Genomic DNA, 144,179 nt, shown 5'->3' with positions numbered 1-144,179 from the left:
ATGAATGAGTCAGGAAAGAACGTAGTTAGCAATAAAAGCAGAGCAAGACCAAAGAAAACTTGGCATGATCGAGTATTTCAAATATAGATTGGTGTGGCGTTCTATGCTCTCTGCCTACCTCCGCAAAGAAGCGGCGTGATGGTTAGTTTAAAAAAAAAAACTATTTTGGTTTAAAAAAATGGCTACTGATTTGTGTCCCGGGAAACTGTATTTAGATGGTCACCCCGCCAAAGCAGTAGGCTAGTTTAAATATTGTAAATGATTTGAATAATAATGTAAATGGATGCATTGATACGGCCTGTGCCCAGTGAGGTGTCCAAATAATAAAAATAATTCCATTATAAAATAAACATATCCGCATCTTTGTGTTTACACAAATACTGGATTTAACCTTCGATGTACTGTCATTGAGATTTTATTATACATGTCTCAAAAGAGGTTAAAAGAAATTGAGAAGAGAACGTAAAAGTCTGGAATACCATGTAGAAGTATTAAAAAATCATACTTATTTTCTTCTTCTAACTTTTATACGCACCCAATGGTGCATAGGAGACTGAATCGTATAGAAGCATTATTTATTAAGTTAAATACACGAAGGATAGGTGATCAGCCTTGCGTTTCAGGTACCAGTCCAGGGTAATATTAACCCTAGATATCTAAACTATATTTGAAGATACATAGTAACTAAACATTCGTCAGGCGGACTACGCAATTGAAAACGTGAAAATTATAAAAAGTATTTATTAAAAATAGTAACTGGTTACTATCTAAATTATCTTGTCAAATTATAAGCTTAAATAATACAAATGAAAATGGTATTTTCTGGCGTTTCTCATGTGTGTGATTATAATCCAGGATTCGGACCTCACATACTAATATAAGAGTTTCTGCTTAATAAAAAGCTTCTTTACATCTCACCAATAGATGTCTCTAGTGAAGTTCTAGTGATTCAAGAACAAGGTTTCTAAATCGGTTCATATATATATAGAACTTCCGAGAATTTGAGTAGTGTGGTTGTCAATTATGGGTAGAATAGGTGAATGTTACACGTGTGTAAAGTGATCACTTAAACCAGCCGATGACGGTCGTCAGCCCCGTAAATGCCCAGACTTCCATATTCTTCTTCATCTTTGATGAGATGTCAAAAAATAATAGTAACTGGTTACACGACACTTAAGTTTGGTTTATTAGGAGTGAATGTAAGAGACATTTGACAATAATTCACTATTCCGTAAACAAAGCCTGGCGGGTGCGGGGTGCAGGGAAGTAAGTGCACTTGACTTGCACCCAGAAGGGCGTCGTCGTGTGGACTAATGTTTAGTTATCTAGGTTTAAATAAATATAAGATTAAAAAAATTATATTTTTTTGGCCCTCTTGGGAATCGAATAGGGAATATCTAGCATGGTATAGCCTAGCGCGGTAACCACTATATCATATTTTTATTATTATTATTTCTTCTTATGTAAGGCCTTACTCGCAAACACAGAATTCAATCACCGGCCGACCACTGAAGAGTTCACACGTCTCTTCACACCCGATATTTTAAAGAATGTATATTGATTGGATTTTTTTTTTTTTAGAATATATCTAGGGTATACTGGCAAAAAGGTATACTGGCAGTCTGCCTCTGTTGTGTAATAGTCAGCACGCTCGGCTACCGTTCTGGAGGTCCCGGGTTCGATTCCCAGGGGGGGTCAGATACATATTAGTGATTTTTCACTCTAATATTTATTCGATATAACCCTGGACTGGTACTTGAAGCGAAGGGCTGATCACCTTTCCTTCATATGTTAACTATCAAGATGACACTGCGATTATATGATGCATTGCCCTATGCAGCATAAGGGTTTGTATGAATGAATGAAAATTATATGTTAGTATCTTTTTCATTATGATTTGATATATTATTTTTAAGTTGGATTTTTGTATGCTAACTTAAAGAGTACGTTTCCTCCAGGAGTTCCAGACGTTCTGCTACACGACCAACGTGAACATGATCCAGAAGCTGGCGCCGGGCGCGCAGGGCCACGGCAGCACGGTGAACCTGGCCCAGCTGGCCTCGGCCGAGGACACCAAGACCTGCTACATCGCGCAGCCCTTCGGCTACAACTACGCGCTGGTCAACCAGATGCAGCTGGCACAGAATGGCGTCACCATCGACGGCCGCGGCGTGCAGAGCTCCATCTCCAACATCAGCTTCAAGTGCGACGTGTGCGGCCTCATGTTCGCGCACCTCACGCTGCTCAACGCGCACAAGCGGATACACAGCCAGGACTCAGGTAAACATATAGCACAACACATTTTCGGGTGTGTTCACAAGTCTGGGTTTCTCTCCTTGGGAGTAATTTTTATATTGACATGTAACACATTTTTGGTGAAAAATCCCACATAAGCACACGCTGTGCGTTGGTATATAATATACAATTTCCGCCTCTGTAGTGATTACACGAACATGCTGACCATTAGGTCACCTGACCATTAGAGAATAAATATAAGTGGTTTTTTCACTCTAATATTTACCCATCATTACCCTGGACTGGCCCCTGAAGTGCAGGAGTGATTACCTTGCCTTCAGGTAAGTAACGATCAAGATAACACTGCGTCAACACAATGCAGTGCCCTATGCGCCATTGGGAGCGGATAAGGGTTATTCCTGAAGCGGGGGGCTAATCACCTTTCCTTAATGTGTTAACGATCAAGATATCACTGCTTGTAAATGATGCAGTGCCCCATGCACCATCGAGTGTGTATGAGGGTTTGAAGAAGCTGAAGAAAAAGAAAAAAAATAAAATGAAAATATGTAATGAAAAAATAGAAAATATATAATGAAAAAATATATATAAAATCACTATAAATATTTTATTATAACTTAATTATAATATCTACTGGTTTCGAAGCTAACCGCTTCTTTATCAAGCAGAGTATTAATCAGTCTTGATAAAGAAGTTTAATTAAGTTATAATAAAATATTTGTAGTGATTTTAAAATAAAGTTACATTTTAATTATAAAATGGAAAATCACAAAGTTAGTGCTTCAAATATAAATTATATAAAATATATGTTAGAAATTATTGGCCGCGATGAAGCGATTGGCCGGCGCGTGCCTCATGTCTGCGCGTGCGGTGGCTGTCTGTAGTGTGTGTGGTCCCAGGTGGCAACATCACGGTGGTGACGGGCGGCGGGCTAGTGCAGGCGGGCGGCGCGGCGGTGCAGGAGGCGGGCGGCAGCAGCCTGGTGCAGGGCCAAATCCAGATCGTGGCCGCCGAGCCGGACACGTCGCACCACCAGCACCAGCAGCACGGAGTCCAGATCACCGAAGGTAACGTCCGTTCTTTGCCATCTGTTATTAGGGCTTCCTAGCGGTTGCCATGTATATTGACACATTGTTGTTTGTATACTAATTAGCGTTTTATATTTATTTATTTAACCTGTTAACTGAGCGGTCCGCTGTCCAATTACGCAACTTGTAAGGGGCGCGAATACTGATTCACTCCGTGTCTTAAATTCATGTGGAGACATGTATGGATGACTGATACCTTTGTTAAACTTCATGTACAGAAAAGAAATAAGTAATTTGGCGGGCTTATTGCTAAAAAGCAATATCTTCCAACCAACCAAAAACAAACAAGTGATATTGATCAAAACGTTTAATGCCATATATATAGCTGTTTGTAATCAGAAGGTAAAAAAACATAAATAACAAATTGATTATAATAAGTAAGGCAAAGGAAAAAGGTAGTTTAGGGAAGGAGGAAGAGGGATAAACTAAGGAAGGAGGTTTGATGGACAGTTAGGGCGTTTGTACATTACACGGGATTACGCGGAATTTTACCGTCCGGCACATCAGTTAGCATATAAAACCTATGATTGGCTTGGATTAGCTTGTGCTTTTGTCCATCTTCGGATCGGAGCTCTTGATCGGTGCGTGAACATGTTGCGCGTAAATTCGATCACGCTAAACTCGTAGTCGCTTTAATTTTTCTCAGACATTTTTAAAAAGTTATTAATCACAAGTAACCGCAAACCCAATTCACATCCGTACAAAGTTTTTTTGTCTCTCGCTTATAAGCATCTCCCGATCTCTACCAACAGTATTTATAATAAAAGTCGCCTTTAAACGTTTCCCGCAAACAATGTGTTAAAAATAAAAACTGAATATAAAAGAGGTATTCGTAAATCAACCGAGATCCAAAAACAGAAACACATCAAACAAAATCTGACATAAACCTCTTGGTCAAAAGAATTTTGATTATAAGGTATTCAATAAAGTTGTACAATCTGCTTCCATTATCCATAAAATTATTTTTAAAAAAAGTATGAAAGGGCATGACATACTCGATCAAGTTTTCCAAGGTCTTCCTCTGCTCCTTTTTCCAACTACATTTGCCTCATAGATTTGTTTTACGGTTCTCTCCTCACTCATTTCTTCCACATGTCCAAACCATCTCAGCACACCCTTTTTGATTGCGTCTCTCGTGCTACCTAAAGTAAGCAAATAGAACGCTTATATGCGTGTCCCGCTCTCTACTAACAGTATGTAAAAGACGCTTTTAAGCATTACCGCAAACAATGTGTATTTATATATTTCATTATTTCCAGACTTATTGTGTATAATTAATTCCAGTGACCTCAAAAGCTGTTATCATCGACAAGACGCAGAAGTGCATCACCTGTAATGGACCCATCACCGTGAATCCCAAGAGAAAAGGTCCCAAATTGATACGCTGTGAACAGTGCATCAATCAGGACAACCTCAATCACCAGCAGAGAAGTTGTGAGTTGCTATTCTGGATTCACTAATATCGTAGTGCTAATATTTCTAATGTCCGCCTCCGTAGTGTAATGGTCAGCACGCTCGGCTACCATACTCCCGGTCCCGAGTTCGATTCCAAGGGTTGGGTCAAATAAAAATAAGTGATTTTTTCACTGTAATATTTATTCAATATTACCCTGGACTAGTACCTGAAGCGGAGGATTGATCACCTTTCCTTCGTGTGTTAACGATAAAGATAACACTGCGTTTATATGATGTAGTGCCCTATGCACCATCGGGTGCGGATGAGGGTTTGAAGAAGAAGAAGAAGACTATTTCTAATAATAATAATAATAATATTTTGATTGTGTCTAAATATTTGTTTACAATTTCTGGGTTTGTCTCCCCTTTGGAGTTATTTATTGATATCTCAACATAGATGAAGAAGAATATGGAAGTCTGGGCATTTACAGGGCTTACTCCTGTCATAGGCCGCAAGAATCTTACATGCATTTAAGGAAGGTGTTTGCTAATAAAACAATTACTGAGTTCAACCATAGATCAATTACGCGATGATAGTTTTAAGCCATTTGACTCATTGTTATCAGCCATACAAGCTTAGCGTGCATTCCGCAACGGAGGAAATGTTACATCTACACTGCACCCGACAATCTACTGTAATATTTCTCCTTACTTATTGATTATCCCTTTCCATTTAATCCAATATTTCTCCTTACTGATTATCCCTTTCCATTTAATCCAATATTTCTCCTTACTGATTATCCCTTTCCATTAAATCTGACATCTCTCCTTACTGATGATCCCTTTCCAGTAACGCAAGCAACGCAGATATTCGTAGCGGCCGACGGCAACGTCAAGTTTGAGATGGGCGAGATCCCCACCACCCCTCACAACCAGCATCAGGCGGAGCCGCCAAACATCGACTCGCTCGGCTCGCAGAACGTCATCCCCATCGGACAGAAAATACGTAAGTCCACACCTGACAAACACACCTATCAACCTAACCCGCAGGTCGGCAAAGTGTGCCTCGGGAAGTCACGTGTGGCTCTTTTACCTTTTGAATTCGGCTCCAGCTCAAATATCTGCGAGTAGGCTCTCCGGCTCTACGTATTTGTGCAAACAATATTTTTGAAACATAAACCTTATTAAAAGCAAACTGAGAAATCGTTTTATTGATGAGAGCCTGGAAATGTGTTAAAAAAACAGGCAAAAAGGTTTCATGATTTTTTTTTTTAAGAATATTATTGACGATAATAATATTTATAATTAATTTAATACTACCCTGGAATGGTCCATGAAGCGCAGGAATGATCACCTTGCCTTGTTACTAACAATCAAAATAACAATGCTTCAATATGATGCAGTGCCCTATGCACCATTGGGTGTGCGGATAAGGATTAGAAAAAGATTATTGACGAATTGGGACTTTAAAAATGCGCAAGCTGCGACACAACCCAGTTCAACAAAATAAAATACACTGGCGTCATTGTCGGTATATCGACGAGCCGTGCTTTTGGAAAAGCACACCAGAGTCAAAATATCACCACCCTTAGAGTGATTCTCAGCACTCTAAGGGTGGTGACTGATGGGAGCATTTCGTCGTAACGTAACTTCGTAACATTGCTCGCGGCGAGCATCCGAAACTATGGATAGAGCGCTCGGCTCGCTGTACTGACTATGCGAATGCTTGCATCGTAACGTGTTACATTACGACGAAATGTGGAGATCAGTCACCACCCTAATGGTTGATTGCAGCTAGCACATAGGTCTGAGTCATGATACAATAGAATCTGCACAAATTCTTAATCTTTAATTTTTAATTTTTAATGTTTTTCATTTACTTTTGCAGTGCCTGGCCATCATCCGGTGAAAAAAAGAAATCTAGCATCGGTAACTAAGTGTCATAAGTGCAATGGTTCTGGAATTATCTTCATAGGCGGAAACAAAAATAAAATGCACACAGCTAAGTGAGTACCACTTTTCACACATTTGATATTTGTACTGACCTCATTCAAAATTAGCAAATATCTAATTATGTGTTCAATCTTGTAAGTATTACATCCATGAAAATATAACCATCTCAACACACCTTTATTAATTTGATGGATTTGGTGTTTAATTTGTAGAACACCATTTTAATTAATGTATTAAATGTTAAATCAAACACTGATTTTTTGAGTCTACTAGGTTGTATTTTATTAAAAAACGCATGAAAATTAATATGTAACAATTGTTTTGCCTAGTTATTTATTACATTTGTTTGAAAATGCCCTAATTAGGCGAAACAATTGTCACAAAATTGATTTTTATGTGTTTTTTTTAACAATAAAATATAACTCAGTAGACTCAAAAAATCAGTGTTTGATATAACATTTAATACATAAATTTGTAGAATAATTATGTTTTTTTTTAAATTACTTAACCTGTTAACCGGGCGGGACGCATAAATACGTCAAACGTAAACAATATCGGGTACGGGTAGGACATACGTCCTTGAAACATATGTTTATTATATTATATATATAGACGTATATTTTTGGAACAACAAAGGTATTAGTCATCCATAATCGACATGAATTTAAGACACGGGAGTGAATCAGTATTCACGCCCGTTACAAGTTGCGTAATTGGACAGCGGACCGCCCGGTTAACAGGTTAAAATGCAGTCCTACCAAGAAAAGTACATAACTTAAATACTTTCTTTTTTTTTAGTACGGAAAAACCGTTCCACTGCAACATCTGCGGCGGCACCTTCTCCCGCTACTCCTCGCTCTGGTCGCACAAGAAGCTGCACTCGGGGGAGAAGAACTTCAAGTGCAACATCTGCGGGCTCGCCTTCGCCAAGGCCGTCTACCTCAAGAACCACTCACGCATTCACACGGGCGAGAAGCCCTACAGGTCACTACCCTTACCTCTCTTACTCCTCGTTACTGAGGGTTGTGACCCTTGTGGAAGCAATGACTCTCCTCCAGTTATCCCTTCACTGCGCTGCACGTTGCGCTCCAACCATCTAGGTGCCTGCTGCTGCCTTAACACAATAAGGACGGGAAAGGTATTTCTATCCATTGGGTGGATTGATACTTATGGATGGGAATAGTATTTTTACCTGCTGCGCCGGCCTCATTTCAAAGTCAGAAAAGAAGGAATTATTTAATGTTTTCATATAAATATTATGTACCAATCTCTTTGTCAATGTCTTAACTATATCGCTCACTCCTTTCAACAACGTCATATATCAAAAAACTTGATTTTTCAGGAGATCGTTTTTAAACTTTAAAAATATTATAAAATGTATTAAAAATAAATATCAAGCCACTTATTGAACTTTTTACTGTGCAATAGATCTTTTTAGCTAAAACCTGAATGGTTTTTCATCATTTGAAAAATATTTAGTACATTTAAAAAAACAATTAAACAATACTTTTTCTTCAAAATGCAAAATAACACTTTCTGCCCTGTAGCGGGTAAATATTAAGTTAAAAATATGCCGCTTTTGCTGGGATACAAGTACATTTTCTAGGCATTCCGAAAACATGCACAACTGAAAATTGACAATTATTGATATATGACGTTGTTGAAAGGAGTGAGCGATATGTAAACAATTATCGAATCCCGTTGCCAGCGCTCCACAGGCATAAAAAAACTTGTCCTTAGCGTATAAAGGTAGAGAACCGGTTAAATAACCCAGATCCGGATGCGTGGTAGCTAAATTTTCTTACCGCTAAACTACGGCACGCAAATTAACAAAGGTTTTATGTTTGCAGATGCACAACTTGCGGTATGCAGTTTTCCCAATCGCCCCACCTCAAGAACCACGAGAGAACTCACAGCGGGGAGAAACCTTATGTTTGCGAAGTGAGTACGGCTGCTTTGTTATTGTGACTATTTGTAATTACATTTGCAATTTTTCCACTTTTTCAACTCGGTAGGAACTCACTGATCATTTTAACTATAACTATATTCTTGCGGAGCTAGAGAGAAGTACGAGCTATTGCATTTTATCATAAAAGGCAAAATAGAGGGTGGACGAGGTGTGGGCAGAAGGCAGATCTCCTGGCTCCGAATATACGAGATTAGACGGGGATCAGGACTGTTTAGAGCTGCCCGACACACAGAGAATTACTCTCAACCGATAGTCGACGTCAAGGGGACCTGACATGACATGAACAGAAGAAGGTATTCTTTCTCTTTGCGCTGCTCTCAGCTAAAGAGCAGCCAGCTGCGTAGCGAGCCTCCGTACTGCCATTGATAGGCGTCTCTTCGCTGTCCCCCACTGGCCTACTTAGTTATTACTGCATACCTAAAACACTGTCTTATAATTAAAATGTAACTTGTTTTACAATCACTATAAATATTTTATTATAACTTAATGTCTACCGGTTTCGAAGCTAACCGCTTCATTATCAAGACTGATTAATACATATTACAGTATTATATCGCTCACTGCTTTCAAGAACGTCATAAATCAAAAATCGTCAATTTTTAGTTGTGCATGTTTTCGGAATGCCCAGAAAATGTACTATATCCCAGCAAAAGAGGCATATTTTTAACTTAATATTTACCCGATACAGGGCAGAAAGTGTTGTTTTTGCATTTTGAAGAAAAGGTATTATTTAATAATTTTTTTAAATATACTAAATATTTTTTGAATGTACAAAAAACCTTCAGGTTTTAACTAAAAAGATCTGTTGCATATGAAAAAGTTTAATAAGTGGCTTGATATTTATTTTTAACACATTGTATTATATTTTTAAACTTTAAAAACGTTCTCCTGAAAAATCAAGTTTTTTGATTTATGACGATAAGCATTATGGATGAAATTCCGAGCCTACGCTGCTCTCATCCTTCTACTCATACGAATAGGCGAAACCGGTAATATAAGCACTTAGGATTGTTTTTTCACCTCCTTCATCTCTGTGCTTTTCCTTCCGCAGGTGTGTGACAAGGGATTTGCGAGACACGCCACGCTCTGGAATCATAGAAGAATTCATACCGGAGAGAAGCCTTACAAGTAAGTTCATTAATTCAATTAACCTTTTCCCAGTGATATGTATTAACTTATTTTGCAAATATGCCACGGAATCTGTTAAATAAGTAAGTTGATATAAAAGGTGACTCGTGGATGGCCTTTATTTTTGGATTTTGTAAAATTTCATATGCCAGCAAAAGATGCCAGTTTAAGGCTAGGTTAGGCTAGATCTTTTCATCAATCAATTCGGCAGTCACTTTGTGGTAAAATCTATCCATTTTTAATTAGTGTTTACTAAGTAAATACCATACTATTTCTTAAAATCTACTGTGACACGTGTTTCGATGCATTCCGCACATCATTTCGCATACGGTGTTTGAAAATGATGCGGAATGCATCGAAACACGTGTCACAGTAGATTTTAAGAAATAGTGGTATTTACTAAGCAAAACATTCATTAAAAATGGATACGTATTAACTTCAATTCAAGATAAAATAGATAAGTGCTCGGAATTTTTGTATTCCTCCGTAGTATAATTACGTATTACATAAAGGTATTATAATATAAATTATTAATTTTGCAGCGACGGAAATAAATCATTTGTGAATAAATCGGGGATCCACCAATATACCAAACGGTTCCCAGTTTATGCGTGCGTGCGTGCACGCTTTTGTGTACGCGGCTTGATGCTGTTTCTGAAAATTTCCGTTCAGTCGTGCACAAGTCGTCCTCCGCGGTGGTTGTGCCAGCCATGCTAGCTATGGCTGCTACATGCGATGTTTTTTTTTTCTTCTCGTATTCAGATACTTACCAGAGCTAATGTGACAAAATTGTTAAATTTCGATTTCAACTATGGTCAATAAAGCAACATTTAGGAATATACATATTTTTCCCGGTTTTACATCACATTTTCATGAGGTGTACAAAATCTGCCTCCGTAGTCTAACAACGGTCAGCACGCTCGGCTGCCGCACTGGAGGTCCTGGGTTCAATTCCCAGGGAGAGAATCAAACAAATATAAGTGATTTTTTCAATTTAATATTTATTCAATATTACCCTGGACTGGGACCTGATGTGGAGGGCTGATCACCTTTCCTTGATGTGTTAACGATCACGATAACACTGTTTATATGATGCAGTGCCCTATGCACCATCGGGTGCGGATGAAGGTTTGCACAAATGAATGTATGTACAAAATACAGTAAGTTTAAAAAGCATTTTCATGTCCGGTGATTGTGTGCTTCTCTTCGCAGGTGTGATATCTGTTCGTCGGCGTTCAGTCAAGCCGCTCACCTGAAGAACCACGCCAAGGTCCATTCGGGGGAGAAGCCCTTCAAGTGCGACATCTGCACGGCCGCGTTTGCCGACCGCTTTGCGCTCAAGAGGCACCGAGGCATCCACGACAAATACGGTGAGCCCCCCTTCATCCTCGCCTCACATTCTAGACCAGAACTCATCGTTGGCTGAGGCAACTCTCTGTGAACTTGATGCCAAGCTAAGACACAATATTCTGAACCCTCTTCTAGTGGGATGGAAGGCCTGCTGCCAACAGTCAATAGACTGGCTTCTCTTTGTGTGATTTTTTTTTTTTTTTCTCATTTTAAATTCTTTTGCATTACATAAATTCAAAAACAAAAAATATTAATAAAAAATAAAAATGAATACAAAAAAAGATCCCACAAAGGCATGGCCTGTGTGCAGGTATACAAAATAAATAGTCATAGTACAGGGTATAAGGGTATAGGTTTCTAAGTATAATTAGTTAATACAAAATACAAAAAACTTAATATCAATACAAAAAAAAATACTCGACTCTCAGTAAGCAATTTTTTTTTTTTTTTTTTTAAATAAAAACTTAAAAAACAAAAAAGATGACAAAGTAAAAAAGTAAAAAGCTAGCGATCATGTGCTAAATGAAAAAGGAGCTTAAATCTGTCTCTTCTATAAATAATCTAAGCAAATTTTTAAATTTACACGAACTTAGGGAATCAACATCTAACAAATAGTCTTTGTGGAATAAGTTGAACAGTTTTGGAGCTATGAAAAATGAGTGTCTTTGCGCAAGTCTGGATTTACAAAAAGGGATTTCTAATAAATTATTAATTCGTTGGCTAGATCTATTATTATTTTTAGGAAATAAATGTTGGCGCATATATACATATTTTAGACACTGTTGGCAATAGATTTCTCGTAGCTCCAAGAGAAACAGCCCCGTAAAGTGCCCAGACTTCCATATCCTTCTTCATCTTTGATGAGATGTCAAAAAATAAATCCAAGTTTCATTGAAAAGTAAAATGTTGTAAATTTTCAGGTCAAACAACTCCCATCCAGTCCAGACAGCAGTCGTCGGAAACCAACGCCTCCCAGAACTCAGGCGACCAGCAAGGTGGAGCAGATACGGCAGAGGATGTGGACGCCCATCCCAACAATGTCATATCATCAATGTATTTGAAGCAGCAATAAAACGTCTCGGACGTATTTAGGTATCCGAGTACTCGAATGTCGCCAGTGATGGCCAGTCGCAGGTTGTGATCTGAACCTTATATGATAATCTAAAGCCAGTGGTTCTTACCCATATGCGCCGAACCCTTAATTGGGAAAATAAAACAATGATTAAGGAAACTCTTGTTTTTATACCACTTGAGTTTTATCAAAGACTAATAGTTTCGGAAGATAAATTCCATCGTCAGGTCTGAATAATAATAGTTATTATTCAGACCTGACGATGGAAGTGGTATAAAAACGAGTGTTCCCTTAGTCATCGTAACATGTCTTACCACAAAGTTAATGCCGAAACAATAAATAAAGGAAAAATAGAGGATGATTTTTTCAAATTCATAACATTATATACGACAGTTACAATTTGACTATTGGGCGACAGTGTTACCAGGAAATTATCTCGTCTCTATTCTATGTGATTCCCCAATTTCAGTGACCGCACACTATGCAATGTATATCACATTTCGCAATGGCGACACGATATGACAATAGATCTAGTACATTCATCATCATCATCAGCCTGTGTCCGTCCACTGTTGAACGTAGGCCTCCCGCATGAGTCTCCATCCTCTTGGATCCTCCGCCTTTCGCATCCAGGTCACTCCCGCTATTCTTCTTATATCGTCAGTCCATCTTGTAGGGGGTCGGCCGATGCTTCGTTTGCCAGTTCTTGGGCGCCATTCCAATACTTTTCTTCCCCATCGACCGTCGTCTCTTCGACAGATATGTCCTGTCCATTGCCATTTGAGTGTGCCTATTCGTTGGGTAGCATCCACTACTTGAGTTCTTCTGAATAACTTCTCAAAAGAAATCGACAGGCGCATACAACTGGGATGGGCAGCATTTGGAAAACTAAAGTACACTTTTAAAGCGAAAATTCCGCAATGTCTAAAAACTAAGGCATTTAACCAATGCATCCTCCCTGTATTAACTTACGGCGCAGAGACGTGGAATCTAACAGCAAGTCTTAACTCATAAAATAAAAGTCACCCAGCGTGCTATGGAGAGATCCATGCTCGGAGTGTCGCTAAAAGATAGAATCCGAAACGAGGAAATACGCAGAAGAACTCAAGTAGTGGATGCTAGTACATTGGTTATTACTTATTTGAATAAGTCCCATCTCAGTAAAAAAAGGATACGATGCAGAGTATGTGCATTGTTTTAGCGTTTCAGCTCTTGTATTATTTTGATTGCCAGGTTGATATATTCCTTTCAAAGAATATACTAGATCTATTGGATAAATGAATATATCGTACGTGGTATCATTTTTTCATAATATCGTTCGATAAGTCAAGTGTGTGTTTTGACCCGGGAGACTGACTCACCGAGCCCAGGATAAGAACACTGATCCAAACCTTTTCAATCAAATTATAAAGAAAAAATATTGATTAGCAAATGAAATCAGACATGGATAGACAAACAAAAAACTGCAGTGTCTGTTTAGAGATTTTCCGGACATTATACATACATAACCCGGGATCAATCTCGATATTTCACCTAAATAAAATCTACTTCAACTCTCGACTGCCTCTTTCCTCTAGAATTGTTAAGGTACAGACACTCATTCTCATTCAAACCCTTATTCGCATCCTATGGTGCATAGGGCACTAATCATACACATAATATAAACACATTTATTGTAACTGCAGGACAGGAAGAATTCCATTTAAACTGTTGGGTAATATATCCAAAATTAAACACGGTTATTGGATTGAATTCTACTTTTATTTACATATACATATATGATAAGTGATTTTTTCACTATAATATTTATTCAATATTACACTGGACTGGTACCTGAAGCGGAGGGCTAATCACCTTGCCTTCATGTGTTAACGGTCAAGATAACACTGCGTTTATATAATGCAGTGCCCTATGCACCATCGGGTGCGGATGAGGGTTTGATGTATGATAATATGTGACGCGTTTCGTCTTATTAAGACATTATCAAACACTGTCTGAGTGAGAATTCAATCCAATAACCGTGTTTAATTTTGGATATATTACCCAACATATAAATACATATTATTTTTTTACATCTCATCAAATATGAAGTAGAATATGGAAGTCTGGGCATTTACGGGGCTGACGACCGTCATAGGCTGGTTTAAGTGATCACTTTACACACGTGTAACATTCACCAATTCTACCCATTATCGACAACCACACTACTCAAATTCTTGGAAGTTCTATATATATGAACCAATTTAGAAACCTTGTTCTTGAATCACTAGAACTTCACTAGAGACATCTATTGGTGAGATGTAAACCAGCCTATGACGGTCGTCGGCCCCGTAAATGCCCAGACTTCCATATTCTACTTCATCTTTGATGAGATGTCAAAAAATAATATGAAAATAACTCCTGTAATTGGAGAAAATCCAGATTTTGTGAACAAGTATTTGGACACACTCAAAATGTTGAATATAAATAGATGTTCGCCATGGAATACAGTTCCACCAAGAAGTGTAAAACTTAAATTTAATAGAGAAAGGCTTAATCGGTGGATATATAGCTAAAGACCCTCCCGTTGAATTGAACTTGCGTACGTATTCTTTGCAATGTCTCATATCATTTGTTTCACAAGATGTCTTCCAATTTCTATGTATATTTTAATTTTGTAAATTACAAAGTCTTTTGGGAAAGGTGTTTCCGAAAGATAAGCAAAGTTTTGGTGTTTTTGATTTGGATGTGATATTTTGGTGTACAGTTTGTGATCATGTTGAAAATTTATCATAAAACAACTTGTGATATATTGTATTATACTACTTATTCCCATACGCACTGTATTTTGTATAGGGTGAGGTTGCCCAATCGGTTGATCGCAAATGCAAAATTTGATTGAAATAGAAGTGAAACTTTTTTAGGTTCCAACAGTTGACTTATGCATTTCCCTCTTTGCTGACCATTTTAATATCTCGGGATTAGAAAATGGTTATGTGGAATTGAATTGAAGAAAATCTCTTGATTTTATGAAATATTTCTTTGATTCATCGATTTTCATAAATAAAATATTAAAACTTGTTCAGCTAATGTACAGTATAATTAATATGCACTTGTTCCCTATGCTACGTATTAACACATTGTTGTCGGGCAGTTTTTTCATCAACCCCTACCCTAATTAGTATACTAATCAGGGTCATATACTAATCACAAGTAACCGCAAACCCAATTCCCATCTGTACAATGTTTTTTGGCATCTTATGCTCTACCAAATGTAAGCAAATAGAGCGCTTATAAGCATCTCCCGCTCTCTACCAACAGTATGTAAAAGACACTTTAGTGTTTCCCGCAAACAATGTTACTGTGTTAACGCCTACTGTAGACGCGGTGTAAGCGCGTAGACTGTTTATGATGTCGCTCACTCCTTTCAAGAACGTCATAAATAAAAAATCGTCAATTTTCAGTTGTGCATGTTTTCAGAATGCCCAGAAAATGTACTTTATCCCAGAAAAAGCGGCATATTTTTAACTTAATATTTAGCTGCTACAGGGCAGAAAAGGTATTGTTTAATTATTTTTTTAAATATACTAAATATTTTTCAAATGGAGAAAAAAACCTTCAGGTTTTACCTAAAAAGATCTGTTGCACAGTAAAAATTTCAATAAATGGCTTGATATTTATTTTTAATAGATTTTATATATTTTTAAACTTTAAAAACGATCTCCTGAAAAATCATGTTTTTTGATTTATGATGTTCTTGAAAGGAGTGAGCTATTTTTTCAACGATTTTCCCGCCCTTTCCTTTCCACTGTCGGATGAATTCGGAGAAGAGGGAGCGCTTCACTTTTTCGTCTGATCCAGGCCGATTTACCCTACCCCGCGCCTAAATAAGTTTCACTTCAATAATTAATATATTATTGGATATGCAGTGTATCGATGAACCGTCACTTGTTACCCTCTCGTCAGTATTACAATATTTAAAAAAAAAGTATAATATGTTTCAAATACAATGTGTTTAAATCAATACAAAACAGCATAACTTATTCATAATTTTTTTGCTTCTTGGACCTCTGGGATAAAAAAATTCTCTTGACAATTTCAATAAGATACAATTTATTTTTATATAATACGTAAAATGTGCAATTAGCGAGTAAGCAATTTTAAAGTGCCAGAAATGTATATAAAGTTATTTATAAAACAATAATGAATTGAATATGAAAATTTTCAAATATATAATGTGACTTAACATAGCTGCTGTAAATATTGATAAAACTAATATAAGTAGGTTTAATATATTATTTTTCTTTGCATTAATTTTTCGCCCTTATTTTTTTATTATTATTTATATCTAAAAATCAAAATTGTTTAAAGTCTTGTAATTGAGGTTTTACCTTATTTAAAAAAATATTTGAACTCGATTCTAATCCATAGAAATCGTCAAGCAAGTTTGAATATTTTTTTAAGCCATAGACAATTCACATATTGCTTCAGGTAAGCACTAAAAAATGTGATGCGCGTGTTTGCTGAATGCATTAGAATGGGTAGGGCATGCTGTCACTGTTGTGATACAATTAATTGTCATTCATTCACTCCAAATAGGTTAATATTAGTTAAATCACTTACCTGAAGACTAGAGGCGTGCAGGTTACATCTTTTCAAAGAAGATATTTTCCATTCCTTCATAAAACACATCATTGTTCAGTATTTTCTCTTCCATCCTGGCTGTCTGAATGTGGAATGAATTAGCGCTATACATGAAAAAGTGCCATCTCTGATGACCTTCAACAAACGTCTGAAACATTTTTTTAAAAAGGAATAACCCGCAGAGCCTCTATTTTAGAGGCTTGTATACAGATAGGATAGTTAGGAAGGGGAACATATATCGCTCACTCCTTTCAAGAACGTCATAAATCAAAAATTGTCAATTTTCAGTTGTGCATGTTTTTGGAATGCCCAGAAAATGTACTATATCCCAGCAAAAGAGGCATATTTTTAACTCAATATTTACCCGCTACAGGGCAGAAAGTGTTTTTGTATTTTGAAGAAAAGGTATTGTTTAATTTTTTTTTTAAATATACTAAATATTTTTCAAATGGAGAAAAAACCTTCAGGTTTTACCTAAAAACATCTTTGCACAGTAAAAAGTTCAATAAGTGGCTTGATATTTATTTTTAATACATTGTATTATATTTTTAAACGTTATACTGAAAAATCAAGTTTTTTGATTTATGACGTTCTTGAAAGGACTGAGCAATATGTGAAAAATACATTGCAAACACCTAGATCAATTGGAAATAAATATTTCTTCAATTTATTTTGCAATTGGCGGGAATTGAACCCGCAATGCCAGTTTCGCAGTCGAGCGCCTACTCGGCTAGACTCCACGGCGCCTGTTAACTGCTACTATTACTATCTAACTGTCCATCATATCCTCTCCCTCTCCCCCTCGACTCCTTACTTGATCACACCACTCTTTAGCTTCCTTGTTACAGTATTCTAATTATTTAATCATATAAAATGTCTCCTCACTTTATGTACAGCATCTGTATGTTGAAAGCTAGATGAGGTACAAACCCCTTATCGCTCACTCCTTTCAAGAACGTCATAAATCAAAATACTTGATTTTTCAGGAGAACGTTTTTAAAGTTTAAACATATAATACAATATATTAAAAATAAATATCAAGCCACTTATTGAACTTTTTACTGTGCAACAGAACTTTTTAGGCAAAACCTGAAGGTTTTTTCTCCATTTGAAAAATATTTATTATTTTTTTTAAAAAAAATAAACAATACCTTTTCTTCAAAATGCAAAAACAACACTTTCTGCCCTGTAGCGGGTAAATATTAAGTTAAAAATATGCTGCTTTCGCTGGGATATAGTACATTTTCTGGGCATTCCAAAAATATGCATAGCTGAAAATTGACAAATTTTGATTTATGACGTTCTTGAAAGGAGTGAGCGTTATGTGTTTTAAGTTGGTTGGAAGATATCGTTTCACAGCAGTTATCCTGCAATTGAACACATATTCCGTATGAGAAATTTAATAAATAATTTTCATCACATCTAAGCTACATTACAATTACATATAATTGTTAATTTTGTTCAATGTGGCAATTCCACTATTTATTAAAACATGTTGTATGTATTAAAAGGTGTCTGAGATAAATTTTTGATCTTTTTATACAAAAGAAGATGGAAGTATGAGTTTTTCACGGGTTAAAAAGTGGGCATTTGGCTGGATTAAGTGATCACTACATATATATATATATATATATATATATATATATATATATACCCATACCCATACCTCGCTTTACGGCCTAGATGCGTTCCACAAAACTTGGCCGCAAAGCGAAAAGCCGTATAAGAAATCCATTATTCTAATACAAATCCAATGGGATCGGTTCCAAATTTGTTAAATATGTAACATGGTTTGTCACTCAAAATGCATTTTATCTTTTTAATTCATTTAAAACAAAAATACATTCATAACAAGTACATTCATTTGTACATAAAATAATAACCGACTCCTAAAACCAACAATAATCTATAATAATAATAATAATGAACCCTTATCCGCACCCCAATGGTGCATAGGGCACTGCTTCATATAAACGCAGTGTTATCTCGATCGTTTACACATGAGGGAAAGGTGATCAGCCCTCTTCTTCAGGTACCAGTCCAGTGTAATATTGAATAAATATTATAGTGAAAAAATCACTTATTTATTTGACCCCCCCTGGAAATAGAACCCGGGACCTCCAGAACGGTAGCCGAGCGTGCTGACCATTTCACTACGGAGGCGGACATAATCTATAAACAAAACTGAAACAACTTTATGCTACATAAAATGTGTGTATGTATACCAGTGGCGTGCCTAGGGTTTACCAGTAAGGCAAGCCCATTATTTTTCACATTCGTGAATACATGATGTACCTATAATTTCTTCACCTCATATCATTCCCAGTATAGTAAGCACCATGAAAGTATTATAAACATAAACAATGTATGCTAATCATTGTAAAAATGTGCATACATGTTACTTTTGTAAGGTTTAGCCATCACCTTGAAATAAAGAAAAAGTTCACTATAATAAAATATCATCCTCAGATATCAACCATCACCAATAAGTACCATCACCATATAATGGCATGCATAGTGTTTAATAATCATCATCGGAATCCATAGATATGTATACATACAACAATAATGGTTGATAAAGTATATATGGTATGTTTATCAATTTTGATAGGATTTAAAAAAATAATAACCCTAAAAAACATATTTGTTCAAACCTTTTTATGAATTATGAATAAAAGCTTTCGAGAATTATTTATCATACAAATAAATTTGCTTAAATGTTATAGAATAGCAATATACACATATTTGAAATGAGTGAAAAATACCCCCGCAACGTACTGAAACACTTTTATTTGTATTCTAAAGCGAACCGCCTATCTTTTTTCAAAAACGATTTTATAATATCCTCATAAAAAGTCACTGAATGTTTGAGATTTGCTAATAGTTTTTTTTCTATGGCAATCATAGAGAGTTCGGAAAGGCGATTTTGTCCTTGTGTATTTCTTAAGTACGTGTGTATTCGTTTTAATGCTGAAAATGCGCGTTCTGCTGAAGAACTTGTAGCTGGTATAGTGATCACCAAATGAGTTAACTTTAGCAACTCTGAAAATGCATCTTCAAGACTAGTTTCGTTGATAAAATCTATAAGCTGTAATACATTAAAATCCTTCAAGTCCGAAGAAGAGTACAAACATATTAATTGTTTTGTTAATAATTGTTTATCAAAATGAATACCGTAGTGAAATTCTAAAGATTCTAATTCGTCAGTTGGAAAATTCAGTTTATATCTGTCGTAAAGCTTGTTGTTGAGCAATTGAAAAAAATGAAGTTTGAATATTTCAGAATATCTGTCATTAATTTCGGAAGATATGTTATCAATAATTTGGATGAAAATTCTTTTGTATTCCGTACGAGCACACGAAACATTTCGTCTTAAGCGAGGGGCAGTATTGTTTTGAGATGCAATGACACATATTTGATCAAATTGCGATTGAAAATCCGTACTCAACCAGTTATGAAATTCTTTTATCTTATTGCTGCAGTAACCCACGTCGATTTGCGATTTTTGTATGATAGTATATAAACTATCGGTTTTTTCAAATATTATGTGAAATACTTGTAAAAAAAATTAAAATTAAAAGATTGTAAAGAATTATAAAAAGATTCCACCGACAAATTTGTATCGCCTTCCCATTGCTGAGGATTGTCAGCCATTTCACTAAATAAGCCAATTAGATTATTTTTTTTGTTCAAATATAATATTTACAGTACGCGATGAGTAGGTACGCCCAACGAGTAGCAGAAATGTGTGGTATTTTTTTATTGCAAAATTTATCATAATGAGCGGATCTTTTTGTACTGTTGCTAAAAAAATGAACCAAAGCCTGAACAGCAGAAAAAAATGAACTTATTTCACCAATTCTGCTACAAGACTTGGATAAAACTAGATTTAATATATGGGCATTACACCAAATATAAATAGCCTGAGGACAAAACTCTTTAATTTTTTGTTGCACCCCGTTTCTTACCCCAGACATGACGTTCGCGCCATCGTAGCTTTGCGCGACTAATTTATTTTTGCAGTCATAAATATTTACGTAATGCATGATAATCTCGGCAAGTACATCTGAGGTTCGATTTTCGGATACATCAATAAATCCTAAAAATCGATCATGTATATCATTTCCAGAGAAATATCTAAATATCATACATAATTGTTCTTTATTACTAATATCTGGCGTCTCATCTATAATTACTGATACAAAAGTGGACATTTTTATTTCCGATTTTATTTGATTCCTCATTACTTCCGATACGCTGCAAATAATATCGTTTTGTATTTTATTAGAAAGGTAACTAGGACCCTGTTTGTCGCTTTGCTGCATATGTTTTTCTAAAACAAGATCATATTTAGACAACATTGAAATGAGCTCTAGGAAATTTCCTCTATTAAGTGATGTTTCGGATTCATCGTGTCCCCTAAAAGCGAGTTCTTGCTGAGCTAAATAGCAAACAACATCGACTAACCGCTGAAAAACACTTTGATTATGGTTTACTTTTAAATTATGTCTAGTTACCTCCTCAGATAATTGCCGAGATATGGATGTTTCTATTCTATGTTTACCGAAATTATGGAAACTTATTGCAGCGTTCAAATGCTTCTGTGTATTTTGATGTCGTTTTATGGCGTTTGTTAAATTGTTTAAATCATCATAACCGGATGAATTCCACACATTTTTGTCATTAGAAAAAAAAACGCAATACCAACAAAATAATTTATTAATATGAGAGCAACCGGCAATCCATCGAGTTTTGTATACTGACCGATTAAACTTCCTTTTATGCGATTTAACAGTTTGCGATATATTTAAATTGGGAGTAGGTCTTAGAGATGTAATCATTTCTTTTTTTTAAATAAAATTCAAAGCGCTAACCTTTCCATTATGAAGTAACTCTTTTACACACTTGAAATATTATACAAGGAACGACATCGGCCATTTCCGAACTCATTATGACGTATGAATACGTAAGGAAATAATTAGATAATTTCCAATAATAAATAAATATGTACTAAGTGTAGATTAGGCAAATAATCAATGAATAATAATCGACTCAAATACAAAGGCATAAAAGTCGTTGAGAATAGTTTGACAGATAACCATTATGAAATACGTTCGATACGATTGCAAATTGTGCACCACGTGTGTGGCTAGGTTCAGGCCAATGGAAGCCGGCTTCCAAATTTCATACAAAATGCCATATATGTACCTACTATTTTATGGTTAGAGTTATATTTTTTAAGCAAAAATATAAGACATATTGCCGGAACCAGAAGCCCAAATTGAAGCCAATGAGAGCGAGCGAGATGGCTAATCTTGTGTCGCCTGCACTTGCAACAGACAGGGCGAAAGCCGAATGTTTACACTCGGCTATCTCGGGTAGTACGAAAAAGCGCGCGATAATTTAAAAACAGGCATGCATTAATTATGTATTTTTAATCAATTTAAAATTTAATAATTGTTGGAGTTGTTACGCAAGCCGGGCTTCTGGGCTTCTAGGGAAGGTCCGCCACTGATGTATACATACATAATTTTTTTTGAATGGCTTTAATCTGAAAACGATGAACAAATGGTAACCCGTAGAACACTGTCATCATTTTTTGCTGGTAAGGATGGGCCTAGCTTAAAAAAAATTATCCAACATTGTTTGTCTTCCCTTCTTGTCTATTTCGTTCTTCAGTGATTTGGCAAAAAAGTATTTTTTGCCGTTACAGCGAAACATTTTATGCCGTAAATTGAAAACGTGCCTTAATTGAAGAGGGCTGTTATAGCGAAATGCCGTATAAAGAGCGGCCGTATAGCGAGGTATGGGTGGACTTGTGTAACATTCTGGCTATTATTGATAATACATATTGCATTAATTTTTTTATAATGTATATTTACATATGTATCATCCGTAAGGTGAATAATCCAGTCTCTGATAGAATGAATGATAAAAAATTGTTCAAATATATTGTGCCACGTGTTTCACTGCATTTAACATCAATGATGATGACGTCAAATTCATTGAAACACGTGTGTCGCAATAGATTTTCATAAATAGTGGTATAATTCAAGTAAAATATTGAATTTAAAAATGGATATGATATTACCGCAAAGTAACTGCCGGATGAATTTATGAAATTGTAACTTTTTCCTTGGTATGGTTTTCGTTTATTTGTTATAACTATACAGTATTTTATTTTCTTTTAATATTATTTTTATATACTTGTATATGAGTAGTCCACTTGCAAACCACGTTATGTTTAAAAAATTTAGTTTTTTAGCCAATAGCGGCAATCGGTAGAAGGTTTAATCTTCTACCGATTTGAAATTTTTTGAGAGATTTGTGAATTGTCGATCGGCGTAGCGAGTTTTGCACGAGTATGGATTTTTCTATTCCATTTTATTCCTAACTTAATGGCTTTTGTTAGATTATGTTAAATATGGACGTTAATATTTTTAATTTTCTACCGATTGGCGCCATTGGCTAAAACTTATTTTTTAACATAACGTGGTTTGCAAGTGGATTACTCATATTAAGAATGAGAGCCCTTTCTCTTGTTCGATTTTTACTTTAATTTATTCATGAAATATTTTAATTTAATTGAAACTGACTTTAATTTACGGACGGAAATGAATACAATAATGGATTGTATGACGCTTATTATTTTAGTGTTAACATAACTAGGTGAAACTTTGCAATAAATAGAATATTTTAAAATACGACATTGTATAAAGTTTTTATAAGGATTTACTCTGTATATAAATTGGATTTATTGTATATAATTATATTTAAGGTGTCTATGTATTGATTTGTGCATATCTCTCAAACATTTTATGTGGAACTTGAATAAATAAATTTCAGTAAGAAAGCGTTTCTTTTATTCCAACTGCATGAATTTGTAATGACTGACTATCCATTGTCTGCCTCCATAGGTGTAGTGGTTGCCGCGTTTAGCATGGGTTCAATTCCCAGCGGTGTCTAAATAATTACGAGTTTTTTCATTTATGACATTTTGAGTGTGTACAAATACTTGTTCACAAATCTGGATTATCTCCACTTGGGATTCATTTGTACATTTTTGACATCTCAACATAGGTGAAGAATATGGAAGTCTGGGTTTATGACCTGCCATAGGCTGGTTGAGTGATCACTTTATACAAGTGTAACATTCACCATTTTACCTAAAACATTTCTTCTCCGTCTTAATCCTCATTGCTGAGGGTTGTGACCCTTGCAGAAGCAATGATTATTATTATTAAAACCCTTATCCGCACCCTAATGGTGCATAGGGCACTGCATTATATAAACACAGTGTTATCTTGATCGTTAACATGAAGGAAAGGTGATCAGCCCTCCGCTTCAGGTACCAGTCCAGGGTAATATTGAATAAATATTACAGTGAAAAAAATCACTTATATTTATTTGACCCCCCTGGGAATCGAACCCGGGACCTCCAGAACGGTAGCCGAGCGTGCTGACCATTACACTACGGAGGCGAACAACCACAAACATAAGAAAAATAAACGTTAAATTGAATTAAAGTTTTTAATATTACCCAGGTCACTGGAACCAAAATTACTACTACTACTGTCACGCTGTTTCCGCAAGGGTAGGCAGTGACGATGGAATGCCACACTCTTCTGTCCTGACATACACGCCTAGCTTCCTTCACAATCATATGGTGGAGACTGACCGGAGTATTTCGTCGTAACATCGCTCGCAGGGAGCATCCGAAACTATGGATGGAGCGCTCGGCTCGATGTACTAACTATACGAATTCCCGCATTGTAACGTGCTACGTTACGACGAAATGGCTCCGGTCAGTCTCCACCCATACATACCCTCGTACATGCCCCCGATTACGTAGACTTGACACCACCAGATTTTAGGTTCTGATTGATCTGGTCATGCCAAGTCTTTATCGGCCGTCCTCGTTCTGTTCTCCTTATAATAAAAAGTCAAAATGTAAAAAAATATTTATTTCCAGCGTATAAATATTTCATATTAAAATATTTGAAAACAGATGGTGGTCTTATAAAATAATTGCCAAACCTAATGTATGCAAAATATGCATTATGTGCACTTTAAAAAGAGGACAAAAATATTTCCTATATTACAAACACCTGTCATGCCAATTCTATCACAATTTAAGTACAATATTGAAAATCAAGTCCATACTACGGGTAACATACCCAGTACACCATTTAAGTATAAGCTACACAAGCTATAGCTTTAGACCTCCAAAAAAATGTTGTACGAGTGAGGAATTGTCATATATCGCTCACTACTTTCAACGTCATATCGCTCACTCCTTTCAAGAACGTCATAAATCAAAAAATGTCGATTTTCAGTTGTGCATGTTTTTGGAATGCCCAGAAAATGTACTATATCCCAGCAAAAGCGACATATTTTTAACTTAATATTTACTCGCTACAGGGCAGAAAGTGTTGTTTTTGCATTTTGAAGAAAAGTTATTGTTTAATTATTTTCTTGAATATACTAAATATTTTTTAAATGGAGAAAAAACCTTCAGGATTTACCTAAAAAGATCTGTTGCACAGTAAAAAGTTCAATAAGTGGCTTGATATTTATTTTTGATACATTGTATTATATTTTTAAACTTTAAAAACGTTCTACTGAAAAATCGAGTGAGCGATATATCAAAAAACTTGATTTTTCAGGAGATCGTTTTTAAAATTTAAAAATATAATAAAATGTATTAAAAATAAATATCAAGCCACTTATTGAATTTTTTACTGTGCAACAGATCTTTTTAGGTAAAACCTGAATGTTTTTTCTCCATTTGAAAAATATTTAGTATATTTAAAAAAAAAATCAAACAATACATTTTCTTCAAAATGCAAAAATAACACTTTCTGCCCTGTAGCGGGTAAATATTAAGTTAAAAATATGCCGCTTTTGCTGGGATATAGTACATTTTCTGGGCATTCCGAAAATATGCACAACTGAAAATTGTCGATTTTTGATATATGAAAGGAGTGAGTGAAATGTGAAAATGCATGTGTAGGTGCATTTGTAGTACACAAATCACATCACATTTGTATAATGCGATGTTTTCTGGGGTGAACGAAGAACAGATGCGATTTTGAGGGATCTAAAAGGTCAGTTCATTTTTATAAATTAAGAAAAAAAATAAGTCTAGCTTTCCAATCTAATAATGAAAATGTCATTTAATTTTTTTTTCTTCATTATAATGAAGGTGCATCTAATGGCCCTTAAAATACGGTAGATAAACATTCATTTATATTTCTGTGTGAGTATAAATACAACAATTAAAATACACCAAATAACATTTCATAAAATATATAAGATACTAAATAAACTTAAAATTAATATTCATAACACTTGACACAATGTAAAATTATTTCCAGCTAAAAAAAAACGAAACTACAAAAAAATATGTAAAATTAATGTTTGAATATGTGGAATGAATGAGTGAGGATGGAATGGTAAAACAAACATTTGATGCGAATGTAAATGGAAATAGGAGCAGAGGAAATATGAATACTTTAAAGTGGTCAGGTAAGGAGTGGGAATAATCGGCAGGTGTGTATGATGAGACGTATGAATGTGGAAGAGCCGAAGATTGTTGGCAAAGACAGAGTGATGTGGCATTCAATGGATCTTTGTCAGACGAAAGGAATATCTAATTTAACATACTCAACCTACAAACGATTGTATTAGACTCGTTTTGTGTTTATAACAGCTGATATGAAGGATTTGAAGCGGCTCATGGACGTCGTTTGTGTTTATAACAGCTGATATGAAGGATTTGAAGCGGCTCATGGACATCTCCTCCTATTCGCAGCTCAAGAGGATGGCGACTGACAGAGACAAGTGGCTGACACAACAAGGCGCTGCCTTTAGAAGATGATGATGAACAGCTGATATAATTAATATTTTCATTCAACATTTTCTTTTGGAAAATTTGCCTTCGAAAAAACGTTATTTTCGTAAGTTGGCAATGAATGACGTCACGGAGTTGTTTTAATATTGGTAACATTGCTAAATTTTGGCGGCTCTATTTGTTGATGTCTATGGTTCACCTTTCCACCCCCCCCCCTCCCTTCATATTTATATAACACAAATGGTAGTGTAGTGGTAAACAAACAATCCACACTACTACTATTACAGCTCTATAAACCATACACAATAAACCATATGACGTCATAAAACATTCGATGACGGAAATTTTATGATGGATGCGAACGCATGTTTTTCGTTTTATAAAAATATCTAAAGTTTAAAGCTTCATATATCCCTTATTTCGCTACATATTTCAATAATAATGCTACCGATACTCTTGTGATTTTTCAAATTAATTTATTAGCTAATAATCACACAACGTGATATTTATCCATTCTCTCTGCTTACTCCTGCAAGGAATGCCACATTCATGCATCATGCATTATCCTGATCTGACCACCTTCAAGTATTTGAAATACTTGATCATGCAAAGTTTTCCTCTGCTTCCGTTTCCCACTATCTTAATTCTCAATATTTGTATTTTACCATTCTTCCGTTCCACATGTCCAAACCATCTCAACACAACCCTTCTTTATTTTAACAATAATGCTTATTTCAGCCTTGCATTCCTTCCTTATTTCACCATTCAAACATCTATCATATTGTGGGTATACTGGCAAATAATGTTAACTCTAAAATCCTTAAAATGATTAAGGAAACGCTTGAAATACCAATTGAGTTCATTAATGACTGCTAGTTACGGAAGCTAATCTTCCATCGTCGGGTTCTGAATAATAACTGTATTGGAGTTATTACTCAGACCTGACGATGGAAGTTTAGCTTCCGAATCTAGTAGTCATTTAAAAACTCAAGTGATATAAAAACAAATGTTTCCTTAATCATTTTAACATGACTTACCACAAAGTTATTTTGAAAGCTTTTAGCCTGAATAAAATGCCATCTAGTAAACTTAAGGTTGAATTTACTTTTAAAACCACATAAATATGACATCTCAAACTACTAAGTGTATTTTGCCAGTTTATAGAATGTTGACAACTTTATAATTTGCATCATTAAGTCAAAATTGCTTATTTTCGAGTTGACATTTTTTGCCAGTATGCCCACGATATATCGCTTTGTATTTTATATCGCTCACTCCTTTCAAGAACGTCATAAATCAAAAATCGACATTTTTCAGTTGTGCATGTTTTCGGAATGCCCAGAAAATGTACTATATATGCCAGCAAAAGAGACATATTTTTAACTTAATATTTACCCGGTACAGGGCAAAAAGTGTTGTTTTTGTATTTTGAAGAAAGGGTATTGTTTAATTTTTTTTTAAATATACTAAATATTTTGCAAATGGACAATTAACATTAAGGTTTTACCTAAAAAGATCTGTTGCACAGTAAAATGTTTAATAAGTGGCTTGATATTTATTTTTAAAACATTGTATTTTATTTTTAAACTTTAAAAACGCTCTCCTGAAAAATCAAGTTTTTTGATTTATGACGTTCTTGAAAGGAGTGAGCGATATGTACAAATTTAGCTACACACTTCTAGCATTTTTTCCACACTGCAAATCTTCTCTCTCGGTTTTCCCAACTTCTCTCCGCAATCCGTTTCGTATTTGTCGATCTTTTCCCACCCGTCCCAGTCGACAATTTGAACATTTTTTTCTTTCAATATGACGTTGAGTCCTTGGAATCCATCCTTCTTACTGTCACCGCCAATGAATTTTCTTTCAAAATCCTTGCAGATATTTTCGCCTACTTCGAAAGCATTGGACATGGTCGATAGGATGACCCCGACTGGTCCCGTTTGCAGCCAGCCGGTGACGTAGAGACCCGGGTCTACTAAACTGTCGTCAATTTTGACAGATTTGCTAGAATTTTCTTTCGCTAGAACCCTTCCGTGTCTGTTGACGACGTATCCTTTTGAGGGATCGAAATTGATATTCGAATCGGCTTGCACGCTCTTATATCCGATGCTTCTCAAAACTAAATTACAATTCAAGATCTCTCGTTGTTCCGAACTCACGGAAGACGCCGTCAAGTAATCATCGCCCACTAGTTTATTGATCGCCAACTCTATACCTTTCAGCCGTCCAGAACTTGATGTTAGAAATTTTACAGGACTTCTGCAAAACACGGGGAAAAATATCTTGTGATCTTTGCCGTTCGATTCCATTTCCGACAGACTTTTCATCATCAGTTCCGTGAGTCGCTTTCTAGGTCTCGGTAAATCCTTTAAGATGCATTCTACATCGTCGAAGTCGTGCTTCCTCCATGCGGTTTTGCATCCCGACAGTTTGGTTTGTTCCCTCAGTTCTTTGATGGTGAATGCGGCTTGGAGGGGTCCTCTTCGTCCGATAAGGTGGACGTGTTTGATTTTGGATTGGGACAGTGCTGCCAGCGCGTGCTCCGTTATGTCTGTAGTCCTGAGGATGTCGACTGGTGTCAGGAGTATTCTGGCTACGTCCATGGCCACGTTTCCCTGGCCCAAAACTGCCACGGATGAACCGGAAAGGTCAACCTGGAAAAAAACATTTTTTTCATTAATTGATTCGTCAGTCACTTTGTGGTAATATCTATGCATTTTTAACTAAAATTTTACTTAGTAAATACCACTATTTCTTAAAACTCACTGCTACAAGTGTTTTGCCAGGAATTTTCACTCATAAATTACATGAAATTATAGTCATTTTAAACATAAAGAGTAAATCCACTCACGAGTAGGAATAGGCTATAAAACTTATAAAGTTGTAGCCTAAGCGCCCTTGAGGTAGTATTTTACAAAAATGGCGCTATACAAATTATCCAAATTATTATTATATAAGTAGGGCCATGATAAGTAGTGTAGCTAGATTTCAGAATCACTTAGACATTGGGTAATTTAAAAAAATAAATCTACTGTGACATTAAGTTGTGATTTTTAGAAAATGTGATATTTTATAAATTGGTTTAATTTTTTTTTTAAATAATCCTAACCCAGCCATATCCATCTAAAATATCACAAGGTACATAAAATATGTCTTGTGATCTACAGCTACCTTGCTTGATATCTAGAAATAGGGTATTATGGGTAGCGAACCTTCAGATGCTGATCTCCCGGGACGCCATTGTACCAACCGACAAACTTTCGGGCCGACAGGACATTGACCGACTCTTCGTTTGGGATTCTTAATTTGCGGTCTTCCTCTGCACCATACGCCTGGCAAGAAATAACACATTTCAATTTGGTGTTTTCACAACTACAATCTGTCAGATTTTGACAAAAGGATTTTATGATATTTTAAAAATAATCAGTCTTGATCAAATTGAATAGATTACACCTCGTGCTAATATTTCATAATGAATATAGAGAAATTCTGTCTCCTAAACAATTTTTATGCCAACAAAATTTTGGGTGTCCCAAATCCTTGTTCACAAATCTGGGTTTCTCTCTACTTAGTAGTTATTTTCATATTTTGATATCTCAACATAGATGAAGAAGAATATGGAAGTCTGGGTATTTGCAGGGCTTACGCCTTTTCATAGGCTGGTGAATGTTACACATGTATAAAATGATCACTTAAACCCGCCAATGAGGTCGTAAACCCTGTAAATACCCAGACATCGATATTCTTGTTCATCTATGTTGAGATGTCAAAATGTAAAAATAGTTAATACTCATTAAAAAAATTGTGTTTTCAAACAAAAATATTTTTTCGTTAAGATAAAAATTAATGGTTTTTAGTTACTGCATTTAATATTATATTATTAATAATATTTTCATATTGCTTTTGCCAGGACTCCACTGTTGACTGCTAGAATGTCTTCCGCTGATGCTTGCGACGATTGGTTTCAGAGCTTCGTTCACTCTCCTCCCAGTATTTAGGAATCTCCAAAACCCTTATCCGCACCCGATAGTGCAATCATATAAATGCAGTGTTATCTGGATCGTTAACACATGCAGGAAAGGTGATCAGCCCTCCGCTTCAGGTGCCAGTCCAGGGTCTTCTTCTTTCTGTGCCACTTCTAAAGAAGATCGGCCATCATCATGGCTATCTTCAATTTTGATGCTGCAGCTCGGAACAGAGATTTCGTGCTTCTGCCAAACCATTGTGGTAGGTTTTTCAGCCATGATGTCCTTCGGCGTTCTTGAGTTCTTCGCCCCTCAATCTTTCCTTGTATGATTAGGCGGAGAAGAGGATATTTTTCATTTCTCATGACGTGTCCCAAGTACATCAGCGCACTCTGCTTGATGGTTGGTAGGAGTTCCTTATTGGTCCAGGGTAATATTGAATAAATCTTCGAGTGAAAAATCACAAATAAATATTAGACACCCCCTGGGAGTCGACCCTCGAACGGGACCTTCAGTACGGTAGCCCAGCGTGCTGGCCATTACACTACGGATGAGAACAGATAGCAATCTACATAAGTTTAAATTTGAATGAAAATTTATTCCGATATACATACCAACAAAACAGCGTGATAATTCTCTCTAAGCTGTGACAATGTAACGTCTCTGCCAAGCGTGATGTTTCCGTAGAAGTTCACTTTCTCATTGGCGGCCGTCTTGGTGAATGTGTTGATCACATTCTTCACTTCTGGATGATCAGGAGCAACGCCGAACCTGAGAAAACAAAAACCAATGGTTTGTGCATCATTTTATAGCACTCAAACATTTAACCTTTCCGGGAGCATGGACGTAAAAGAACGTCGGTGCGAATTTGCCTTAACCACCCTACACATGCCAACGTACGTGATACGCGTGGTTTTTCTTCATCATTCCACGCTAACCCGTATGTCATACATATATTATTGTAATTTGTAATTATGAGTATGATAAAATTAAGAAAGGTGTGTTGAGATGGTTTGGACATGTAGAACGAATGAGCGAGGAAAGAACGGTAAAAAAAATTTATGAGGCGAATGTAATTGGAAAAAGGAGCAGAGGAAGACCGAGAAAAACATGGCACGATCAGGTATGTCAAATACTCAAAAGTGGTCAAGTTAGGAGTCGTAACAATCGGCAGGTATGTATGAGGAGATGCGTGAACGTGGAAGAGGCTAATAATGTTTGCAAAGACAGAGTGATGTGGCGTTCTGTTCTCTCTGCCTACCCTTGCGGTGAAGCGGCGTGATGGTAAGTTAGTTTTTTTTTTTTTTAGTATGATGTAATTGAAAAAGAAATTATTGCTGATATATTTATGTTATCGTTTACTGTTATGATAATTTCAGATGCTTAAACATTCTGTATTGTATTGTTGGCAGAAAGACTTTATGAATATTAAAATATTCATGATGTCTTTTTATATTCACAATGTAGTTCAATGGACACACGACGTTGTTTTTCACACACATTACATTGTTATCATAATTTTATAATACCGATTTTTATGGATTTTATCAAGCACGTTAGTTTGAAGGAGAACGCAGGTTGAAATAAAAATGTAAAATAAAGTTTAAAAGTTACCTGACGAGTCCAAAAGGAACGGGTAATTTTTCAATAATATCAATTTTCACATCGCTTAAGATCTTGGCTATGTGCTGCGCGGCATAGAACCCCGCGGGACCAGCACCTACAATACAAACATGCTTTTTCGTCGCATTGGTGCTTAATTTTCGTAAAGGAAAAAGAAAATTTGAAGCCATCATTATGATAAACTAATTCACTCAAAAAGATGTTATCAACGGACACATGAAACACTTGTAAAATTATTTATACCGATAAAAAACTCATATTAAAAAATAGTTATCTTCGCATTGAAAACCTGCATGAATTTGACGTCTCTCATTTTCCGATTTCGACTTTTGACACTTCAAACAAAATAAGAACCAAAGATTATAATATACGATTAAGAACTTTCTTTTAGTATTGCCAGTTAAAAATAATACCCCGAAGATCGTATTTCAAATCGTAGTACCTACCTGTATTTCTCTTCAAAAAATTCCTTTGTCCATGACACTTTTTAGAAATCTTGATATTAATTTATCTGTGGTCGGTTTTTCTTGAAAACAAGTATGGCCGCTCAACGTCAACACGTTGATTCGACATCTTCATCAGAAATGAGGGCCAAAGCTAACAAGTTTTTGGCCTCAAAAAAGAAATTAAATATACTCTTGGAGATTTTGGAAGCTTTTGAGGTAAGATTTATACATATTCACTCCGCCGGTGCCCGGCAGATGACATTTGTCTAACGGTCTTATTTCAATGTTGTTACAGGTCCAAAATGACAGTTATATCCCCAGTCTGCTCGCAATTGAGCTGATATTTACGGAATTACTGAAGCAAGGGGATATGTATAAAGAAATAATACCATTAAAACCCGAGGGTGAGTTTTTAACCCATAATTTTCGCGATGACGTATCTACTTACTAGTGACTTTACGCCTTTTGCGCAATATTTTTCAAACTAATTATTTTTTTAATACATAATCAATTACGATTAACTATGTAAGTAATTTACAACAAATCGTAGTAAAGCGGTACGGTATTTTCTTTCTTGGTTATGTTTTGTTTGATTTTCTGCGTTTGATTATTTTTTCATGCGTTTTTGAGCCCATAACCCCTAAAGTCCACTCGAATCTGCGTGTTTTTCGGAACGTGCATGGTTAGTTATTTAAAAAAATTAATCTTTCTTATTTCTAATCACAATGTTTATAAATATTTCTCCACCTCTTCTAAAATTTATTTAATATCACTCTGGACTGGTACCTGAAGCGCAGAACTGATAACCTTGCCTTCATGTAATAAAAATTCACAATAACACTGCTTGGATATGATGCAATAGAATGAAAATTGATATTGTGTCACCTGATGCCTTATGCACCATGGGTCAAAGAAGAAAAAAAAACTGAATAACTAAGATGAATTATTTGAAATATTTATATACAGTGAAACCTCTATCTATCGTTCCTCGAATAATCGTTTTCCCGGATGTGTCGTTTATTTCTTCTACCCCGAATTCATTTCATACAAAAATAGATCGCATCGATCGTTTCTATCCACCATTTTACCGCATTCATCGTTTGAATTATGCTACATATTTGATATAATTTGTCTGTTTTTTTACTTTTTTTTTTAATTTTCTCAATTTTGTTACATTCAACGACAATATTTCAACGTGTGGGATACAGACTATCGAAAGCTTGTGTGATGGATACAGCAGAAGAGTTCTGAAGATCTTTGGGTTCTGTTCAACTTTGTATTTTTTTTTCAATAAATAAAAATAATCCCGGGCACTGCTTCATATAAACGCAGTGTTATCTCGATCGATTACACATGAAGGAAAGGTGATCAGCCCTCCACTTCAGGTACCAGTCCAGTGTAATATTGAATAAATATTAGAGTGAAAAAATCACTTATATTTATTAAACCCCCCTGGGAATCGAACCCGGGACCTCCAGAACGGTAGGCGAGCATGCTGACCATTACACTACGGAGGCGGACAAAAATACATTTATTAATATCAATAAATTCAATTAATGCATTTATTAACATCTAAAACTTGTATTCTTGAAATTTCCACCTACTAATGGTTATGCAGATTGGGAGGACGGTATCTTTACTCGATCGTATCTCCTTGTGTATTGACTTCTTTATCCAGCATTCATTGTTTTCCCGCATTCATGGTTTATTTCAATAGGTCCCTTTAAAAACGATAGGTAGAGGTTTCACTGTATTGGGCGTTTAATTTGTAAAAGTCCATTTTAATTTTTATATTAAATATTAAAATCAAACACGGATTTTTAGTCTACTAAATTGTATTTCAGTTTTTTTGCCTTGTAGTGGCATTTTCAAACTAATGTATTTAAAATAATAATAATATAGGGAATAGGCGAAGATCAAACAATGGATCTTTGTCAGACGGGAGGAATATCTAATTTAACATACTCAACCTATAAAGGATTGCATTAGACTCGTGAAGTGTTCATAACAGCCGATATAATTAATATTTTCACTTATCATTTTCTTTTTCGATTTAAAAAAATATATTTATATAAAGAAGAATAAAAGAAGGATTAACGATGTGTATCATTCATTCCCAGGTAACAGTAAGACGGAGTCGCAGCGCGACGCCCTGCGCGGCATGTACGAGGTGTCCTTCCGGCAGGTGGTGCGCTGCATGAGCGTGGGGCACGCGGCCAGCCGGCAGCAGGCCCTGGTGAGCGCCGCGGGGCTGCTGCGCGCGCAGGGCCGCCACCCCACCGAGCCGCAGGAGGCCCGCCACTACTACTTCCCCGCGCAGATGCTGCAGGTAGCGGCCCACACTCACACAGGCATTCCTTGCTATCACACTCTCCTTGTCATTCTTTGTTCACTTTGTGTAATACCACTTAACCTTTTAACCGCGTTAACTTTGTTCCTGAGAGACGCCCGTGTGCGGCGGTATTTCGCCGTTTTTTAAATGATTACTTTTATCATGTATTCAGTTAAGAAACGATTAATTTTCCTAAACAAAAACGTTCAATGGGATTCATTGTAGCTTTTTGGTACTCTATAATGCACTTGTGTCACATTATTCTTGAAATATATCGTAGTATAAACAAATAAGATCGAAACATAAATAAATCAAAGCACGCATCTCATGTCACTCTTACTCACTGGCAATGCGTAGCGTCGAGAGTGAGACAGATATAGGGCATGATTATGGCGCGGACTAATTACTGACCTCAAGAAAAATCAGGGATCTGTTCTTTTATTTATCCTTGTGATGTTACAAATTATTAGTCAGATATTTCAACAGATGTCATAAGGCCAAGGATTGACGTATTATTTTATCCAAAGTTCCACACCATGAAAAAATCCCTCCAAGTTGAACTGAGGTTGGAAACTAAAGTAAAGTAAAAACACATACACTTATGTCAGCTGCGTATGGGGCATGTTTTGTGAAAATACATATCGCTCACTCCTTTCAAGAACGTCATAAATCGAAAATTGTCAATTTTCAGTTGTGCATGTTTTCAGAATGCCCAAAAAATGAACTATATCCCAGCAAAAGAGGCATATTTTTAACTTAATATTTACCCGCTACAGGGCAAAAAATGTTGTTTTAGCATTTTGAATAAAAGGTATTGTTTAATTATTTTTTTAAATATTTTTCAAATGGAGAAAAAACCTTCTGGTTTTACCTAAAAAAATCTGTTGCACAGTAAAAAGTTCAATAAGTGGCTTGATATTTATTTTTAATACATTGTGTTATATTTTTAAACTTTAAAAACGTTCTCCTGAAAAATCAAGTTTTTTTATTTATGACGTTCTTGAAAGGAGTGAGCGATATGGTTATGTGAGCCGCGTGGATCCGGTTAAAAATACTACTCACTACTGCTGGTTTCTCCAGCTACAGGCACCCACACAGTCCACCTAATTAATTATCACACTCTCCTTATCATTTATCGTACCCTTTGTGTAATACCACTTAAAAATACTACTTCATGATTACCAGTTTCGGAATAATCATTCCATCATCAGGTCCAATGCAGACTAAAATTCAGATAAAAACTACTGCTCAGTTTAAGTACTTTTAAGTAAAGTTTAGCTAAATACTAAAGTCAAATGTAGACTAAAGTTTTTAGTGACAATTAAATTTGAATTTTTTTTTTACTTAAAAGAAAATATGGTGTTTTTGTTGCATTGACTATGATATAAATTATAAAAAGTTTTAAAATTAAAAAAAAAAAAAAACTCATTCCCCAGATACAGTTTTGTTCACAAAATCTCACTCTTAGTCAGGTTAAATATTTTCATTTATTGATTCGGCAGTCACTTTGTGGTAAAATCTATCCATTTTTAATTAGTGTTTTACTTAGTAAATACCACTATTTCTTAAAATCTACTGTGACACGTGTTTCGATGCATTCCGCATCATTTTCATATGGTGTTTGAAAATGATGCGGAATGCATGGAAACACGTGTCACAGTAGATTTTAAGAAATAGTGGTATTTACTAAGTAAAACATTAATTAAAAAGGTAAAATATTCTTGATGTTTTTTGCCAGGCGATCATAACGGAGCTCCTGAGTGACGAGAACAACAACACGGCGCTGATCGCCCGCTTCCAGGAGTTCACCGCGTACGACGACGTTCTCTTCCACTGCTGGAAGGTGCTGCGTAACATAACGCCGCGCGTGACTCCCTCACCCACCTACATGCGCAACTACCTCGAGCTGACCGACAAGCTCGGCCTGAGGAAGGGCTCCAAGGGCAAGGGCAAGCCGCAGCAGCAGGAGGCGGAGCCCTCCAAGTATCTCTGCGAAGCCGACGGTAACATATTTATATTTTTTTAAATGTGAAGGATTATTTATTGATTTGGCGTTTAATTTGTAGAACTCCATTTTAATTTATGTATCAATTGTCAAAGCAAACACAAATTTTTTGAGTCTACTAAGTAACACATAAAAATTAATATTGTGACAGTTGTTTCAAGATCTCAAACAACAATACGACAAATAAGCATATGATATATTAGTATTACGGGGCTCGGGTATCTTCTTCTTCTATCCATGTTCGCTCCCTAGGTGGAGCATATGGCCAACACGAGTCGTTTCCAAGTCAATCTGTCACGCGCCATCTCCTTGGCTTCCTCCCAAGTCAGTCCGGCGTCTCGAAGTTCCGCTGAGTATAGTCGGTGAATGGTCGTCAGCGGCCTTCCGGGGCGCCGGATATAGGGTATAGGTAATAATAACTCGTAATTAGGATGCAATCGGTTTATTCAACAGGTCGCCATGACAGTACAATGACAAGTGTGTGCAGCATCCCCTGCATTCGTCTCATAAGGGATATAACGTAAACATTCCCCGCGTACACCCCGCCCTGCCCCTAGCGGGCGCACAGGGTCATAGTTCATGTTGCTACAAATATTACGCCGTAACATTAGTGTGTCTTTTTATAGCTAACTAGTTGAGTTCTTCTCTCATTTTTTCTACATTCTTATATCTATTTTTCTTAAGCACTATTCTCATAGCTTTATTAGAATCTACAATTAATTTAAATTTCCTTCATTGGCCAAAAATAATACTGTAGAAATAGTCATAACTCCTTATTTATTGTAACTGCAGATAGTTGGTAGAATTCCGTGTTAAATTTTTGGGTAATCTATCCAAAATTAAACAAGGTTACTGGATTGAATTCTACTTTTATTTACATATATATGAGATAATTATCGCTCACTCCTTTCAAGAACGTCATAAATCAAAAATAGTCAATTTTCAGTTGTGCATGTTTTCGGAATGCCCAGAAAATGTACTATATCCCAGCAAAAGAGGCATATTTTTAACTTAATATTTACCCGCTACAAGGTAGAAAGTGTTGTTTTTGGATTTTGAAGAAAAGGTAGTGTTTAATTATTTTTTTTAAATGAAATGGAGAAAAAACCTTCAGGTTTTACCTAAAAAGATCTGTTGCACAGTGAAAAGTCCAATGAGTGGCTTGATTTTTATTTTTAATACATTGTATTAAAAAAAAAAATACTAAATGCATTCCAACCAATGCATTCTACCCGTCCTAACCTATGGCACGGAAACAATGACTCTGACCAAGCAATCCTCCCATAAGTTGCAAGTTGCACAGAGGAGCATGGAGCGAATTATGCTTGGAATAACATTAAGAGACTAAAAAAGGAACTATTGGATCCGACGCCAGACACAGGTCTGTGACGTGGTAGATTGAAGTGGAAATGGGCCGGTCACATAGCCAGAATGAGCGACGACAGATGGAGGAAACGCGTTCTGGTGTGGAGACCGAGGAACCAGAGGCCTCAAGGACGTCCACCGATGCGATGGGTGGACGACATCAGGAAGTTTGCTGGAAGACAGTGGATGGGGACGGCGCAGGATCGGGAGGAGTGGAGGCGGAAGGGGGAGGCCTATGTCCAGCAGTGGACCTCAACGGGCTGATATGATGATGACATTGTATTATATTGTTAAACTTTAAAAATGTTCTCCTGAAAAAAAAGTTTTTTGATTTATGACGTTCTTGAAAGGAGTGAGCGATATGTGACGGGTTTCGTCTTATAATGATAATGTGTGTTTGATACGACGAAATGCGTCGCATATTATTTATCACATACATTTATGTAAATATGTAAAAGTAGAATTCAATCCAATAACCTTGTTCAATTTATTGATTTAGCGTTTAATTTGTAGAACTCCTTTTTAATTCATGTATTAATTTTTAAATCAAACACAAATTTTTTGAGTCTACTAAGTTGTATCATATGAAGAAAAAAACACATAAAAATTAATATTGTGACAATTGTTTCGCCATAACTAGGCGAAACAATTGTCACAATTTTAATTTTTTGTGTGTTTTTGTTAATAAAATACAACTTAGTAGGGTAGAAATACCTTTCCCGTCGCGTGTTGATACACAAAATATAATTAAAATGAGTTGAAGTTATAGCGGAGCGTTGGCATTCCAGGCAAGGCGCGCTTCTGCTTCCAAGTGGGCAAAGTGCAGCGCTGGATGGCGCGCTGCTGGGCGGGCGTGTGCGGCTGGAGCCTGTCCCGGGACGGGCACCGGCGCGCGCTGCTGCTGCTGCTGGAGCGCCTGCTGCCGCACCTGCCCAACCCGCTGCTGCTCACCGACTTCCTCATGGACTCTATGGACGGAGGTATTTATTATCATTATTTTATTTCCGCCTCCGTAGTGTAATGGTCAGCTTGCTCGGCTACCGTTCTGGAGGTCCCGGGTTCGATTCCCAAGGGGGGTAAAATAAATACAAGTGATTTTTTTCACTGTAATATTTATTCAATATTACCCCCTGGACTGGTACCTGAAGCGGAGGGCTGATCACCTTTCCTTCATGTGTAAACGATCAAGATAACTCTGTGTTTATATGATGCAGTACCCTATGTACCATTGGGTGTGGATAAGGGTTTTATAATTTTACTATTTTATTTAATTTGTTTTTATTTATTTTTAATTAATGTTTTACTTGGTAAATACCACTATTTACTTGGTAAATACCACTATTTACTTGATAAATACTACTATTTTTAATTAATGTTTTACTTGGTATTCCGCATCATTTTCAAACACCGTATGCACCGCAAAAAATGATGCAAAATACATTGAAACACGTTTCACAGTAGATTTTATTTACCACATAAAACATTAATTAAAAATGGATAGATTTTACCACAAAGTGACTGCCGAATCAATTAATGAATTTTTTATATTTATTTGGGAATTGTACAGCTTTACATTTAGTAAAAGTATGTAATAAAAAATAGTTACATTCATAAAAAAAAGAAAGCCAATTACACAATTCCACATTTATGTTATAATAATAATGAACAAAAACACTAGATAAAAAAAATAGATATATGTATTATAACGGGAGTTATAGGAAATTATAGATAAAACACTTGTTTTTTTTTTTCATTTTCATTCGAACCCTTATCCGCACCTCAATGGTGCATAGGGCACTGCATTATATAAATAAACGCTGTGTTATCTTGATCGTTAACCCACGAAGGAAAGGTGATCAGTCCTCTGCTTCAGGTACCAGTCCAGGGTAATATTGAATAAATATTGGAGTGAAAAAATCACTTAAATTTATTTGACCCCCTCTGGGAATCGAACCCAGGACCTCCAGAACGGTAGCCGAGCGTGCTGACCATTACACTACGGCAACAAAACACTCGCTTTAGAGCTTCATAATTATGGTAAGCCTATTTGTAGATCAATTAGTGAATTTTATAACTTCGGCCTTACGAATTCCACGACACATTTCTCCGACCGTAAATGTCTCTTTGTTATTTTACAGGAGGGGCCGTGAGCATGCTGGCCCTTCAGGGAGTGTTCACCCTCATCCAGCAGCACAACCTGGAGTACCCCAAGGTCTACACCAAGCTATACTCCATGTTTGAGCCGGAGATCTTCCACACCAAGCACAAGTCTCGTCTCTTCTATCTGGCGGATATGTTCCTCAGCTCTACGTGAGTCCGCCTGCTATTCCGCACCTCGGATGTGTCCATTTAGGGTGTTGGAACTAACCGTTGAGGGTGTAGAACTAACCGTTGAGGGTGTAGAACTAACCGTTGAGGGTATAGAACTAACCGTTGTGGGTGTAGAACTAACCTTTGAGGGTGTAGAACTAACCGTTGAGGGTGTAGAACTAACTGTTGAGGGTGTAGAACTAACTATTAAGGGTGTAGAACTAACTATTGAGGGTGTAGAACTAACTATTGAGGGTGTTTGAACTAACCGTTGAGGGTGTAGAACAATGTTACTCAACCTTTTTTTTCTTCGGACTACATACATATATTTATAAAGTTATGTAGGCCGCAATACTATACTGGTATGACGAAAAAAAATAACGACACACTCCCCCGACAGATAAAATAAAAGAGAATAATAATAGCATTACTGCGCAATATTAATATGTAGTTGTAGAGCTGCTTTTAAATCTGTGGAAGTGGTAAGAAGTGTGGAAACCCCACACCGGATGTGTTATTGTATTATCATATAATTGTGATGGGTTTAGGCATCTTCCGGAAGCGCTGGTGGCCGGGTTCGTGAAGCGCCTGTGCCGATTGGCGCTCGTGGCGCCGCCCTGCGACGTGGTGGTGCTGATGCACTTCGTGGCCAACCTGCTCATCCGCCACCCGGCGCTCAAGCGCATGGCCTGCCGGGAGGAGGGAGCGCAGCTCCGACAAGCCGGTAATATGACTTGTTCTTCTCCGTGAGCCCTCTTTCCCCCGCTGCTGGAAGGCCTCTTCCATTTCCGTCGGTCGGTTGCTGCTGGCAGCCAGTTTCTACTCCACACAGCGGCTATGTATCGGACCATCTTTTTTGAGGTCTTCTGGTGCCTCTTTTATTCTCCCAAGGTCTCCATTTAATAATCATGTAATATTTTTTATATTATTTTTAATATCGCCTTTAAAAAACAACATATTTCATGTTTGCTTTGAATAATTAAAGAAATTTTGTTTTACGGCCCGGTAGGAAATCTCATTTCTAAAATTTGGCCCGGCTGCTGAAAAGGTTGGCCACCCATGCTGTAGAGTCTACGGTATACACAATGACAAATTATTTTTCATAATTAAATAATTTTTCAATGGTCTTTATATTTTCAAAAAAAATATTTAAAATTGTCCGCCTCCGTAGTGTAATGGTCAGCACGCTCGGCTACCGTTCTGGAGGTCCCGGGTCCGACTTCCAGGGGGGGTCAAATAAATGTGATTTTTTTACTGTAATTTTTATTCAATATTACCCTGGACTGGTACCTGAAGCGGAGGGCTGATCACCTTTCCTTCATGTGTAAACGGTCAAGATAACACTGCCTTTATATGAAGCAGTGCCCTATGCACCATTGAGGTGAGGTTAAGGGTTTTGAAGAAGGAGAAGTATACATACACTGTAGAGTCTACAGTGTATGACAAATTATTTTTCATAATATTGTATATTTTTCATAATTAAATAATTTTTCAACGGTCTTTATATTTTCCCAATATATTTTAGCTTTTGGTGTGTCGCGGAAGAGGTGAAACAGAATAGAAAAAGTCTTGGCACGATCAGATCAATCAGAACCGAAAGTCTGGCAATGTCAAAAGTCTGCGTAATCGGAGGGCATGTATGACTAGATGTATGGATGTGAAGGAGGCGAGGAGTGTATGTCAGGACAGAAGAGTGTGGCATTCCATCCTTTCTGCCTACCCCTGCGGGGAAACGGCGTGATGGTAGTAGTAGTAGTAGTAGTACGGCTGTCCAAACTTAAAACACAGTAAGGGACAATTTTTTTGTAGTACTTTTTTTATTGCATTATTGGACTAAGTAGAATCTATTTAATCCAAAAATGCAAAAAAAACCTAAGGGACGGACATTTTTTTTGTAGTACTTTTATTTTGCAAAAAAAAACCTACTACAAAAAAAATGTCCCCTACTGTGTTTTGAATTTGGACAGCCGGAAGTAGTAGTGTGCCGCGGAATTCTAGGAAGAATTTTGGTGTTTCGTAGGTGAGAAAAGTTTGCGGGGCACTGCCTTAGAGTCTTCATTTCTGGCACTCTTCATCTATGTGGACTTGCATTGCAAGCCTATAGCTCTAAACTGTCTGTCCTTGCAGCCTCGTCCGACCCGTACATGATGGAAGAGTGCGACCCGTCGCTGAGCGGCGCGCTGCAGTCCAGCGTGTGGGAGGCCAGCGGCCTGCGTCGGCACGCGGTGCCCGCCGTGGCCGAGGCGGCGGCGCGCGTGCTTGCCGCGCCCCACTCCTCGCTGGAGACGCCCATCTCGGAGCTGCTGGACGACACCACGCAGGATGTAAGTACCATTCTTCCACATGACCTCTGAGGCTAGATGAGACATACTGAAAATAATTTTATAACATTTTGAGTCTGTCCAAACACTTTGCTCACTCCTTTCAAGAACGTCATAAATCAAAAAACTTAATTTTTCAGAAGAACGTTTATAAAGTTTAAAAATATAATACAATGTATTCAAAATAAATATCAAGCCACTTATTGAACTTTTTACTGTGCAACAGATCTTTTTAGGTAAAACCTGAAGATTTTTTCTCCATTTTGAAAAATATTTAGTATATTTAAAATAATAATTAAACAATATCTTTTCTTCAAAATGCGAAATAACACTTTCTGCCCTGCAGCGGGTAAATATTAAGTTAAAAATATGCCGCTTTTGCTGGGATATAGTACATTTTCTGGGCGTTCCGAAAACATGCACAACTGAAAATGGGCGATTTTTTATTTATGACGTTCTTGAAAGGAGTGAGCAACTTGTTCACAAATCTGGATATCTCCACATTTGTGAACAAGTGTTAACTCATTCGCGCTGGCGCGTGGTGTGTATTCAATATATTATTACTGTTCAGATAAGTCGGCATTGTACGTTAAGCGAGTTTAGTCATATCGGCGCGGATGAAAAGACAATTTCAAAGACTTTACATTTAATTTTACTCATGGAAAATATTTATCTATATTATCAAGAAAAATTACGCGGCTTCCGGTGAAATATTGATTCCCTAGCCCGGCTGCGAACGTGTTAAATATAATTATTTTTTACATTATTTTTTTCCGCCTCCGTAGTGTAATGGTCAGCACGCTTGACTACTATACTGGAGGTTTCGGGTTCGATTCCCAGGGGGGGTCAAATAAATATAAGTGATTTTTTCTCTGTAATATTTATTCAATATAAACCTGGACTGGTACCTGAAGCGGAGGGCCGATCACCTTTCCTTCATGCGTTAATGATCAAGATAACACTGCGTTTATATGATGCAGTGCCCTATGCACCATAGGGTGCGGATAAGGGTTTTATTATTATTATTATAAAATATATTTTCAAACAAACGACTGTAGGCTGTTAATCACAAAACACGTCCAACATTCACCAATTCTACCTATTATTGACAATCACACTACTCAAATTCTTGGAAGTTCTATATATATGAACCAATTTAAAAACCTTGTTCTTGAATCACTAAAACTACACTAGAGACACTAAACCAGCCAATGACGGTCGGAGGACGGAAATTTTTTTTTTTTACATTATGTTAATAATAGATGTAGTTGTAGATAATACAAAAAAATAATTGTAAATTATTCCTACCTGTAAGGTTTCATACCTGACAATATTTGGTGACAACAAACGTTGTGATTTTTTTGCTTGCTTATAAAAAATATGCCTGAAAATAACCCGAAGGTAGGGTGGTTAAAAAAAATTATAATTAAAAAAAAAATACATGTTTCCATTTCAGCTCTTCGATCGGGAGATGAAAAAGTCGTACAAGCAAGTGTTCCTCACCTTCAGCCGCCCGCAGTCCATGACCCTTCCCGGCGGTGACCGGCTGACGCAGATGTGGCAACTAGTATAGACGATGCATCCCAAATGTAATATATAAGATTATCACGAATAGCGCGCCGCTCTGACTAAATATCGGAGACCAAAAAATAATATTTTACTTACTTTTTTATGACATTTTGAAGTTGTAATTTATTTTCGTCGTAAGGGACCTAAGAGTATGTAGATCCGAACACCTACCCTTAATCAGACCCTCTGTTAATTAAAAAAACTATATATATATATATATATATATATATATATATATATATATATATATATATATATATATATATATATGTATAAAATTTTATACTTAACCTGTCCGGGAGTATGGACGTAAATGAACGTTAGTGCGAATTTTCCTTAAAGGAGTATCGACGTTAATGAACGTCGATGTCCGTCTATCTGTTAGTATGATAAAACTTATATAGCAATGACATCCGTAGATATTTGTGTGTAATTTTGTCATAATTGAAAATATTTCTAAAAGGTGTTTTTTATTTATTTAATTATTTTAATGTAATCTCTATCTTCATAATACATCGATTTAATGAAAAAAAAATTTTTTTTCATGTTAAAAGAACCCACCCCCCAGAGAAAGTCGGACTTCAATTTTTGTACTCCTGGAAAGGTTAATATAGCTCACTCCTTTCAACAACGTCACATATAAAAAACTTGATTTTTCAGCAGATCGTTTTTAAAGTTTAAAAAATAGTAAAATGTATTAAAAATAAATATCAAGCTACTTATTGAACCTTTTTACTGTGCAACAGATCTTTTTAGGTAAAACCTGAATGTTTCTTCTCCGTTTGAAAAATATTTAGGATATTTAAAAAAATAATTAAACAATACCTTTTCTTCAAAATGAAAAAACAACACTTTCTGCCCTGTAGCGGGTAAATATTAAGTTAAAAATATGCCGCATTTGCTGGGATATAGTACAATTTCTGGGCATTCCGAAAACAAGCACAACTGAAAATTTACGATTTTTGATATGTGATGTTGTTGAAAGGAGTGAGCGATATGTGACATTTTATATTATTTTTCTCAAAATTGTCAACATTTACGACAGATTCAGTGTAGGTATTAAGATTATATACCTACTTATAGTAATATAAATAATTTTATTCCAGCTAGACTAAGCTTATGCATTGTTGTCGGGCAGTTTTTTCATCAACCCTGACCATGATTATACTCAGACAGTTTGTCCCCCGAACCTCAGTATACTAATCAAAAGTAACCGCAAACCCAGTTACGATCTGTACAATGTTTTTTGGCATTTCTCATGCTGTACCAAAAGTAAGCAAATATAACGCTTATAAGGGTCTCTTGCTCTCTACCAACAGTGTGTAAAAGACGCTTTTAGACAAATAAAAATAAAAATTGTGCTATATGTTCTGTTGAATCATAAAATAATCAAACTTTATTATAAAACAATGAATAATAAAAATCACTTAGAATGTTCAGAACATTAAAGGCGTTAAAATCTCATTAAAATCACAACGCGCTTAGACGCGCTGAGGGCTGGACGTGTATTCTCAATTTTTTTTTAAAAAATATCTTTTGATTTACATTTTTTTTATATAAAATATATTGAATAAATATTTTTATATATTTTTTTTAACTCCTCACCCTTCAATAACTCTTTTTTTTGGGAACCATGTTTTTAAATTCGAAGAAAAACTAATTTTAAACGGTGTTTAAAAAAAACATCAATCATGTCAAATGATACCTTTAAATGGGTTTAGAGAAAATAAAGTTGCGATTTAACATATATCGGGGCTTAAAAAGCTATATCTCCACAAAAGGCCCTATTCTGACACAGTGTAATTTCCCAAATATCTCGCAATGTCACCATGTGCATGTGGCGTAGAGAATAGGGCTTTGTAATTTGTATAAATGTATTTAAAATGCATTGAAAAACTCGAATAACATAACACAACATTAGCATCAAAATATTGTATCTATCTGATTATTTTGTAGAAACGCTTTAAAATTATATTTAATACACATCGCTCACTCCTTTCAAGAACGTCATAAATAAAAAAACTTGATTTTTCAGGAGAACGTTTTTAAGGTTTAAAAATATAATACAATGTAATAAAAATAAATATCAAGCCACTTATTGAACTTTTTACTGTGCAACAGATCTTTTTAGGTAAAAACTGAAGGTTTTTTCTCCATCTTAAAAATATTTAGTATATTTAAAAAAATAATTAAACAATACCTTTTCTTCAAAATGCAAAAACAACACTTTCTGCCCTGTAGCGGGTAAATATTAAGTTAAAAATGTGCCTCTTTTGCTGGGATATAGTACATTTTTCGGGCATTCCGAAAACATACACAACTGAAAATTGACGAATTTTGATTTATGACGTTCTTGAAAGGAGTGAGCGATATGTGTCGCCTACCTTCAAAATCCGCCAGATCCATGTGAGTCGATTTTACAAAAAATGCAAAATTCTCCGGGTAACATTTATGTTTAAAAGATTTGTCTATCTTTAGATAAAATAATAAAAAACGGTGAATTTTCCCATTTTTTTTAGAAAATTATTCAGAATGAAAAAAAAAAAACGAGACAAACCGATAATGACGTCATCTCAATTTTTGAGCTATCCCCGCTCTCTGATTGGCCGATATGGGTCAGAAGGCAAGTTCCATGAATATAGCAGAATTTGAAATACAACGTTTTTTTAAAGTATTTTTTAGCAGGGTTTTCAAGTATATAAATATTTTAAACAATAAAACCCACAATTGGCATTCCGATAGACTGTTTATTTTAAAATCTTATAAAATTGGATCTGGCGGATTTTGAAAGTAGGCGACACATATATTTTGTAGAGTCGTAGTCAGATAAGTTGTAACTGTTAAGCATAACGAAATGTGATGTACAAAAATGAAAATGGTCAAATTACGCTTGATAAAGAGAGTATTATAGCTACTGAAGAATACTAATACAAAATTAAATAAGTTTATTCATAAATTTTTGTCATCTCAACATAGATGAAGGATAATATGGAAGTCTGGGTATTTTATAGGGGTGTCATAGGCTGGTATCACACACGTGCAACATTCACCATTCTATCCATACTTGACAACCACACTACTCAAATTTTTGTCACTCCTACATTATACATATATCATTCATCTCATGACACTGTACTTGCGAGGTCACTAGAGCCATCTATGGTTGGGTTGAGAAAGCTTTTATTTAGCAGAGACCCTTTTATTTGGATGTATGCAAGATCCTAACCAGATTATTTTTTCAAATCAAATCCTTATCCGCACCCAATGGTGCATAGGGCACTGCATCATATAAACGCAGTGTTATTTTGATAGTTAACACATGAAGGGAAGGTGATCAGCCCTCCTCTTCAGGTACCACCAGTCCAGGGTAATATTGAATAAATATTACAGTGAAAAAATCACATATTTGACCCTCCTTGAGAATCGAACCCGGGACCTCCAGTACGGTAGCCCAGCGTGCTGACCATTACACTACGGAGGCGGACATTATTTTACATGGCAACGCCTGAAAACATTATTATTTTTTTTTACGGAGCTTATAATTTGACCAGACTATTATTCACAACATTTTGAGTGTGTCCAAACACTTGTTAACAAATCTGGGTTTTTCCTCATAGGAGTTACTTTTACATTCTCCATTACTGTGTTGTGGTGTTGATCTATTTTTATTTTTAAGAAATAACCCGCGAAGCCTATATTTTAAGAGGCTTGTCTGTGGGTAGGACAGTAAGGTAAGTAACGTTTGTTCACTACACGGGATTTCACCGTCCGGCAGTCCGGTTTTGAAAAATGAATTTAAATTTGATTGAATTTACGCGCAACGTGTTCACGCATCGATCAAGAGCTCCAAATCGAAGAAATGTGGATAAAAGCACAAGCCAATCATCGTTTCAAAACGCTAAAATTCCGTGTAGTGGACAAGCGCCCTAAGGATAGAGAAGTTAGATGTTAAAAATTCATCACAAACACCCAGACCGATTTAAAATGAATATTTCTTTAATTTTTTTTGTAAATATGCCACGGAATCTGTTTAATAAGTAAATTGATATAAAAGGTGACTCGTGGATGGCCTTTATTTTTGGATTTTGTAAAATTTCATATGCTAGCAAAAGATGCCAGTTTAAGGTTAGGTTAGGCTAGATCTTTTCATTAATCAATTTGGCAGTCACTTTGTGGTAAAACTTTTACTTGGTAGATACCACCATTTCTTGAAATCCATTGCGACACGTGTTTCAATGCGTTCCACATCACTTTCTGTGTTTGAAAATGATGCGGAATGCTTGGAATCATGTATTACAATCGATTTTAAGAAATATTGGTATTTACCAAGTAAAACTTAAATAAAAAAGTCCGCCTCCGTAGTGTAATGGTCAGCACGTTAGGCTACCATGCTGGAGGTCCCGGGTTCAATTCCCAAGAGGGTTTAAATAAATATTAATGATTTTTCAGTCTAAGATTTATATAGTATGACTCTGGACTGGTACCTGAAGCGGAAGGCTGATCACCTTTCCTTTGTGTATTTAACGACCAGGATAAAACTGCTTCTATACGATGCAGTGCCCTATGCACCATTGGCTGCGGATAAGAAGAAGAAAAAATAGGGTTAGAAGTGTTAATTCATACTATTAAAAAAACCTAAAGTCCAGTTTTTTAAAGCCATTTTCTCTAAACTCAAGGTTGAACTAGTATTTCTTAGTAGTGATAATACCCTAATGTTGTAAATGGAGGTTATGTAAATATAGATTTGTTTGTAATTTAGGAGGTAAAGTAGAAGTCCAGAGTAGCTAAGATGAAATATATATATATATAAATATTTTTTATTATAAGCATATGAAAACGCTTAATTCCTTAGTTGTGACAAATGATTTTCAGCCTGAAATACAAAATTTTATTTGCCATTTACTTATATTTTTTGTATTGTAATGTTACTGTTGCACTATTAAAAAAATGTTTTTGGAATGTAACCTGTTTTATTTCTTAATATCTTTAGTGGTGCATAAGGTACTAGACGTCGGCGATCAATTTAAAAACATTTTAAATATAAAAAGCATTGTTAACTTTGTGGTATGGTAATATAACACCATTATATTACCGCCGTTATTTAGTCCGTTTCCGTAGTGTAATGGTCAGCACGCTCAGCTGCTGTACAGGAGGTCCCAGGTTCGATTCCTAGTTAGTTTTTTGCTCTTACTATTTACATTCTCACTTACAATTCCATTTCCATTCCTCGTTCTCTTCCCAATCTTCCGACAGTCTGCGGACGAAATATCTTCCATTCTCCTCCTTCTATTGGATGATTAACCTTTCCAGGAGTATGGTCGTATGTATAGCTCACTCCTTTCAACAACGTAATATATCAAAAATTGTCATTTTTCAGTTGTGCATGTTTTCAGAATGCCCAGAAAATGTACTATATCCCAGCAAAAGCGGCATATTTTTAACTTTATATTTATCCGCTACAGGGCAGAAAGTGTTGTTTTTGCATTTTGATGAAAAGGTATTGTTTAATTATTTTTTTAAACATATACTAAATATTTTTCAAATGGAAAAAAAACCTTCAGGCTTCACCTAAAAAGATCTGTTGCACAGTTAAAAGTTCAATAAGTGGCTTGATATTTATTTTTAATACATTTTACCATATTTTTAAACTTTAAAAACGATCTCCTGAAAAATCAAGTTTTTTGATATACTACGTTGTTGAAAGGAGTGAGCGATATACGATTGGTATTGTATTGGTACAAAACATGATTTATGACGTGATTTATACCACAACATGTTTAACCCGATGGTTGCCAGAGACGAGATATCTCGGCAAATGGCGGAGTGCCCGTATGGCCAGAGACGAGATATCTCGTCAGTACTTTTGATGACGTATTACTCCGCAGTTTTAACTCATATTGACAATCTGTCAAAAACGGAACATACATTGCCATCAGTTGAAGTTGTCACAAAATATTTTATAAAGTTTTTAAATACTTTTAAGTGATTTATCGGTATCACTTTCAGCTGACAGTTGACAGATGTCATTAGGGCTACCACTCAAACCACTTGAAATATTGATTATTTTAATCGATTGTTTTGAACGCCACGGGTTTTTATTTTGCTCAATTTTTTTGTGTTTTTCTTATTATTTTAAAATATTATTATGAAAATATTTGTTTATTTATACCTTTCGCGTTATATTTACTCCGATTTTATCAGTGTTTTGCTAGTGATATTGGTTTCTTTTCACAACTTTAGTGTTAATATTAGTGTTAATATTAAATTTACTATTTTTTTACATTTCAAACTATATTCCATTGATAAATAATAGTTGTGTGTTAATATTAAATTTAATAAAAACTTGCGTGTGCGACTTAGTGTGACAACCCTGAAAATTTGAAACTGGTTTAACTTCAAGAATAAAACTCTAACAATCGATGCGGGATATAATATTTGGTAAGTAAATTATAATTCAATAAAAACAACAAAAAAAAAATCTTTAGACAACTTTTTTTTTTCAAAAAAATACTTGGCCTGTTGAGCACTGCGGCGTAATTTATTTGCGGCTATGAAAAGGTTAAAACATGATTTATGTCAAAATTGCCAATGTTGCAATAAATCATGTTTACTGGTGTAAATGTTTTTTTTTAATTCAAGAAAACATGTTGCTTATAGCATCAACTATGAAATAAATTATAAAAAGTAAAAAAATATTTAAAAAAAAAACTCCTGGACAGGTTAATTTCCACACTTTTCAGTTTTCCATTAAATTTTACTTTTACCACCCTATCTCAAGTGCCATTTCTCTTTTTCATCTTTCCGTTATCTCTCTTTTCTCCTTGAATTGTCAATCTCTTAAAATAAATAAATAGAATATAAAAAAGTAGTCAGAAAGATGAGAATATAAACATGTATATAATAATAAAAACAGGATGTCAATGTATTTAATATTTACATTTATAAAATTATCTTAATGAATTATATAAAGTATGAAACATTCAACATTTATTTATTTATCTATTATTGCTTTATTCCTAAATATAAATTATAATAATTGTTGTATTAGTTAATATAAATAATTGAGAAAACATGTATACAAAATTATTGTTTATGTACATATAATAAAATCAGAAATTATGTATTCAACCAGTGCCTCCTAAATATAAAATACAATCCCACACTAAAATGAATTTGGTACCTACCTATAAAATCTGCATTTATGGCAACACTTTTGTTATCAATTATAAATTGTCTCATACCTCAGGGCAAATTATTAGTAATTTATTTTTGTTTTACTTCGGTTACACACACTGAATAAAAATCATAGACAAAATTCCACAATATTTACATCTACTACCAGTTCCAGTAAAGGCAATGGAGGAGTAAAAGTAGGTAGGTACTATATGAGAAAAGCAATAATGGCTAGGAAACTCTCAGGATTACACACCCATACTCGTACTATTTTGTCAAATTGTACACTGCTACAAGTCCCGCGAGTATATATTTTATTGGTTTAACCCATGAAAATGAATTACCTCTTCCTTCAGATGATTTGGCCATCATTTAGTGGTAATTTTTAAGAGATATTTGAGTAATTGTACATCACTTTCTTTTATTAATGTTTCTGTAACAGTAGGAAATTTTTTTACTACTTCAATTCATAAATGATACATATGTGCATACAGTGGCGCGCACAGCGTTTTTGACCAGTGTAGACAGAAGGGTTGGGTAAGGATAAGGCATAGTAGGCACTGGTCGTGTTCCTATATGGAACGCGAGTAATTCAGAGTAGGCACTACTTTTCTGCCTATATAGAATGTAAGCCTCTGTATGCATAAGCATAAGGTATATGAGGAGTTATAAGGGTTAATAGAGGAATGTACAAGAAATCCGTCTGCGCTTGTATTTGATACGGAAGGCACTGATTAATCAGACACGAGTCCTCTATAGTTTATCAGTGGCGTTCCACATGATGTCGAAGAACCAAACCAGCCCGACAAACGCAATCGTGAACCACAAAATCAACTCGAAATTCCAGTAATAACTGAAGACCTGCTGATTTGAATCGCTGTCGAAATCCTCATCGATATCGGCCGCTTCGAATTGGGCAATCGAATCGCCGTTCCTGTTTTCCGCGTCGCAGTCATTATTGTTGAAACTATCCGGATATCAATCTTCCCAGTCACCGTCCCCCCACGCGTCGCTCTCCATTTTAGCATCGTCATTTTCGACGGGTGCAAACGACAGCTTATTGCTAATGCTCTTTTCAGTGCCACTCTCTTCACTAGTCAGTGGTTTGTCACTCTCCGTGATTTGCGAGGTCACAGGTTGTGCAATCTCAAACACATTCTGTTTCTCAATCACTGGCTCCATATCGAGGAAGAAATCAAACTCGTCCTTGTTGGACGATCCCAATTTCGACTTTTGATTTTTAATATCTAATTCTGTGATGTCGGCTAGCTTTTTACTTTTCGCATCCAAAGCCGCCTTTTGAAGGTAGAACGAATCAGATCTGCTGCTTATATTCGGGTTTTCCACAGCCTCAAATTCTAAATTGTTTCCATTATTAATCTCGGGTAAGTTTTCTTCAGTTTCCCAATCGCTCCACTGTTCTTCGGTCGCTTCGACATTGATGATTTTATTTTGTATAATTTCACTGTCCAAGTCTTCTCCGCCGTCTGGCGACGGCCGTTCGTGCAAAAACAAGACATTTTCCATTTCCAAGTCCATACTTCCAAACACTTGTTCTTCACGCTCCATATTGACAATAGGATTTTTCGCCAACACAATATCTTTAACTTGTCTGTCCACCAGGCCGTTCACTCCTTCCGACGGCAGGTTGGCGGGGAGTTTCTGTTTCGTTTTGACGATTTCTTTTTGAGTTTTGGTCCTGGTGTGGAGGAGCGGTCGACCGTCTGCGAACAGTTTGGATCTTTTTCCGCCTATGACCGTGGATGCGCCGAGAATCGGTACCAAATCCGCTAAACAGTAAAGCGTCATAGAGACTAATGAGTCACTAGTGTCCTTGATACCGAGTAAAAGCTGCAAAAGAAAAATCGCAGCGTGAACGAGAAATATATAAATATATATTTTATCATTACAATGTAACTTTGTTTTAAAATCACTGTAAATATTTTATTATAACTTAATTATAATTCCGCTAACCGCTTTTTTATCAAGACTGATTAATACTATTAATAGTATTAAGACTGATTAATACTATTAATCAGTCTTGATAAAGAAGCGGTTAGCTTCGAAACCGGTAAACATTATAATTAAGTTAAAATAAAATATTTATAGTGATTTTAAAACAAAGCTACATGTGTATTATAAAATGGAAAATCACAAAGTTAGTGCTTCAAATATAAATTATATATATTTTATCTTTTATTTATAAGCAATGATGCGATATCTTAGACGAATGTGCGACAAAATAATATATGATAGATGTTCAAATGATGAAATAAATGCAATGTTTACACATTGTTGTCGGGCGGTTTTTTCATCAACCCTCACCCTTATTATACTCAGACAGTCTGCCGCCCGACCCTCAGTTTACTAATCACAAATAACCACAACACCCAATTCCCATCTGCACAATGTTTTTTGTCTTCTCTTGCACTCTACTATAAGTAAACAAATAGAACTCTTATAAGTGTTTCCCACTCTCTACCAACAGTATGTAAAAGAAGTTTAAGTGTTTCCCGCAAACAATGTGTTAAGTTGATTGTTCATCTATAATAATTCAATTGATTGCAAGCGATCAGTCTCATGATTCATGTACCAGTCCAGGGTGATATGAAATAAATATTGAAATCAAGTGAAAACACTTGTATTTAGTTTGACACCCCTGGGAATTGAAACGAGGCCTCCAGTGAAGTCCTAGCCACTACACTATGGAGGATATATAGTGACATATATAGTGATTGAATAACAGTTATTTTTACCTAATATATAACCTAATCTATATTTTACATATTAAAACCAAACACTAATTTTTAGGGTCTTACTTACTTATAACCCTTATCTGCACCCAATGGTGCATAGGGCACTGCATCGAATTGACGCAGTGTTTTCTTGATCATTACTTACATGAAGGCAAGGTGATCACTCTTGCGCTTCAGGAACTAGTCCAGGGTAATATTAAGTAAATATTACAGTGCAAAATCACTAGTATTTATTTTTAGGGTCTACTAAGTTGTATATTTTTATTTTTAAAACACATAAAAACTACTGTAGTTTGATAATGCTCCAACAAGGTGAAACAATCGTTAGGAATTTTATTTTTTCGTGTTTTAAAAATAAAAATACACAACTTTGTAGACTCTAAAAATCAGTGTTTGGTTTCAATATTTAAAATATAAATTATGAAGTTTTACAAATTAAACGCCAAATCAATAAAGAACCTAATATGTATAATTTAACCGCTGTAGCTAAGGTTGGCGGATAAGTTCTTCTCATCTAAACCTTCAAAATTGGCAGTGAAAACACATTCTTGAATGATGTTCCCTGTCCGCACTAAATTTTCTTTCTTTTGACCTTACCTCAGGTAAAACATGTGTTGTCAAATCTTCTTTACTGAATGCCGATGAAAATCCAGCGAAATGCTTCAAAAGTAAGAGCCGAACCTGAAAAAATTAACACTGTATTAGATAATTCTGCCAAAACGTCAACTTGGAAGAATAAAAATACTATCCATCTTCCTCTTCAATGTTATTTATTTATTTCTTTATTGAACGGCTAATGCCTTTAACATAATACATATACACAGTATCTAATATAAAAATACACTAATGAATACACTAATAGAGAAACAAAAAGTCTTAAACATAAAATAATAATAAAATAACAAATAGAAAGCACTGGTAAATACACGTCTCCTTCACACACTATCAGCGAGCAGCGAGAGAGAGTGAAACACAATGTTTAAATTTATCCATTATAACATGGAGAAGAAATGCTGAGAAAGTACAGACTTCAAGGTGGATAACACAATATATTAAATAAATCTATATGTACTATCAAAAGCATTGGCTGACATGTTATGTTAGGAAGTGATAGAGAAGAATCACAGTGTTTGATAATGTCCTAAGAAGACGAAACGCATCACATATACATAAATAAATGTAGAATTCAACCAAATAAACCATGTTTAATTTTGGATATATTACCCAACAATTCAACATGGAATTCTACCCACTGTCTGCAGTTACAATAAATAAGAATCACTCGCCTGGACATCTCGGACTCTGAACATCTTCAGCAGCTGTGGAGTTATGTGCTCTTTGAAGACGCTCAAAGAGAACAAACCGGGTTCTGCCAAAGAATCATCATCTGCAAAAAGATTGACAAGCAATGATTTTAAATATACCCAATTCATTAACTCTTTCCACTCTGACCATTTTTTCTCAAAACAAATGCGACGTTTTTCTACCATTAAAATAAATATTTTGGTTCCCTAATTTTAGGACACTCTGTCTGGCAATTCGTATGACCATGTTAATTAAGATTAACTGTATTTATCTGAAATATTTTTTGGTAGAATATACTTGGGTGATAGAGAAATCAGTGATTAAAGTTAAATCTGCGCTGGGCCAGACATTGAGGCCCACGGAGCTGCCTACTAGAATTATACGGGCCAGAATGTCTGGCCTACAGAGTGGTAAGAGTTAAAATCTATTATGACTTGTTTCGATGCATTTTTCACCATTTTCAAGCACTTTACCAAGTAAAATAAAAAAAAAAATAGATATTACTACAAGGTGATTGCCGAATCAATTATGTAATGAATTTTTTGAAAGAAACAGCTGCCAATTTAACTAAATTTAAATTTCATTTATTTTTTCTTGTCATGACCCTGATGATAACAAGGTTCTTCTCGAAACCAGTTGGAGAAAAAATGCACCAATAAAAAAGTGGTTAGCAACAAAATTCGGCTCTCCAAACTTAAGTAAGGGACATTTTTTGTAATACGTTTTTTTTGCATTTTTGGACTAAGTAGATTCTACATAGTCAAAAAATGCAAAAAAACCTACTACAAAAAAATGTCCTTTGCTGTGTTTTGAGTTTGGACAGCCGAGTTAGATGATATTCAGAATTTTATTAAATGATCAGAAGAATAATGATTTCATTATAGGAAACATGATTTTGAAAATTCAGATTTATACGCGTAGCAGGAAGATAAATATTATTCTAGAGGTTCACAAATTATAAAAATAACAAAAGATAAAGAATATTTAATTGCACACTTGGTTTTTTGAATTTATAAGTTTTTCATTTAACTTTTCATTATTTCTTATGTTTCGAATAGCTCTATACCATATATCGCTCACTCCTTTCAAGAACGTCATAAATAAAAAAAATTAGATTTTTCAGGAGAACGTTTTTAAAGTTTAAAAATATAATACAATTCATTAAAAATAAATATCAAGCCACTTATTGAAATTTTTACTGTGCAACAGATCTTTTTAGGTAAAACCTGAAGGTATTTTCTCCATTTGAAAAATATTTAGTATGTTTAAAAAAAAAATTAAACCATACCTTTTCTTCAAAATGCAAAAACAACACTTTCTGCCCTGTAACGGGTAAATATTAAGTTAAAAATATGCCTCTTTTGCTGGGATTTAGTACATTTTCTGGGCATTTTGAAAACATGCACAACTGAAAATTTATGATTTTTGATTTATGACATTTTTAAAAGGAGTGAGCGATATTTGAAATTAAAAAAACCTACCCATTTTCCAAATAAAATTCATTAAAACTCATCAGTCCAAGGATTAATGGTATATTTAACCAATATTTTGTGACTCCCTCGCCAAAAATTAAAATATATTTGGATGAACCTTTCTGGTTAATTTGAAAGAATTAATCAAAAAAATTTATTACGAGTGACTCACCTAATTTCGGCACCAAGATATGTGGCAACAGCTTTTCCCTTGCCGTGGAATCCAACAAAACCAATCTAGACAGTAGCGGGCCGCTCAGCTGCTTAGCTACAACCTCTTCATTGAAAGAGCGCAGTTTTTCCAATAGGCCGGTGAAGAATTCCGTTTTTTCCGCTTCCGATTTCACCGGGAGCACAGTCAGGAACTCGTGAACGGATATGAACTCGTGGTGGAAGAAACTGTGCTTTAAAAGTTGGGAAAAACTAGCCCGGTGGCTCGCGATGGGGTTCTGCAGACCCTGGAGACAGAAGTCTTTAAAATCAGTCCAGTGAGGAATGTCGTCTGTAATGGTAAAAAAAATTAAATAAATATGAGATAAGCGTTATTGATAAAATTAAGAAAGGTGTGTTGAGATGGTTTGGACATGTGGAACGAATGAGTGAGGAAAGAACAGTAAAACAAACCTATGAGGCATTTGTAGTTAGAAATAGGAGCGGGAAAAGCGAAGAAAACTTGGCAATAATTAAAATGTAACTTTGTTTTAAAATCACTATGAATATTTTATTATAACTTAATTATAATAATTAGACATTATAATTAAGTTAAAATAAAATATTTATAGTGATTTTAAAACACTTTGATTATAAAATGGAAAATCACAAAGTTAGTGCTTCAAATATAAATTATATTAAAAACTTGGCAAGCTCAAATATTTAAAATACTTAAAAGTGGTCATGTCAGGAGTCGGAATAACTGGTGGGTATGTTCTAAGAGATGCATAAATGTGGAAGGGGTGTAGAATATTTCCAAAGACAGAGTTAGTTTTATTATTATTGCATTTTAAAATCTTAATGTAGATGAAGTGTAATATGGAAGTCTGGGTATTTTACAGGGGTTATAACTTGTCATAGGCTGTTGATCACACAACACGTCCAACATTCACCATTCTACCCACGATTGACAACCACGCTACTCAAATTATGGTTATATTTATATTTCAATTAAAAAGATCTTGTGCATGCTACTTTTTCGACGTCATCTGTGGTTGAATTCAGTATTTTTTTTTTTATTAGTTGCCGAAATAAACACTCTAGTAAAAAAAAAAATATTATTTTTGCAATAGATGGCTGTAGTAATCTGTATCTCGCGTTATAAAATTGCGATTGGATTAAGCTAGATGGCGTTAGAAAGATGAGATTTCGTAGTAAAAAATCTTCACAAACAGATTTGTGATTGCTTGACTCAGTAGTGTTTGAGCGCGTGTCGAAGATGGACACCAGCAAAGAGAAAATACGCTTTATTCTACAATTTCTCTTCGATAAAGGTGAAAACGCAAGTCAGGCAGCTGAAAATGTAAATAGTGTTTATACTGATATTGTAACAGCCAATCACGCACAATTTTGGTTTTGTCGATTTCGTTCTGGTAATTTTAATGTCAAAGATGCACCACGTTGCAATATATATAAAAGGGCTATTCATAATTGGATATTGGAGGTGTGTGGATTTCAAATCGATTGTATTATTCGGACGTGTCATCCATTGTTCCATGACTCATGATAGACAAATTATTGGTTAACTAACTTAATGAAAAAAAACACTGTAAAATGTTCCCTTGACTAAGAAAAACCTAGTGAGGACAGATTATTGTAAATTTGAAATTGTAAATATGTGTATGGTGAAAAATAAATAAATAAAATTAAAATGTAAATTATAATGATACCCTTGTTTCTTCCTTTGAATACATCATTAACAAGACTGCCGAATGCAAACTGGTCCACTGTCGTCGGGTCGTCGGATGAATCCTCATTGGGATCTATGCCTTTGTCGTATCTGAAATAATTCAATACAATTTTATATTCAAATAGCACCTATAATTACAGCGATGCCTCGCATAATGAACTTTCAAACCTACATATACTTCTCCTTCTTTAAAACCCTTATCCTCACCTCAATGGTGCATAGGGCACTGCTTCATATAAAGGCAGTGTTATCTTGATCGTTTACACATGAAGGAAAGGTGATCAGCCCTCCGCTTCAGGTACCAGTCCAGGGTACCTTGAATAAATATGACAGTGAAAAAATCACTTATATTTATTTTACCCCCCTTGGGAATCGAACCCGGGACCTCCAGAACGGTAGCCGAGCGTGCTGACCATTACACTACGGAGGCGGAGGCATATATTTTATAATCATATAAAATTCCAAACCTTAGCTTTTTAGATTGTTTGAGAAAGCTGGCAGACATTTCGGCAAACGGTTTCACAAATTCCAAGCCGCCGAGTTTCCACGATCCGTCGGACAGCACGTAAATAGATCCGATACCGACATTGTTGTGGGATAAGGATGCCTACAAAATAATAAGCCAATCAGCACATTGTTTGCGGGAAACGCTTAAAAGTATCTTTTACACATTGTTGGTAGAGAACGAGAGATGACAAAATAAATTGTACGGATGGGAATTGGGTTTGAGGTTACTTGTGATTGGTATACTGAGGGTCGGGCGGCAGACTGTGTATAATTTTTTAGATTTGTGATTAGATTTTAGTAGATTTGTGAGCACCCTGACATTTCACGATCATATAGAGGCAGTCAGTGGTAATGCATTGAAAATGCTAGGATTTGTTCTGCGTACTGCCAGGGTTTTCGAAAATACCCGCGTGCTGAGAACTCTTTATAACTCCTTGGTGCGAAGTAGACTCGAGAGCGGCTCGATGATTTGGGGGCCACACGAGCTTAAGTAGGTACTCTCTTATGGTAGAGAAAGTCCAAAAGAAGTTTTTGAGGTATCTCTACATGAGAGAGTACGGCTATTATCCTTGGCTCTACCAGACCCAGTTTCTCCAGGGTATGCTTGGCTACAATAGTTTAGAGACTAGAAGGAATGTGTATTTGATTACGCATTTTTATCGATTGTTGCGCGGTATGATCGATAATCCTGAAATTATCCAGAGCATTGGTCTGTATGTTCCCGATAGTTACCTAAGACAGCGTCGGCATAGATTGTTTCACATTCCTATACACAGGACCAACCTGCCGATGGTTATGCCTGTAGGAAGAGCTACCGCTATGTTGAACAATATCACATTGGATATTGATCTGTTCCATGTGTCCGAAGGAGTTTTCCGAAGCGAGATTCTTCTACACATTTAACAAGAGTCTTCTTGCGTAATTTTTAATTTGTTTTTTTTAATGTATACGCCTTAAATGTTTGTTTGTAATGTATATATTAATTTTTGAATAAATTGAATTGAATTGAATTGAATTGAATAATTCGATAAACAGCATGATTTTTAGTTAGTTAGTTTCATTACTATTAGTTTATATGCAGGCACCGTGGCATTATCTCATACACTATAATTTTTTCTAATTCTCATACAAATGATTTTCTTTTTTTTTTTAAGTACCTAAGCAAATTTTAAACTACTGTCCGTTTATATTTATTTTACCTCTGATTTATATTTAGTTAGACAACATAACAACTAGAGGTAAAACAACTAGATTCACTGTATTTGACTGTAGCTGAGTGGAAAATTAAGCTTAGTTAGTTTTTCCATTCTGCAACTACTCTGAAAACTAGACAGGTTTGGATAAGTTTTTCATGGATTATGTTTTTTCTTTTAATTATTTATTTGGCAGTCACCCAGTGAAAGAATGTTTCTGCCAGTGTCAAGTATTATTTTTATTTACAAAAAAAAAATAGAAAATAATAATAACAATTCATACAAAGTTTCATAGTTTAAATGCGTTTAGCTTTATCATATTAGAAATTATGACTGCAATTCTAGAATTAGGTTCAGAAAGAAGGGTGGATACTTGGGTGGGGAGTTCTTTGAGTAGATAATATAAATATTCCGAATACAAAAATATAAAAACTGTACATTTGCATGGAGAAAGTCGAGAGCCTGTGCGATCTGGTTAAGGCCGATGCACACTTGCAGGGGGTCTTGCGAGGGTAGGACCTGCGTCAGGGGCTGGACTGGCTCCGTGGCCAGGTACTGCACGCCTCGCTGCTGCCAGTGCCACACGTAGCGGAGTATCGAAGGGTACCGATACTTCATCAGACTCTAAAATTACAGAATACATATATTAGCATAGTTACAAAAGGAAAAAAACCATAGAGAAATTAAAACTCAAAATAATTACATAAATCTTTCTATTTAAGCAATTTATCTATGGGACTATTCCTTTTTGACATATATATTTATGAAAAAAATTTCAGGGTCAAATTCATGTAATTTTAGTATCACCAATAGTGACAGGGACCACCTTCATAGTGTAGTTAGCGCATTTGGTTACTTTGCTGGAGGTCTTGGGTTCGATTCCCAGGGTGGTTAAAATAAATATTTGAGATTTTTCACTACAATATTTATTTAATAACACGCCTTGCTGTGGTTCAGTCTGAATAAATTAACCCTTTGCTGCATTGTGTATCAAATTTGTTACATAGTTAAAGGTAGTGTTAAAACATATCTCAAAAGGATAACCATTGCATGTTGCTGCAAATTTGTTACATAAGTATGTTTTTTGTTATTGTTCCTTATTAAAAGTTTTCCATTTTTAATTTTTCAGTATTCCAGTTTACAGTAAGATACAATAGAATTTGTTTATTTTTTAAAATAAAATAAAAGTCATGCAATGAAGGGTTAAAAACAAGAATAAATGAAAGCAAACATTTTTCAATGTATAATTTCACAATGCTTGCAAAGCAGTGAATATAAAAATTCTATGAAAAAATAATGCAATTGAAAGCATTGAAAATGCTAAGTGACAGCAGCTGTAAAGCAGCATGCCGTTTGCGATTACGTTCAACAGACGGTGCAGCCATTGCGGATAAAAAGGATGTTTTAAAAAAGTTTTATTTGTCACAGGTATATTAAAATAGGCTTGTATTTAAATGCAATGTTATATCAGAATTTCAAAGCAAATGGCGACAAACTATAGGGGATTTAAGATTTTGCACAGATTAATATTTACATTTTTGTTTATATAGATTAGAGTGGTGTACCTGAAGTTCAGGACTGATTACCTTGCTTTTAAAGAATCAATTATCAAACAAACATTGAGTCGACATGATGCAGTGCCCTATGCACCATTGAGTAAGTGCAAGCATGGAATGATTTGTTAAAAGGGATGCTTTGATAATAAACGTAAGCAGGCGCTATGCAGGGGTGAAATTGTCACCTCACAAATTCCTTTTATATAGAAATACTTTGACAGCTCCCCATTTGTCTTTACTAATGGCAACATAGCCAAACTATCCACAGAAATATGTTAAAACTAGGCGCAAAATCTGATGTACCACATCTTTGTTGGCCTTCCTCGGTTTCTAAATCGACATCATTCAACAGAACAACAATCCCAATATAAATTTATAATTTTCCTTTTAAATTTATCCGCATCCAATGGTGCATAGGGCACTACATCGTAGCGACGCAGTGTAATCTTGATCATCAGTTGCATGAAGGCAAAGTGATCAGCCCTGCGCTTCTTGTACCAGTCCAGGGTGATGTTAAATAAATATGGGAGTGAAAATCACCCATATTTATTTTGGCCCCCATGGGAATTGAACCCGGGACCTCCAGCACGATAGCCGAGCGCGCCGAACGCGCCGAACACTACACTACGGAGGTGGAGGTGGAAATTTATAATACAATTAATTTATTCTCTCTCCATGTTCGGATATCTTAAGACAACTCTCTTAATTTTATTGACTGCTAATCTAATATTCGTAAATAATGACCGAAACGTGTCTAAAAATAGTTACAAATTTACGCACCTGTTAAAAAAACACAAGTGTACTTAATGTACACAAAAAAAATCATGACGTTTACTCAAAGCTTAATTATTCACTTACCGAGAGATGACAGTTTTGACATTTTGACTATAGAAAATCTGTTTAAAATTGTGGAAACTTACAATTGCACATTTTTCCAAAGGAGTGTGGCTTGACCACAAAGATCCTAAAACAACCATTTCACTTTTGAAGACCGATATGGACCCATAACCTTTGAGATTAAAAAAGTATCCAGAATCGTTTACTGTGGCGTGGTAATGCGCCCAAAAGTCAGTTATTTCAATTGCCTTTTCATTTACTTCCAGACCACTTAGGTGGGAAGAATCATTTCCCATCTTGCCAATTTTATAGCGATTTAAAAATGATCCAAACTGACAGATTCACATTCCACAAGAAATACAAAAGCAAAGACAAAAATTGACAGGTATTGACAACCTTGAATCGCCATAGATATAAAGAAAAATATAACTTGCCAGTAAAAAATAATATTGGTGCTGCCAGACAATACAATTTTGTTTTCCTGATAACTTAATATTTACTTTTTAATTTTTTTATTTAATATGTAAATAACTTCTTCAAACACCCGATAGTGCATAGGGTACTGCATCATATAAACGCAGTGTTATTTCTTATATCCCCTCCAGTATGATAGCTGAGCGTGCTGACCATTACACTACGGAGTCGGACTACGGATAATGCTTACTCTGATTTTTAAAACTTTTTTTAATTTCCACAGCATTGTATCACATTAGTCATGATAAGGAGCTGGAATATTTACAGACTTTGATGTGCGAGTTCCTTCAGTCAATTCCAGTTTGTGCGACAAAATATAAGTAGCATATTTTGACATAAATAAATTCATTCGCAACCCCAGACTGAGATTAGAAGCGATAATTTGGCCTTTATATGGAACAAGGTGTAATTATTTTATTTTATGAGAGTAAAATATCAAAATATAAATATATATATATATATATATATATATATATATATATATATATATATATATATATATATATATATATATATATATATATATATATATATATATATATATATATATATATATATATATTTATATTTTGATATTTTACTCTCATAAAATAAAATAATTACACCTTGTTCCATATAAAGGCCAAATTATCGCTTCTAATCTCAGTCTGGGGTTGCGAATGAAATGGTTATATATATATATATATATATATATATATATATATATATATATATATATATATATATATATATATATATATATATATATATATATATATATATATATATATATATATATATAAATTTATTTTTATATACATAATACATTATATATAAATTAAACCTTGTTCCATATAAAGGCCAAATTATGAATTATCTTGAAAATTTAGAAATCCAAAAAAACCTAAATTCTAATAATAATTTATTAAATAATATATTGTTTCAAAATTCTTCACCTTTGCTTTCCATTTTTCCTTTGTTTTCAAATTCCGCCCCTTGACTAACCCCCTCCCCCTAACTTTCCCCTCTCCTTATTTATAGAACAATTTTATATTTTATTTATTATACAGACCTGAATTATGGAAGTTTAACTTCTGAAACATGTATTCTTAAATAAAACTCAAGTGGTAAAAAACAAGTGTTTTCTTTAATCATTGTAACATGTCTTACCACAAAGTTAATGCCGAAACAATAAATAAAATAAGAAGTGATAAATGGTAATTCTTAGTTCTTTTTCGACATTTAAAATTTACTCATCAATGAATAATCTCAATAAGACAATGGGCATATTTGGGACACAAGGAGTTCTTGGAAGTGGGTAAAAAATATATTTAAATTAATATTCTTTACAATTTTATTAGCAGTAATTAGCGTAAGGCAAAAATTACTCCTTTTCAATTATTCAACAATTCTGTAGGCAAGTACACTATATGAACAATATTTATGTATTGCTAATACATATAAACACAATGGGGCCGGAGATCTGTTTTACATTAAACGTTGTAACGTCAACTTTAGAAAATCTATTAATTTTAGGAGCATCTATGTCACAAAGATTAAAGAAAACACTTCGTTTTTTACCACTTGAGTTTTATTATAGACTACATGTTTCAGAAGTTAAACTTCCATCATTCAGGTCTGTATAATAACTATATAATAATAATAGTTATTATATATAATAATAATAGTTATTATACAGACCTGAATGATGGAAGTTTAACTTCTGAAACATGTAGTCTATAATAAAACTCAAGTGGTAAAAAACGAAGTGTTTTCTTTAATCATTGTAACATGTCTTACCACAAAGTTAATGCCGAAACAATAAATAAAATAGCATCTATGTCGTTGAACGCTTCCAATTCCAATGTGCCCGCTGATGACTGACTATATAACAAAAGTTTTCGATTTTTCTAGGCCCTAAGTTTTCTTACATTCTACAGGTCCTATTTCACAAATCAGGCTATTAAGTGTTAATAGCCTGATTTGTGAAAGGACCTTAATGGCTACAATTGGATCCACAATGTCAATTTTACTGACAAGAATCTTCCCAAATATACAACAGGACATGTTGATTGCAGAGAAAAATGTAGTAAAGAATTTTTACACAGATTAAATTGTAAATTGTAGAAAATAGAAACATAAATAAAGAAAAGAAAAAGGGGGGACATAATAAAATTCATTTATTCAGAATACATTTTTCTTTATTTACATATAAAATATGTACATGATTATTACATTAGATAATTAATAACTACATATTACTTTGAATTTCAGATCAAAGCAGCAATATATATTTTAAAACTGAAATTTAAAACGCGATCATCTAAAATTTAGCGCTCAATGTCTTAAGCGCAAAATAGTCTAACATTCCATCCTGCATAAAAGTGTCATAAGTTATAAAGTACAAGATATTTTTTATTACTTTTGTACTTTTTTATAAGACCATAATTTTACTTTGTAAGAGTATTTTGTTGACCTGTTATGCGTGGTATTTTATGTTCTTACAATGATTTAGGCTAACCCAGGAGTACCCAATATTTTTCAGCCCGCGGCGCATTTTTTTTTGGGGTCAAGGGATCTTGCATCCCTTATGGCCCCGCGGCGCACTTAGAAGTTTAGTATTTTGTCACGGCGCCCTACTTTAGTAAGCTATTTGGGATAGATAATGTAACTATATATGTGTATATACATATATTATAGTCGAAAGAAATAGGTAGGTGCCTACAATAATAGTAGTTGGGTAGAAAGATGCTAGTTCTCAAAAAAGAAATAGTTGCTTTATAAGGTACCCGAGAATATTGTGGTTTCGGATAATGATAGAGGAGCGACTCACGGCGCCGCTCTTTACTTTCTACGGCGCACCAGGGCGCCGCGGCGCACACTTTGGGAACCCCTGGGCTAACCTTTAGTTTAAGACCATCATTTTGCTTTGTAAGGGTATTTTGTTGACCTGTTACGTATGGTATTTTATATTGATACAATGATTCAGGCTAACCTTTTGTATAACACCATCATTTTGCTTTGTAGTGGTATTTTTTGACCTGTTACACATGGTATTTTATGTTCTTACATTGATTTGGGCAAATCTTAAAAGGTTAACTAAATGTTTAGTCAGGGTTCCAGTGATCAAATGCAACATAAGTCGAATATTGGCAGATCAAATAGTAGTAGCTTCTTAATATGCAACACTTTTGCTATAAGTGGCTGTAATAGAATATGTGAACATGAATGTGTAATGCAGCCGTTCATAGGAAGAGAGTGACTTCAGCAAAAAGTCAAATTAACTAGCGGTGATTTTTTAAATGTAAATTACGGAGAAACTACACTTTGAATACATAATTGTTATTCCTAAAGAAAAGAGCATAAATTTTTAATTTGTAGACATAATGTTGTTACATATCTACCGAATAAAATAATCTAAATGTAATAAAATGCAGAAATCTAGACAGTATTCATCAGAGACACACAATACCACAAATGTTTAAAGTTCACACTCTATAGTAAAAACGGATGAACACATTTTCAAAAATCATCTACAATGTGTAGTTAAAGCATTAACTTTATTATGGAATCCCAACCCTGATAATAGATTTAATGTAAAGCGTGGTTCAAAAGTTAAAATTAGATCATGACTATTGACGTGCCAATAATAAAACTTATGGTTAAATCGTCTATGGGCACATCGTATTAGAAGTGCCAAGCGGGTTTTTCTGTGGAGATTTCCCACTTTTATTTATAAATTTGGTATAATTCATACATATAATCTTGCCACAACTGTTTAACAAGGAAATTTGTATTTTTTTTAAATATTGATGGACAATGAAAAATATTTTTAGTCATTAAAAATATGAAAACAAAGAAAGACTTCACGTGATATTTTCCAGTACATACTCGAACTTAGTATGAAATCCTCTCCCAATAGCGTATAGGGCACTGCATTAGTTAATTTAATGGCTAATTGTATGAAAGAGAGCCAATCAGTCACCAAAAAATTGTGTTGTTTTTATTGTGGCAGACACAAACTGTTTTGGGCATTTTGGACTTTAAAAAAATATATTGTTAGATTTTTTTAAACATCCCGGCTCACCGCTTCTCAATCTCAAGTGATACCCATAAATTAGGAGTTTAATGTAAATATTACAATAAAAAAATAACAAAAATAAAAAACAGTAGTGTAAAAAGATGCATTTTTTGCAATAGTGCAAAACAGTTGTGGCATTGGATATATGTTTAATATATGCGCATACTTACTTCAGTATACAAACTGAGTGACTAAAAGATACACGTTATAAAAAAGGATACATTTCTCACTGTATACAAATATCTAAGTATAGTAATTATATTATAATATTATTAGTAACTATAAAAAAGTGTGATTGAACTAAGTCTTTTTATCTTAATAGAACTCACATATGGATATTAGGGTGCAAACGGAGTTGAATACAATATCACACAAATGTTTTTCACCTCACTGACCCTTCTGCTAAAGACGTTTCATGATAAAAAAAAACATATAATAAAATAACTGCGCACAAAATGGGCACACTTAACGGAATTCAACCGAGAAGGTTTAGTATGGAATTCATGAATAATTTTAAGAAGTAATATTTTCGTCTGCAATAATTGTAATAAATATTGGCATAAATATCGGTTGCACAAAAATATCGATGCAGATTTTGACAGAGTTCAATGAAACAACATGTTGTGACTTTAGAAAAGTCACAACATGTTGTTTCGTTTGACATTCGTTTGATAATGCCCTAACAAGGCGAAACAATTGTCACAATATAATTTTTTATGTGTTTTTTGTTAATAAAATACAACTTAGTAGACTCAAAAAATCTGTGTTTGATTTAAAATTAATACATAAACTGTAATTTTTAGCCAAGTTTTTGACAAATAAACTGAATTAAAAGAAAGAAAAAAAATCCCTACATTTCTTGTGATTTTATTTAAATAACGTCGTTATATTTTTTTGTGATTTCATTTTAATAACGTCGGTATTTTAGAAAACCGTTACAAAACCATAAAAAATACTTAAATTACGTTTCAGGAAGAATTCATGCAATTAATATACGACTACAAACAAAACATTTGTCTATGTATCACCAATACATCACAAACCTCAAAATATTTGAAAATCATATTGTATGCAACAAAAATATATATGTATTTTATATATTTTTTTAATGAAAAATTTTGATACAAAATTGAGCAAGAATATGTATGAACTTTGGTATGTTGCAAAAAGTGTATATTTTAAGATTATAAAATGGAGATTTATAATCAAACAAACAAAAGATTGAAGGTCAGTTTTTTTAATAAGAATCTAAGGTTAGGTTAGTTCTAAAAAATAACATTGATACTTAAAAAAAATACAACAATATTTTCAATGTTATGGAAAGAGCAGTGATGTACAATAATACATTATAATTTACCATATTTATTCACTAAAACCAACATATTAGTTCACATAGAATGTAAATAATTTTTAATTATATCTTGTAACCAAGCTACGACTTATTTCATAACGAATAAGAAATTTCTTGGTTTAAAATTTATTTATATCCTCCAACCGCCACTGTGCATCTATTGTAAGGCTTCAGACAATCTGTTTGCAGTATATAACTTAAGAAATTTGATATTACCAGACGACGTACACATATAAATGTCAAATGAATAAATGAAAAAAGGCGGAAAGTGAAAATGAGTGTATGCACCATTTTGAGGACTTCAAATCTGAGTATTCTATTATTATTATTTTATTTTGATGTCATATCTAACATGAAAAAATTGTAATTAACTTAAATTTATAAAGTTTGAATCTTTACCAAAATGGTCATCTTTTGGTTAGCATAATTTCAATATTTGGCAAAGAATCCAGACATCATACATAAGATCTATTTTTTTTTGACATCTCATCAAAGATGAAGAAGAGTATAGAAGTCTGGGCATTTTCGGGGCTGACAACCCTATAAATAACTCCTATAATTGGAGATAATCCAGATTTGTGTACAAGTATTTGGACACACTCAAAATGTTGTGAGAATATCTATGCATATTAATAATATTTGTGCATTCTGTGGGGCAAGTTAGGCAGACAGGCATGTAAGATTAAATACTTTAAGTCTATTTACTTGGGGGATTATTATATGTATATTTCAGAGACTTATAAATCGCCAATGAAAAGACAACTAATATAATTTTATGAAAGAACCAAACAACATCTGACACATATGATATTCGTTATATCAAGATTCCACTGTATCATCAATATCCAAAACCGAAAATATTGATAAAAATAATGTTTAATTTATATTTGAAGCACTAACTTTGTGATTTTCCATTTTATAATTAAAATGTAGCTTTGTTTTAAAATCACTATAAATATTTTATTATTACTCAATTATAATGTCTACCGGTTTCGAAGCCAACCGCTTCTTTATCAAGATTAATCAATACTGATTTAATACTGTATTAATCAGTCTTGATAAAGAAGCAGTTAGCTTCGAAACCGGTAGACTTTATAATTAAGTTATAATAAAATATTTACAGTGATTTTAAAACAAAGTTACATTTTAATAATAAAAATAATGGAATTTAAATTGAATAAGTATTACATGAATTTGATAAACTTAAGTAATGATTATTCTCAAAATCTTCAAAATGCGCGGAATTCAAATTATTTTACTTATGAATAATCCTTGTTTGCAAATATACCCCCTTATTTCAAGGATTAAGGTTCAGAATAGTGTTGGTTATAATTAATATTTTACTTCAAAGTTCAAGTAAGGGGAATATAAATTTTATATCGAAGTTTGCCTCTCTCTGTGAGTGTGATTACATTAAAATTGCAGTTGCCCTTCTGAACATTAAGCCCCGGTATTATCGGTAGTGCATTATCTTAAGATATTTTATATTGTTGACGGAGCCAAACACACAAAAGAAAAGCAAATAAGACAAAATATATATTTACAATTATTATATCGCTAACTAAATTTGACTTACATATTAAAACTTATCTTAAAATGGAGTATCGAAAGTTACAGTAAAAAAAAACAAAAGACTTAACAAATGGTTAAGTTATATTACTTTTAAATAGTAACAGAAATAAAATCTTCCAAAATTATAAAATATAATGTCATTTCAGGGCACGCATAATAATGGAATTTATTTATTTGATTTCAATAATGTTAAGTGTTAATGTTGGTAGAGCATTTATTATTTTCTTCGCTGGATCTGAATTTGTATGTAGGTAGGCAGGTACCATGTAATTCAAGTCAAATTAAAAATTAACGGTGGTCAGAAAAGGGTGGCAACATTACATCCTGGTAGAATATTGATCCCGAGTTTAAATATTTTATTACAATTAGGTAGGTAGGTACATTCTACGTTTTACACTGTAATATTAAATGTTACGCTGGACTGGCATCGCAAGCGTCAAACTTATTACCTAGCTGTTATCTCTCAAAATAACACCGCTTTATTTTTATGCAGCATGCTATGTACCATGGGGCAAAAAGCAATTAGATACATAGGTAGGTAGGTTCTTTGGTGATGTTTTTCTAACCCTCTTCCACACTCATTGGTGCAAGAGCAGTATTATCTTGCTTGTTAATTACATGACAACAAGGTTATCAGTTCTGAGCTTCAGATACTAGTCCAGGGTAGTAACTAAATAAATATTTAAGTGAAAAATCACTCTTAATATTTATTTATCTGAACCCAGAATCTTCAGCATGGAAGCTAAATGCGATAACCGCTACACTATGCAGGCAAACGTGTTATTAGTCACCTATATCATTTTATTATTTTTTTAATTTTGACCACTGGCATCATTGAATGTTTTGAATTTGGTGTTTTTTGGCGTATCGAGAAAACACTGGAGGAAGTTCTGAAGCCTTAAAATGGATGTTTGCTTTCCAACAAAAACATTGAAAACAAGTGGTAAGGCAAAGCATGAGACCTCTTTATCTCCGGGAGTGTGTTCTAGCAAGCGCAGTTGTCCCCGTCTCGCCCTCTGCTTCCCTCGTTGGCGTTCAGCTTGATCTGGTCGGGGAATTCGTTGTATAGCTCCACTTCTGTCTCTTGCGCGAGCGCGTTGCGCGCGATGGTCTGGAAGGCGAGTTCCACATTCAGAGCCTCCTTGGCGCTCGTCTCGAAGTACGGGATGCCGTTCTTACTCTGGCACCACTGCTGCGCGCGCTTCGCCGACACTGTCCTGTTCTCCAAGTCCACCTTGTTCCCCAGAATGACGAAGGGGAAGTTCTCCGGGTCCCGCGGGGACGCCTGGATCAGAAATTCGTCCCTCCAACTCTCCAGAGACTTGAACGACGTGGGGGCGGAAACGTCGAAAACTAATACGCAGCAATCTGCTCCTCTGTAGAAAGCGACTCCCAGCGACTGGAACCTTTCTTGCCCCGCGGTGTCCCATATCTGCATGGTCACCACTCTGTCATCGACTATCACTTCCTTGGTCAAAAAATCAGCTCCGATCGTAGCCTTGTACTGATTTGAAAACTTTTTGTTGACGAACTGGTTCATGAGGGACGTCTTCCCGACACCGCTGTCACCCAGTATTATCACTTTGAGAAGGGTCTTTTTTCTTGATGCCATTTTGCTATTCGATTCACTCGCGTTGATACGAAAATATAAAAGAAATAAATCGTCTTTGTTTGTCGCTCGTCGATGACATAAAACGAAATTGATAAATGCGTCACCTGTTTGCAGTGTTACCAGTTTAGAATTGCCCTTTGCCTTCTAATCGGAAGTAGGTACCGCCGTCACCGAAAAATAAAAATAATTAATTTCGTTCTATTTAAAAATTGATTTGTTTATAAATCAATATTAAAAAAATATTTAGCAATAATTTTACATTTATCAATGAGTCAAAAATGTTTCAAGAAAATATTATCAAAATATACAAAAACTTTGACGTCAGGAAAACATATTTAATTTATAGCAAACTGATTTCCAAAAGATGCGCCTGCGCAGTAAAACGCCAGCAAACATTTTTGGATAGGTTATGGGCGTATGTGAACGATAGTAATTTACATTTTTCACTCAAATAATGTTTTAATCGTACCGCGAAAGCTCGCAGCGGCTTCTGGCTGCGCTGTGATCTTCGTTGCGCTTTTTAATTTTTTCGATTCAGCCAGGTAACTCGCTCGTTCTCCACACATGGATGAGTTTGACGTTCCGTTACCTGACATCCTTTCCGATTCAGTGTCAATTTGTGTCTTTTTGCAGAATGGAGGAGAACTTGAGCCGGAGCGGAAGTCGCTCGAGCTCCGTGTGCGACCTGGAGAAGGACTTTAGTGATATGGAGATAATGAAGAAATCTAGGAGAGGTGTTATCCTGCGAACTCCACCCGCCAGGAAGGCGAAGCGGGTTCGCTTCTTTCGGAACGGTGACAAGTTTTACTCCGGTGTTGTGATACCAGTTTTGGCTGAACGTTATAGGTATTGGCGAGGATTTCTCGGTTCAGTGTTGTGGTGCCAGTTCATATTGTGGTTTTACAATCGCCGGTTTTCATTTTCAGATCTTTCGACAGTCTGACAGCTGATTTAACCAGGGTCCTGGTTGACAATGTCACTCTGCCTAGTGGCGTTAGGACAATTTACGCGATGGACGGTAAAAAGGTAAGTTTTTACGCTCGATTTCTAATTGTGTCGACAATTGGTGCAACTGTTTACCGTACAATACCTTCAAACACATTTAGTACCTACTTTTTACAATGCAATTTAGAAAGTAAATTGACTATCGATCGCAATGCCATTTACTTTTATGTATTCCGCTTAATATAATCAACAGAGAAAAATGACATACATTTTATGATGCATAAGGCACTGAAATGAACGAATGGAGTTTTATATTAGTTGTAAATTACATGAGGGAAAAATTACACAAGAAAAAGGTGATCAATTATATATATAATCAAATTGTCATTAGTAATTTATTTATTTATTTTTATTTCATCATACAAATAACTAAAAATTACAATAACTGTGTTTTCCTGTGCCGAGGACACTTATTTACAATATTTATAAAATAGTTATGAAAGAAAATTGTTAAAAATATGTAATCAAATATGACATGGCCATATTTGAATTGATACCTGACAAAATTATTTTGTTTAAATATCAATTTGGCATAATATACCTTCTAAGCTTCATATTCACCCAATGGCGCATAGAGCACTGCATCGCATTGATGTTTTTTAAATTTGATAATAATTCATATGAAGGCGAGTCTGGAGCTTCATATACTAGTCAAGAGTGATATTAAATAAATATTGAGGCCCAGTACGGCTGTCCAAATTCAAAACACAGTCAGGGACATTTTTTTGTAGTAGGTTTTTTTTTGCATTTTTGGACTTAGTTGATTCTACTTAGTCCAAAGATGCAAAAAAAAACGTACTACAAAAAAAATGTCCCTTACTATGTTTTAAGTTTGGACAGCCGAGTACTCGTAAAGTCGCAACATAATTTTCTTTAAATCCAGATAACATTTTACGTAATTAATTTTAATTCTTAAAACACTATTTTTGCATTAAAAAATAGGTTTCTCTTCAAAATAATTATACGGTTTTTGAAAAGAAGACTTAATAATAAATCCCTTACCGCACCCCAATGGTGTATAGGGCACTGCTTCATATAAACGCAGTGTTATCTCGATCGATTACACATGAAGGAAAGGTGATCAGCCCTCCACTTCAGGTACCAGTCCAGTGTAATATTGAATAAATATTAGAGTGAAAAAATCACTTATATTTATTTGACCCCCCCTGGGAATCGAACCCGGGACCTCCAGAACGGTAGGCGAGCATGCTGACCATTACACTACGGAGGCGGACAAAAAAAAGAAAAGAAGAGTTACTGAAAGAAAAGGGGTTGAAAAAATAGCTGTCAAGAAGCACACTGTCTGCTGTGAGCAATTTTTAGTATCCATGTGTCAATAATGCGTTCAACAGATGGCGCTGCCACTGTGGTAAAAAAATATTTTTGTGTTCTGTTACATTTTCATCTATGATATACACTTTTGATAGATAGATAAATTAATTTGAACATTTTGTTGAAATTACAACATTAATTTCAAAAAAATTGTTGAATAATTAGGAGTTTAAAGACTTTGAACAAACCAACACTTACATTTTTATTTAAATAGATTCAAAACGAAGTTTATTTTTTTACAAAAATGTTAATAAAATTAGTATATAACCACTCACCGAGATTTTTACGTCTACCGGTTTCGAGACGTACCCGTCTCTTCGTCAGGACAATCACTAACACAGCATGCAAACAATACTACTCTTCACCACCTTAGCACCATTTACACACTCAAAACTACACAAAATGTCCAACACATGCGATTTTTGGTCGCATGTGTTGGACATTTTGTGTAGAGGACAAGACCGTAGATGTAAAAATCTCAGTGAGTGGTTATATACTAATTTTATTAACATTTTTGTAAAAAAATAAATAAGTAAAAATGACTAACCACAAAGTAAATGCTTTAAATATTAATAATATTGAGAATATCAAAACGAAGTGTTTGTTTTTATATTTTTTCTGTGGTTTTCATAACTGGAATTGAAATAGAATTTAAATCTAATTTTTAAATAAAAACAAACAAAAAAACCCTCAATGTTTTATATTTAAAACTAAATATTTATTTACATGTCGCTCACTCCTTTCAAGAACGTCATAAATCGAAAATCGTCAATTTTCAGTTGTGCACGTTTTCGGAATGCCCAGAAAATGTACTATATCCCAGCAAAAGCGGCATATTTTTAACTTAATATTTACCCGCTACAGGACAGAAAGTGTTGTTTTTGCATTTTGAAGAAAAGGTATTGTTTAATTATTTTTTTTTTAAATATACTTAATATTTTTCAAATGGAGAAAAAACCTCCAGGTTTTACCTAAAAAGATCTGTTGCACAGTAAAAAGTTCAATAAGTGGCTTGATATTTATTTTTAATACATTGTATTATATTTTGAAACTTTAAAAACGCTCTCCTGAAAAATCAAGTTTTTTGATTTATGACGTTCTTGAAAGGAGTGAGCGATGTATCACATAAAGAATGATTCCAGCTGATTCATTTATTTCTAAATAATACCTTGGTGAGCTATATTTTGCAATAAATTATTAATAGTAATGAATCACAAACTCGGCAAACGATTACTGATAACGCAATTATAATTCACACAGACAGCTAATGTTCAAATATCACCCAGTTTATTTCTAGTCAATATTATTAACATAAATTAAAATAATTAAATTTTTAGATTTCATCAGAATTAAGGACTGTAAAATTTAAAATAGATTATCTCATTTGAAGCACTATTTTGTGACTTTCCATTTGAAATCACTATTTTTAATTAATTTTACTTAGTAAATATCTAAAAATCTACTGTGACACGTGTTTCGATGCATTCCGCATCATTTTCAAACACTGTGTATGACGCGGAATGCATCGAAACACGTGTCACAGTAGATTTTAAGAAATAGTGGCATTTATTAAGTAAAATATTAATTAAAAATGGATAGATTTTACCACAATGTGACTGCCGGATTAATAAAATCACTATGTTTACAGAATATACTTGTATCAACCGCTTACATTTTACACAAAGTCATTGAATAATTATATTAAATATATTATAATAATAATAAATATATAATAATAAATAATTAACATTATATTCAGTTGTTGCTTAATAAATACAGCAGTAATTTGTAATTTATGATTTTTTAAACTGGTAGACATTATAATTAAGTTATTTTAAAGTCCGCCTCCGTAGTGTAGTGGTCAGCACGCTCGGCTACCATTCTGGAGGTCCCGGGTTCGATTCCCAAGGGGGGTAAAATAAATATAAGTGATTTTTTCACTGTAACATTTATTCAATATTGACATGGACTGGTACTTGAAGCGGAGGGCTGATCACCTTTCCTTCACGTGTAAACGATCAAGATAACACCGCGTTTATATGACACAGTGCCATATGCACCATTGGGGTGCGGATAAGGGTTTTATTATTTATAATAATAATAAAATAATAAAACCCTTATCCGCACCCCAATGGTGCATAGGGCACTGCGTCATATAAACGCAGTGTTATCTTGATGGTTTACACATGAAGGAAAGGTGATCAGCCCTCCGCTTCAGGTACCAGTACAGGGTAATATTGAATAAATATGACAGTGAAAAAATCACTTATATTTATTCTACCCCCCTTGGGAATCGAACCCGGGACCTCCAGAACGGTAGCCGAGCGTGCTGACCATTACACTACGGAGGCGGACAAATTATTATTTATTATTATTATAAAATATTTATAGTGATTTTAAAATAAAGTTATATTTGAATTTTGAAATGAAAAATCACAAAGTTTCAGTCAGTTATAGGTGTTTACCACAACACTATGAAGGCGGACAGAGTGATTGTCGAAGAAAAGTGGGTTGAATCGTTTATGAATATGTAATCCTTACCATAAATTTCTAAAACTGATGGTGTTGTAGAAATTTGTACAGATGCTCAAACGACAGGCCTCCTATACGTAGGCGAACACACTCACCTCCTACTCATGATCTAATCATGTTCCAATACTTAGATCTCCATACTGCCAGATGCAAAGTGAGTCATCTTACTTTATGTATTCATTTTTAAATCAAACACCAATTTTTTGAGTCTACCAAGTTGTATTTTATTTCATTAATTGATTCGGCAGTTACTTTGTGGTAAAATCTATCCATTTAATGTTTTACTTAGTAAATACCACTATTTCTTAAAATCCACTATGACACGTGTTTCGATGCATTCCGCAACATTTTCAAACACCGTATTACGTATTATGATGCGGAATGCATCGAAACACGTGTCACAGTATATTTTAAGAAATAGTGGTATTTACTAAGTAAAACATTAATTTAAAATTGTATTTTATTAACAAAAACACATAAAAAATTAATATTGTGACAATTGTTTCGCCTAGTTATGGCATGGCGAATGTCATTCGTTTGAAAATGCCATAACTAGGCGAAACAATTGTCACAATATTAATTTTTCATGTGTATTTGTTAATAAAATACAACTTAGTAGACTCAAAAACTCTGTGTTTGATTTAAAAATGAATACATAAATTAAAATGGAGTTTTTCAAATTAAACGCCAAGTCAATAAATACATTTATGTTACCTCCAAAATGTTGGTAAAAATATTTTTTTTTTAGGTGATTTATTAAATTTTATTTTATTTAAACTTCATGTACAAAAAAGAAATTGTACATTGGCGGGCTTATTGCTAAAACGCAATAACTTCCAACCAACCAAAAACAGACTAGTGACATTGGTCAAAACATTTGATACATGAACTAATCATTTCTTACCCTTATCCGCACCCAATGGTGCATAGGGCACTGCATCGTATTGACGCAGTGTTATCTTGATCGTTAATTGCATAAAGGCAAGGTGATCAGCCCTGCGCTTCTTGTACCAGTCCAGGGTGATATTAAATAAATATGAGAGTGAAATCAGGCATATTAATTTTGACCCCTCTGGGAATCGAACCCAGGACCTCCAGCACGGTAGCCAAACGCGCTGACCACTGCGCTACGGAGGTGAATGAACGAATCATTTAATTGATACATATCCACTGATGCAAATCTTCTTAGTAACAAGACCATACCCACCTCTAATTAGAATCTTTTTCTTCTGATTTTTTTTTTTTTTCCACTGAAAGCTATCACTCTAATCGCCTTTTGGTTTTCTCTGTACTAAGTCAAAAAATATGAGGCTAAATGAAAAGCAACAATAAATCTAATTTCATTAATTGATTTTTCAGTCACTTTATACCTATCCATTTTTTATTTAAGTTTTAATTGGTAAATACCCCTATTTCTTAAAATCTATTGTGACACGTCAAAACACATTGAAATACACAGTGTCACAATAGATTTTAAGAAGTAGTGGTATCCACCAAGTAAAACTTATTTGAATGAATAAATTTAATGTCCAAATCTCACCGAAATTGGAAGATAAAACAGTAAAATTATCTGTCACATTCCTATTTTGAAAAATCTCCAATAATGTCGCCAGTAGAAGAATAAACAGATTACTCATAAAAATAAACAGTGTTGCCGCAGCCCTGGGGTCAAGAATTCTGATAGCATATGAGTACCTACCCGGTTTGTTCATTGCGAATGATTTACTGTTACACTACTGCTACACGTGCATTATTTATCACATAACCTACTTAGAATGCACTGGTGTTTACCTGTCTAGCTTGATACGTACATGTTTGTGCAGCCAAACGAAATCATGCTCACCATCCGTGATATTTATTATAAATATTTTTAGCATTGCTCACATTCTGCCCATATGAGAAAATTCATTTGTAGAAGGTTGTCTGATAAGAAGCGTTTATATTTACACTGCTATTGGACTATAGCTAATAATAATATTGCGATCGTTTTAATAATAATGAAATCAAAATTTTATAATTACGCCTTGTTAATTCATGAATTGCGTGACGCTTTGTTTCGCCATTATATGAATAATAGTAAAACAGAATTACCGTGAATGGTGCACTGAAATCACTGAGAGTAAATAAAAGCCTATCAGCGAAGGCTAAACTGGCAGTACACAAGGAAGTTCTGGTATCAACACTATAATATGGAAGTGAAGTATAGAGTTGGCAAAAGAAGGATGAAAGTAGACTCAATGTGATCTCTTAATGTGGCAAAGCGATGTATGATAGATGTATGAATGGTGAGTAAAGGAAAGAATGCAAGGTTGAGATAAACATTATCGATACAATTGAGAAAAGTGTGTTGAGATGGTTTGGACATGTGGAACGAATGAGTGAGGAAAAATAGTAAAACAAATTTATGATGCGAACATAGTTGGTAATGGAAGCATAGAAAGATTGAGGAAAACTTGGCACAATCAAGTGTTTCAAATATTTAAAGGAAGGTTAAACTAAAAGTTCTCCTGAAGTTACTAAAAGTAACTTCAGGAGTCAGAATAATCGTTAGGTGTGTATGACATATGCATGAATATGGAAGAGGCAAAGTTTATTTGTAATGACAGAGTGGTGTGGCATTCTATTCTCTCTGCCTTCTGCTCCAGAAAGCCGCATGATCATTAGTTAATTTTTAGAAACACCTTTGCTTTTAGTGCGTTCTTTGTGACTATGTTGTCAGTTTAAAAAAACGCGCAAAGAGTGTCAGAAATGAAGACTCTAAGAAGCATATCTGGCAAAAGTCTACGAGACAGAATAAGGAACAACAGGATAAGGGAAATACGCGAGATTGAAGATGTCGTTAGGTGGGGAAAGCAATGAAGGAGACAATGGTATGAGGAGAATGGAACCATCTAGACTCCCCCACATTGCATTGCACTACACTTGCACATTGCCAAAGACAAACCACCAAAGAGATGGATTGACAGCTGGAAATCGACATCGCAAGAGGCTAATCCCTCTTAAAAACAGGCCACAAGGCCTACATCAAACTGAAGAAAAAGACTTATGCTTTTGTTATTAAAAAAATATTATTTTTCTTATGCACAGGACTGATTTTTACAGTATGAAGATCTTCATTTTTATTTGATTTATTTATTATACATATCGCTCACTCCTTTCAACAATGTCATATATCAAAAATCGTCAATTTTCAGTTGTGCATGTTTTCGGAATGCCCAGAAAATGTACCAAATCCTAGCAAAAGAATCATATTTTTAACTTAATATTTACCCGCTACAGGGCAGAAATTGTTGTTTTTTGCATTTTAAAGAAAAGGTATTGTTTGATTATTTCTTTAAATATACTGAATATTTTTCAAATGGAGAAAAAACCCTCAGGTTTTACCTAAAAATATCTGTTGCACAGTAAAATTTTCAATAAGTGGCTTGATATTTATTTTTAATACATTTCATTATAATCTTAAACTTTAAAAACGATCTCCTGAAAAATATATATTTTTTTATATATGACGTTGTTGAAAGAAGTGAGCGATATGATAATAATAATAACACTACCGTGAATATGTTTACCGAGTTGCCCTACACAAAAACAGTTCAGTGAAATTTACCAGTGACTAATTCCTAAGCATTGTGATAAGAATATCAAATGGCTAATCAAGTAGGTGACTGAAATTCTTATGCTAATTCACAGGCCATTGTACCCCTTTGTATACAGTTAGAGATTCGAAATGATTTGTATTCAGTATACATACATCAATATACATTTACAAGTAATTAAAATCAATCAATTTCAGATTCTAATTAAAAGAATAACAAACTAAATACATGATCAATTAAAGAAAAAAGTTTTTAAAAAAAAGAAAAATATTTGTGTTTTTATTATTCATACAAATATTTCAATTTCATACTATTTCTGTGAACCTAAGTGGCTCATTGTTAAAAATAGGTATCAAATTGTGGTAGAGCGGGTTCGAACCGAGGATCTCTGACTTTAGAGTCCGTGACACTAACCACAGGACTACAACCCGACACAGTTATATCGAGATTCATAGTTTAAATCTCGGATTTTGTTTTGGTGTAAATTAACTTTAATTTTAATGAACGAGCGAGGAAAGAACGGTAAAATAAATATATGTAATCGCCCTTGAGGTAGTATCTTATGAAATATGTTGTGTACATGTTACCAATCCCTCTATACATGTTATCAAAAATCATTTTTATTATTAGTATGAGACGGATGTAGTCGGAAATAGAAGCGGAGCATGGCCAAGGAAAACTTGGCATGATCAAGTATTTCAAACACTTGAATGTGGTCAGTTCCGTAGTCATAATCAGTGAGTATTTATATTTCATCATACACATAATTAAAAATTACAATAATGTGCCCTCACTGAGTCTTCCCGTGCCGAGGACACATTTTACCATACATAATTAATTATAAAACTATATGAAATTGTTAATGACATGCAGTTAAATATGACATGTCCCAATGTGTCGGGTTGTGGTCCCGTGGCTAGTGTCGCGGAAGTCAGAGTTTCTCGGTTCGAACCCATTTGATACATATTTCTAATAATGAGCCGCCTAGGCTCACAGAAATAGTATGAAATTGAAATATTTGTGTAAATAATATAAACACAAATATTTCTCTTTTAAAAAAAAGCTATTTATTTCAAATCTACCCACCGCCATTAATCATTTATTAATAGCTCTTTTATACTTTGTTTATTTTTAATAATGAGTTGAATGAATGCGCAAGAGGGGAAGATCATTTGCAAAGACAGAGTGGTGTGGTGTTCTATTCTCTCTGCCTACGCCTGCAGAGGGGCCACGATGGTTAAAAAACCTTATATAGAGTGATGTTCAATCATTTATTCACCATAGCGTCATTTTACACACGTCAAGATATTTGTATTACAGTCATTTCTAATTCAGAAGGCCACAAAGGCAAGCGTAGGAAGTTAATCACCTCACGTGCGTACAAACCTGTGCAAACACACTCGCGGCGAAACAAATAAAAAATTATGTACTCAAATATGCACAGCAATCCGCTGATTGCCCAACCTTTCCTAGACGCACTCTCTATTTCATTTCATTTATTCATTTTTCATCATACACATACAGCGCTTGTGCACTACACAGAATTTTACAGTCCGGCAATCCGTATTTTTAAAATAAAAGCGATTTTGACAGTTTAGCGTGAGCGAATTTACACGCACCGTGATCACGCACTGATCAATCGCACCGATCCGAATACAGACGGCCAAGAGCACATGCCAATCCAAGCTAATCTTCCGTTTTATCATGCTAACTGGACTGCCGGACGGTAAAATTCCGTGTAGTGGACAAGCGCCCATACAGCAGAATTCCAGTTAATTCCATAACTCCGAACTCTTGACTATCCGAATCAATGATTATCTAAATCGCTTTCAGAATTTCAAAAAAAATAAAATAAAACAATCATGGAATGTCATGAGATTTTATCATATATCGCTCACTCCTTTCAAGAACGTCATAAATCAAAAATCGTCAATTTTCAGTTGTGCATGTTTTCGGAATGCCCAGAAAATGTACTATATCCCAGCAAAAGAGGCATATTTTTAACTTAATATTTACCCGCTATAGGGCAGAAAGTGTTGTTTTTGCATTTTGAAGAAAAGGTATTGTTTAATAATTTTTTTAAATATACTAAATATTTTTGAAATGGAGAAAAAACCTTCAGGTTTTACCTAAAAAGATCTGTTGCGCAGTATAAAGTTCATTAAGTGGTTTGATATTTATTTTTAATACATTGTATTGTATTTATAAACTTTAAAGACGTTCTCCTGAAAAATCAAGTATTTTGATTTATGACGTTCTTGAAAGGAGTGAGCGATATGTATGACTTCCAAAAAGTTACTTGAGCCCAGTACAAAAAAGAGATTTAGATCTGTATTTGGTCTACAATAATGAACGTATCGACGTGACTCATTGTTCCCTGTCAGGTGACACTTATTGTCACGATACTTCCATCTATACCACGATCTAAAAAAATATTTTTACTGGGTTCAAGTAACACATCAAAGTTCAAGTAGCCCCGTTCTACGGTATGTACTATATGAGTTATAAGCATAAAAGGAGAAGGTACTTAGATCTGTTTTTTTTTATTATAAATAATTTAAGCAACATCAGAACAATTAATAAATAATTTAACAATCAGAATTAAATTTAAATTTAGCATTCCTTTCTTCCTTGACGTTCTTCTTCATCTATATTGAGATGTCTGTAATTCTTCTCTGTTCTTGTTTCAGATTGTCAGGCTCGAAGAGCTGGAGGATGGCAAGTCCTACGTCTGCTCCGGCAAGGGTGAGACCTTCAAGAAGCTGGACTACAATTCCCTGTCCAGCTCGCGGCTCGGGACTCCCGAGAACCCTACGGGTCCCGCGGCCGCGATATCGTCCATAAAGATGTCCAATCGCCTGTCGCGGGTCTTCAACGGAACAGGGTCACCCTACTCCGGGAACGGAACCACGCACGGGAAGATATCCGGAGATTCTTCCGTCGTTAGACCGAAAATAGTAACAATCATAAGGAACGGGATCAAACCGAGAAAGGTGACAATAATGATAATCATAATTTTGGGTATTTTATATAGCGCCATTTTCGTAAAATACTACCCAAGGATATCTGTATAAGTATATAGATGTTGATTGTGATACGTAAATGGTAATGATGTATTTATTTATAGATTTGGCGTTTAATTTGTAAAACTCCATTTTAATTTATGTATTAAATGTTAAATCAAACACTGATTTTTTGAGTCTACTAAGTTGTATTTTATTGTAAAAAAAAACCACAAAAATCAATTTTGTGACAATTGTTTCGCCTAGTTATGGCATTTTCTAACGAATGTGAAAATTTAATGGACTGACAGTCCTTAATAATTAAAGAAAACACTTTGTTTTTTACCACTTGAGTTTTATTAAAGACTACATGTTTCAGAAGTTAAACTTCCATCATTCAGGTCTGTATAATAACTTAGTTATTATACAGACCTGTCTTTAATAAAACTCAAGTGGTAAAAAACAAAGTGTTTTCTTTAATTATTGTAACATGTCTTACCACAAAGTTAATGCCGAAACAATAAATAAAATGACAGTCCTTAATCTTCACATTTGGCGAAACAATTGTGACAAAATAGATTTTTGTGTGTTTTTTTTTTTAAACAATGAAGTACAACTTAGTATACTAAAAAAATCAGTGCTTGATTTAACATTTAATATGTAAATTAAAATGGAGTCAAATCTATAAATATATAGTGCTATTTTCGTAAAATACTACCTCAAGGGTGCTTATACAGATGTGGATTATGATATGAAAATGATTATGATAGAAAAAAATATAAATTAAAGAAAAACGTTATCAATTCGCTGAGTCTGAAGGGGGGGAATGTACAGCCGCCGTATTATTGCGCCTTCTTCTCGGTCTTCTTGGGCTGGAGCATGGCCAAGATGTTGGGCAGGAAGCCTCCCTGAGCGATGGTCACGCTAGAGAGCAGCTTGTTGAGCTCCTGTCATTGTGGATAATTAACTGCAGGTGGCGGGGGGTGATACTGGTCTTCTTGTTTTGATGGTGCAATATTTCAATCAGTGAAGTTCTCTTAACACATCTCACCACACCTTTCTTAATTTTACAAATAATGCTTATCTCAGCCTTGCGTATTTCCTTACGTTCGAACATCAGACCTGGGAATGCTGTTGGGAGCTGAATAAATATTAGAGTGAAAAAATCCCTTACATTTTTATTTGACTACCCCCCTGGGAACTGAGGCGGACAAAATTTTATTTAATTAATTTCAACAAACCCTCATCCGCACCCCAATGGTGCATAGGGCACTGCATAACATCGACGCAGTGTTATCTTGATTGTCAATTGCACGAAAGCAAGGTGATCAGCCCTGCGCTTCAGGTAACCAGTCCAGATATTAAATAAATATGAATGTGAAAACCACGCATATTTATTTTGACCCCCCTGGGAATCGAACCCTGGACCTCCAGCACGGTAGCCAGATGCGCTAACCGCTACACTACGAAGGCGGACATAGGCGGAAATAGATTTTATTTATGTAAATTAATTTACATAAATAAAATCTATCCAGTTTAGTTTTTTTTTAATTATTTTTAACTTGCCATTTGCTTGTGTGAAATGAATTACATTCTGATTCGTGCTTGTGTAAAAAAGTGACGTACGTGAATGTAAATTATTGGACTAATCTAGTATTCTGTTGAAAGTGAATGAACTGTGCTCACAACCGTGAAATTTCAAATGAACAAAAGAGAAATTCATCGTTTTTATGGACCAGTTGCGCTGAAATTACACCCATTACTCTGATGATTATTCATTTTTGGAGATTTGTATTTGCGTTCAATTATTATTTGATTTATGCTAGATGTTCAAACGGTGATATGGGGAAAGAATGCAAGGCTGAGATGAACATTATTGATAAAATTAAGAAAGGCGTGTCGAGTTTGGGTCGATGGTTTGGGCATGTGAATCGAATGACTGATAAAAGGACGATAAAACAAATTTATGAGGCAAATGTTGGTAATAAAAGCAGAAAAATACTTGGCAAGATCAATCATTTTAAATACTTAGGCGTGGTCGGGTCAGGAGTATAGGGTAGGAGGTATTAATGTGGAAGAGGCGAAGATTGTTTGCAAAGACAGGTTGGTGTGGCGTTCTTTTCTCTCTCTACCCCTGGTTAGTATCCTGGAATAAAGCAAAAACTTTTTCTTCAATATTTTATTTTATTTTTATCTTTATTTATCTTATTTGGAAATTTTACTGAACAGAATTTAATATAAATACCTGGAAGAGGGACGGGAGGGCGGAAAAAGAAATTTAATATTGATATAGTTATTTTTTATAACAATATAATGCAAATATCGCTCACTCCTTTCGAGAACGTCATAAATCAAAAAACTTGATTTTTCAGGAGAACGTTTTTAAAGTATGAAAATATAACACAATGTATTAAAAATAAATACTAAGCCACTTATTGAACGTTGTACTGTGCAACAGATTTTTAGGTAAAACCTGAAGGTTTTTTCTCCATTTCAAAAATATTTAGTTTATTTAAAAAAAATAATTAAACAATACATTTTCTTAAAAATACAGAAACAGATTTTTTTGCCCTGTAGCGGGTAAATATTAAGTTAAAAATATGCCTCTTTTGCTGGGATATAGTACATTTTCTGGGCATTCCGAAAACATGCACAACTGAAAATTGACAAATTTTGATTTATGACGTTCTTGAAAGGAGTGAGCGATATAACACTTTTTCTTCTTTGCGTTCATTTCGAACCGGTGTTTTTTTACGGGATTTGATAATTATGTACTTATAGCTAAGACCTTAACAAAGAGATTGGTTTACAATATTCATATAAAAACATTAAAATATGTAATTCCTTCTTTTCTGCCTTTGAAATGAGGCCGGCGCAGAAGGTAAAAATACCCTTCCCGTCCTTGAGCATCAATCCACCCAACAGTTAGAAATACCTTTTGACTCTCCTGTCCAAAGTGTATTAACCTTCCCCTCCCGGTGATATGTATTTACTACAACTCGACTTTTAAAATGAGAATATCAATATAAAATATAATAGATACGGGCTCAGAATTTTTGTATTCCTCCGTAATATAATTATGTATTACATAAAAGTATTATAATTTAAAGTTATTCATTTGCAGCGACGGAAATAAACAATTGAACAAATCGGGGATAAAATCACCAATACACAAACGTTTCTCATGTCATTATACGCGCATGTCATAATGTGTTTACTGCCCCATTTGTGCGCAGATGGTGTTACGCGGCGGTCGAGTCGCTACGCTAGCTATTGCGGCTACTTGCGATGTATTTTTTTCTCGTTTTCAAATAATTACCAGAGCTAACATTACAAAATTGTTACATTTCATTTTCAACTATAGTTAATAAAAGCAATACTTTTTTTAAACTACATTTTCATATGGTGTACTAAATAGATATCACCAGTGCATGCGGAAGTTTTTAGCGGCATAAGAGAAGGGTTAAAAGCACTTCCTAATTTAATTTGGTTGTTTTTCAAACGCAGGTGTGTAGACTACTCCTCAACAAACGCAACAGCCCGAGCTTCGAACACGTGTTGTGCGCGATCACAGAGTGTGTCCGGCTGGACACGGGATGCGTGCGTCGCGTCTTCACGCTCGCCGCGCAGCCCGTCTTACAATTGGAGCACTTCTTTCAAGAGGAAGACGTGTTCTTCGCTTATGGAAATGAGAGGTAATTTGTACTTGTGAATTTAAACTATGGCGGTTAGTGGATAATCGATAATTGGACTAGAATTAAGAATTCACACTTATTAACCACATTTCGTTACATGAGAGAGAAGAGAGATATAACGTAGAGAGAAGGAGAAAGAGAAATGGAAAAGGGATAATCCATAATTGAAGTAAAATTTCGAGGACGCATCACTTTTATTAAGCACATTGCATTACATGAGAGTGAGGAGAGAGATATAAAGATATAACATTGAGAGAAGGAGAAAGAGAGCTATACATTCTTACGCCACGGGAATGGAGCAAAAGAGAGCGACATATACATAACAATACAAAGCGATAGAATAAGATAATGTCACCTGTGTAGATCTATGCGTCCGACGCTATATATAAACAGCTGAGGTATTGCGCATTGTGCGATTTATATTTATCATTGTGTTTTTAAGAAGATTCACGCGTAAATTTTTTTTATTGAGTAATGGCAATTTTTTTTAAATGAAATAAATAATTTAAATCAATAAAAAAATGCCAACCGCTTTTTATATAAAAAATTTAATTGATATTTCAGCATAAATAAAGATAATTATGAATATCTCAATATGTTGATGTAAATAACTCTGAAGTGGAAATTTTAAAGAATTACTACCTTTTTTTTCAGGTATACTCAAGAAGATTTTGAATTAGAATTTGAAGAGAGTAAAGCTATCCAGCAGTATAAAAAGACTCCAATGCTGAGAAATGGCACGAGGTAAATATAAACTTTGTGAGACGAATGTGGTTGCTAATGTAAGCGAAGGGAGACCAAAGAAATCTTGGCATGATCACGTATTTCGAATACTAGGGCGTGGTCAGGTCAGAAGTCTGAATAATCGGTGGGTATATATAAGGAGATGCATGAATGTGGATCTTAGAGGCTCACTCCTTTCAACAACGTCATGTATCAAAAAACTTGATTTTCCAGGAGATCCTTTTTAAAGTTTAAGAATATAATGAAATGTATTAAAAATAAATATCAAGCCACTTATTGAACTTTTTACTGTGCAACAGATCTTTTTAGGTAAAACCTGAAGGTTTTTTTCTCCATTTGAAAAAAATTAAGTATAAGTATTTAAAAAAATAATTAAACAATACCTTTTCTTCAAAATGCAAAAACAACACTCTCTGCCCTGCAGCGGGTAAAAATTACGTTAAAAATATGCCTCTTTTGCTGGGATATAGTGCATTTTCTGGGCATTCCGAAAACATGCAAAACTGAAAATTGTTAATTTTTGATATATTTTCAATTTTTCAATTTTTTCAATTTCAATTTATTCAATAAAAAAATAATAAATACATAACAAACAATATTCAAGGCATATATATTAAAAGTAAGCAAGAAGACTTAAAGGTGTAGAAGAATCCCGCTTCGGAAAACTCCTTCGGACACATGGAACAGATCAATATCCAATGTGATATTGTTCAACATAGCGGTAGCTCTTCCTACAGGCATAACCATCGGCAGGTTGGTCCTGTGTATAGGAATGTGAAACAATCTATGCCGACGCTGTCTTAGGTAACTATCGGGAACATACAGACCAATGCTCCGGATAATTCCGGATATATGACGTTGTCGAAAAGAGTGAGCGATACATGAAGATTTTCCATTCAGTATTTCTAGCCTACAACTCTATTATAATCTACTACCACTGCCGTTACTACAGTAAAATCATTGAGCTACATATCACTTCGTTGCCCGTACCAGGTACTGACGATTGATTCCGTAAGTCCCATTTTGTGCCAGTACCAGTTACTGGCAAATCCGCATAGGCCCATTTTGTGCCGGTACCAGTTACTGGCAAATCCGCAAAGGCCCATTTTGTGCCGGTACCAGTAACTGGCAAATCCGCAAAGGCCCATTTTTGTGGCCGCATCAGGTACTGGCAAAACTGCAAAGGCCCATTATTTTTTGCCTGTTTGTGGTACGGGCAAAGAGTCAAAGCACTAAATTTGTGATTTTCCATTTTATAACTTACACTTGTTAAGTAATATAACTTACACTTGATAAAAAATCTCATTTATTGTTTCGGTATTTACTTTGTGATAGGACATAATGATATTATTAAAGAAAACACTTGTTTTTTTTACCAATTGAGTTTATTTATGTTTACATTTAGACCTGAAGATGAAAGCTTAGCTTCCAAAACTAGTCGTCATAAAATAAACTCAAGAGCTAATAATAAAACAAATTATTGTAACTTAATTATAATTTAAAAAAATAATTTCAAATGGTTACAAAAGTTTTTTTTAATAATTTTAATTAATTTTCTACACATTTCTTCTTTTACAATCTTAAAATTAATAACGCAGTTCTCCCCAATAAAGAGACTAAGCTTTTGTGCTTGGAGAGGGACTTACACTTATTATTTATTAATTCATTCCACTTTTTTGTGTAGACTTTTCATTACAAGGTCAAATTTTAAAGGCAATGTGAATACGAGCAATAGACAAATTATATTATTTTATTTTTTAAAGTGATTTTGCATTTGTGTGTGTGTGTGGTACTATGTATGTTTTTTTCCCATAGAAGTGGTCCCAAACCCAAGATGCCGGTGAAAGTAGGGAAAGAGAGGATAATCACAGCCAAGAGCGGCTCGCCAGACCCTCTGGCCAACAACGAGAGCAGTAATATGGTGTTGCCGCAAGATCTCAGAGCCAAGTACTCCATTGGGAAAATTATCGGTCAGTACAAATCCATGCGGGGAATAATTGCGAAAGAGCAAGGCAACCCTGATCATTTTTTTTCCTTAGTGAAGAACCTATTTACAATTTGTAATGTGTCACACTCGGGGTTAACTGGGAAGTAAGTGGTTTAATTGAAACAATTGTTACAAATTTTATTTATGTGTTTCTAACACATTTCGGATGGGTGTTTTTTTGCTGCCTGTGGACCGCTGGCGACGGGATTTGATAATTATGTACATATAGTTAAGACCTTAAGAAAGAGATTGGTACATAATTTTCATATAAAAGCATTAAATATGTATTTCCTTCTTTTCTGACTTTGAAATGAGGCCGGCGCAGAAGGTAAAAATACCCTTCCCGTCCTTAAGCATCAATCGACCGAACGGGTTGAAATACCTTCCCCGTCCCAAGTGTGTCAACATAATATAATACAAAAAAGAAAGAAAAAAAATCAAAAATAAAAACTATTTTTACTATTTTCTGACCATTTTTACCCATTCCTTTATTTTGCCCTTGGTACATATTTTAGTTTTACGTCTTACCTCTGCCGGCAACAAATTAAAGATCCTTGAAACTATGTATTGAAGTGTTCTACTCCTATATATATAAGGTACCATCAACCCTTCGTTGTGGGTGAAGTGGGTAATATAGTTATGTACTAGAGCAGTGATGGCAAACCTATGGCACCTATGGAATAAAGAGAAAAAAATAAAAGTGATTATAGATATATTTTTTTTAAGTTTAGACTTACAGACGAAAGTACTACAGCTTGTGTTCTACTAAAAGCTAACAACTATGAACCCGATATTAAAAAAATTGGGATCTAGCATCCAATATCAAAAATCTCAAAAATAATGAAGAATCAAGGGTTCCACATTTTTTTGATCACTTAATTATCTTTTTCGGTGTATTAATACTTTGTTTATATTAAAAATCTGAAGTTACATAACCATTTTATGCATTTTTATTTCTACAGCATGTGGCACACGACATACACTGATTTTTTTTTTGCGGCTCAAAAAGGTTCGCCTTCCCTGCTCTAGAGGATTTTTATACTTCATACTATTTTGTTGCTCTACTATGATAACCATCCACAATATTCCACATACTGGAAGTGACTTGATATCGATCACACCTTTCAACAACGTCATATATCAAAAAACTTGATTTTTCAGGAGATTGTTTTTAAAGTTTAAAAATATAATACAATGTATTGAAAATAAATATCAAGCCACTTATTGAACTTTTACTGTGCACAACAGATCTTTTTAGGTAAAACCTTAATGTTTTTTCTCCGTTTGAAAAATATTTAGTATACATATTTAAAAAAAAATAAAAATTAACAATACCTTTTCTTCAAAATGCAAAAACCACACTTTCTGTCCTGTAGCGGGTAAATATTAAGTTAAAAATATGCTGCTTTTGCCGGGATATAGTACATTTTCTGGGCATTCAGAAAACATGCACAACTGAAAATTGACAAATTTTGATATATGACGTTGTTGAAAGGAGTGAGCGATATTGCTACATACCAATTTTGTATTGTTAAATTGAAAAAGTGGTGTTTTGCGTCTGGCGTTGCAGGCGACGGCAACTTTGCGGTGGTGCGCGTGTGCAAGGACCGCAGCACGCAGCAGGAGTACGCGCTGAAGGCGATCGACAAGGCCAAGTGCCGCGGCAAGGAGTACTACGTGGAGGCGGAGGTGCGCATCATGCGCCAGCTCTGCCACCCGCGCATCGTCACCCTCTTCGCGGAGCACGACAGCCCCGACTGCCTCTACCTGGTCATCGAGCTCGTTAGAGGTGACTCTTTGCCATTTCTTCTTCTCCTTCTAATTGTACGCCTTGTGGCCTGTTTCACATTGTTGTCGGGCGGATCTACGCGCTAATTATTGCCAGCAGCAGGCGTTTACTATGTTTAATTTTTTTAAATATATTTTTGTGTATAAATCGTCGAAAATATTTGATATTTTGTGATGAAAGTGTCTGTGTAGTATTCACCATACCTAGTAGCGTATAATAGATGTATTGTTAGAAACATATATTGTTACACAAAAAAATTACACACTCATAGTTTATCAAATTTAAACATAGCTATTAATTAAAAATTAATGTAAGCACCAGCATTCTCAAACAATAATCTAACAGGCAAGATGACCAACATCACAAAATAATAACTAAATAACCAAGAAAGCAAATGTTTATGAAATTTTACTACCGTGAGCTTCAATATTAATGATTCTGTTGACAGTCTTATACCTGAAAAAATAGCTTTTTATATGTGGCCCGCTTCATATGCATATTTAAGAAAAGAAAAAAATGTGTCCCAACAAAAACGTGTTAAGAGGGATTAGCCTCCTGCGATGTCGATTCCCAGCTGTCGATCCATCTGGTGATCTGCCTTAGGGTTGGCCGTGCGGTGCAATGCGGGGGAGTCTGAATGGTTCCATTCTCCTCACATGCGCATTGTCTTCTTCGTTGCCTTCCCCACCTACCAACATCTTCCATCTCACATATCGCTCACTCCTTTCAAGAACGTCATAAATCAAAAAACTTGATTTTTCAGGAGAACGTTTTTAAAGTTTAAAAATATAATACAATATATTAAAAATAAATATCAAGCCGCTTTTTGAACTTTTTACTGTGCAACAGATCTTTTTAGGTAAAGCCTGAAGGTTTTTTCTCCATTTGAAAAATATTTAGTATATTTAAAAAAAAAATTAAACAATACCTCTTCTTCAAAATGCAAAAACTACACTTTCTGCCCTGTAGCGGGTACATATTAAGTTAAAAATATGCCTCTTTTGCTGAGATATAGTACATTTTATGGGCATTCCGAAAACACGCACAACTGAAAATTTACGATTTTTGATTTTTGATTTATGACGTCCTTGAAAGGAGTGAGCGATATTTCTCTTATCCTGGTGTTCCTTATTCTATCTTGTAGAGATAGAACTAGGAACTCAGAGTTGTCACCCTCGCTTTATTCCGTTCCTTTCCACCAGGCGGGGACCTGTTTGACAGCATAGCGGCCGCCTCCAAGTTCAGCGAGGAGCAGGCTCGGCTGATGACCAGCCACCTGGCCTCCGCCATGGCCTACCTACATTCCATGTCCATAGTCCACAGAGACATCAAGCCTGAAAACCTCCTGGTAACTATAAACCCCACATATTATTTATCTATCAACCCGCCGACTGATGAGTTTTAACACGTTGACTGCCGACTACGAGTTATCTCGTAGATTGCATTCTTTGCCAGGACACCGACTAGGAGTTATCTCGTACTGTGTTTACTTGTCATATTCCTGTAGTTATGATAAAATTCCTAGTATAGCAGTGCTAATATGGATAGATGACGCATGGGAAGAGAACAAAAAATCAATGCCGGCTTACATGAACAGAATTTTTTTATTATTTTATTTTTATTTTATTTATTACATAGATACATACATTTTTTTTACTTCATATATGTATTACGGCTCTTAAGGCATGGCCTGTGTTGAGCCGAAATACTTACATGTTAATATGTGCAATTTATTTATTTATTTAATTATTATACTATATACATTACATACAAAAGATACAATAACAATTTTCAGTATAAAGGTTTTACAATAAAATAATTACACCTGGACTTTAATTAATTCACTTTCTACCTTGTCCCTTCCAACGACAAGCAACCATCGACGGACACTATTCTTAAAGACATGATCACTACTGGAATTCTTAATGGTTACAGGCAGCAAATTAAATATCTTTAGCGCAAGGAATGAAAAAGTTTTCTGCGCAAAACTTATTTTAACGGATGGGCCAACATAGTTTATATTTAATGCTGCCCGGGTTGGAATATTTTGTTGAGTTCTTACCTTATCCATTTTATTCCAGAAGTGAATCAATGCTTCTTTGATGAACAGTTGCCGTATGTCTAGGACCATGTAGCATGAACAGAAAATATAATTATGTACTTTAATTTAAAAAAAATTATAATTTAATATGATTGAACGAAATTGGCTTTTTAGACCGGAATTCTGAAAATTGCAGTCAACATGTTTAAGAAAGAGGTCTCTTCCATAGTCGTGTTTTATTTTACAGATAGATAAAATGAAATAAACTTTATAAAATAAAACAACTTTTTTTCAACCACTTTTTATTAGTACACTTTATCCAACCAAGTTGTCATCTGGAGTTGACGTATTTGCTGCGCAATGCTTAGTAAAAGCAACATTTAGGTGTTTTTTTTCTCTTTTTTTAATCATATTTTCATATAGTGTACGGAGTGCATGGAAGTTTTTGATATCGTAAGAGAAGGGTAATTAACTATAATCTAACTTTGAGTATTTCAATGTTTTAGAATTTAGTACATAAACCCTGATGATGACAAGGTTCTTGTCGAAACCGGTTGGATAAAGTGTACCAATAAAAAGTGGTTAAAACAAATTTGTTTTTATTTTATAAAGTTTATAAAATGTGCCACAAAGTATCTGCGAAAAACATTCAAGAAAAAAAAAGAAATAACCTTAAGCCAGCTCTCTTTTGAAGAGGTTCCTCTTATATCCAGTTCCCTTATACTTGGCAGGATTCTAGACATTTCTAACGCTAAAATCATGGTTGTGTTTCGAATATGAACATGTGGACGATTTAGATACGATTTTTGGAATGAAGAGTTTTTTTTTGTGTTGTGTCCTTTTTGCATTAAACCAGCGATATGTAGTTAACAAATTATTGACACAGCAGTTTTTAGTACTGCATTGTTCCTTTTATCCTGAATGATCCTTTCCATATTATCTCTTGATCTGCTACTGCATCAGGTGAGTAGGTCCCGGAAGATAGACACCATATCAGATATCAGATTTTCTATTTTCGTTGTTCTGACGAGATTTTTGTTTAAGGTGGAAATGGACCGTGAAAGAATAATCGGCTTGAAGCTGGGAGACTTTGGTCTCGCCTGCGAAGTCAACCGACCCCTCTTCACAGTGTGTGGGACCCCCACCTACGTAGCCCCCGAGATATTGTTGGAGACTGGCTATGGCCTCAAGGTGGGTGCAATTTACTTACTAGAATTAATTTATTATTAACGTTGTATATACTACAAATCGATTTTTAAATGAGAATATCAATATAAAATATGTATAATAGATACGGGCTAAGAATTTTTGTATTCCTTCGTAATATAATTACGTAATGTGAAATATATAGGTATTCATTTGCAGCAATGGAAATAAATAATATGTGGAAAAAACAGGGATAGAATCATCAATATACAATCGTTTCCCGGAGTGTGGGTGTGTGTCGTACATATGCACGCGGCTTGATACTGTTTCCGCCGATCTCTTTTTAGTAGCGCACAAATCGTCCAGCGCGGCAGTCGTGTCGCTACGCTAGCTATTGCGGCTACTTACGATGTATTTTTTTCTCATTTTCAGATAATGATTAGAGGAGCTAACATTACAAAATTGTTACATTTTAATTTCAAATATGGTCAATAAAAGCAAAATTTGGGAATATTCACTTTTTCCCGTTTTTAAATCACATTTTCATATGGTGTAAAAAAATACATTACCGTTGCACGCGGAAGTTTTTTAGCACCGTAAGGGAAAGGCTAATGCAGCTTCTTGATGACAGATCCTAAACTAACTAACCATCGCGCCGCTTGATAATTGAAATACTTGATCATGACAGATCCTAAGTCTTGTAAACATCCAGTGACTTTTCCCACATTCCCTTTATATAAAATTACTTTGTCCCTGAGAGAGAGATCTTCAGTAAATTAAACATTCTAAAGATGTCCACTTTGGCAAATTTGTTGAGTTTGTTTGCGGTTCCAGATTGACGTGTGGGCGGCCGGTGTGATCCTGTACATCCTGCTGTGCGGCTTCCCGCCCTTCGTGGCCGCCGACGGCAACCAGGACGCGCTGTTCGACGCCATCCTCACCGGGTGCTACGACTTCCCGCGGCCCTATTGGGCCGGAGTGTCCCGGAGCGCCCGCGACCTGGTCTCCAACATGCTGCAGCACTCGCCGCTGCTGCGCTTCGGGGCCGAAGATGTGCTCGACCACCCGTGGCTGTGCGGCTCCGACATGGTGACAATTCATTTTAATTAAAAAATATTTTTAGATGGTGGTATTTTTTTATTTGGAAATTTAACAGAACAGTTACATAAATACATTTACAATAATAAGTAACAAAAAACAGGTAATTGTAACATTCCATTTACAAAATTTTACTTATCGCTTACTCCTTTCAAGAACGTCATAAATCAAAAATCGTCAATTTTCAGTTGTGCATGTTTTTGGAATGCCCAAAAAATGTACTATATCCCAGCAAAAGCGGCATATTTTTATCTTAAAATATACCCGCTACAGGGCAGAAAGTGTTGTTTTTGCATTTTGAAGAAAAGGTATTGTTTAATAATTTTTTTAAATATACTGAATATTTTTCAAATGGAGAAAAAACCTTCAGGTTTTACCTAAAAAGATCTGTTGCACAGTTAAAAGTTCAATGAGTGGCTTGATATTTATTTTTAATACATTTTATTATATTTTTAAACTTTAAGAATGATTTCCTGAAAAATGACGTTTTTGAAAGGAGTGAGCGATATGTCATTAAATATAAATACCTGGAAGAGGAGCAAAAGGGGAAAAGGTAAAGATCAAAGATCAAGTCCATGACAAATTATGTTAAATTTTATCTCCTTCTTGGTGTTAGGCCTTGTGGCCTGTTGTCAACCTTTACTTCTCAATGATGTGTATTTACTACAATTCGAAATATAATAAATACAATTGCGTATTACATAAAAGTATAATAATATAAAATTATTCATTCACAGTGATGGAAATATATAAATTTAAAAAAAAAATAGGGATCGGATCACCAATACAAAAATGTTTCTTCTTGTGTGTATGCATGCCTTGCTTTGCATACTGTTTATATATTATACAATTTTTCGACTTTGCTTTTTTCAAAAAAGGTAGTCTTATTTTATCCTTATTTCTAGTATGTACTATGTTCATGAAAACATTTGTTTAAAACTATTTTATCCTTAAAATATTTAGATGATTTATTGTTAAAAAAATTATATACATATAAAGAATAAGCATATTATATATTCGTCTCTTTTTTATAGGTAACCAGTTGAGTTCTTCTCTCATTTTTTCTACTATCGTATATCTATTTTTCTTAAGTACCATTCTCATAGCTTTATTTTGAATAATCTTTGGGATATGTTTGTTTTTAATGATTAAAGAAAACACTTCGTTTTTTACCACTTGAGTTTTATTATAGACTACATACATGTTTCAGAAGTTAAACTTCCATCATTCAGGTCTGTATAATAACTAAAATATAAAATATAAAATTGTTCTATAAATAAGGAGAGGGGAAAGTAAGGGGAAGGGGTTAGTCAAGAGACGGAGTTTGAAAACAAAGGAAAAATGGAAAGCAATGGTGAATAATTTTGAAACAATATATTATTTAATAAATTATTATTAGAATTCAGTTTTTTTTGGATTTCTAAATTTTCAAGATAATTCATAATTTGGCCTTTATATGGAAAAAGGTGTAATAATTTTAATTTATGAGAGTGAAATGAGTGATTAGTATCTATTATGTGATTTAACTTAACTTCTGAAACATGTAGTCTATAATAAAACTCAAGTGGTAAAAAACCAAGTGTTTTCTTTAATCATTGTAACATGTCTTACCACAAAGTTAATGCCGAAACAATAAATAAAATATGTTTATTTTTTAGTTTCGAGCGATTGTTTTATTGTATAATCGACGTTACAATTTACATTCTTCCTTCAGGACAATCAGGACACAGACGACTCGAATCCAGAAGACGATAACAGCTCCTTCTAGCATAAGGCCAGGCTTCAGTGAAGTCCACAACGCCCGGTCACGCTAGGTTTTTGGATGTGATAAATACCAAAAAGCAATAATAGGTTTGGGGAGTATACGATGCGGCCGTCGGTGCGCACTGTCGGCAAGACGCCAGGAACTAAAAATAATGTATAAAAAAGACTTATGTATGAATTTTTAACATGTACCTAAAGCCGGACCCTTACGATATATCTAGGAAATTCGGTAAAAAAAATGGAATCTTGTTTACATTATTGTAATCGTTTAATGCATAGATTATTTGTAGCAATTATTTTACGAAATTTATTGTTTTTTTTACGGATTTATCAAAGTTATCGTTTGTTATCCCGCAACATTTTGCTACCTAAAAATTAACTTAGATATGACATTTTTCGACACCTCAACATAGATGAAGAAGAATATGGAAGTCCGGGTATTTATAGGACTTCTTCTAACCCTTATCTGCATCCAGTGGTGCATAGGGCACTGCATCGTATTGACGTAATGTTATCTCGATTGTCACTTACATGAAGGCAAGGTGATCACTCCTGCGCTTCAGGGACCAGTACTGGCAAATATTAAATAAATATTCGAGTGTAAAATCACTAATATTTATTTTCACCCCCCCCCCCACTGGGAATGGAACCCGGGACCTCCAGCACGGTAGCTAAACACGCTAACCATTACACCACGGAGGCGGGCAAAAGGGCTTACAACCTTAATATTGGTTGGTATAAGGGATCACTTTATACAATCTGTAACACCCACCGTCCTACCCGTGACTGACAGCCACATTACCTTTTGACAGCCGCACTTCTTCTTCATCTATGTTTAGATGTCTAAATGTAAAAATAAGCGGAGAAAACCAGATTTGTGAACAAGGATTTTGATACACCCAAAATGTTTTAACTTTTGTTTTGTAATGCTACTGTTTAATTGGCTGAAGGATGATGCGGTGACTTTTCTCTACATTATATTGAATGTTTTATTGAAATGAAGATATATTATCAGATTAAAACCAATATTTTTAGCTTTTCCACTTTATTTTTATTTGACCAGCGACCGGGTTTCGTCGTTACCGACATCATCAGACTGGTGGGAGGCTATACAAATTGTTATGTTATATATAAAACAAGGCAGAGTTATATTTTTATATATAACATAACAATTTGTATAGCCTCCCACCAGTCTGATGATGTCGGTAACGACGAAACCCGGTCGCTGGTCAAATAAAAATAAAGTGGAAAAGCTAAAAGTATTGGTTTTAATCTAATAATATATTAAAAATGCAATTCCATCACGAAGTGTCAGTGGATAATATAAATCACTGCTCAATGGACCCGCTTAGAATCTGTTGAAATGGTCACAAAAATAGTGAAAATAGTCTAATCATATTATTTTTTGACATCTCATCAAAGATGAAGAAGAATATGGAAGTCTGGGCATTTACCGTAAATGCCCAGACTTCCATGTTCTTCTTCATCTTTGATGTCAAAAAGTAATATGAAAATAACTCCTGTAATTGGAGATAATCCAGATCTTGTGAACAAATATTTGGACACACTCAAAATGTTGTAAAAATAGTAATCAGTGAAATAATGTTTTTTTATTTATTTCATTATTACACTTAGACCTCACTTTGCGTCGTAGATACGTTCCAAAATATCGCGACACAAATTGAAACTACGCAAAGTAAATTGCTATTTTTCATTGTTACCGTATTATACCGTTACCGATTGGTTACCGTATTTTTCATTCAGTCCTTAAACGTTAAGAAAAGTGGAATATTTATATAAAAAAACAAAAGTAAAACTTTTTTAATCCATTTAAAAACATAAAAAAGACTAGAAATTCCATCAAAAATTAAATATAATAATTATAATAAATATGATAAAGCCCTTATCCGCACCCCAATGGTGCATAGGGCACTGTGTCATATTAACGCAGTGTTATCTTGATCAATTACACATGAAGGAAAGGTGATCAGCCCTCCGCTTCAGGTACCAGTCCATGGTAATATTGAGTAATATATCAGTGAAAAAATCACTAATATTTATTTTACCCCCCTTGGGAATCGAACCCGGGACCTCCAGAACGGTAGCCGAGCGTGCTGACCACGGAGGCGGAAAAAATAAATAAATTGTAAAATTATGTATTCAGATTCTGATGCTTGCGGCCATTGAAATCTTTTTTTTTTTCAAAACATTATCAACGACGCACAGCGAAAATGAGTCTTAATTCAGTAACTACGCAACTTCGAAAAAACGCAAAGTGAAATGACGCAAAGCGAGGTCTGAGTGTATTTTAAATTTACTTTGAGACCATGTATGTCTTATTACATCAAATGTTCCTATCTCAATACAGACATCCTGAAATTATGTAAAAACTTGAAAATTGTCCGCAATTTTCATTAGTATAGGGTGTTCCGTCCGTAACTTACCACATCATCAATAAAATTATTTTCCGCAATACAGTATATTTTTAAATGATGTAATGATCAAAGCGTCTATTATCAATGTCGTCCAAATCCATCTGCAATCAATTACAATTCGATCAAAATTGCTGTATATTTCAAATAAGATAATTTTGAATAACTTTATTTATATAACTTTATTTCTATACCGCCTCCATAGTGTAATGGTCAGCACGCTCGACTATCATTCTGGAGGTCCCGGGTTCGATTCCCAGGGGGGGGTCAAATAAATAAAAGTGATTTTTTCACTCTAATATTTATTCAATATCACCCTGGACTGGTACCTGAAGCGGATGGCTGATCACCTTTCCTTCATGTGTTAACGATCAAGATAACACTGCGTTTATATGCAGTGCCCTATGCACCATTGGGGTGCGGATAAGGGTTCGATGATTATTTTTTATCATTGAAAATTTTGTGGACGGATTTGGCGGACTTTTAAAATATGTGCTTTTCATATACAAAACAATTTCACTTGTAAAAATGATCAATTTCACTGCCACGGTTTTTTATTATCGTTTTTAAAAATAGGAAGGGCCAAGTTATTTACTTTATTATGAATTTTGATATATTACAACCTTTACAAATTGTTATACAGTAGATAACTTATAATATTTTAATTTAAGAAATCAAAAAAAAATTGAAGATAATGATAGGGATGTTGAATTTACACGGATAATATCTGTGATTCAATTCCAGGTTGAGCTTATGTGAATTAGCCCTTTTTTTCACGCTCAGTACTCAATTCCGAAGCTTATAAGCACAATTTTGCTGTGGCAAATCAATATTAAATAAAATAAAATAAAGAATGGCCCCGGAACGGTCAACAAATGATTGTCTCAATCAAACATCAATTCGATGTGTCAATGTATTGTAAGTGTTTGTATAATCTTGATTTCCAATATTTTTCATGTAGAAGTTGAATCATATCGCATTTCACCATAACAGCACTGGATATTTTCTTAGATAATTGAATAAAAAGCAGAGTTTATGTTTCTTTTTTATATTAAAACACTGGCACAGTATTCAATGTGCTAAATACAAAATTTGAAAAAGTGTTTGATTATGCACCATAGACAAATATATGGCGAACATCATAGATAAAGAAATAAATAAAAATTCACTATATAATATTTTTACTCTATGAATAATCACTAATGTCAGTTGCCTCTGTACAAGGATGGAAGCATATACAGTCTTATTGACCGTTCCGGGGATGCTTGAGATAAAACTGTAGAGATAAAGGTATTTTTTTTCTTAGTTATACGTATTTGGGTAATCGTTCTCCGTACCTTGGTCCCTTTTCATGGATTATTTTATTTGAAATTTGCTCATTTAGAAATTAAAATATATTTTGTATTTTTACTGTCTAAATTGGTTTGTATAATAATATATGTAATTGATTGTATTAATATGAATTAATTGGTAATTATTATTTATTTTAATTTATTTCGTAATGTAGGTGTACTAGATAATGTAATATAAATTACTGTACAACACCAATACATATGGCTTTTGCTCATAAGACTTGTAAATACGTATTAGGGAGGCTATTCAATGTGTTTTTACCAATATTTTGTACATTGATCATCCAAATATTTATATATTTAGGGCTCCATTGCCGGGTCATCTCGGCCCGAAATCGGGTGATGTTAAATAAGTTACGTATTGCCGAAAATTATTTAAAAAAATAACATCCATTCCTTCTCTAGCTTGTTGTTCAAAAGTGAGAAATACTGTAAGGTTAACACTTAAAATGTTTGTGTAGTTTACTTCATAAAGTGTGCTCACTACAATGTATAGAGAATATACTGTACAATAAAAGGCATAACACCAGTTTAGAAAGACTGCCCTTGACTAAGCACTTAGTACAAAGATGGGGGGATTAGATCTGTCAATTTCTCAAATGATCATGGCTTAGAATTTTAAATGCAATGACAATACATGTAAAAAGAAATTATTCGGTGAAAATGTCAAATTTGCTGTACTTAATGTAAGAAAGTAGGTACCTTCATTTTATCATCCTGGCTAGTAATGTTTTTGCTATAACAGGTGTTGTGTAGCGGCAACATTAATTTTGAAAAGAAAAACTCGGGAAAAGTAATGATTTACCGCTAAATTTTTGGAAATAACAGTTAATGAAAAATAAACATTATATTTGTGTATGATCCGAATGTTAATTATGAATAATTCTTACCCAAAACAACGAAATACAGAGATCAAATAAAATTTGGATTCTACTTAATTTAATAAAATGTATTAGAATTGTGTGTATATGTGCTTTCGGTGTTAAATTGCACATTACTGTACATCATATATATTTTTGAAAAAAAAACCTCTTAAAAATCATATCAATTGAAAAGGTGGAGACACATATCCAAAAATATATTTATTTTGAAAATATATATTATTTTAGTAATTACCAGGTGCTGTGGGTGTGTAGATGGGTCAATTTTTTAATGGATTTATTTTAAAAGGGTCATAATCAGATTATTTGTAATCCCATAAAAGAACAGTAAAATGTGTCCATGAAATATCCATTTAAAAAAACATGTAATAAATAAACTAATAATGTTTATCATAGTTTATCACCCTATGAAATAAATTCATAAAATTTTCCTCAAATGTTCACATATTTTGCCATTGATTTGGTAAATAATGAAAATCCCTTTCATATTATTTAGTATGTTTTCAATTTGAATTCCAAAACAAATGAATTTCTATTGAAGGTTCTTTTTGATTCGGCCTGCTGGTTAGAGAACATTATTATGTAGCCAAATGAAGATTATTTTTGCTGGTGCAAAATGTCTGTAACACGAATGAGTAGGTACTAAATCTTGCCAAAATATTTTGGACTAGAAAAAAAAAATCTTTTTATTTATTTTTTCTCAAATGAATTGTGCACTCCAGTCAATTTTAGAAGACGCCTAAACAAAAGAGGATTGATGAGGAAATTCAAAATGTCTAGTTAATCTAACCAATTTTTTTCAGTAATGGAATCTGCATTGCTTTTGTGATACTTCATAATTAGTTATGTTTAAATAAAAAATTAAAAGTTATCTTCTTCTTTTTATTGTGCAAAAGATTTTTATGTCTGTAACAGCGACTCTCAAGCCAGGATATACGCCTTTTTGAGTTTCTTTTGAAGAAGTAGTTTCTCATCATTTATATTGATGAATCTTTTCTAGCTGATACCATTCTCAGAGGTATCACTGTCAATTGATAAATTTTACTGAGAAACATAGGAGTTTGAGCTATTATTTAAAAAAATGTTTTCTTGTTTCTTTTGGCAACATTTGGTTAATTTCTAAGGCCACAATAGCATTTTTAGTAACTTTGATTGGTAACAATCAGAAATAACCTCGGATTGGATCTAATTTTATGCCTCTTCATAAATTTTCTGGAGTCTACTAGTTTTAACATATCTTTTACATTAGTTACTTTTTCACATACGCACTTTACCTCGTGATTGTTAATGCAATTAGATAAACCAAGGGCTTGGTGCTTACAACGTCTAAAAATAAGTACCATGCAGTGTGAATGCCACTTTTACAATGCATGCTTTCCTGCACTCTATGGGCGTTTGTCCACTACACGGAATGTTACCGTCCGGCAAGCGTTTTTAAACGACGATTGGCTTGGACTGGCATGTGCTTTTGTCCATATTTTTTCGGATCGGTCCGTGAACACGTTGCGCGTAAATTCGATCACGCTAAACTCTCGTAGTCGCTTTCATTTTTCTAAACCGGACTGCCGGACGGTCAAATTCCGGGTAGTGGACAGTCGCCCTATGACTTCGAATATGAGCCCGTGATAAATCACTTGAACTGCAATATCACATGGTAAAGGACGTATGTCTAAAGTTCGCTATTGTCTCTATGCCAATGTGTGCTGGTTATACACGGGATCTATTTCCTCGGCTGAAATATTTCTTGATGTGATTCGAATGGAATAAGTTAGACTGTTAACATGGTGCGAATTTATGTGAAAAAATATTGATTTATGTCTAAAAATGTCAAAAACAGTAGTAAGGTTCAATAATAATTATTATTTGATGAATATATAAAAAATAAGTATCATGGATCAAAATATATGTAAGAATTGAATATAATTTTGTAAGTCTTATGTTATTTATTAAATAATTGTGTAAATTTATTTGACAAGTTTGTCTTGTTAATTTTTTTCTCGTGTAAATATTAATTTATAAATTGATTAAAAAATATATATGAAATTGATTGATCTGTAAATTTGGTTTTGTTTAGATCTCTGTTCTAACAAATGTATTAAATTGTAAATTATCTTTTAGCGTCTAGTATCGAACCTTATTTATGGGATATTTTAAAATCGGATATTTAGTCGTAAAATTTGCCTTAATATAAGAATTATTTATGATAATATAACCTTTTATAAATACATCTCCACTTTTTGGCCGAGATTACGAATGAAATAAAAAGTGAGTTTACGAAATGCTGATAAGGAAGCTTGTAATACTACCAGATCCAATTATTAATATATTCATATTATATACAGAGGCTAACAAGCCGTGTAAAAAATATAGCTATATTTTCATATTATTTATTTTAAATTAGCATAGCGTTTTGATTTGGCGAGAAGCTCAATATGTGTGAAGAATTTTGATGCTTTGTTAAAACGCTTTTTAAAAAGTTGAATATATGAAATGGCTATTAGATCAATTTATTCAGACAGATTAAAAATACTACAACTAATTAAAAAAGTGTTTGTTAGATTTTTGTGTATATGGATCAGACGTTCAATAGGTAATTGCCAGATATAGTAGAAATAAAGATTACATGTTTAAATCAATCCCTGCAAGTAGCGACCAACGTTGTTATTTTGTTTACATTTGAGAGATTTATTAGTTTAATGATACACAATTTATGATATGAAGACTACATTGGGAAAACAGTCAACCTAGCTATTTAAAGAAAAATATATTTCATCAGTTCTTAATTATTTCGTAAAAACGGGGAAAGTTGGATATTTTTTTTTCAAATAATGCAGTTTATTATAACAGATTTTATACCAGATAATCTTCTGAATATTTTCAGCGTCTGTTTCTATATTTTGATTACTGGTTTGCAGCCAAACACACATCGATATCAGGAATTGTTTAAATGGTTGTCTCACTTCTCTGATTCTCTATTTTGTTGACGCAGGTTGCTAGAAATGATTGTTGTTCCTGTGTGGTTTTCAAATATCATCCTTTTGTTGTGTCTCGTTGAATATGTATTGAACAACAACAAAAAATATGCTGAAAATTGTGATTTTTATTGCTCTCTTGTTCATTTGGAATGATCACTAGCCACAAAAAAAAACATAAGGAGAAAATAGATTAGTGACACAATTTTATCTATGGTCGCTTGGAGTAAGGAATAGGGGTAAGTTGTTCTCTCACATGTATAGTGCGCCTATTTTGCCACATTCATGCAATAGTGAGCCCGCTGCTATTTTAAAAAGTGATCAATCTAGATGTGTGTTATATAGAACTGTCTATTTTTTTTCTTATTTAATTTTTCTGTGTTATGTCTCTTGCAATATTGACCCACTAGCCTATGTACACATGACAAGCGACTGTCTGACGTCCCTTGAAAATGCCTAATGGCAGTGACTAAAAATAATGTACACATCTATGGATGAGCCTGATATTTGTATACGCATGACTTACACTTGTCACGTGTTCCCGGGGTAATGCTGTATTTAAATATAGTATTTAAAACCAGAAACAGCACTGATATGTTGGGTCACTCGAATTGTGAATTGAATTTTTAAAAGCAAACAAGATGTGCTAGGATTGGCATACTTATTGAACATTATTCTGATATTTTTGACAAATCATCTGGTTCAAACTCTGGTTTCAGAATGCTCCTTCGGGTTGTGTTTTGTATTGTTCATAGCGATTTGCCGTAAAAGAAGACAGTAGAGTCTCTCTGGTCCAAACTTGATTCAATGGTCCAATGATTCGACACTTGGCAGGTCAATAAAGTTCAACAACTTAACAGAAAAAACCTGACTACAGTTTTCTGTACGGCGGGATATGTTGGTTTATTAGGAATTTGTTTCGATAGTATTATGTATTATTATTATTCAGACCGGTAATTCCACACCCGTCGGATTTTGGAGACTCTACTGTAGGTATTTTTTCATTGTTGGAAAGTGTGATGTTTTTATAAAATATTTGTAAATAACATAATATATTATGTAATTTAACTTTCGTAGATCTGGGAAATTTTTACGACGGATACAATACATATTTTGGTACCAATATAATAATATAAATTAAATTGTAATTTACGAACCTTGCTTTCTGTCATTTTTTATTTCATCCATTATTATGTTTACTTTCAAGTATTTGATAGTTTAAAAAGTAGATAATAATAGGCGAAAATCACTAGGGCACTCGTCGCGACGCAGTGTTATCTTGATCTTTAATTGTATGAATGCAAGGTATGCCCTGCGTTTCTTGTACCAGTCTAGGGTGATATTAAATAAATATGAGAGTGAAAATCATCCATATTTATTTTGATCCCCCTGGGAATCGAACCCGGGACCTCCAGCACGGTAGCCAAACGCGATGACCATTACATACATTATGGAGGTGGCCTAATTATTATTGCGAAAAAACCTTTTCAAAAAACAAATATTCATCAGGATTTGAACCTACAATCTAGATTTAAGTGGCCAAATATGTTGACTTATCAGTATGCAGTTAAAAGTACATTTTATAAAAAAATATATAAATTCATTTTTATAACAAATTTTTGAGGTTTTACCGTTTACTAAAAAATAAGATTTTTCATATGCAACAAATTTGTCATAAAATAAAATAAAATCATGAGATTCAAAGACATTATGTCGTATTTTACCTTTCTTAGCTTCTAATTTCATCAAAATTTGCATATAATCAAATTGTTATCAATAAAAATAATGTTAAGTCTTTGCAACTCCATATTCGATCCTCTATGTGCCAATTTTTTTTTGAAAACCCAATATTTGTGTGTCTGAATTAATTGTGATACTGTACTCTGTATTCCGTTCCGGAATAAACCATCTAGAGTTGATTTGTGCATGCCAACTACCGTAACATTTAGAAATCTCCATTAGTATTTTCCATTGTATTGGAACTTCATCAACAAATTGAAAAAGATAACACTGCAAAGATATCGGCAAAAAACAATTTAACCCTATATAACTAAACATTCGTCCACGCGACGATGCCCTTCTCCGAAAAAGTCAAGTGCACTTACTTCCCTGCACCCCGCACCCGCCAGGCTTTGTTTACGGAATAGTGCTTTATATTCATTCCTTATAAACTAAACTTAAGTGTCATGTAACCAGTTACTATTTTTAATAAATACTTTTGATAATTCTCACATTTTTAATTGTGTAGTCCGTCTGACGAATGTTTAATTACTAATGTATCTACAAATATAATTTAGTTATCAAGGGTTAAAAATAAAACGGTTCTCAGTTGTTACTCTGTGCATATTTTCATTTATTATTGTTATTATATTGGTACCAAAGTGATCATTATCTAATGCTTATACATTCTTAGGTGTGATAGGTAAAAGTTACTATTCAGATTAACATTTTAAAGAAAAATGAATGTAACGCAATTATTCAGGATGAGCTTTTGATCAATTAATACATAATCCTGGTTGTCGATTTGCATTCGAAGCTTTAAATGTTGTTTATTTTTATAAAATAGCCAATAAACTACAGCAAACTATATTGTGTTTTCATTTCGACATTCACCTAGCCATCTAGAACAAGGGGATTGAAATCCCCCAAATATGAATTTAAATTCGATAACTTTAGTATTGTCATAGCTACTTATTCCGTATTTTTTGTAATCTTAAAAATAATATTAAGGAAAATATTCTCTTTTTAATTTTTGATAAAAAGCACAGTCAGTGCCGCGAGTTCTACGTACCTATGTATCAGGACATAATTTTTTTGTCTGCTAATGACATGTTATTTCGTTCACTCTAATAAATGTACTATTACCACAAGGAGAAAGCGAAACAATTAAATTACTCCCCTTTCATTTGATCTGATTTCCAGTCTCTGGCTTGGTCAGCGCTCAGCTGCACGCTGGAAAGGATGTGACTCAGCTCACTGTGAGTTCAAATGGCGTACTACGATTTCCATACAAATATGAACTGGGGCCTCCTTTCTTCGGATCATGTGTAATTTTTTTGGATGATCACTACGAGAAAGGTTAAACCATAAAGCTATTCTGTTTATAAGCAAAAAGTAGGTACTTGACTACGATTACCCAGCACGCTTTCAATTCAAGGGGTGTGGTGTTCATTAAAAAATATAATAAGAGAGGCTTTGAGAGGAGTGAATATTTTTATTTTCTTTTTTTTTTCTTTATTTAAAATTCTTTTGCATTACATAAATTCAAAAACAAAAAATATTTATAAAAAATAAAAATAAATACAAAAAAAGATCCCACAAAGGCATGGCCTGTGTGTGGGTATACAAAATAAATAGTCATAGTACAGGGTATAAGGGTATAGGTTTCTAAGTATAATTAGTTAATACAAAATACAAAAAACTTAAATTAAATACAAAAAAAATAAAAATAAAAATACTTGACTCTCAGTGAGCAATTTTTTATTTTATTTTTTTTTAATTAAAACTTAAACATAAAAAAGATGACAAAGTAAAAAAGTAAAAAGCTAGCGATCATGTTCTAAATGAAAAAGGAACTTAAATCTGTCTCTTTTATAAATAATCTAAGCAATTTTTTTAAATTTACACGAACTTAGGGAATTAACATCTAACAAATAGTCTTTGTGGAATAAGTTAAACAGTTTTGGAGCTATGAAAAATGAAAAATGAAAAATGAGTGTCTTTGCGCAAGTATATAAAAGTAATGTTATTTGAGAAAACAAAACAAAACAAAAAAACAACAGGTAATTTAACAAGAACATAATGACTTGGGGGGAAGATAGAAAGTACCACTCTTAGGAGGTGGTTCAATAAATAAAGGTATTGACTTATATGGAGATGTTGGCCCTTTGCTGCTTGTATCGTGACCTTTTAAGAAGGAACTTCTCACAAAGAGATAAAAGCTGGTAATGAAAATAGGAGACAAGAGAGCTATCGAAAAATCAAAAACAATATATTTTATCCAGATAAAAAGTAAGCATATTTCAACTATTTGTATATTGGATTTGCGTTTATTCCATGTGTAAAATTCCATATAATTAATAAAAAAACAATTAGCCACTGGAAATTCATTTGAAAGTACTGCTGTTTGACCTTGCGATGACATTGTTAATTAAATTGATGACAAAATTATAATACGTTTTTATTGAACAAGCCAATATGTATTTATTTTTCCCTAAAAAAAAATATAGGTAATGTCCCATTATACATGGCATATATAAATATTTTTATCTATGGTCAACAAATATAATCCTAATTACTATTTATTATAAAGCTGTTTTTTCTGTAGCATATTTTAATCTATATGATTGGTTGGATTATTGTGTCTTGTTTTACTAGTACCAAGTATTCTAAGCTTAGTTAAAGTCTTTTGGAAATATTCTCTCCTTTTTTTCTAATGTACTTTTACGGAGATAAAGAAAGACAACGAAAATGAAAGGTAGGAGTAGAATAGATTTTGTAGCGCGCTATCTTTGTCTTTGATTTTTAAATGTCGAGATTCGTTTGCGTTAAACTTGCGATCTATATTTGTAATCTATGCAAGTGACGTGTATTTTGACATGACGTGTTGTACGTGTGTTTAGTGCCGAATGTTGTTTTTGGTTCAGTCTTATGAAGTTTAATAAAATTTGCGATTTTAACGATTTAAAATAAAGCACAAGAATGGTTTTGCTCACAATGATAGCGAGGATAGTCGACGGCCTCCCGCTGGCCGCGACAATCCAGGAAGACGAACAGGTTGTGCAAATTCACTAATTTCACAAATATGTGTAATAATTGCTTTTTTTCTAAGTGTTTTGGCTAATTTTATATTTTTTTGTTCTACTTTCAGTCTGGAAGGAATATGCTGGAATATCAAAATCAGGCTAAGTTGCTTTTTAAGAAATTGGGACCCCAGTCTCCGAGTCGATGTTCTATAGAAACTGGGTCGTATTTATTCCAGTAAGTACTTAAATTTTAATTTATCAAGATGTTCTCATAATGATGGTGTGCCTCGCATGTAGATTAAATCTAGTTATGTCAGGTTATATTACTATCCTAACTTGGTTAGGTTAGATTTGGTTTGGTTCTTCTATGTGCAGCCAATATTACATTTCAACACTTCATATTGCATCACATTGATGTAATATTATCTTGACTGTTGATTAAATGTTGCTGAGGTGATCAGTCCTGTCATTCAAGTATCAATCTTTGAAATATAAATGTAGGGAAGTGAAAATATATATATCCCTTTTATGTTGACATTCTTATTATTTTTTGACATGTCATCAAAGATGAAGAAGAATATGGAAGTCTGGGCATTTACGGGGCTGACGACCGTCATAGGCTGGTTTAAGTGATCACTTTACACACGTGTAACATTCACCAATTCTACCCATTATTGACAACCACACTACTCAAATTCTTGGAAGTTCTATATACAGTGGTACCTCGACATACGAGTGCCCCAACATACGAGTTTTTCGAGATACGAGCCGACGAGCAAGTAATTTTTTGCTTTTAGTTACGAGCGAAATTCGAGATACGAGTTCGGTTCGGTAGTAACACGCAGTCGCGCCATCACGATCAGTTAGCAGCGTGCTTCCCAGGAACCCAGGAACTGACGACTGAGGAGATACAAGAGTTACAGTCACAGCAGCATACTGAGGTTATGCAAGAAATTGGTTTTGAGGAGTCAAAGGAGGAGGTTATTTCTACAAGTGAGATAAAGGAGATCTTAGGAATGTGGGAGAGAGTTTCACAGTTCGTGGAAAAAAAACACCCAGAAAAAGTTGCAACAGGTCGTGCATCTGACCTTTTTAATGACACTTGCCTAACTCATTTCCGGAACATTCTGAGAGGGAGGAAGAAACAAACCTCCTTGGACATGTTTTTTTCTAAACGGCCTACAGGTGAAAGCGAGAAAAATGTAGCGAAAAAGGCAAAGACCAGTGAGGATATCTAATTTATTTCTTTACATTCTCTTTTTTGTTTTTGTGCAATAAATATTTGATATTTGTAAATACGTTTTTATTATTCAAAACCACGTAACAAAAATAACTGGGGGTGACATTTTGGAGGTTGGAACGGATTAATGGTAGTTCAATTGTTTTGTATGGGGAAATTTGCTTTGAGATATGAGTAATTCAAGATACGAGCAAGGTTGCGGAACGAATTAAACTCGTATGTCGAGGTACCACTGTATATGAACCAATTTAGAAACCTTATTCATGAATTGACATTCTTATGTGAAAATTTCTCTGTCAAGAATCACTTGTGATGCAACGTTTGTGGTGATGTGCATAGATGATTAGTTCATACACCCATACCTCACTATACGGCCGATCTTTGTATGGCATTTCGCTATAACGGCCCTCTTCAATTAAGGTACGTTTTCCATTTACGGCCAAACATGTTTCGCTATAACGGCAAAAAATACTTTTTTGCCAAATCACTGAATAACGAAATAGACAAGAAGGCGAGACAAACAACTTTGGACAATTTTTTTAAGCCAAGCCCATTCTTACCAGCGAAAAATGATGACGACAGTGATCTGCAGGTTACTATTTCTTCATCGTCTTCAGATTAAAGCCATTTAATTTTTTTTAAGTATATATACATACACATATTTTATGTAACATGAAGTTGTTTACATGAATTTTTCTTTATAGATTATTGTTGGTTTCTGGAGTCTGTTATTATTTTATGTACAAATATTTGTACTTATTATGTATGTATTTTTGATTAAAATGAAATAAAAAGATAAATGCATTTTGGATATTAACCATGTTACATATTTATTAAATTTAGAACCGATTCCATAGAATTTGTATTACAATAATTGATTCCTTATACGGCTTTTCACTTTGTGGCCAAGTTTTGTGGAAAGTATCTAGGCCGTAAAGTGAGGTATGCGTGTATTTATTTGTTAGTATTACCCCCTTTTAACATTCTAAGCGTCTGTTACGCGACAATGTTTAGCTGTCGCATGACTGCAGCTTTTCGGCCTGTTCATAGACCTTGGGTAAAGTAGTTACTTTAGACAATAGATTTGCTATTTTTAAATGTCCGCCTCCGTAGCGTAATGGTCAGCACGCTCGGCTACCGTTCTGGAGGTCCCGGGTTCGATTCCCAGAGGGGGTCTAATAAATATAAGTGATTTTTTCACTTTAATATTTATTCAATATTACCCTGAAGTGGAGAGCTGATCACCTTTTCTTCGTGTGTTAACGATCAAGATAACACTGCGTTTATATGATGCAGTGCCCTATGCACCATTGGGGTGTGGATAAGGGTTTGAATAAGGGATAAGGGTTCGAAATTCTTAAATTTGATATCATTGCAAAATTTGGGTTTAGCAATTTCAGCAGGTAAATGGATATTTTGTACTGCATTTTTTTTTAAACGCCATGTTTTTATTATTTCAGTTACCTTATCGAGAATGACATCTGCTACTTAGTGCTATGCGAGAGAAACTTTAGCAAAAGATTGGCTTACAGTTTCTTGGAAGACATTGCCCTAGAATTCCACAATCAGTATGGAAAAAGAGTGAGTAATTTACCTTATAATGTATATAGTGCGAACCTTATCCAAAGAGAGAATCTATTTTATACCTTATAGAAGAACTGTCATTTAATCACTGTGCATCTAGTCACCATATATTATCTATGGTATAGTGGTCAGGTTAGGTTGAAATAACTATGCATCTAGTCACCATATATTATCTATGGTATAGTGGTCAGGTTAGGTTGAAATAACTATGCATCTAGTCGCCACATATTATCTATGGCATAGTGGTTAGGTTAGGTTGAAATAACTATACATCTAGTCACTAAATGTATAGTTATTTCAACTAGATTCTAGTCACTATATATTTTCTATGATGTAGTGGTGTCTGCCTCTGTAGTGTAATGGTCATCACGCTCGGCTACCGAACTATATGTCCCGGGGGTTGATTCCCAGGGGGAGGGGCAAAAAAATAATAGTGATTTTTTCTGTAATATTTATTCAATATTACCCTGGACGGTACCTGAAGTGGAGGACTGATAGCCTTTCCTTCATGTGTTAACGATACGATCAAGATAACACTGTGTATTTATGATGCAGTGCCCTATGCACCATCGGGTGCGAATAAGGGTTGAAAAAAGAACAAATTAACTAACTAACTAACCATCACGCCGCTTCCCCGCAGGGGTAGGCAGCGAGAATCTAACGCCACACCACTCTGTCTTTGCAAACATTCTTCGCCTCTTCTACATTCATGCATCTCCTCATACATGGCCGACGATTATTACGACTCCTGACCCGGCTGCTTTCAAGGAACTTTATTTTCAGCTTTTGTCTTGTATATATTCTTCTTCTCCGTCTTATCCCTCATTGCTGAGGGTTGTGACCCTTGCAGAAGCAATGACTCTTCTCCAGTTATCCCTTGACTGCGCTGCACGTAGCGCTCCAACCACTGAGGTGCCTGCTGCTGTCTTAATTTGATCGGTCCATCGTGTGGGGGATCTTCCTCTCCCTCTCTTTCCCTCCAGGCTACCGATCACAACTAGTCGTTCCAGGCTATCCTCGTTGCCACGCGCAATGTGTCCAAAGAACTGGAGAATCCGTCGGGTACAGATATTGGCCAGAGTCATCCAAGCGTAGTTCCTGGCGAATAGACTCATTGGTGCGTCTAGTTGTATACATACATCCAACATAAAGAATTTGCACCAAATATTGCGATTTAATTCTAGGTAAACACAGTTTCCCGGCCATACACCTTCATCGAGTTCGACACGTACATCCAGCGCGCCAGGAAAGCGTTTGCGGACGGCGGCCGAGCCCGACGCAACATGACGGCTCTTGCGCCACAACTGCAAGACGTGCAGCGGATCATGGTGCAGAACATAGACGACGTTCTCCAGCGAGGAGCTGTACTGTCGGGTCAGTAGTTGAATTTCTTAAATTTAGACAACTGTTCACATAGTGATGTCATTTTTTTCGGTAAGTATTCACCTGCACAGTAGTGGCAATGGCGGGCGCCAGGCGCCTACATTATTTTTTGTTGAATTTTTTTGCAGATACTTTATGGCACATTTTATAAAACAGTATCAAAAATAAAATAAAATAAGTATAAAATAAAATTATATCTGCCTCCTCGGTGTAATGGTTAGCGTGTTAAGCTACCGTGCTGGAGGTACCAGATTTGATACCCAGGGGGGGGGTGAAAATAAATATTAGTGATTTTACACTCTTATTTCCCTGGACTGGGCCCTGAAGCGCAGGAATGATCATCTTGCCTTCATGTAAGCAACGATCAAGATAACATTGTGTCAATATGATGTAGTGCCCTGTGCACCATCGGGTGCGGATATGGTTAGAAGAAGAGAAGATATTTGGTACTTTTCTCCAACCGGTTTCGATAAGAACCTTATCATCAAAAGCGCCCTTGAGGTAGTATTTTACGAAAATGGTGCCATACAAATTATCCAAATTATTATTATTATTATTATCTTCAGGGTTGGACATGTCGCTCACTCCTTTCAACAACGTCATATATCAAAAATTGTCAATTTTCAGTTGTGCATGTTTTTGGAATGCCTAGAAAATGTACTATGTCCCAGAAAAAAAGGCATATTTTTAACTTAATATTTACCCGCTACAGGGCCGAAAGTGTTGTTTTTGCATTTTGAATAAAAGGTATTGTTTAATTATTTTTTAAAATATACTAAAAAAGAAATAAATGGAGAAAAAACATTCAGGTTTTACCTAAAAAGATCTGTTGGACAGTAAAAAGTTCAATAAGTGGCTTGATATTTAATTTGAATACATTTTATTATATTTTAAAACTTAAAACACGATCTCCTGAAAAATCAAGTTTTTTGATATATGACGTTTGTTGAAAGGAGTGAGCGATGTACTAAATAGGATGGATGTAGCAAAAGGGATATTTAGTATATGTCATACATTTGACTGCTATTATAAGAAGCGTTGCAAATCTTTTGACCTGTCTGCTAGTACGTCAAAATGAAATTGTCTAAAAATGGACTCGCGTGTTTGTTCAAAGCGTATTTTAATGTTTAATTTATTTTATTTATTTAATTTTAATATTTAATTAATTTTTTCACTCTTATATTTATTCAATATTACCTTGGACTGGTACCGGATGCGGAGGGCTGATCACCTTTCCTTCATGTGTTAACGATCAAGATAACACTGCATTTATATGATGCAGTGCCCTATGCACCAATGGGGTGCGGATAAGGGTTTTAATGAAAAAAAAAAATGTATTTTGTGTTTGAAACGCGTCACCGTGTAGAAGTTCCACTGATTTTCGGCCTGTCTTTTAATGTTGTTTTGTTTTTGCAGAATTGGACACAAAGACGCAGAATTTGTCAATGCTCTCGCAGAAATACAAAAAGGACGCCACGTATTTAAACACCAAATCCATGTACGTGAAGGCGTCCGTCGGCTGTATCTTAGTTCTCGTGATTGTAGTATATTTCTGGGTTTTATAAGTTTAAGATGTTGGGTGGCTTGTTTGTACGTACGGATTTTTGAATAATTATTCATAGCGCAGTTTGTATAAGCAATATTACCTTTATATGGGCTTGCCGGACTTCTGAAATGTTCAACCAGGATACCGGAATGCTCCCAGCGTACAGTACAGCGACAAAAATGACAAAGTACAGTAAAACTTCGATATAACGGACTTCTATTCAATGGACTTCGGATATAACGGACAAAAAATCTGGTCAAATATATTTTTTTTTAAATGTCCTGTAAATATTAATAAATATAAGTGATTTTTTCACTCTAATATTTATTCGATATTACCCTGGACTGGTACCTGAAGCGGAGGGCTGATCATCTTTCTTTCATGTGTTAACTATCAAGATAACGCTGCGATTACATGGTGCAGTGCCCTATGCACCATTGGTGTGCGGATAAGGGTTTGAAGAAGAAGAAATATTGACATGCTTAAATACAAGTGTCGGTGCATGTAAATAATTTTTAGCGGCCATGATAATCAGTCATACGTCTAGAACTAGAATTTGAGACAAAATGCCGTAGACTGCACCTAGCCAGAGCAAAAACGACACTGCCGAAAATAAAGTTATCACATTTCGAAGATCGAATAACATTTATTGACTATTGGTCAAATACAGAAGTTTAACTATATTATTGTTTTTTTTTTTCACTGTAATATTTATTCAATATTACCCTGGACTCGTACCTGAAGTAGAGGGCTGATCACCTTTTCTTCATGTGTAAACGATCGAGATAATACTGCGTTTATATGAAGCAGTGCCCTATGCACCATTGGGATGTGGATAAGGGTTTTTTTTTTAAAATTTGATTGTTTATTTATATCTAAATACAGTGTTCATATATTTAAAAAAAATGTTTTTGATTTATTTTCAACCTATTTTTAAATAATGGACTTTCGGCTTTACTGGACACCGCCTCCCCCCAATTAGTCCGTTATATCGAGGCTTTACTTTAATTATCCTAAATAACCCTTCATAGTTATTTATTTTTAGACTCTTTCGCCATCTATAATCAAATTTAAGTTTTACTGGGACTTGAAGTAAGATTTTGTCTGTAAAACCGGGTCTGTTCCGGTCGAACCGAGACGTCTGGCAAGTCCACCTTTATATAAACTTATTTTGTACTTTTTTGATTACATTTTCTTGCTGGGCAATCTCGAAGGAAACATCAAACAATTGATTTCTCTCACCAACTTTGTGTACATGAATACATTTATTGGACAGTGTTCAATTTGTATATTATTTATTTCCTTTTTCAACATATTTCGGACAGGTGTTTTATACGCCTGCGAACCGCTGGCGACGGGATTTGATATTTGTGTACATATAGTTTAGACCCTAACAAAGAGATTGGTACATAATATTAATACAAAAACATTAAATAATTCCTTTTTTCTGACTTTGAAATGAGGTTGGCGCAGAAGGTAAAAATACCCTTACCGTCCTTAAGCATCAATCAACCGAACGGGTAGAAATACCTTTTCCGTCAAGTGTGTTAATATCCAATAATTTCCGGTTTATATTATTTATTTATTATTTATTAAATTGTATCGTTATGAAATTCATATTATTTTGAGTACGGCAAGGTTTTCGTTCTCAAATTGTGGATTTGCTACACTCGGGAGTTATGATATCAAGATTTTTTTTATCGATATCCCGACTTGGGTGAAGAAATTTATTTAAGGTAGGAATATGAAAGTCTGGGTATTTACAGGGCTTACGACCTTGACATTGGCTGATTTAAGCGATCACTTTATGCAGTGTGTAACATCCACCATTCTACCCACGATTGACAACCATATGTGGTTGTCAATCATGGTTTGAATCGTGTCTTACAATGTATAAAGTGATCACTTCAACCACCTAACGAAATGTCGTAAACCCAGACTGTGCTAGACATACAGAAATGAGTCCACTATGATTTGCTCATTAAAAATTCAATTCCAGAATTCATTCAGTAATTTCTATATAAGTTAATTCAAAAATTAAAATCAAACACAGATTTTTAGGATCTACTAAGTTATATATATAAAATTGGCAGTAGTTTGATAATGTCCCAATAAGGGGAAACAATTGTCACTAATGAAATTTTTACGTGTTTTTAATAATAAAAATATATAATTTTGTCGACCCTAAAAATCATGGACTAATATAACAAAAATTATGGAGTTCTCCAAATCAATAAATAATTTCTATATATTTTAACCTACAATTTTTTTTAAACACCAATTGTATATCTTCTATTCATGTTCTCTATGTAAATTATGATATCGTACAATAAATTTAGTGACAGTGCCAAATTTGTGGTTTTCTATTGACATTGTAACTGTTTGAACTATGATATATCGCTCACTCCTTTCAAGAACGTCATAAATCAAAAATCGTCAATTTTCAGTTGTGCATTTTTTCGGAATGCCCAGTAAATGTACTATATCCCAGCAAAAGCGGCATATTTTTAACTAAATATTTACCCGCTACAGGGCAGAAAGTGTTGTTTTTGCATTTTGATGAAAAGGTGTTGTTTAATTATTTTTTTAATTATACCAAATATTTTTCAAATGGAGGAAAAACCTTCAGGTTTTATCTCAAAAGATCTGTTGCACAGTAAAAAGTTCTATAAGTGGCTTGATATTTATTTTTAATACATTGCATTATATTTTTAAACTTTAAAAACGTTCTCCTGAAAAATCAAGTTTTTTGATTTATGACGTTCTTGAAAGGAGTGAGCGATATATTGTATCCGTGATTTATACTGTCCGCCTCCTGTGTAATGGTCAGCGTGTTTAGCTACCGTGCTGGAGGTCCCGGGTTCGATTCCCAGGGGGGGAGGTGAAAATAAATATTAGTGATTTAACACTGTAATATTTATTCAATATTACCCTTGACTGGTTACTGAAGCGCAAGAGTGATCACCTTGCCTTCATGTTAGTAATGATCAAGATAACACTGCGGCGATTTGATGCAGTGCCCTATGCACCATTAGGTGCGGATAAGGGTTAGATAAAAAAAAAATATTGTATACAACAGGGGTAGCCAAAGCATCGACCGTAATACTGTTAAGGCAGTGACTGACCGGAGCATTTCGGAGCGTTGTAACGTTACATTTTTTATGAGTGCTTACCACATACAACTTTTATTTAAATTTTTTTATTTATTTATTTCATGGATACATACAGTTTTTTTACTATATGTATGACGGCTCTTTGGGCATGGCTTGTGTTGAGCCAAAATACTTACATGTTAATACAATTTTTTATTTTATTATTATTTGTTTTTTTATTATTATTAGATTATATACATTACATACTATAGATACAATAACAATTTACAGTATAAAGGTTTGACAATAATATAATTACACCTGGACTTCAATTAAATCACTTTCTACCTTGTCCCTTCCAACGACAAGTAACCATCGACGGACACTGTTCTTAAAGACATGATCACTACTGGAATTCTTAATGGTTACAGGCAGCAAATTAAATATCTTTGGCACAAGGAATGAAAAGGTTTTTTGCGCAAAACTTGTTTTAACGGATGGGCCAACATTCATTCAATCATCCGAACCCTTATCCGCACCCCGATGGTGCATAGGGCACTGCATCATATAAACGCAGTGTTATCTTGATCGTTAACACGTGAAGGAAAGGTGATCAGCCCTCCGCTTCCGGTACCAATCCAAGGTAATATAAGAGTGAAAAAATCACTTATATTTATTTGACCCCCCTGAGAATCGAACCCGGGACCTCCAGCACGGTAGCCGAGCGTGCTGAGCATTATACTACGGAGGCGGAGGAGGCCAACATAGTTTATATTCAATGCTACGTGGATTACAGTGCTTAAAATTTTAATTGTTATCAAAAGTCTGGTTACCCCTGGTTTACAATAACACTTTTGACTATATTTTAAATAAAATGGCACCAATAACTGATCACTGATATTATTTTTGTGTTATTTGGATGTCTTGCTATCATTTCAGAAAGCATTGCATTATCTATTATCTGGGAAGCATCCGAAACTATGGATGGAGCGCTCGGCTCGGTGTACTGACTGCCTGAATGCTCGCATCGCAACGTGTTACGTTACGACGCAATGCTCCGGTCAGTCTCCACCTTAATAAAAAGTTGTATTGTATTGTCTATGAATTTTTCCAAATGTCTTTTGTTTGAAAGCCGATTTGGGGAAGTTGCTTGCAAAGATGTCTAGCTTTGAGATGTTGAGTAATACGAAGATAAACGATACTGTAAATTTATTTAGCTATTGGTTTGGTAACTGTATACTTATCAATAAAGTTGTTTATGATTGTTACATGTTGTTTTCTTTCTACAAACTGTATTAGCTTGCTCAGGAGCATTTGACTACTGAAAGCCGACTAGTAATTTTTTTGCTACCAACCGTAAACGATCAAACATCGATTAGTTGTACATTTTGACATCTCAACATAGATAAAGAAACATATGGACCGATGGCGTGGAATGCTCTTCCACCAATGGTTAGAAATAGTGAGAGTGAGATGATCTTTAGAAAAAGACTAAAAACACATTTGTTTGCTAAATCATTTCCACCATAATATTTTCCCTAATTCATTCACAGTGAAGCGCCCTTGAGGTATTTTTTTACGAAAATGGCGCTATATAAGTTATCCAAATTTATTATTATTATTATTATTATAGAATTTCTTGAATGTTTTTCGCAGATACTTTGTGGCTCATTTTATAAACTTTATAAAATTGAACAACTTTGTTTTAACCACTTTTTTATTATTTGTAAACTTTAACCAACCGGTTTTGACAAGAATCTTATCATCAGGGTTTGTTAAATCCTAAAACATGAAAATACTCATAAATTCCCTTACCAAAAACTTCCACACACTCCGTACACTATTTGAAAATATGATTTAAAAATATGATTTTAAAACTGAAAAATTGTGTAAATAAAAATAACATTTAGTTTTTTTGTGTAAATAAAAATAACATTTTGGAGTTTTAAAAATCATATTTTTAAATAATTTTTTAAATCATATTTTCATATGGTGTACGGAGTGTGTGGAAGTTTTTGGTAAGGGAATGTATGAGTATTTTAATGTTTTAATGAACTATGAGTATTTTAATATTTTAGAATTTAATAAACTCTGATGATGACAAGGTTTCTCGTCGAAACCGGTTGGTTAAAGTGTGCTAATAATAAAAAAGTGGTTAAAACAAAGTTGTTTAATTTTATAAAAAACATAGAAATCCAGGTAAGTGATAACTTAATACTTCTTCTTCTTCTTTTTATAGATCCTCAGGATCTGTCTGTACCGCCGCCTGTCGCTCTTGGGATGTTGACTGCCAGCTATCTCTCCACTTTTTTGGAGGTCTGCGTCCTTCAGGGTTTCCTTGAAGGGCGATATGTGGAAGTCTGTCTTCTGACATACTGTTTATATGTTCATTCCAGTATCGCCTTCGTTGTCGTCCTCACCTCACGATATCCTCCGTCTTACACATGCTCCGGATATCAGTGTTTCTTACGCGGTCTCGCAAGATGTGTCCGGTTATAGATCGGAGAGTTTTCATCTCAGAGATCACTATATACACTGTATACACTATAATCACTGTATACACATTTACCTTTACAAAATTTACCATTCTACCCATGATTACTACCACAGTTCTCAAATTTTTGAAACATATATTAAAATATGTATCTTCTTCTTCTTCAAACCCTTATCTGCACCCCAATGGTGCATAGGGCACTGCATCGTATTGACGCAGTCTTATTTTAATCGTTTCTTACATGAAGGCAAGGTGATCACTCCTGCGTTTCAGAGACCAGTCCAGGAAAATATTATATAAATATTAGAGTTTAAAATCACTAATGTTTATTTTCTCCCCCTCCTGGGAATCGAACCCGGGACCTCCAGAACGGTAGGTAAACACGCTAACCATTACACTACGGAGGCGGACTATATATATATAAACAATGTGTTAAATAAATAAATAAAAAATGGTGCCCTAAAATGGTGAAATAATCATTGCCATTTAGAAAGTTTCCTTTTGTGTTTATATCTATGTTTTGGGGGTTATTTTGAGGAGATTGAATGAAACATGGAATATTTTGTAGAATAGACATTTTTAATAACATTTTACATTCATATACGTCATTTACGGTACAATTTTCTTTTATACAGTTATATCTATCTTTACACAGAAAGGACATCTAATAATCCATATGAAACACTAAGGTATAATAAAACCACAGTAGTAATGTAATAAACTTAGGATAAAAACTTAAAAGTAAAAAATAGTACAGATTAATATTACAAAATGAACAGAACTTAATCTCAGTAACTAAATTATTTCTATATACAAACTCCTCGCAGTACTAAAGTAGTGTAGTGTAGGCTTGTAACATTGTACCTGACGTCTCCCGGATCCCTAATCTATAGACTTACCTCAGCAGCCGATATAAAATACCCTCTCACTCTCTTTACTAATATTCTGTACGTGAAAAAATACTCAACTCTTAATTAGGAAATCTATGCTTTTTTCTATTTTCCACAAAACGAATGTCTATTACTTTTTCGTCGAAAATAACATATCACAATCAATGGACGCGCTTCTTTATCTGCCGATATTGACATATCTTCCTTAAATTAAACCTTTCGCAACTTAATCAGACTCTCCGCATTCTCCGACACACTCGTATACAAAATAATAAGTGAAAAATTTCAAACAAACTTCAAAAGTTGAGCGGGATCATTTTATTTACAAATTTCCTAGAATGCGTTAAGTAATGCGGGCACCGACAACACCATCAGCCTTAATTTCTTCCCCACTTTGCCGCGATCCAAATCAATCAATTTCAAAAGGGAAAAATCATCACAGAAACATTACACTTTCGTAAAATATCTTCTAGTTTTTGTACATTTAATATCTAACTTCGGTGAACGTACGTCGCGCCGCAAGTACTGGCTGATGGCTTACGAAGAGCAAACCTTTCACCCAAACGTGTCTCCATCCGTTACCAAGAGAGCTGTAAGGAACCGAACCAGGATTCTCTAGGTTAGAGGTATATATTTATCTTAACAATCATACTGTTTTATCTGACTTACATTGAACAAACGGTTCAGAATCCCGATTGAATTGTAAATTAATGATATTGCATAACGTCTGTTAATAAAGGGTCGCTTGCGACTAAAATTAGTTTTAATGAAAATTTGAGCTACACAATAGTAATTAGGCGCCGCCCGGCGCGGCTCTAAATAAAATTTAAATATAATAAAATTAAAATAAATAAGTTAACTATCTACAAATAAAGATAAGTATATAAAATGATCTTTACGGAATTAAACACAGATATACGGAGACAGTGAAACATTTAGCTACATGTATCGTGAGTAATATTTTATTTCAAAAACACCAAACAGTCAATATCATCAAATATTTTAAAATTCTTAATTATTTCACATTTAAATATAATTTTTTTATCCACACAAACAAGATTGATACAAAAGAGAAAATTTTCGAAAAAGACACCCACATATCGTTAGTAAAAATACTAAAAAACATTGAAAATTGACTCTTTCGATATTTTATACATAAAAAACTTTGATTAACTTTAATGTTTTGTGTTTTCACACTGAACGCAAAGTAAAAATAGTGTGTGATGTAATTATGATGCTTTTCTTGGTAGTTTCTTAAATTTATAATCCTGAATTGAGTTTACTTACTAGTGAAAATAGTAAGAAAGAAAATGAACTAGTGAAATTGTTTTATAAAATATGGACACAATCTTGTTTGCGTTTTCCTGTATATATAATCCCAAAACATTTTATAAAAGGGCCACTCGAGTGTTCCCGTAGTCTGCACAAAACGTCTTACCTTATATAAAATTACAGTAAATAAATCATTGGACCTCGAGTACTATGCATCAGGTAACGCGCCGAGGTTTTTTCACAAAGTCGCGGTATTTGCCATTTCATTTGAAAATTGGCCAATTTTACATTCCCGAAATCGCAAAATTAATAAGACTTTTTTATCAATAACATTGTTTCATAACGTTCACTTGTTTTACATATTTATTTTTACTAAATTCTGTCACATCGATAAATATTAAACAGCGATTAAATCTAAACATCAATTCTTATTTTTTTTCCGAAAATTTTAATACACAGATTAATTTTCGAGTACTTCCCATTTTGCTACTACTGCCGGAATTTATTGCAGTTTCGAGAAAGATAAAACCTTCTATCAACAGGTGTTTTAAACCGTTAGAGTGCTGAGAATCGACACATTGACTCTTTGCCAAAAGCACAATTATCAAAATACCAATGATGACGCCAGTGTATTTTGGCGGTCGAGCTGGGAGGCTGTGTTGCAATGTGCCTAATATTTACAAATAAACAAATTTCCAAGACAGGATCTCAAGAATTTTACGATGAAGACCTTGGGAGAACAAAAGAGGTGTCGGAAGACCCCAAAAGAGATGGTCCGACGACATAGTCGCTGTGGGGAGGAGAAACTGGCTGCAAGCAGCAACCGACCGGAGGAAATGGAAAGTTACGCAAGAGGCCTATATCCAGCAGTGGGGGACAGAGGGCTAATGAAGAAGAAGAAACAAATTAAACTAATTTTTAGCGGGGAAATAAAAATATTTTTTGTACAAATCCATTGTTTTTGCCATACTTTTGCATATAAGAAAAAATCTCAGCATTAAAACGGTTAATATAAAGAACTTTCGAAACCGTATTATACACGATATAAACAATCCCTGTAGTAAGCAGTGGTAAAGTATTCCCTCGTAAAGTTCATTGTGTTATTCCACAAAGTTAATGTCAAATCACTTAAGGATATTATAGCATTGCTAGACATGAGCGTAGCTAACATGTCCATATAAACACTCTTGCGAGTGGATACAATACTTTCAGCGTTGTAAAATTTATGCTCGGTGAACGCGTCATTTTGTCACTTTGTGACGTGAATCCTCTGAGAAACGAATAGGTACTATGTATATAATAAATGTAATATATATATAAATCTAACATTAAAACGGTCAACTTCCTATTGTGTATAATATAATATATATTATGTATAACAGGAAAACAATGGGATAATATAAATTTATTTGAAATAGTTTTAAAATATCTGCTAAGAATATATATATATTTAATATTTATCTGTTAACTGAGTTACGGAGCACCAATCCTTATATTTATACATGTTTATATTCTCGATTCGATGGCTTCCAGTGAGCTTTTTAACCTAAATCTACACATCTTGGACAGGAGGATGTCTCCTTCTCTCGACGCCGCTCCGGGCTTCCTTCGGGAGCATATCTACAGATAAATCTATGTACAAAAACCACAACACGATGAGTAATTACAACTGCGGGAGAATACACTTCCTCCTTGTACATTTAATCATACTTTCCTCCACAGTTAACAATTAACTTTAATATTTAAAATCTATAAATAATTGTGCTCATAGCCTATTAATTAACATTCACACCGAGTGCTTAACAACTATTCAAATGTCTTTTTATCTTGGTACAGGTTACAACAGTAAATAGTATATAATTTTATTATATTATTTTTGTATTTTTTTTTTGTAATTGGAGTAACAAACTTCACAAAGGCAAAAATTGTACTTGATGTATATATAAATAAAAAATCCGTTTCGAATTCAACGTCTGTACCGAGCTAATGGAAAAACATTACTTATTTTATCGAATTTTCCTCGATCTCAGATTCTGATGGCATTTTTACTGGGTTATCCATTTCTCAACAAAGTTCAAACGACCTTGCATCACCTGGAATGTAATCGGTTTGTAGATAATTTAGTTATTTGAGTTAATTTAGTTCTGTCCGCCTCCGTAGTGTAATGGTCAGCATGCTCGGCTACCGTTCTGGAGGTCCCGGGTTCGATTCCCAGGGGGGTTTAATAAATATAAGTGATTTTTTCACTCTAATATTTATTCAATATTACACTGGACTGGTACCTGAAGTGGAGGGCTGATCACCTTTCCTTCATGTGTAATCGATCGAGATAACACTGCGTTTATATGAAGCAGTGCCCTATGCACCATTGGGGTGCGGTAAGGGATTTATTATTATTATTAGATAATTTAGTTATTTTAGTCAACAGTGGAAATATTGTTTATAGTGGAAGAAAAAAAGAAAATTACATCAGATTTGAGGATGATATTGCAAACGCAGTCCGAAATATCATCGAAATTGAATTAAATATGACAAACCAGAAAAACACTGCCACAGAACATTGTGAGGTAATTAATTTCTCATAAAATCATCTTCGTCTTACATATTCTCATATAAAAGTGATAAAGGAATTCAATTATTTAATAAATTTGTATGTACTTACTACATGAGCTGTATAAAACCGGACATATTTTCATCAGTTTGTAAAATTTGTATAATCTAGAATATCTCTTTAAAAATCATTTCAAACAGAGAAAATATAGTAGTTTTCGGTGTGTATAATATAATATAAATATCTGTCTTACTAAACTTTATTGTTAATAAAAAACACTTAATGTGAGGCTCCGGTAAGTTGTACTTTGATAATTAATAATATAAATTTAAGGCAAGATGTTGCAATATGCAAAATATTATTTCGGTAATGATATTTAGTAATAAATACTCTATATAAAACAAACGAATGATAAGCATCTTATTCCCCGAACGGGGCAACTGTTTTCCTACGAGTTCTCATGTACGATTATAGTAAAAATATTTGTCTATAAATTAAAACCTTTAACGCAGAATAACTCACTTAACGACTAAACTATCCAAGGAACAAAAATATCTTTTAATGTTTATATATTATACTATAGATTATTTGAGGTTTCGTTTCGTACCCTCGCAAAGGAGAGCGCTGTAAATATTTAAAAAAAACGTATAAACGTTGAATATTGCGTATAAAAGTTTTTCCTTGTACTGTTGGATTGCAACGTATTGTCAAATGCGAGTTATTCCGCCGCAATATATATATATATATATATATATATATATATATATATATATATATATATATATATATATATATATATATATATATACATATATATATATATATATATATATATATATATATATATATATATATATATATATATATATATATATATATATATATATATATATATATAATTTATATATATATATATATATATATATATATATATATATATATATATATATATAAATATATATATATATATATATATATATATATATATATATATATATATATATATATATATATATATATATATATATATATATATATATATATATATATATATATATATATTTATATATTTATCCAAATAGAGTGAATGTATAATATGCGTTAACATGGGTATATATGTATAACACTTATCTCGACGTTTGCACGAGTACCAGAGTAAAGAGCCAATCGGCGGTAATCGGCGGACATTGCGACCGTTAGACGGCCGAGAGCCGCTTCTTAATCTACAGAGATCCTGAGTTTCCACGAACGACTGGCGAATAGAATCACGTCAACGAGCAATCGATCTCCACGATATCTTTCGGAACGTCTACAAACTGGTAGACCAGGCGCTGGCCGTCCACCTTGGCGAGGATGCCGCGCTGGTAGTAGTATCGGAGGGCCCGTCCCATGGTTTCGTAGTTCATATCGGGCTTGTTCTTGTGCAGGCCCCACAGGCGAGAGACGGCTTTAGAATCGACGAGTTTGAAGACCCCCTTCTCTCTGTTGGTCCACTTTATGTACCGCGGGCAGTATTCGCGATCTTGCAGGAGCTTGAGCAAGAACTCCCACAGATATGTGGTGGACCCTTCGCGGGATTTGCGCTTGACGCCGGCAGGCTGGTCCGGGTTCTTCAGCTTCTTGATTTTCTTCATCTTGTGCTGGGCTCGGTTGTGGTAGTTGAGGTCGAGCATGTAGGACAGGTCTTCGTGCGTGGATCCCGCGTGCTGGGGGGGCGCAGGGGCTGGCGGGGCCGCGAAGTGGTGCCCTCCGTAGCCCCCCGGGCCCCCGTAACCCAGGTAGCTACCATAGGACTCGTTGGAAACTGAAAAGATTAAAAAAAAACAAGGTTATTTCTCGGTAGTAACTGTCGTGCCGAACACATCTTTGGAAGTTAGCAAATTTTTAGTAAAATAATGTCATAATTGTGGTCGAAATAAATAATGTAATAACAAAATATAATTTATATTTAAAGCAATAACTTTATGATTTTCCATTTTATAATTAAAACATGACATTTTTTTAAAATCACTATAAGTAAATAAATATTTTAGTATTAATCAGTCTTGAAAAAGAAGCGGTTAGCTTCGAAACCGGTAGATATTATAAAAAATATTTTTAAGATATAATATTTATAAGTTATGATAAAATATTTATAGTGATTTTAAAACAAAGTTATATTTTAATTATAATATAAAAATGTTTATCATGACATTGTACATTTTTTTCTCAAATTATCAATATATTTTTATAGAAAAAATACATGTACGATAAAAGATTTGAAACATGTTGTATCATTCTTCCCTTTTTTAATATGAAAGAAGATTGATGTCTGAGCATTTCAGGGCTCACGACCTGGCATTTGGCTGGCTTTAGCGATCACTCTATACACTTGTGTAGAGTTCACCATTCTGCCCATTGTCGAACATCCATATTGCATTAATTTTAACTGGTAAGGGTTTCGATACATTAGTGAATTATGACCGATTGTTACGCTATCAATTGAGTGATTGTATTTATGATTTTTAGGAAGCAATTGACTACAGTTCCATACATTTATTTATTTTAATATTGTTTTTTTTTTGTTGCAGCACTATGTTTCTCAGTGTAGTGTAGTGATTATAAAATTTGACTACAGTGCTGGAGGTCCTAGCTTCAATTTCCAGGGGGGTCAAAGTAAACGTAGGTAAGTGATTTTTCACTTTTATCTTTATTTTATATCGCTCTTGATTTCATATAAACGATAAAGTTAACACCGCATCGATCCGATGTGGAGCTCCATACACCATTTGAGTGTGGAGAAGAAAAAAAAGGTACTTTATGTAGAAAAAATGATTACGCCTACAGCTCAGGAGCTAGTAATTTTTACACTTGTGTAAAGCCGATTGCCTATTCTCAGGCGTTTTCATTATTATTTGATTTATTATTAGATTAAAACCAATATTTTTAGCTTTTCCACTTTTTTATTTGACCAGCGACCGGGTTTCGTCGTTACCGACATCATCAGACTGGTGAGAGGCTATACAAATTGTTATGTTATATATTAAAGAAGGCAGGAGTTGATAACCATGATTTGATATAATTTTATGAGAAATTAATTTAATTTGAGTGAATTTAAGTATTGTATGATATTTTTAATATCTACAATAATATTTTAATATAATATTTTTAATATCATACGATACTTAAATTCACTCAAATTAAATTAATTTCTCATAAAATTATATCAAATCATGGTTATCAACTCCTGCCTTCTTTTATATATAACATAACAATTTGTATAGCCTCTCACCAGTCTGATGATGTCGGTAACGACGAAACCCGGTCGCTGGTCAAATAAAAAAGTGGAAAAGCTAAAAATATTGGTTTTAATCTAATAATAAATTAAAAATGCAATTCCATCACGAAGTGTCAGTGGATAGTATAAATCTATTAAAAAATTATTATTTGAACTCGATCATTTCTTTGATATCACTAAAATTGGTATATTTTGAAATCAGAACTTCAAATTTTATTCTTCAAAAAAAAAAATTCGCGGGATTCTCGATAGCCCGTAACTAAATTTTCTTTAAACCCAGGTAACATTTAACGTAATTAAATTATTTTTTTAAAACACCATTTTTGTATTGAAAAAATAAGTTTTTATTCGAAACAAATAAACGGTTTTGAGATTGAGTTATTGAAAGGTAAGGAGTTTAAAAAAAACATTTTTTTTTTAAATTATCGAACGTCCAAGTGACTCTGAAATCTAGCTACAGCTTATGCAACACCGCTTATCATGACCTACTCAGGCTTCAACTTTTTAAGTTTTATAGCCTATGCCTACTCGTAAGAAGATTTACTCTTTATGCTTAAAATATTTTTTCAATATATGTATATTCTTTAAAAAAATACCGCGAAATTTAAACTTTTTCTCAAACGATCTCTCTCAGCCTTAATGAAATTAGTCGATATTTTTTTTTATTCCCGACCAACGTTTCATTTATTAAATTAAATTATAATTTTAATCTCTGAATACATCGAACGTGTGACATACATCAAGAAAGACAGGATGGGTTTGAAATAATTAAATCTCGAGATGACTTTTGACGTCTTCCAAAGTTCGCCAAAAAGTGACTGCAGAGCCGACCGAGCCGCGCGCCATACACGCCACACACGGACGTGTACACCCGCGTAGCTGTGTAGGAAACGCAACGTGCAATGACCAGGAAATGACAACCTACCGTTTGACCTTCATACCGACCGAGCGCGGCGTCCGCGCACACAGACACACATATATAGGTTATGATAGTGATGGGACGCTCCTCTCGGGCCCTACGCGGAGGATCGCGATCTTTTTCCTTTTGCGATCGGTAGGTACCTAACTACCTACCCATCTCTTTTGTGTTTCGCGTCTTGCAGTGTTATTAGCCGTGCGTTGTATGCAGGCGTGCGTCTTCAAAATTATACTCCTTCCACCATTTTGCGATTCGAAATACATAAATTTTTATTATATTTAATATGGTTACAATAGTTTAAAAAAATGTATATTTAATATTTTTTTGTAGACATTTCTACTTGACAATCTGAAATATAATAACGCAGTTCTTTCCAATAAAGAGACTTAGCTCTTGGTGCTTGGAGAGGGACTTACAATTATTATTTATTGTTTATGTTTGTTGGTAATACAAATATCGCTCACTCATTTCAAGAACGTATAAATAAAAAAACTTGATATTCCAGGAGAATGTTTTTGAAGTTTAAAAATATAATACAATGTATTATAAATAAATATCAAGCCACTTATTGAACTTTTCACTGTGCAACATATCTTTTTGGGTAAAACCCGAATGTTTTTTCTCCATTTGAAAAATATTTAGTATATTTAAAAAAACAATTAAACAATACATTTTCTTCAAAATGCAAAACCAACACTTTATGCCCTGTAGCGGGTAAATATTAAGTTAAAATATGCCTCTTTTGCTGGGATATAGTACATTTTCTGGGCATTCCGAAAACATGCACAACTGAAAATTGACGATTTTTGATTTATGACGTTCTTGAAAGGAGTGAGCGATATGGCATTTTCAATGTATTCTTGTTTCATAGATTTTTAAGCATTGAGAAATTCAACATATTAGAAATGTGTGCTTTTTATTTGGTTTCTTTTACATTTGACCAGACTGAGCCATGGCAACGCGTCGCTTAGTACAGCTAGCAGCGCATCACTCGTATATAAACTCGTATATCGTAGTCGTACAGGAAAAGTGACTAACTAACAAAACGTAAAATGTTCAGGAGGGCAATTTAAGTCTTTTGTTTGGCAAGAAAATAAACACCAATGCAGTTAGTCATTTTTAACAAGTCAATACATTATACATCCAAGTTTAAAATCCTTTGGGATTTTTTTCAGGGTAATATTAAGCTAGTAAGATATCAAACAGTCAATGATCACGTTTTTGTAAAAAATGCACTTGGTCAATTTCTCCTGTATGACTACGCTATGCTCATGCACTCGTTCGTATGTGGTCAGCAACAGCTAATGAAATACAGCGCACAAAAATCAAGTCAATTCTGATAAGTAGCAAAGTGACGTCTTCCGTATTTGTGCCGTGTGTGGAAGATGCAGCCATGCAGTGGGCATTTCCGGAATCAAACGTAATCGGTGAATAAAATTACATTCAGAAGGTACCTACTCGAGCCCCCACACCATAGAAATGAGATTTGTAAAGATAGGTCGTGTGTTATGGAAGAGGGGTGATTCCCCGAACGGATGGAATTCTGATATGAATATTTAGCTATAAATAATATTTGAAACACTAACTTAGCGATCTTTCATTCTTATACCATTTTAAAAAAATCGTCCCTTTATTTTTCTCCATATAAACCCTGTATTTTCTTATTATAACTGCTTCATCCCAACTTATCGTCTTTGTAGACTGTTAGTGTCAGCTCTCCTCCTCCTCAGGTTGTAGGTCTTTCAATCATGGACATTTGAGGCACTAACTTTGTGATTTTCAGTTTAATATATTAAAACAATAACATTGTTATTGTCTGTAAATCATATTAGAACTTGATCATAATTTAGACCGGTTTCGAAGCAAACAGTCACATCTCTAACCCTTAGAACTCGAATGCCGCCACAGAGGCGGCATGAATGGTTTACCGTATTGACCCTTTTTGATACATTTTTTTTTAAATAAACCAAAATATATATCAAGATTTTGATATATATTTTGGTTTGTTTTTGACCACACAGCATCAGTTTCCTCAATTACGTATTCGTGATATATAGCCAGTCGGATGTTTTGGATGCGACTGCGAGTCTAGACGCTAGACGACACCCACTTGCATTGCGAGCCACCGACACCTTCCTCGGTGCATCTGGGAACACAATGTCCGGATGCGCAGAGGACGTGATACTGCCTATCTGATTGCATCATTGTCCCAACACATACGTTCACCTGCAATGGCACCCATAAACACACAATACTTTGTAGTCATAGGTCAAGATAGAGTCTATATTCACTTGTTCACAAATTTGGGCAGGAGTTATTTTCATTTATTTTTTTCTAACCCTCATCCACACCTAATGGTGCACAGGGCACTGCATCATATGAACGCAGTGTTAATTTGATCGTTTGCACATGATGGAAAGGTGATCAGCCCTCCGCTTCAGGTACCTGTCCAGGGTGTATTGAGAGCTGTCCCACCGCATGCCCAGATCTGATACAGAAGCATCTAGGCTTCCTGACAGATCTGCTCTTGCAAAGCAATTTTTTTACCAGTCCAGGGTAATATTGAATAAATATTAGAGTAAAAAATCACTTATATTTATTTGACCCCCCCTAGGAATCGAACCCTGGACCTCCAGTTCGGTAGCCGAGCGTGTTGGCCATTACGCCACGAAGGCGGGTAATCAATTTCAACTTTGGACTATAAATAAAAGGATCTTTCTTGTTGAGCACATATGATTTGACATCTCAACAAAGATTTTATTTAATTATAAATTATCTCATCAAAGATGAAGAAGAATATGGAAGTCTGGGCATTTACGGGGCTGACGACCGTTACAGGCTGGTTAAAATGATCACTTTACACACGTGTAACATTCACCAATTATACCCATTATTGACAACCACACTACTCAAATTCTTGGAATTTCTATATATATGAACGAATTTTGAAACATAATTCTTGAATCGCTATAACTTCACTAGAGACATCTATTGGTGAGATGAAAAGAAGCTTTTTATTTAGCAGAAACTCATTTATTAGTATGTGATTGTAATCCGAATCCTGGATTATAATCACACACACGAGAAACGCCAGAAAATATCATTTTCAATTTTATTAATTAAGCTTATCATTTGACCAGATGTTGTAAACAAACAAACGCATCAAATCGATTTCAAAATACGTATTTTTTCGGCAGAATACAGATTTAATAAAATGGCGTCCACCGAAGATTAGCATCACTAATTTATCGAAAACAATCTATTGTTAATTCTGTTAAATCCAAACGGAATTTTAATGCTCGCCGACTGTGCTCGTATAATGCCACGGTCTACCTCAACTTAAAATAAAGTATTCTAGTTGACATTGACCTTGCTAGTTATTTCTGTCAATTGCTTAAAAAATACAATTAAGTATACTTGTATTTGTGTCTCGTATGTATAATTTGCCTCGTATTTCTCTTATCGTTTAAAAAATAACATGTTACATATCGCGCACTCCTTTCAACAACGTCAAATATAAAAAAAACTTGATTTTTCAGGAGATCTTTTTTAAAGTTTAAAAATATAATACAATGTATTAAAAATAAATATCAAGCCACTTATTGATCTTTTAACTGTGCAACAGATCTTTTTAAGGTAAAACCTGAATATTTTTTCTTCATTTGAAAAATATTTAGTATATTTAAAAAAATAATGAAAGTATACATTTTCTTCAAAACGCATAAACTACACTTTCTGCCCTGTAGCGGGTAAATATTAAGTTGAAAATATGCCGCTTTTGCTGGGATTTAGTACATTTTCTGGGTATTCTACTGAAAATTGTCGATGTTTGATATATGACGTTGTTGAAAGGAGTGAGCGATATATGCGGCGTGCTATCATATAATTTAATGCACTGGTTTTCAAGTGTCGTAAATCCCACTTTTATCAAGTTCTCTTTTTCTTTTTTTTTGACATCTCAACATAGATGAAGAAGCATATGGAAGTCTGGGCATTTATAGGGCTTACGACCGTCATTGGCACCAGCCATTAACCATTAAGTGATAATTAATTTATTGATTTGGCGTTTAATTCGCAAAACTCAATTAATATTGTGACAGTTGTGGCATTTTCAAACGAATGTCTTTTTAATAATACGATACTTGGTAAACTCAAGAAATGTGTGTTTGATTTAACAATTAATAGATAAAAATTAAGTGATCACTTTACACACGTGTAACATTCACCAATTCTACCCATGATTGACAACCACACTATTCAAAATCTCGGACCTAAAAATGACTAAACTAGAGTTAAAAATGTAATGAGATATGTAATGTAATGGTATATATATATATATATATATATAGTCAGAAAGAATTCAAAAGAGGTATTGTTTACTGTGAACAGATGTAAATATATATATATATATATATATATATATATATATATATATATATATATATATATATATATATATATATATATATATATATATATATATATATATATATATATATATATATATATATATATATATATATATATATATATATATATATATATATATATATATATATATATATATATATATATATATATATATATATATATATATATATATATATATATATATATATATATATATATATATATATATATATATATATATATATAAGCTATCTAAAGAAATAAATAAATAAAAATCTTCTACATAAGTCAACATGCAATTTCGGAGTTAGTGACATGTGCTTTTTGAACCAGCTAGATATGACATTGAATTAAATTTAAAAGAATAATAACATCAGTTTTTACAGCGTTATCGTAAAAGAACTGCATGGTTCAAAATAGTTTTTTTAAATTATAAATAGACTATATGACTAGTTAACTAATGTCATAACAAACACATCGCTCACTCCTTTCAAGAACGTCATAAATCAAAAATTGTAAATTTTAGGTTGAGCATGTTTTCGGAATGCCCAGAAAATGTTCTATATCCCAGCAAAAGAGGCATATTTTTAACATAATATTTACCCACTACAGGGCAGAAAGTGTTGTTTTTGCATTTTGAAGGAAAGGTATTGTTTAATTATTTTTTTAAATATACTAATTACTATTGAAATAGAGAAAAAACCTTCAGGTTTTACCTAAAAAGATCTGTTGCACAGTAAAAGGTTCAAAAAGTGGCTTGATATTTATTTTTAATACATATTACAATTCTGCCCACTTGTCGTTGACATAATTTTCTAAACAACTATTGGTAATGTTAGCTTCGGCCCTAAATTTTACCAATGACCATTGACACATAATTTTCAAGGGCACATTTGTTTGTTGACGCATTTCTCGATTATTCAAGCCCTTGGCACGACTTGACAACGCCAACGGTGCGATTCTCAAAACTTTCCTTTAATGTTGAAAGTTAACTTAATTTTTCAAAAAATACATCAAATTGATGCGACGTTAATTCACAACTGAAAATTGTCGATTTTTGAAATATGACGTTGTTGAAAGGAGTAAGCGATATGTAATTTAAATAAGCTATCCTTTAGACTTTGAAGTCGATATGTCAACACATATCGAAACACCTACATTAAACATTTTACACGAATGAAGATGTTCAGACTTCCATCATATTTTGTATAAACAACGATAGATGTTACATCTCAAGTTTAGACATCTACATTAAACATTTTACACAAACGAAGATGCTTAGACTTCCATCTTCTTTCGTTTGAAATACGATAGATGTTACATCTCAAGTTGAAACACCTACATTAAACATTTTATACGAATGAAGATGTTCAGGCTTCCATCAGCTTTCGCATAAAATACGATAGATGTTACATCTCAATTTGAGACACCTACATTAAACATTTTACACGGACGAAGATGCTCAGACTTCCATCATCTTTTGTATAAAATACGATAGATGTTACATCTCAAGTTGAGACACCTACATTAAACATTTTATACGAATAAAGACACTCAGAATTCCATCATCTTTCGTATAAACAACGATAGATGTTACATCTCAAGTTGGTACACCTACAAGCGATTTGGGGTCTGAATTGAAATGTTACAAGTCATTACTTATTCCCGGTATTCTGTGTAAAGTGTCGCTACTTCTTAATCTTAAAGCAGATAGAATCAATGTCACATTCACGCACAGTTTCATATCACCAAGTGTACTTGCAATATATTATTTTTTAATATTTATAATATTATTTTTCGTCCACGGCGTTATCGCCCAACTGATAGGCCGGCCGGCCGGCTATAGCGCTTCTGGGAAATGGTCAAAAATATTCTTTTACATTTATTCTTTAAAATCATTATTGTTACGAACCAATAAATATTAATGTACCAAATAAATATTAATAATTTTACACTCTAATATTTATTTGATATTACCCTGGAATGGTCCCTGAAGCGAAGGAGTGATCACCTTGCGTTCGTGTGAGTGACGATCAAGATTACACTGCTGCAATACGATGCAGTGCCCTATGCGCCATTGGGTGCGGATAAGGGTTAGAAGAAGAATATGTTTTGGTTTTAAGGCCCAGTATTCGTAAAATCGCGAATATTTTTTTTAAACCCAGGTAATATTTGATTGAATTATTTTCTTAAAACACTATGTATGTATTGTAAAAATAAGTTTTTCTTCGAAGTTAATTTATGGTTTTGGAAAGAAAACAGTTATTGAAAGGTTAAAGTTAAAAATATTTTTCCAATTCTTGTATATTCTAAAAAAAAAATGAATAAAAAAAAAAAAACGTGTGACTTTCAGTGCAACCGGACGCTTAATGAATTATAATATTGCGAATTAGGCCTTAAGGCCTAATTGCGTTAATGCAATGAGTTTGAAATTGGGTGTATGATAGATGTTCGAACAGTGATATAATGAAAGAATGCAAGGCTGAGATAAACAAATTTATGGGGCGAATGTAGTTGGAAAAAGAAGCAGAGGACGACCGAGGAAAACTTGGCACAATCAGGTATGTCAAATACTTGAAAGCGGCCGGGTCAGGAGTCGTAATAATCGTCGGGTATGTATGAGGAGATGCATGAATGTAGAAGAGGCAAAGAATGTTTGCAAAGACAGAGTGGTGTGGCGTTCGATTCTCTTTGCCTACCCCTGCGGGGAAGCGGCGTGATGGTTATTTAGTTAGTTAGTTAGCAAGGCTGAGATAAGCATTATCGATAAAATTAAGAAAGGTGTGTGAAATGATGTTTTGTGTAATAGTTTTAACTCTTAAATTAATAGTTTTAACTCTTAAATTAACATCTACCTTACCAATACAGTGATTATTGTGTACATAACCAGTCAAACAATATCTGTTTCCATTTTGACAAACAAAAATGTATGAAATGTCTGACAAATAATTATATTCATACTTCAAGACTATTTTCTTCACATATCACAATCTTTAATTTATCATTCCGATTATTCTTGCAGCGACAAGGTGGTCAGTTATGCGCTTAAGGTGCCATTCATGGGTATTATTAAATAAACATAAGAGGAAAATATAATATTTATGTATTTAGACTCTGAAAGTGGAATCTAGAATTCATGCACGGTAGCTAAATGCACTAACCACTACACTATTGAGGCGCACAAAATGATACATAGATCATTAATTTCAGTCAAATTTATTTACGCACTTTTTAATTCATGTAAAAATTAAATGCGATAAAAAAAAACGAAAAAAAATGCTCAAAAATCTTCGACTTCATTAAAAATTATGAATAAAAAAACTTTTTTTTTAATTGACGTGCATCTGTGTTTTATAATATGGTATCCAATTTAAAGCCTTTTCGGTCTTCAAAAAAATAAAAATAAAATCCAGATAGACAGTTACACATTCTAATAGGGAAAAAATTCGTTCTTCCTCTGCTCCGCATTACTTTGTAATAGATACGAGTGAAAAAAATTAGCGAGCTTGTACTTTTAATTTAGTAATACGAATGATAAAAAAAAATTGTCCGCCTCCGTGGTGTAATGGTCAGCGTGTTTGGCTACCGTGCTGGAGGTCCCAGGTTCGATTCCCAGGGGAAAATAAATATTAATGATTTTACACTGTAATATTTATTTCATATTACCCTGGACTGGTTCCTGAAGCGCAAGAGTGATCTCCTTGCCTTCATGTAAGTAATGATCAAGATAACGCTGTGTCAATTCGATGCAGTGCCCTATGCACCATTGAGTGCGGATAAGGGTAATAAGTAAGTAAAAGTAATGATAAAAAAATTGTCGGAATAAATTCGACATAGGACCTACATGGATTAAAAAAATGTCGAATGACATTCGACACGGGATCTACATGGATAACATCGATAAAGAATGAGATTCAACATTTTTGACATTCGAGATTTGGTCCGGTGAGGGTTTAGAAAACGAAAATAACGAAAAAGGGGCCGCATCAAAACAGTTTGAGCGCTCGTATTTTCGGCGGCACCCCCCGATTTTCATTTGAGAACCGCCGCGAAAACTGCTAACTCGCTCGCGCGTGTGTGCGTCTATCCGAGTCGCACCAACACGCGCGCGCCCGTGCATGTGACCACACACAAAGTGCATGTGTATGCGCTTAGCTATGCGCCGGGACAACCCGATGGTCAATGACTTTGCCGACATTGCGGACTCTGTGAAGGTCAGTTTCGTCGTGTGCATGTATCGGAGTATCTGCCTATCTATCGAGCGTGTGTGTGTGTCTGTGTGTGTGCGGTGACGGACACCCAGAGTGATGCCAGGAGGAAGAAAAAAACAACTTCCCGAGATTTCCCTAGCGGACGTGTGATCGCTATTTCGCATTTTCCGAACGGAGTCCCGCGCGAATTCGGAAACAAAGCGCCATGATTTACCTGGCGGATTTGATTCGATAAGACATAGAGAATACCATAAATTATTCCTTACTGAGCGTAATACAGGTGAAACGATCGAGAAAGAGGCGAAATGCCAGCCAAAATTTACGAAAAATAGAATCAAAATAACACAATACAGTTGTAAAGGACCAGTATTGAGTTTATCGATGTAAACACGACTGGTTTCGAAAACTAGAGATATTCTCATCAACAGCTTGTATTTTCACGTGTTGATGAGAATATTTGTAGTTCTCGAAACTAGTCGTGTTTATGTATTAATTTTAAATCAAACACAGATTTTTTGAGTCTACTAAGTTGTATTTTATTAACAAAAAACACATAAAAAATTATATTGTGACAATTGGACATTCGTTTGATAATGCCCTAACAAGGCGAAACAATTGTCACAATATAATTTTTTATGTGTTTTTTGTTAATAAAATACAACTTAGTAGACTCAAAAAACTGTGTTTGATTTGAAATTAATACATAAATTAAAATGGAGTTCTACAAATTAAACGCCAAATCAATAAATAGCTGTGTTTACATAAATAAACCCAAAATTGATCTTATTTTACTTGTATTTTTGACATCTCAACATAGATCCATTTTACAACATTTTGAGTCCTGTACGACTTCCAAAATTTGAGTAGTGTGGTTGTCAATCATGGGTAGAAAGGTGAATGTTACACGTGTGTAGAGTGATCGCATAACCAGCCTATGATAAGTCGTAAGCCCTGTAAATACCCAAACTTCTATATTCTTCTTTATCCATGTTAATTTGTCAAAAATGGTATTTATTTATTGTATTTAATTTATTATATTATTGAAGATATATCGACGAATAAGGAAAATGGATCTTTATTATTTTTTGACATCTTATCAAAGATGAAGAAGAATATGGAAGTCTGGGCATTTACGGGGCTTCCATATTCTTCTTCATCTTTGATGAGATGTCAAAAAATAATAAGAAAAATAACTCATATAATTGTAGATAATCCAGATATGTGGACAAGTATTTGGGCACCCTCAAAATGTTCTAAACACATATTTGACACATTTTCGCGACATTTTCACATTTTCGCGACACATTTTCGACACATTTTCGCGACATCGCATGACATTTGTGGAATAATAGTGTTTTGCATAATACGGTATCATATGAATTTATGTTCAAGTGATTGTAGCTCAAGGGTTCTGTTATCTGTACATATATAAATATACCATATGGTATCATTATTTATATTTTTTCCTGGTTTATTATCGTGATAATGCCATAATATAGGTCATTGTGCCTCGGACCAGGAAAATAATGTTGCCACCAATTAAAATACACTCACTGTTGACGTTTATCTTATCGTAATTAGGTACTGCAGTACCTGGTAGGTACTTTTACACTATTTAGTCCGTATTATTACGTATTTAGGTACCCAGTAATATGGACATGTTATCACGCTTGTATAATGAGCAACGCATAAATGAATTGTATTTTTTTTCTACTTGTATTAAAAACCACTGAATGTAAAAAAAAACAATATTACTATGTATGGTATTTGAGGTTAAGTTAATTCCAAATCTCTTTGTTTAAAAAAAAAACTAAACTAACCAAGAAACTAGTAATCACGCCGCTTCTTCGCAGGGGTAGGCAGAGAGAATAGAGCACCACACAATCTTTACTGAAAACCTTCCACATTCAACCATCTCCTCATACATTCAAATCCATATTTGCACCCAATGGTGCATAGGGCACTGCGTCATATAAACTCAGTGTTATCTTGATCGTTTACACATGAAGGAAAGGTGATCAGCCCTCCGCTTCAGGTACCAGTCCAGGGTAATATTTAATAAATATGACAGTGAAAAAATCACTTATATTTGTTTTACCCCCCCTGGGAATCGAACCCGGGACCTCCAGAACGGTAGCCGAGCGTGCTGACCATTACACTACGGAGGCGGACGAAATAATGAGCAAGGTAAATGAATAAATGCACTCCCATCTAGAAAAAAATAGAAAACCAATAACACCATAGACAATTTATGAAACACTGCACAGGTAGGGCACTTAAATAAATTATGTATCATCGTTCGTTCTGTTATGTTTTACGACGATGGTGTTTTGCGGTTTTAGACACGTGCTTATACCGATGGAGCACCGTTAGTTTACTAAAGAAAATAATATGTTTTTATTTTATTATTTTTTAATATTTTCTTTATGTTGTGTGGTCAGGTTGTGGAAGATTATAATTCAAAAATTGCTGGTTCTTTGACTTTGGTTTATTCCACATGGCTCACTCCTTTCAACAACGTCATATATTAAAAATCGTCAAAATATACTAAATATTTTTTAAATGGAGAAAAGACCTTCAGGTTTTACCTAAAAAGATCTATTAAACAGTAAATAGTTCAATAAGTGGCTTGATATTTATTTTGAATACATTTCATTATATTTTTAAACTTTAAAAACGATTTCCTGTAAAATCAAGTTTGTTGATATATCGCTCACTCCTTTCAAGAACGTCATAAATAAAAAAATGACAATTTTCAGTTGGGCATGTTTTCGGAATGCTCAGAAAATGCACTTTATCCCAGCAAAAGAGGCATATTTTTAACTTAATATTTATCCGCTATAGGGCAAAAAATATTGTTTTTGCATTTTTAAGAAAAGGTATTGTTTAATTATTTTTTTAATTTTGCTAAATATTTTTCAAATGCAGAAAAAACCTTCAAGTTTTACCTAAAAAGATCTGTTGTACAGTAAAAAGTTCAATAAGTGGCTTGATATTTATTTTTAATACATTGCGTTATATTTTTAAACATTAAAAACGATCTCCTGTAAAATCAAGTTTGTTGATATATCGCTCACTCCTTTTAAGAACGTCATAAATCAAAATACTTTATTTTTCAGGAGAACGTTTTTAAAGTTTAAAAATATAATACAATGTATAAAAAATAAATATCAAGCCACTTACTGAACTTTTTACTGTGCAACAGATCTTTTTAGGTAAAACCTGAAGGTTTTTTCTCCATTTGAAAAATATTTAATATATTTAAAAAAAAAATTAAACAATACCTTTTCTTCAAAATGCAAAAATAACACTTTCTGCCCTGTAGCGGGTAAATATTAAGTTAAAATATGCCTCTTTTGCTGGTATATAGAACATTTTTTGGGCATTTTGAAAACATGCACAACTGAAAATTGTCAATTTTTGATTTATGACGTTCTTAAAGATTCACAATTTTAGTTATAAAAAATAATTAATTTGTTTACTTAATATAATAAATTATGTCGATTGCTAGTTGACGCGAATGTGAAAAGTTCTGATGTGTTTTAAATGCACGTTATTTCAAAATTAATACCAAGGTTATAATTTATAAGCGCAATTGACCTTTTGTTTACGAATTCATTAAAAAAATAAAAATAGCGAACTTATGAAGAAATTATCGTTTTTCACGCATGTGAATTTAATCCGAGATTAAGACGTTTCGTGCAAATAGAAAGTCTTTTCTCTTAATAAGCTTAATAATAAATAATATTACAAATAATATTTTATAAATCTTGATAGTAAATAATATAATAATAAAAGCTTTTCCTTTTCCAACATAGATGGCCGTTGCGAACTCACATGTGTCACGAGTTTGATCAATGTATATATAATAATATAATAAAACCCTTATCCGCACCCCAATGGTGCATAGGGCACTTCGTCATATAAACGCAGCGTTATCTTGATCGTTTACACATGAAGGAAAGGAGATCAGCCCTCCGCTTCAAGTACCAGTCCAGGGTAATATTGAATAAAAATTAAAAGTCAAAAAATCACTCATATTTATTGTTACCCCCCCTGGGAATCGAACCCGGGTCCTCCAGAACGGTAGCCGAGCGTGCTGACCATTACACTACGGAGGCGGACAAGATGTATATATAGGAGTATATATGTATAGATGTATATATAGGAGTTCCAAAAATTAAATAGTGTGGTTGTCAATCATGGGTAGAATTGGTGAATGTTACACGTGTGTAAAGAGATCAAGCCTATGACGGACGTAAGCCCTGTAAAGGCCCAAACTTCCATGTTTTTATTTTTAACGTTTTACTTAGTAAATACCACTATTCCTTGAAATCTACTGTGACACGTGTTTCCATGCATTCCGCCTCATTTTCAAACACCGTATGTGAAGCTAATTCTAAATTTTAGAGTTGGGTCCTTGGGACGCTGAATCAATTAATGAAATTCCATATTCTTCTTTATCTTTGTTGAGATGTCAATAATGTAAAAGTTGGGTTTTATTTTTAACGTTTACTGTCCACAGTTGAATAGATATAATTAAAAATTACTAGAAATATAGGTTAGAATAGGCACATCGCTCACTCCTTTCAACAACGTCATAAATAAAAAACTTGATTTTTCAGGAGAACGTATTAAAGTTTAAAAATATAACAGAATGTATTAAAATAAATATCAAGCCAGTTATTGAACTTTTTAGGTAAAACCTGAATCTATTTAATCTCCATTTAAAAAATATTTGGTACATTTAAAAAAATAATTAAAGAATACCTTTTCTTCAAAATGCAAAAACAACACTTCTTTCAAGAA

At 34.2% G+C, this 144,179-nt stretch overlaps 8 protein-coding genes across 20 annotated transcripts in view; 4 read left to right on the top strand and 4 right to left on the bottom strand.

Moving 5' to 3' along the window:
• Positions 1-18,484, top strand: part of LOC148300821 (transcription factor Clamp-like) — a 20,202-nt gene extending 1,718 nt beyond the window's left edge. Inside the window, exons 2-11 of one of the 4 annotated variants that reach the window (XM_088274254.1) lie at positions 1,959-2,280; positions 3,153-3,320; positions 4,626-4,775; positions 5,587-5,742; positions 6,625-6,742; positions 7,488-7,673; positions 8,540-8,630; positions 9,710-9,786; positions 10,999-11,156; positions 12,057-18,484. In XM_088274254.1, coding sequence (XP_088130380.1) covers positions 1,959-2,280; positions 3,153-3,320; positions 4,626-4,775; positions 5,587-5,742; positions 6,625-6,742; positions 7,488-7,673; positions 8,540-8,630; positions 9,710-9,786; positions 10,999-11,156; positions 12,057-12,208 — 1,578 coding nt within the window. In that variant the 3' untranslated portion in view covers positions 12,209-18,484. Of the gene's footprint in view, positions 1-1,958; positions 2,281-3,137; positions 3,321-4,625; positions 4,776-5,586; positions 5,743-6,624; positions 6,743-7,487; positions 7,674-8,539; positions 8,631-9,709; positions 9,787-10,998; positions 11,157-12,056 lie in introns of all 4 variants that reach the window. The other 3 variants (XM_088274252.1, XM_088274255.1, XM_088274253.1) reach the window with 3 other exon arrangements.
• Positions 18,485-24,780: 6,296 nt separating this feature from the next.
• On the bottom strand, positions 24,781-32,667 carry dare (NADPH:adrenodoxin oxidoreductase, mitochondrial). 2 transcript variants are annotated; one of them, XR_015838885.1, is made up of 5 exons: positions 32,264-32,667; positions 31,264-31,420; positions 29,897-30,016; positions 28,036-29,338; positions 24,781-25,200 (listed from the first exon to the last, which is right to left on the bottom strand). XR_015838885.1 is itself a non-coding variant. In XM_088274270.1 (4 exons), exons 1-4 carry the CDS (start codon positions 32,443-32,445, stop codon positions 28,349-28,351), a joined length of 1,449 nt encoding a protein of 482 aa, XP_088130396.1. In that variant the 5' UTR covers positions 32,446-32,667; the 3' UTR covers positions 26,750-28,348. The 2 variants fall into 2 exon arrangements, 1 of the variants encoding a protein (XP_088130396.1); XM_088274270.1 differs by lacking the exon at positions 24,781-25,200 and having other exon boundaries at positions 26,750-29,338.
• Positions 32,668-32,791: 124 nt separating this feature from the next.
• LOC148300819 (nucleolar complex protein 4 homolog B) lies at positions 32,792-44,822 on the top strand. The gene is made up of 9 exons (XM_088274256.1): positions 32,792-32,934; positions 33,014-33,122; positions 34,839-35,047; positions 36,789-37,053; positions 39,209-39,400; positions 40,559-40,730; positions 41,279-41,454; positions 42,858-43,054; positions 44,508-44,822. The coding sequence occupies exons 1-9, from the start codon at positions 32,812-32,814 to the stop codon at positions 44,622-44,624; spliced, it is 1,560 nt and encodes a 519-aa protein (XP_088130382.1). The 5' UTR covers positions 32,792-32,811; the 3' UTR covers positions 44,625-44,822.
• Positions 44,823-52,197: 7,375 nt separating this feature from the next.
• LOC148300818 (protein-associating with the carboxyl-terminal domain of ezrin) lies at positions 52,198-63,686 on the bottom strand. The gene is made up of 8 exons (XM_088274283.1): positions 63,403-63,686; positions 61,365-61,550; positions 59,694-59,833; positions 59,207-59,316; positions 57,499-57,828; positions 55,836-55,936; positions 55,147-55,230; positions 52,198-53,644 (listed from the first exon to the last, which is right to left on the bottom strand). Exons 1-8 carry the CDS (start codon positions 63,613-63,615, stop codon positions 52,772-52,774), a joined length of 2,037 nt encoding a protein of 678 aa, XP_088130409.1. The 5' UTR covers positions 63,616-63,686; the 3' UTR covers positions 52,198-52,771.
• A 7,041-nt stretch (positions 63,687-70,727) lies between these two features.
• On the bottom strand, positions 70,728-72,484 carry Rab7 (RAS oncogene family member Rab7). Its single transcript, XM_088274282.1, has one exon. The coding sequence runs from the start codon at positions 72,386-72,388 to the stop codon at positions 71,762-71,764; it is 627 nt and encodes a 208-aa protein (XP_088130408.1). The 5' UTR covers positions 72,389-72,484; the 3' UTR covers positions 70,728-71,761.
• Positions 72,485-72,762: 278 nt separating this feature from the next.
• On the top strand, positions 72,763-99,986 carry LOC148300816 (serine/threonine-protein kinase GA29083). 5 transcript variants are annotated; one of them, XR_015838887.1, is made up of 13 exons: positions 72,763-72,930; positions 73,022-73,234; positions 73,315-73,414; positions 83,544-83,846; positions 87,363-87,550; positions 88,205-88,294; positions 90,110-90,264; positions 91,852-92,070; positions 93,273-93,418; positions 95,156-95,302; positions 96,092-96,346; positions 98,070-98,933; positions 99,587-99,986. XR_015838887.1 is itself a non-coding variant. In XM_088274280.1 (12 exons), exons 2-12 carry the CDS (start codon positions 73,023-73,025, stop codon positions 98,121-98,123), a joined length of 1,869 nt encoding a protein of 622 aa, XP_088130406.1. In that variant the 5' UTR covers positions 72,763-72,930; position 73,022; the 3' UTR covers positions 98,124-99,105. The 5 variants fall into 5 exon arrangements, 3 of the variants coding, with proteins under 3 accessions (XP_088130406.1, XP_088130405.1, XP_088130407.1); XM_088274280.1 differs by lacking the exon at positions 99,587-99,986 and having other exon boundaries at positions 98,070-99,105; XR_015838886.1 differs by having other exon boundaries at positions 72,817-73,234.
• A 10,370-nt stretch (positions 99,987-110,356) lies between these two features.
• Positions 110,357-120,614, top strand: Sec22 (vesicle-trafficking protein SEC22). Of its 2 annotated transcripts, XM_088274261.1 has the most exons (6): positions 110,357-110,532; positions 110,627-110,736; positions 113,202-113,322; positions 114,510-114,699; positions 116,125-116,206; positions 120,286-120,614. In XM_088274261.1, the coding sequence occupies exons 1-6, from the start codon at positions 110,458-110,460 to the stop codon at positions 120,362-120,364; spliced, it is 657 nt and encodes a 218-aa protein (XP_088130387.1). In that variant the 5' UTR covers positions 110,357-110,457; the 3' UTR covers positions 120,365-120,614. The 2 variants fall into 2 exon arrangements, with proteins under 2 accessions (XP_088130387.1, XP_088130389.1); XM_088274263.1 differs by lacking the exon at positions 120,286-120,614 and having other exon boundaries at positions 116,125-118,606.
• A 6,994-nt stretch (positions 120,615-127,608) lies between these two features.
• Positions 127,609-144,179, bottom strand: part of Eip74EF (Ecdysone-induced protein E74) — a 408,268-nt gene continuing 391,697 nt past the window's right edge. For all 4 annotated transcript variants that reach the window (XM_088274249.1, XM_088274251.1, XM_088274247.1 and 1 more), the window contains one exon: positions 127,609-128,357. In XM_088274249.1, the coding sequence (XP_088130375.1) occupies positions 127,819-128,357 (539 nt within the window). In that variant the 3' untranslated portion in view covers positions 127,609-127,818. The remainder of the gene's footprint in view (positions 128,358-144,179) is intronic.

The sequence above is a fragment of the Brachycentrus maculatus genome, unplaced genomic scaffold (assembly GCF_059751285.1).
Source record: "Brachycentrus maculatus isolate JH-2025_06_01 unplaced genomic scaffold, ASM5975128v1 h1tg000653l, whole genome shotgun sequence".
In the NCBI taxonomy this organism is placed as follows: Eukaryota; Metazoa; Arthropoda; class Insecta; order Trichoptera; family Brachycentridae; genus Brachycentrus; species Brachycentrus maculatus.
The sequence above is the reverse complement of the archived record's forward strand: the minus strand, read 5'-3'. Positions and strand labels throughout refer to the sequence as shown.

What these genes read in the sequence shown, in the direction of transcription:
- dare (XM_088274270.1), bottom strand. Translation starts at nt 32,445, where the DNA reads ATGATGGCTTCAAATTTTCTTTTTCCTTTACGAAAATTAAGCACCAAT. An exon ending in GTTCCTTTTGGACTCGTCAG is followed by an intron (nt 31,421 to 32,263) that starts GTAACTTTTAAA and finishes TTGTTTTCTCAG; the next exon opens with GTTCGGCGTTGCTCCTGATC. An exon ending in CGGGAGATCAGCATCTGAAG is followed by an intron (nt 29,339 to 29,896) that starts GTTCGCTACCCA and finishes GTTTTTTTCCAG; the next exon opens with GTTGACCTTTCCGGTTCATC.
- LOC148300819 (XM_088274256.1), top strand. Translation starts at nt 32,812, where the DNA reads ATGGCCGCTCAACGTCAACACGTTGATTCGACATCTTCATCAGAAATG. An exon ending in CATGGACTCTATGGACGGAG is followed by an intron (nt 39,401 to 40,558) that starts GTATTTATTATC and finishes GTTATTTTACAG; the next exon opens with GAGGGGCCGTGAGCATGCTG. An exon ending in TGGACGACACCACGCAGGAT is followed by an intron (nt 43,055 to 44,507) that starts GTAAGTACCATT and finishes TTTCCATTTCAG; the next exon opens with CTCTTCGATCGGGAGATGAA.
- LOC148300818 (XM_088274283.1), bottom strand. Translation starts at nt 63,615, where the DNA reads ATGGGAAATGATTCTTCCCACCTAAGTGGTCTGGAAGTAAATGAAAAG. An exon ending in ATTCAAAGGAAGAAACAAGG is followed by an intron (nt 57,829 to 59,206) that starts GTATCATTATAA and finishes TTACCATTACAG; the next exon opens with ACGACATTCCTCACTGGACT. An exon ending in TATCTTGGTGCCGAAATTAG is followed by an intron (nt 55,937 to 57,498) that starts GTGAGTCACTCG and finishes ATCTTTTTGCAG; the next exon opens with ATGATGATTCTTTGGCAGAA.
- Rab7 (XM_088274282.1), bottom strand. Translation starts at nt 72,388, where the DNA reads ATGGCATCAAGAAAAAAGACCCTTCTCAAAGTGATAATACTGGGTGAC.
- LOC148300816 (XM_088274279.1), top strand. Translation starts at nt 72,957, where the DNA reads ATGAGTTTGACGTTCCGTTACCTGACATCCTTTCCGATTCAGTGTCAA. An exon ending in GGTCATCGAGCTCGTTAGAG is followed by an intron (nt 92,071 to 93,272) that starts GTGACTCTTTGC and finishes CCTTTCCACCAG; the next exon opens with GCGGGGACCTGTTTGACAGC. An exon ending in AGACTGGCTATGGCCTCAAG is followed by an intron (nt 95,303 to 96,091) that starts GTGGGTGCAATT and finishes TTGCGGTTCCAG; the next exon opens with ATTGACGTGTGGGCGGCCGG.
- Sec22 (XM_088274261.1), top strand. Translation starts at nt 110,458, where the DNA reads ATGGTTTTGCTCACAATGATAGCGAGGATAGTCGACGGCCTCCCGCTG. An exon ending in ACAATCAGTATGGAAAAAGA is followed by an intron (nt 113,323 to 114,509) that starts GTGAGTAATTTA and finishes ATTTAATTCTAG; the next exon opens with GTAAACACAGTTTCCCGGCC. An exon ending in GCGAGGAGCTGTACTGTCGG is followed by an intron (nt 114,700 to 116,124) that starts GTCAGTAGTTGA and finishes TTGTTTTTGCAG; the next exon opens with AATTGGACACAAAGACGCAG.